Here is a 144,179-nt window from a genome sequence, read left to right as displayed (position 1 = left end):
GGGAATCTGCTGTGGACAGACAAAACAAAATTACAGCTTTTTGGTAAAGCCCATCATTCTACTGTTTTCAGAAAAAGAAATGAGGCCTTTAAAGAAAATAATACAATCCATACAGTCAAACATGGCGGAGGTTCACTGATATTTTGGGATTGCTTTGCTGCTTCAGGCACTGGATGTCTTGACCGTGTGCATGGCATTATGAAATCTGAAGACTATCAAAGAATTCTGGGATGCAATGTAGGGCCCAGTATCAGAAAGTTGGGTCTCCGTCAGAGGTCATGGGTCTATGTGGGACAATGACCCAAAGCACACGTCAAAAAGCCCCTAAAAATGGTTTCAGACTGTTGGATTTTTAGACACATATAATACTTCTTCTAGTGTCTTGAGGCGATTATGAATGAAAGAGCCATTGAAATAAAAAATGAAGTGTGATTTTATTCTATCACACAATGGTGTCAAATAACAATGTAAAGCGTATTATGAACAGTTCCATGTAGATAAAACTACTGTAAAAATGACAAGCAAACGTTTAAAGAAAGAGTCACCATTATCTGACATGGCTGTTCTGTCCTTCATGTCCTTGTCCTAAATGCTGTCCTTCTAGACTTTGTAACGAAGCCGGAAGTAGATGGAAATGATGATCTAGCAGCTGTTGCAGCTTCTCAAACGTGTGTATGCAAGAGTCATGTAGCGTGTAAGTGTGTGTGTGAGAGAGAGTCTCCTTGTCCGTTATCTGATGGTCTTTTATGAGGCAAAAGGACGTCATAGTTAGTGATCTTAATACCTTCTATGGAAATTATTACTGCTTAGCAAAGCCATTTCATAAAAGGGAGGGGATACTATACATATGATGTTTGATGGACAGGAACATATGTATGCTGATGAACCCTCAGCTATATTTAAAGAATAGTATATCTTAAGAACATATCAATGTATAATCACTAAACTATATATGTATCAATGTTAGAGACGTATACTAAATACACACAGATACTATTAAAATACATAATGTAATAGTAAGTCACTTCTAATAACCTTGACATAACTAACAGATACTCCTATGCCTAAATATAGTATACTCAACTTTCAACTGGTTAGCTGTCTCAGCTAACTTATTCATATCTTTTTCAGTCTCAGTTTAATTGAAGAATAGTAATACTGCCATTTGTCAAAAGACCTTTCACACATATTAATATTAATTATGACTAATCATAAAAACCAAATATTTTGCAAGCTTGCCATCAATATAAGTGCCGAATCATAATTTAGATTTAACACAGACAAAGCGCCGGAGAGTACAGAACTAGCCAGCAATGAGTACAGATTTCAATCTCATAGAGCACCTGTGGAGAGATCATAAAACAGCAGTTGGGTAAAGGAACCCTTCCAATCTGAGAGAACTGGAGCAGTTGGCGAAAGAAGAGTGATCCAAAATTCCAGTGGAGAGGTAGAAGAAACTCATCGATGGTTAGTGAAAGGGATTGATTTCAGTTATTTTTTTCCAAGGGGTGTGCAACGTGTGCCACTAATTTTGTACAGTCCATTTTTGGGGGTTTTGCATGGAATGTGTAAAATTTGGCTTTTTCTCCACTTTTTTGTGTCATACCAATACAAACAAAAAAATAAACATGAGAATGCCTAAACATTTGTAATTGCAACAATTTACTTTCTGAAGTGGTGCATTATCTGACAGAAATGCAGGGGTGCCAATATTTTTGGCCATGATTGTGTGTATGTCAGATTATGTTACTGGTCAATTGAGAGAATGTGTGGTTTGAGATCTAAAAATATTAACCCTTGAAGTTTCAGTGATGGAGAAAGAGAGCACTGATTGCAGTGATAATTAGAGATGTAATCCACATGGGGTGAGGTGTGTTATTAGCAGCCCTCTTACTAAAGCCGAGTGGTGGTAGGGAAATTTTTATTTAGTCTCTATTGCATTATCACAATTGCAAATCACACAACTGAAACATATAATATGCTTTCAGAGTACCTAAATGTACCACAGACCTGGGCAATCAGGGGCAAAACTAAGAGTCATGGGTCCCCATAGCAAACTATTGAGGGGGCCTCTGTCCTCTGTTGTAAATGCTTCTTACTGCACAAAGAGGTCTCGTTGTGTATTAGTACCCCTTTTAGAGAGACCCCCTCTCCTGGGTGTAGTTGTGGGTAGAGTCTTTGCCCCTTTATAATTTTGTGTGGATGCAGTCCTGGGCAGAAGGAGTATGGGAACAGATTATCCCATTTTAGGCTATCGTAGGTTTGTAGGCCTAAACCCAGAGAGAAATTCTAGATGAGGACCCACTGTAAAAGGACTCATGATGAAGAATACGGGAAGACAGCTGGAATTTCTGAGTTCACATTCTGCATCATTAATATATTTTGTGCTAGTAAAGAGGGATATGAAAATGAAAATGCTTTTGGGTCAAGTTTGTGGCATGTTGGTTCTCAGTAAAATTGTTAAAGAGCTACTTGTGTGGACATTCCTTTATAGAGAAGGTGGGCTTTGGGCAAATAAACGGTGGGTACACCATAGTGGATTTTCTCCCTTACTTGGTGTGTGTGCACCCTATCTGAAGAAGAGGAGAGGTGCCCTTGGCAAGCATGGCAGGAGCTGCTGGCGAATTGGGGCTGCCAACAGGTGACTAACCACTTCAGCCCTTCTACACTGGAAACTTCACAGCCTCCTTAATGGGATCCCCTCTCTACCCAAGCCCCCTAGCAGCTGTGTTGGCTGCTAATGTTACACAACCATATGCAATAAATGAGTAGTGATCCCAGTAAAGGTGGTCCAAAGATAGCAGAACTACTGAAGTCAAAGACTCAATGTGTACCACAGAAATAGCCTGAAGAAGCGGCATACGACCAATTTAATTTTTTAGTATATTGTGACATGTCAGAAATGCATTCCTATAGTTAGTATGTTACTGAAAAGTTCACTTTATTTAAACTTTTTAGTATTTTAAATATTTGTTTTGACTGATTGAAGTGGTCACTGATATTGGTTTGAACCCTATAGATAGACTTCATTAGGCTATCTTTATGGCTTACACAGCAACATTTCTACTTTTTTCTTATTCTTTTGCCACACATTTTTCTTATCTTCATGTAATCCTTAAGCGGCTAAAGTTAGTATATGAAGGATCATATGAAGGATCAGGTCTGGCAGGGGTTAAGAGAACTCCCTACAACATAAAGTAGGAGGAGAAAGGCTGGTCTATATACAGTACTCTTCTATACACAGAAGCACTGTGGTGTCTGGTTCCATATTCAGCTATAGAATTATAATATCCATTACGTTCACACCAAGTCACCTTGTTACAGGTAAGATCTTCTCTTTTATAAATTCTCTTGGCATGGTCTTGGAAAAAGTAAGTCAAGTTGTGGACAAAGCTGATGCGTGATGCAAATAATTTTTTTTCACAGCTGGGCAATGTCCCAAAACATGCTGTGTTAATGATTGTATAGGTGAGTCACAGAGGTAGATATTAGCATGTATGGACAGAAAGAGCCTCGCTGTTGATACAGGTAGATAGAGGTATCAACAGCGAGGCTCTTTTTGTCCATACATCATACATCAGCATCAGAGGTTGGTCATCAGCTCTGAGGAAAGGGATTCGTCCCCGAAACGCGTCAGACATTTGACCGCACTGACAGTGAGAACACCTTGCCCGTCGTTGTAGCCATTGTAATTTTTCTATGCTTTTTAGATACATGCTTCGTCTGTGAATATGTTTTTATTATTTCATTCCTACAATAAACCTTGGATAATGCACAAGGATATGCACAGCCAAAAGGGAAGCCAAGGGTACCAGGACAGCGACAACCAAAGGAAATGCTTCAGGGGTGCAGCCCTCCTCAGACGGGAAAATCAGCCACTGGATAGAAAGAAATGTTATTCTTTTAGCACTGAACTTTAAAAAAAGAAATAAATGATAAGCAAACCTATAGATAGATTGATAATATTACATAAGACTGACTAATGTTCATAGTGACTGGCAATACTGACCAAGGAGCTATGTTAGCAGTTCTAGGTAATATACGTGAAAATTTATGATGAAGGGGAAATAGGATCTCACGACCTGTTCCTGGTCCATGGTTTAGGTAAACATTTGTCTCCGTTAAATTTTCTACAGCTAAAAGACAAGTATGGACCAGTCTACACTCTGTACCTGGGGCCTAAACCCGGAATTGTCGTATGTGGATACAATGCTGTTAAGGAGGCCTTGGTTGACCAATTTGAAGCATTTGGAGATAGAGGAGACCTTCCTGTGTTCTTGAACTTCATTGGTAAACATGGTGAGATAATGTTTCATTCTTTTGGATTGAATCAAATTGATTTCAGTGTGATCACTTTATTTGGGTCTGAAGGCAGCTATGAACAGAAATGTTTTAATAGCCACAATAGGGATGATTGGATTTTAGTCTACTGCATGGGTAGCCAAGCTTTGACCCTCCAGCTGTTGTGGAACTACAAGTCCAATGAGGCATTGCAAGACTGACAGCCACAAGCATGACTCCTAGAGGCAAAGGCATGATGGGAGTTCTGCAACAGCTGGAGGGCTGCAGTTTGCCTACCCATAGTCTGCTGGGTGGACTCCTCATGGAGTAGCATGCTTATCACTGCTAAATAAAGAACAAAAAATTTCACAAAAGGTTCTTTTACGTTAGCTTGTAGGCGGGGTCGACTTTCACTCTCTTTCTTTCTGTGTAATGGCACCTCCCAGTGCCATGATACATAAACCCGCTCATTATGCAATATTCTGAAGGAGACGCCACATTGCAGTGTCCTATTCCACCAGTCCAGCTAGAGTCCACCACCCATCTCCCAGTAACAGAGCAGGTCCCACCATATGGCTATGTCCCTAGGGTCTCCATCACACAGGTCCGGTCCTGGGTTCCGGGCCACTGACTGCTCAGGAGGAAGGCTATGAACTGATTCCCTCAATATACCAGAGACCAGTCACCCCTGTCGGTACTGCTCAGCTGCTGTCTGGCTGCCATATCATCCTCTTGTACATGTTGCCCCTAGCCATGGCTTGTCACTGCTTCATCCCTTGTGTGCATCGCAGCCCTGTTCTTTTTATATGCCATTACCACCATGCATCCATTTAGGTCACTTTAGACCAGGCATGACAATGTTTTAAACTATTTACTTGAATTATGTAGCATGATGAGAATCGGAATATAACAGTTCAACATAAAGTGCAGTTTTTTTCCTAATATCTATAGTGTCATTCCTTCCCATGCAGTAAGCTGTGTGTTGTGGGACCACAAGGCTCAGCAGCCCCAGGTATGTCGGCACGCTCCTCAGGCAATCTCCAGTGAGGACAGTCAGGGTGAGAAGGTAGATGGATGCAGAGGGGAACAGAGCCCTTGGGTGGTTGCTGGAGAACCAGGTTACATCCCAGCTGTCAACCTTCTCTCTTCCCATATGGCTAGAACTCATCTGGGCAGAGCTCCCTCCTGATTTTATATACATAGGCAGGGGGGCAGAGCCCAGCAATTGCCCTTTAAAAACAGAGACATGGGAAATAATTTAATTCTCCCACCCCCCTGCCAGGCAGTATCTAACTAGCACTTTCTGCATAAATACCAATCCAGTGCAGACAGGGCTGAAATGCTCACAGGCAGGGGTGTATATACCACAAGGCAAACAAGGCACTTGCCTAGGGTGGCATTTTTCAGGCAGGCAGCACCTCCCCCAGAAGAAGGGATGAAAGAAGGGACAAGCGTTCCATGGGAACTAGGTGGGATCCAACAGAGGCTGCGGGCTGCTTGATGGTGTATGTAGAGCCTGACTCTCATTCCCAGGATGTCTGGAGCTGTGAAGTTGAGTGTCTTTTTCTCTATCACCAGAGGGGTAGTGGAATGCTCTCCAAGGTGGAAGGCAGAGGTTTTGTTGGTCAATGTCAGGCTCTTTCCACAGGAGGGGAAAGGGGGGGGGGTGTTAGTCGGTGTCCATAGGGGCAGACAATTTATGTGTTGCCTAGGGCAGCACAAAAGCTAAATACACCACTGCTCACATATACCCTGTCAGCACCTCTAAACAAGCTGAATTGCTGATAACCCACTAGCTTCTCATATCTTTTGAGAATTACAGTCATAAGGTGTCCCCTTTAGAGATCCCAGATCTAACCTTCATCCATAGAGCAAGAAAAGTCTTAGTCCCGCTGCTACAGTCTCCATAATATAATATTAATAAAACTACTAGCAGAGTGAAACTTTCCATAACACACACCTTACTGGCAGATTCAAAACTGCTGTGGGATTTCCCCAATTGGCTTATATTTACGTAAATCCAAAATATCAGTTTTAATTGGACCAGACTTATTACATGGCACACTAGCCATGTGCCTACAAGAACACCAACGAATCCTCCTTCCCACAAGCAATGTATTGATTGCCATTTGAGCTCCAGATTTCAAGGGTATGGAGTAAGCAAGGTATAGAGCAGTGATGGCGAACCTTTTAGAGACCGAGTGCTCAAACTGAAACCAAAAACCCACTTATTTATTACTTTTATACTTTACTGTATTAATTGCAGTATGTTTTCATTCCATATGTAGTGCATTTTTTTATAATGAAAAATGTTAATGCAAAAAGAATCAGGTGATTATCTAAAAGTCAAAGACTACCGGGTCGCTCTCATCCAATTAAAAATGAAAGTATCCAAATCAATTCGGATCATTCGTTATGTCATTTCATTATGTTATTATGCTTCAAACATTAACAAAAGGCCCAAACTATTGCATCATGTCATCCGAATGAAATAAATGAACACAAATTAATTCTTTGTTTTCGTTAGAATTTATTTTGGATTCATTGAAATTCGTTACTATTGTCATTCGGAGATTCAGATGTATCACATATCCAATAAGGAAAGAAAATTCTGTCTGAGTTTTGATCCGCAATGTAACAAATCACACGTCTACTTCTCAAATTAATTTTAATGCCATAAAATACATTGTATGTAATGTAAAATTCACTGTCCATGGTGCTGAACCAGAAGAATCTATAACAGTATGTGTTTCCACCACAGTACTTTTTTAAGGGAATGGTTGGGGGTCAGCAAGTTTAGATTTTACAAATAAGTATTTAATACAGCGTGCGCACGTGACTCTGGTGTTGTGGGTTTTAAAAAAATGCAGAGCAGTAGTTGTTTGCTTTTCAGACTGTCTCCCTCTAAATGGAAGCCTGTACAGAACCATACAGAACAGGGACAGGGGAGAGCCATTGCTGTCACATTATTCAACTATCTTTATGAGATTACAGCTGGAGCTATCGAGCTCTGTAATCAGCAAGTCATTTTTCAGCAGAGCAATTAGGAATAGTTTGGTATGGATTATTTGCTCTTACTACTCAAAAGTGATGGGACCCCCCCATCCTTGTTTGGTTTGTGGTTGAACATTCGGACCTAACAAAAGTTTGACAGTGAACTTCAAACCAGGACAATTCACTAAGCGGTATCTTACCGCATCTGTAAGCAGTAAGATTTTTTTTCTTCTTTTTTTCCAAAAAAAAATTACTACAATACCGCATGAGTTATTTTATTAAGTCATGCAGTATTTTAGTATTAAAAACATGCTTTAATGTTTCAGCTGTCAGCAGGGTTCCCCACTGACAGTTGAATGTAAAAAGAATTGCCGGCAATTGAAAATTTTGCAAAAAAAAATGGCGTGGGGTCCCCCATACCAAGGTCTTTAGAGCTGGTATAGATTTTGAGGGGAACCCCCATGCCAAAATTTAAAAAAAATGGCGTGCTGTTTCCCCAAAATCCATAACAGACCCTTATCCGAGCATGCAGACCGTCAGGTCAGGAAAGGGGGGTGGGACAAGCTAGGCCACATGCCTTCAACATGGGGGGTGCTTGGGGGGACAAGGACCTCTTCCCCACAACCGTGGCCAGTGGTTGTGAGGGTCTGCGGGTGGGGGGCTTATCAGAATTTGGAATCCCCCTTTAACAAGGGGGCCCCCAGATTTCTGCCCCCCCCTCCCCATGTGAATGAGTATGGGGTACATGGTACCACTACTCATTCACAGAAAAAAAGTGTGATGTAAAAAATCAAAATCTGGAAGCCCCCTTTAGCAAAGGAGCCCCCAGATCTTGCCCTCCCCCCATGTGCATGAGTATGCGGTTCATGGTACTGCTACCCATTCACAAAAAAAGTGTAGTCTTTGACAAGTCCTTTATTAAAAATAAAAATAAAAAAATGTCCCCCGAAGTAGATCCAACATCAACACGATGCCCACCGCCACCGGCTCCGCTCTTGATGCTGGCCCCCAGCTGTCTGACAGCTGCATTGGCCTGACAGTTCTTAAATATCTAAGGGTCGTGGCAACCCGTGACTTCAACCTGGGACCCCATCCCCTTGTCACATCATCATGTGCTGTAATTGGCCAAAGCATTGCATCTGACCTGTGGTTAGCTGCATTACTTTGGCCAATCAGAGTGGGGCACAGCGGGCGAACAGCCTGTCGAACAACCTTATTGTTCATTTGTTCGCTGAACACACGAACGGCCGGTGTTCGAGTCAAACGTATGTTTGACTCAAACATCAAGCCCAACACTAATACTCACATATCAGTTGCATGTGGTGCAAAGCCTGGTACACTCATCCATGTACCCTGGTCATGTCCTTGTTTACAAAGGGAGGCCGTCTGTCATCAATATCTCTTCCTATTGACCCTTTATTATTTATCCTAGGTATTGTTGATAACATAGAGACAACCCACTGTAAACAGTTGTTTGCCTTTTACTCCACCTTCTAAGCCAGAAGGGACATTTTAGTGAAATGGAAGCTGCAGACCCCTCTGACCTTAGATGACTGGAAAGCACCCATTAACAGGAACCTTCCATTTCCATAAACGTACCCACCTTAGGGTCTCCCCCTATATCCTTGCCTGGTTTGATGTATGGTCTCCAATACCATTTTTTTTATTTTTGTTTTTATTATTATTATTATTATTATTATATCTTTTATTAGGTTTCTTTCTCTTTAAAATACAAAAAGATGCACACAAGTTGGGGAAAAAAAAACAGAAAAAAACCTATATATAATAACTAACTTCTCCCATTCCTCCCAAATAACTTATTTCATATTTACCCTATCCTGCCCTCCCACAAACCCTAAAGCTCTAAAACTGCACCACTTTCCTGGTTTCTAACCTTCATTGTTATCAGTCTAAATCTGTATTCCCTTCACCCTATCCCTCTTTTCTATGGGCTCTCCTACAAGCACCCTTCGATACTCATTTACTCAAATTCCAAGTAGATCCACATATCTTTTAGTTGTCTTAAAGGCCAGCCACTGACTCCATGTTTTTCTGAATTTTTCTGTTTTATCCCCTTCAATATGACATAACTCCTCCATTCTATAAATATTTTCCACTCTATTAACCCAATCCTTCATACTTGGAGGATCAGGGGCAAGCCAAAATTTAGAGATCAGGCCCTTAGCCACACTAACTAGATGGTAATGGAACCAATTCAAATTTATAAAATAAACAACTCCACGGATCCCTCTGTATAGTAGTCCCACATATCTCCTAAACATGTTGTAATATATCCTTCCAATATTCTTGTATTTATACCATTCTATATGTCTGACTTGTTTAGGTGTGATTGAGAGTTATACCTGGTTTATACCTGCTAGTAATATGTGACCCCGTTCCCTATTATCTCCACTCCCTATCCTCCCTCCCTTTTTATCACTTGACATATAGCCTTCCCCTGAGAAATTCTGTGTTACACACAGGGGCGGACTGACCATTCAGGCATTCAGGCATTGCCCAAGGGCCCGGGGTCAGTAGGGGGCCCATGAGAGGATCACTGTTCAGTGACAGTGTGGGGAGTGCAGGAGTAGGCAGTCTCAGATCCCGACCCAGAAGTAGCTCATCTGTCACTTCATGTGGGGGCAGAGTGAGTCGGGTGATGGGTCTGGACACTGTGCTGCTAATGGCGCCGGTGGGCAGTGGGAAAGTGAGAGTCATATCATCCATGGGTGCGGGGTGTTCACCGTACACACCCTGCACCCCCCTCCATGGATGATATGTATTGGGAACAAAGTCGGAGGTGATCGGTGCAGGGGAGGGACAGTGACAGCACCAATCTCCCTACATGGATTTCAATGAAGCAGCTGAAAAGTGGGAAAGAGATGCTTCCAGCTGCCTGGTTGAAATCCATGCAGAGAGATCGGTGCTGTCACTGTCCCTCCCCTGCACCGATCACCTCCGACTTTGTTCTTGATACATATCATCCATGGAGGGGGGTGCATCTCTGACTGTCTATCGGATTTCCCTCCTGCTCCCCCTTCTCCATCGCAGGTCTGATACCTCGTCTTCTCTGACAGTGTCCAGACCTTCCCCCCATCCTCCATGGCAGAGCAGAGGAGAGAGGATCTGCTCTGCCTCCCCTGTCCAGATCAGCTGGCAATTCTATGATGCTTCTGAATGTACCGGGTCAGCTCTTTCTCCCCCCTCTCTCTCTCTTTCCCTCCCCCTCTCTCTCCCCCCTCTTTCTCCCTCTCCCTTTCTCTCCCTCCCTCTCCCATCTCTCTATCTCACTCACTCACTCTCCTCTCTCTCTCTCTCCCCCCCTCCCCCCTCTCTCCCCCCTCTCTCTCTCTCCCTCCCCCTCTCTCTTTCTCCCCCCTTCCTTTCTTCCTTCATCCCTTCCTCCATCCATTCTTTTCTTCCTTCATTCTTTCCTCCCTCCCCTCCTTCATCCCTTCCTTCATTTCTTCCTTCCTCTTTCCCGTCCCCTCCTCCATCCATTCCCTCCTTCCCTTTTCTTCCTTCCTCCCTTTCTTTCCCTCCCCTTCCTTCTCCATCCATTTCCTTCCTTCCTCCATCCATTCCCTTCCTCCCTTTTCTTCCTTACTCCATCCCCTCCCTTCCTTCTTTCCTTCCTTCCCTCCCTCCCTCTCTCCCTCCCTTCCTTTTGCTCTCCCTCCCTCCCCTTCTTTCCTTCCTTCCTTCATCCATTTCATCCCTTCTTTTTATTCCTTCCTTACTCCCTCCCTCCCCTCCTTCCTTCCCTCCCCTTCCTTCATTCCTTCCTCCATCTATTGTCTTCCTTCCTTCCTTGCTTCCTCCATTCCCTCCCTCCCTTTTCTTCCATACCTTCATTCCTTCCTCCATCCCCTCCTTTCATTTTTTCCTCCCTCCTTCCTCATCCTTCAATCATTCCTTCCTTCTTTCCCCCATCCCCCCCCCCCTTCCTTCAGTCCTTCCTTCCTTTCTCCCTTCCTCCCTCCCCTCCTTTCATTTCCTTCCTTCCTTCCTCCCTCCCCTCCTTTTATTGTCTTCTTTGCTCCCTCCCCTCCTTCCTTCCCTCCCTTTCATTCATTCCTTCCTCCCTCCATTCCCTCCCTCCCTTTTCTTCCTTCCCTTCCCTTTCTTTCTTTCTCTATCCATTCCCTTTTCTTCCGTCCTTCCTCCCTCCCTCCCTCCCCTCCTTCCTTCCTTCTGTCCCTTCCTCCATCTATTCCTTCCTTCCTCCATCCATTCCCTCCCTTTTCTTCCTTCCTCCATCCCCTCCCTTCATTTTTTTCTTCCCTCCCTCCTTTCATTTTCTTCCCTCGTCCCTTCCTTCTTTCCTTCCTTCCCTTCCCTTCCTTTCTTCCTTCCTTCCTTCCTTCCTTCCTTCCTTCCCTCCCCTTCCTTCCCTCCCCTTCTTTCCCTCCCCTTCCTTCCCTCCCCTTCCTTCCCTCCCTCCGTCCCTCCCTCTCTCATTTCCTTCCTTTTTCTCTCCCTTCCTCCCCTCCCCTTCTTTCTTTCCTTCTTTTCTTCATCCATTTCCTCCCTCCTTTTTCTTCCTTCCTTCCTCCCTCCCTCCCCTCCTTCCTTCCCTCACCTTCCTTCATTCCTTCCTCCATCCATTTTCTTCCTTCCTTCCTCCATTCCCTCCTTCCCTTTTCTTCCTTGCCTTCATTCCTTCCTCTATCCCCTCCCTTCATTTTTTCCTTCCCCCCCTCCTCATCCTTCAATCATTCCTTCCTTCCCCCTCCCTCTCCTTCTTTCAATCCTTCCTTCCTTCCTTCCATCCTTCCTTCCTTCCTTCCTTCCTTCCTCCATCCCCTCCCTTCATTCTTTCCTCCCTCCCCTCCTTTCATTGCCTTCCTTCCTCCCTCCCCTCCTTTCATTTCCTTCCTTCCTCTCTCCCGTCCTTCCTTCCCTCCCTTTCCTTCATTTCTTCCTCCATCCATTTCCTTCCTTCCTCCATCCATCCCCCCTCCCCCCCTTTTCTTCCTTCCTCCACCCCCTCCCTTCATCCTTTCCTCCCTCCCCTCCTTTCATTTTCTTCCTTCCTTCCTTCCCTCCCCTCCCCTTCTTTCCTCTCTCTTTCCCTCCCCTTCCTTCCTCTCTCCCTTCCTACCATTCATTCCTCCCTCCATCTATTCCCTCCCTTTTCTTCCTTCTTTCCTTCCTTCCTTCCCTACCCTTCCTTCCTCTCTCCCTCCCTACCCTTCTTTCTTTCTTTCCTCCATCCATCTATTTTCTTCCTTCCTCCCTTCCTCCCTTCCTCCCTCCCTCCCTTCCTTCCTTCCTTCCCGTTCATTACTTCATCCTTTTTCTTTCCTTCCTTCATTCCTTCCTTCCTCCATCCATTCCCTCCCTCCCTTTCCTTCCTTCCCTTCCTTCCTCCATCCCCTCCCTTCATTCTTTCCTCCCAGCCCTCCTTCTTCCCTCCCTCCTTTTTCCTTCCTTTCTTCCTTCCTTCCTCCCTTTCCTCCCTCCCCTTTCTTCCTCCCTCCATCTATTCCCTCCCTTCCTTCCCTCCCCTTTCTTCCTCCCTCCATCTGTTCCCTCCCTCCCCTTTCTTCCTCCCTCCATCTATTACCTCCCTTCCTTCCCTCCCACCCCTTTCTTCCTCCCTCCATCTATTCCCTCCCGTCCTTCATTCCTTCCTTCATCCCTTCCTTTTCTTCATTAACTTCCTTCCTCCATCCCCTCCATTCATTATTTCCTCCCACCCCTCCATCCTTCCCTCCCCTTCCTTACTCCATCCATTCCCTCTCTCCCTTTTCTTTCTTCCTTTCTTCGTTCCATCCATTCCCTTCCTTCCAATATAAGGGGGTACAGGTTCTGTTTATTTATCCCAATATAATGACAGTTAACATATACTAGTGCTCCCTGTTCACTCCCTACTGACACTGTCCACTGCCCCCACAAAATCATTGTGAAAAGAATAATACAGAAATAAATTGTAAAAAATATTTAAAATATTAGATAATAAAAATAAAAAAATTCTGACACCCACACCATTGCTCTACTGACACCATCCACTGGCCACCCAAAAGCATTTTGAAAAGAAAATGATAAAAATAATAAAACATTAATTTGTAAAAAAAAATCATAAAATTGTAAAAAAAAAAATAATACTAATAAAAATTAAAAACTACTCACACCATCCTACACATACTACCCACTGTCATACACTCCACCCTGTACATTCCCTATTTATCATTACCTCATTCTGCACTATATAAGTCATCTCAGACACTATTTAACCATTCCCCTTTTAAGACATGCCCAATTTTTAGCGCAATTTAAAACACACCCCTCCTCTCTTATCCCTTCCTCTCTCACTCCTCCTTCTCTCTCTCTCTCTCTCTCTTTCTCTCTCTCTCGCCCCTCCTCTTTTTCACGCTCTCACTCCCCTCTCTCTTTCACTTCCCCCACATGGCAGCCATCTTTAAACCTGGAAGTGCCCAGTGGCTTCTACGGAAAGAAGCAGGGAACATTCATGCAGTCTTTGCTGCAGTAAATATTTAAATGCCCCTTCTATGCAGCTGAGCTGCAATATGTAGGTAGGGTGGTGTGTGTGTGTGTGTGTGTGTGTGTGGCTTGAGTGTAGGCGGGGGCACAGGGGTCCCCATTATCTCTTACTGCTCGGGGGCCCCATGAGTTGTCAGTCCACCCCTGGTTACACAATATTCTACTGCTATATCATGATAATTAGTTCCACTCTTGTCTGGATAATGTACTGCATGTACTTCTGACAGTGGCTAAGTGGTTAGCACTTCTGCTTGGCAGTACTAGGGTTGCTATTTCAAATCCCAACCATGGCACCACCTGCCTGGAGTTTGCATGTTCTCCATGTGACTGCATGGGTTTCCTTCGGGTACTCCAGTTTTCTCCCACACTCCAAAGACATGCTGGTAGGTTAATTGCCTCCTGTCTAAATTGGCCCTAGTATGTGTATGTATGAATGTGAGTTAGGGACCTTAGATTGTATGCCCCTTGAGGGTTAGGGACTGATGTGAATGTACAATATATATGTGTAAAGCACTGTGTAAATTGATGGCGTTATATAAGTACCTGAAATAAATAAATAAAATAATCATCTACACACACTTCTGGATTGTACCTAGTGTATATTTATGAGTATATATATATACATATATTTATGTTGGCCTATGTATCATATGCTTTCATACTTTACTATTTTGCTTTGTTTTATTGTATTTTATATGCTTATATAATGCAAACTCATCATAATAAACATTATGCGTTATAAAAAAGAATAGTCTGGTAAATACATAAAAAGCAAACTAGAGCCCCAGGTGTTGGCTGAATAGAATAGAAAAGAATAATGCAGTATGATATATTCATACAGTATGCAATATTTCTTATTTAGAAGATAAAAACATTTTTTTTGTCTTGACAATAATAATCAGAACAAGAAAAGATATACAAAAACATACATACCATTTACAGGTCAGTAATGTGGTGGTATGCCAGTTCTGGAATATGGTGATAAAGAAAAATAATATCCTTGAAATGTCTCTTTGTACAATGCAGCGAGACAGTCTCCATCTATTCTGTGACAAGGCATTTCAGAGTCAGGGTCATGGTCAAGTTGATAAGATATTGCAAAATAGCAGAAATCAATGTCTCTTGTGATCGTTTACTTTTTGTTTGTGAAAGTTTTTAATTTACATAGTTACATAGTTAGTCTGGCTGAAAAAAGACAAAAGTCCATCCAGTTCAAGAATTAAAAAAAAAAAAGTTATAATCCTACACCCACAGTTGATCCAGAGGAAGACAAAAAAACCAGCAAAGCATGATCCAATTTGATCCTGTAGGGAAAAAAATTCCTTCCTGATCCCTCGAGAGGCAATCGGATATTCACTGGATCAGCTTTACCTATAAATGTTAGTATCCAGTTATATTCTGTGTATCTAGGAAAGAATCCAGGACTTTTTTAAAGCAATCCACTGAGCTGGCCAGAACCAACTCTTGAGGGAGTCTATTCGACATTTCCACAGCTCTCACTGTGAAGAAACCTTTCCGTGTTTGGAGATTAAATCTCTTTTCCTCCAGACGTAAAGAGTGCCCCCTTGTCCTCTGTGATGACCTCAGGGTGAATAGCTCTACACCGAGTTCACTATATAAACCACTGATGTATTTATACATGTTGATCATATCCCCCCTTAATTTCCTCTTTTCAAGAGAAAATAAATTCAGTTCCTCTAATCTTTCCTCATAGTTGAGCTCCTCCATGCCTCATATCAGTTTGGTTGCCCTTCTCTGTACTTTCTCCAGTTCCCCAATTTTGTTTTGTGAATTGGTGCCCAAAACTGATCTGCATATTCCAGATGAGGTCTTACTAATGATTGAAAGTGAATGAGATAAATGAAAATAGTTTATACAGTATATGGGAGGCTCTCTATGACAACTATCCAGTACTGGAGCTTAAAGACTCATTCAAACTTTTCAGGAGGTGGTCAACCGGCACCTGCTTTAACCCTGGAAAGCCAGCACCATCATGTTGCAACCACATACATGATTCACATAGATCGCATTAAGTGTTGGTACTGCTGTCTGGCCACCATTTCAACTTGTGGCTCTCAGAAAGATTAGTAATTATAATCCTGCTTTTTTTACTCTAACAGACCTTTGCTTTCACAATGGGAAGAGATGGAAGTCACTTCGACGCTTTGCTCTGCTGACACTGAAGAACTTTGGAATGGGGAAAAGGAGTGTGGAGGAACGGATACAAGAGGAGGCTCAGTTCCTCATCAATGAGTTTAAAAATATAAAGGGTACAAATACATTTTTTTTTCCTTAAAGAGTTTTATTTAGGAAGAATGCAAAACCAATACATTGAAAAAAGGTAAGAAAAACAAGAATGGGTATATTAGCCAGCATATCCAGTAGAAATAACACTCTATGAGCACCTTAGGAACAATCGTCCAAGGCTGGCCTAGACCAGAGGCATAATAAAATGTTCCAAAATGAGCAGAGGCACAACTATGTCATAAAGTAGTCATAGGCAAATAGCACAAGCAGGGGTGGACTGACCATTTGAATACTCTGGCACTGCCCGAGGGCCCGGGGTCAGTAGGGGGCCCCATGAAATGCCCCTGGTACCTTTTATAGGCTTTTTTGGATGTGCTTTGAGTGTGGGCAAGGACACAGGGGCCCCATGATCCCCTATTGCCTGGGGGCCCCATGAGTTGTCAGTCCGCCCCTGAGCACAAGTCGTGTAGAGTCCCTAGGAGCCTCTGATGGGTGAGTTGCATTCTACAGGGGCACATTGGTGACATCTATTGGAAACTTGTCCAAATATAAATACGATGTAGGTAGTAGGAATAGAATAGAAAGGAAAGAATAGGGATAGAGAGAGAAGAGGAGAAATGAAGAAGAAAAAAAAGGAGGGGGGTGAAAAGGTTGGGGTGGGGTGGGGTGTTGAGAGAGGTGAACCAGTCAGTCAGCTAGTGGGAAAAAAAAAACGCCCGTTGGTTTGAGTCTTGCCCGTCTCATTGGTGTAGGTCAGTATATTTGGCAGTGGACCAAACATGAAGCCAGCAAGCACACGTTTTGTGAAATTGTGTGATTCTATCTTGTGAAATATGAATCAGTTCCTCCATATCCATGATGCGCAAGAACCATTCTGTAATGATTGGTATGTGTTTTGCATGCCAATGAATACGATCATACATTCTGGCTGTGTTGATCATATTATGTACACTTTTTACTTTGTAGTAAAACAGCCTTTCTCAACCAGAGTGCCCAGACACCCTGGGGTGCCTTTCCCAAAAGTTGTATACAAGCCAGTGGGTGGAACAAGCCTGCCTTTTAGTTACTTAAAGCCACAGATTTTCATTGTGCACCATTACGACCTTCTAGCCTCCGGCGTCCTGACAACCAATGACATCATCAGTTGATGAGGAGGATGTCAGCTGCCTACACAGAATCCTAGTTTGACCCTCCCCTGCCCCTGTCCATCAGTGCTGGGTCACATCAGCTTAGTTATGGAGAAAAACTGAGGGAGAAGAGAAACATTGGAATACTAGTCAGTACCAGTGTGCAAAACTGTATTTGCTTTGGAAGAAAAAATAATCTCTGATGTTGGGTGTCCTACATGTTTGGGTGTTGCTGTGTTATATAAAACTATTAGAATAGTTTTTCACATTTTAGAATGGGGTGCCATTTTAAAATTATGGACAGTCTAGAGGCACCCCATTTTAAAATGGGGTGCCTCAAGACTGTCCATAATTTTAAAGGGTGCCACGGGACTGTCCATAATTTTAAAGGGTGCCTTGACTGATAAAAGGTTAACAAACACTGGTATAAAATATGCTATAGAGAAGGATACAGAAAGAGGCTTAGCTTTTTAAATGAAGCTGTTGCTGTATTTTGAAGCTGTAGTAGTTATTTTTGCCCATCCCTATCTTTCAGCCTACTTCCTATGCTTTAAACACCACAGTTCTTGTGTATGCCTAAGCCTAAACATTAGCTGTGTGGGAACTGTGTTAAATAATTTTGCAAAATTAAATATATAATATCCACAGCCACTCCTCTGTTTAAGTTTTTGCTTACTCCCTTGTTAAAAGAAATCAGATTTGTTCGAGAACTTTGGCCTTTCATGAATCTATTGCATAATCTTTTATTAAACTCTACAGTATCTTCCCAACTATAGCAGTTAAACTAGCCAGCCTGTAGTTATTTGTTAAAGACTTTGACCCCTTTTTAAATAAAGGCACCACATTGGTCTTACAAAAATCCAGCGGTAATACACCAGTCATTAAAGAGCCTCTAAAAATTAGAAACAATGACTGTGAAAAAACAGAACTCAACTCTTTGAGAACATGTGGATGAAAGCCATTCGGTCCATGGTCTAAGTGCTTTATTCACCGTTATTTTGTGTAAATGTTTCTATGCCATATCAATTTTGAGCCATTGGGATTTTAATGTCAATTCTGTCTTCATTATGAACATAAGCTCTCCCATTTTCCTTTATATACAGAAAGCTGAACAAGGTATTTATTAAATCCTCCTTATTTTTCTCCCCAGTCACCAACTCTAAATTATTCTCAGACCTAACATATATATATATATATATATATATATATATATATATATATATATATATATATATATAGGAAGCTGGAGATGGATGATCTTCTGGCAGGTCTGTAGCTCACCTACCAGACTCTCCACACCGTCTGGACTGCTCGACCTGGTGAGGCCTCTTCTGAGTGGAACCTGTCCTGTTAAACCGCTGTATGGTCTTGGCCACCGTGCTGCAGCTCAGTTTCAGGGACTTGACAATCTTCTTATAGACTTGGCCATCTTTATGTAGAGCAACAATTCATTCTTTCATATCCCCAGAGAGTAATTTGCCATGAGGTGCCATGTTGAACTTCCAGTGACCAGTACGATAGAGTGAGAGTGATAACTAGAGATGAGCGAATCGAACATGACGAAGTGGAATTCGTTTCAAAGATTAGGAAATATTCGATTCGCGCCGAATCCGAAAATTAGCAAACTTCGAATGCACGAATCGAATTTTCCAAAAATGGCGGCGACATGTGTGGCGACGGAGCGGGGATCTCTGGGAAGGCGCGCAGACAAGGCGCGCTGACCCATAATGCATTCATTCATGACATGTGATCGCATTAGCCAATCAGCAGCCAGCCAGCCAGCACTGTGTAATGGTGGAGCTATAAATCGCGGCCATCTTAGAATTCTCCATTAGCCTCCGGTCATTCAAGAGAGACAGACCTCTGTGTATTAGGGACAGAGTTAGGGCCACAGAGACTTTAGGGCCACAGAATCGTTACTTAGGGACACAGAATCGTTACTTAGGGACACAGAATCGTTACTCAGGGACACAGAATTGTTACTCAGAGACACAGAATTGTTACTCAGGGACACAGAATCGTTACTCAGGGACAGACACAGAATTGTTACTCAGGGACACAGAATTGTTACTGAGGAACACAGAATCGTTACTCAGGGACACAGAATTGTTACTCAGGGACACAGAATCGTTACTCTGGGACACAGAATTGTTACTCAGGGACACAGAATTTTTACTCAGGGACACAGAATTGTTACTCAGGGACAGACACAGAAATGTTACTCAGGGACACAGAATTGTTACTCAGGGACACAGAATTGTTACTGAGGGACACAGAATCGTTACTCAGGGACACAGAATTGTTACTCAGGGACAGACACAGAATTGTTACTCAGGGACACAGAATTGTTACTCAGGGACACAGAATTGTTACTGAGGGACACAGAATCGTTACTCAGGGACACAGAATTGTTACTGAGGGACACAGAATCGTTACTCAGGGACACAGAATTGTTACTGAGGGACACAGAATCGTTACTCAGGGACACAGAATCGTTACTCAGGGACACAGAATTGTTACTCAGGGACACAGAATTTTTACTGAGGGACACAGAATAGTTACTCAGGGACACAGAATAGTTACTCAGGGACACAGAATCGTTACTCAGGGACACAGAATTGTTACTCAGGGACAGACACAGAATTGTTACTCAGGGACACAGAATTGTTACTCAGGGACACGGAATTGTTACTGGGGGACAAAGAATCGTTACTGAGGGACACAGAATTGTTACTCAGGGACACAGAATTGTTACTCAGGGACACAGAATTGTTACTCAGGGACAGACACAGAATTGTTACTCAGGGACACAGAATTGTTACTCAGGGACACAGAATTGTTACTGAGGGACACAGAATCGTTACTCAGGGACAGACACAGAATTGTTACTCAGGGACACAGAATTGTTACTCAGGGACAGACACAGAATTGTTACTCAGGGACACAGAATTGTTACTCAGGGACACAGAATTGTTACTCAGGGACACAGAATCGTTACTGAGGGACACAGAATCGTTACTGAGGGACACAGAATTGTTACTCAGGGACACAGAATTGTTACTCAGGGACACAGAATCGTTACTGAGGGACACAGAATTGTTACTGAGGGACACAGAATCGTTACTCAGGGACACAGAATTATTACTCAGGGACACAGAATTGTTACTCAGGGACACAGAATTGTTACTCAGGGACAGACACAGAATTGTTACTCAGGGACACAGAATTGTTACTCAGGGACACAGAATCGTTACTGAGGGACACAGAATCGTTACTGAGGGACACAGAATTGTTACTCAGGGACACAGAATTGTTACTCAGGGACACAGAATTGTTACTCAGGGACACAGAATCGTTACTGAGGGACACAGAATCGTTACTGAGGGACACAGAATTGTTACTCAGGGACACAGAATTGTTACTCAGGGACAGACACAGAATTGTTACTCAGGGACACAGAATCGTTACTGAGGGACACAGAATCGTTACTCAGGGACACAGAATTGTTACTCAGGGACACAGAATTGTTACTCAGGGACACAGAATCATTACTGAGGGACACAGAATCGTTACTCAGGGACACAGAATTGTTACTGAGGGACACAGAATTGTTACTCAGGGACACAGAATTGTTACTCAGGGACACAGAATCGTTACTGAGGGACACAGAATCGTTACTGAGGGACACAGAATTGTTACTTAGGGACACAGAATCGTTACTCAGGGACACAGAATCGTTACTCAGGGACACAGAATCGTTAATGAGGGACACAGAATCGTTACTCAGGGACACAGAATCGTTAATCAGGGACACAGAATCGTTACTGAGGGACACAGAATCGTTACTGAGGGACACAGAATCGTTACTCAGGGACACAGAATTGTTACTCAGGGACACAGAATTGTTACTCAGGGACACAGAATCGTTACTCAGGGACACAGAATCGTTACTCAGGGACACAGAATCGTTTAATTAAAGAGTATGTCAGACAACACGCAGAGGAGTGGCAGAGGAGGCAGTGTTTCAGGAGCGAGCAGACGTGGCAGCAGAGGAAGGGGTCGAGGCAGCACTAGTCGCAGCCAGAGGCCAGTGCTCCCGGTGTCATCCAGCGTCGTGTCTCCACCGACAACCCTGCCGTCATCGATTGGTTGGCTCGGTCGTCTTCCTCTTCCCAGGTCACCTCTGACACCTACAGCCAACGGTCGGTGGGTACGTCAGACACAACCGTTAGTTGGCATGGCCTGGGAGCAAGCCCACTGAAATCACGTGTCCTCTACCTGCCCCTGTCCTTTGGTGTTCCCTCACCAAGCGAAGTATCGCATGCTGTGGGCTCAGCCCCACTGTACAGTGAGGAAGAGCTAACAGAGGGCGGTCAGGAACGGGGGGAGACATCCACCTCTTCAGCAGCCAGGCGAAGAAGTACTGGCGAGGAGAGTGGCTCGGTAGCCGGTCTAGAGACAGGTCTGTCTCCTGACCCACACGCAGCCGAGGGGGCTAGTAGTGAGGCGGAGACCCTAATTGATGATGATGAGGCTGATCGCACTTGGCAGCCTCGTCGTCATCAGGCTATTGCTTCCGCATCATTAGGAGAAGAGGGTGCCAGCTTGCCAGCGAGCAAAACAGTCGGTGGGTTGCCCAGGAGGCAGCAGGGTCGCAGCAGTGTCCGTGGAGGCAAACGGCCACGGAGTAGAGCACCAGCTCCACTGCAGCCTACTACCACGGCCAGTAGTGGTGCCGGTGTGCACGGAGGAAGTAGCAGTCAGCCAGTGAGGAGTAGCGGGGGCAAAGTTTCCTACTCGGCGGTGTGGCAATTTTTCGTCAAGCCGCCCGAGGAAGTAAACGTAGCCGTATGTCGACTATGTGGCCAGAAAGTCAAGCGTGGCCAGGGGGCCCATGTTGGGACTACAGCATTGCGTCAGCATATGCAGCGTCGCCATTCGGTGGCCTGGGAAAACCGTGATAAAGATACGGCGGTTCTGCCTGCCCCAGCCCCCGCTCCATCACCCGCTCCGTTACTTGCTCCGTCACCCGACGTCAATCGCCCTCTATCAGCCAGTCAAGGCTCCAACACCTCTGCTGAGGGGAGTTGTCGCTCCTTGGCATCTTCCGCTCATTCAGATGCTCCTTCTCCTGCTACTCCTCTTCACGGATTCCGTCAGCAGTCTTTCTTGGAATCCGTTTCCAAGAGACAACAGTTTGCGAGCACGCACCCGGCGGTGCAGAAGCTGAACGTCCTCCTGTCCAAGTTGCTGGTGCTGCAGTCCCTCCCTTTCCAAGTGGTGGACTCAGCACCTTTCCGAGAAATGATGGCTTGTGCCGAGCCGTGGTGGAGAGTGCCAAGCCGGCATTTCTTCGCCAAAAAGGCAGTGCCAGCCCTGCATTCACATGTAGAAGAGATGGTGGGCCAGTCTTTGAGCATGTCGGTCTCTGCCAAAGTGCACGGCAGCGCCGACGCGTGGAGCTGTAACTACGGTCAGGGACAGCACATGTCATTTACGGCCCACTGGGTGAACGTGGTGCTGGCACAGCCGCACCAGCAACTTGGACAGGTCACGCCGCTTTTGCCTCCACGTTTGCACGTCCTTGGTCCAGCAAAGATGTCCGCCTCTACCACCTCTTCTTCCGCCGTGTCCTCAGCCGCCACCCCCGTGCCAAGTCCCATTACCCGACCGGCATATCACATGTGCAGGGCGCAACGGTGTCACGCTGTGCTGCACCTGGTATGCCTTGGCGAACGTAGTCACACAGTGGAGGAACTTCTGAGTGTAATGAACAGAGAAATCGACAGATGGCTGTCTCCGCGCAAACTGAAAATCGGAACCATGTTGACCGACAACGGAAAGAACATGGTGTCTGCTCTGCGTCAAGGAAGGTTGTGCCATGCGCCATGCATGGCTCACGTGTTCAATCTGGTTGTCAAGCGGTTCCTAAAATCCACCATCCCACTGCAAGACATCCTTAAAATGTCACGTAAACTTTGCATGCATTTCAGCCATTCCTACACCGCAAAGCACACCCTCCTTGAGCTGCAGCGGCAGAACGGAATTCCACAGCATCGCCTGATCTGCGACGTTGCAACAAGGTGGAATTCAACCCTACATATGTTAGACCGCCTATACGAACAGCGAAAGTCCATCACCGATTTCCTGATGTTAAAAGCGGATAAAGGTACTCCCCTGTGTAACTTAGATGTCAGCCATTGGCAGCTCATGCGTGACACCTGCCGCTTGCTCAGGCCCTTTGAGGAGGCCACGCTATTCGTGAGTCGGCAGGACTATGGGATGAACGACGTCATTCCTCTGTTGCACGTCCTGGAACAAATGCTGTTAACAATGGCTGGTCAGGGTGCGGTAGACGTGGCGCACAGATCTCAACGCCACATGACCCCTGTGGGGGCAGGACAGGAAGAAGAGGAGGAGGTAGAGGAGGACATTGGTGCTCAGGAATTATTGAGTGAAATGGGTGGTTTTTCCACTCAGCGGACAGGAGTGGAGGAGCAGGAGCATCTGGTAGAGGAGGAGGAGGAGACAGAGGACCCAGACGCACCGTGGCAGTATGCTGTGGAGATGGAGGCAGGGAGTCCCTCGTATTCCTTGGCACCTATGTAGTCAGTTGGTCTCTGCCTTTCTGCGCCAACGTCCATCCTCAGACACTGTGGGCCCTGTGCGCTCGCGTTCCGCTGCCATGGCAGCAGGGGAGGGGTGGGGTGGTAGGAGCAGTGGCAGCTCCACCAGCAGCGGCTGCCTCAGTCTGCAGTCGATGATGAGTAGCTTTCTTCACCAGCGCAGTGAGGAAACTACTAACCAGCCGCAGCAGCAGCAGCATCAGGTGGACCTGGAGCAGGACCTCAAACAACAGGCTTGGGCCTACTTGGACAGCACCCTGCCAACCGAGGTAGACAATCCCCTTGACTACTGGGCAACGAAACTTGACCTTTGGCCCCAACTAGCTGAATTTGCCCTTGAAAGGCTGTCATGCCCGGCCAGTAGCGTGGCATCGGAGCGCGTGTTTAGTGCGGCAGGAGGTATTGTAACTCCGCGGAGGACACGACTGTCCACCCAAAGTGTGGAGAGACTCACGTTTGTGAAAATGAATCAGGCGTGGATTAGTCTGGATTTCAAACCACCAGTTCCTGACACAACTGACTAAATCCGCCATGAATCATGCCCCAAACATGTTATTATTTTTAACATAGGCCTCTGTATGGCCTTCAATTTAAGCTGCTTACGCTTCGCCACTCTGCCATGGGCCCCTGTACCGCCTCCTCTTGCTGCTGCCAGGTCCAGAGTGTGTCATGGGTCCCTGTACGGCCTCCCATTGCTGCTGTCTCCATCGCCACACTCTGCCATGTGCCACTTTCAGGTCTCCTCACACTGCTGGTGGGTTCCATTTTGTCATAGGGTGCTGGCAGATTACGGGCCTCCCATTGCTGCTACCAGGCCCGTAATCTGCCATGGGCCCCCGTACCGACTCCTCATGCTGCTGCCAGGCCCGTAATCTGTCATGGGCCCCTGTACCGCATCCTCATGCTGCTGCCAGGTCCAGAGTGTGTCATGGGTCCCTGTACGGCCTCCCATTGCTGCTGCCAGGCCCGTAATCTGCCATGGGCCCCCGTACCGACTCCTCATGCTGCTGCCAGGCCCGTAATCTGTCATGGGCCCCTGTACCGCCTCCTCATGCTGCTGCCAGGTCCAGAGTGTGTCATGGGTCCCTGTACGGCCTCCCATTGCTGCTGTCTCCATCGCCACACTCTGCCATGTGCCACTTTCAGGTCTCCTCACACTGCTGGTGGGTTCCATTTTGTCATAGGGTGCTGTATGGCCTCCCATTGCTGCTGCCTCCACCGCCACACTGTGGCTCCACACTCTGGTTTTGGCCCCGTGACTGCCCAAATGAGTGAAGTGTGCGGTGATTCTAAGATCGACGGCACTCATCTGCATGTCATACTGACTGACAGTATTATTTCTCTTCCCCAGCAGACTCCAAGGGCATTTAAATTAAAGGTACAGTGTTCTGCACTAATATAAAGGCTCTCTGAAGCCTAGAAACACCCTTTTTATAAGTTAAATTCGCAGCGAATATATTCGACTCGAATTGAATTTATTCCGCGAATTCGCCGAATCAGCCGAATCAAATTTTTGAATAATTCGCTCATCTCTAGTGATAACACCAAATTTAACACACCTGCTCCCCATTCACACAGAGACCCTGTAACACTAACGATTCACATGACACCAGGGAGGGAAAATGACTAATTGAACCCAATTTGGACATTTTCACTTAGGGGTGGACTCACTTTTGTTGCCAGTGATTTAGACATTAATGGCTGTGTGTTGAGTTATTTTGAGGGGACAGCAAATTTACACTGTTATACAAGCTGTACACTCACTACATCACATTGTAGCAAAGTATCATTTCTTCAGTGTTGTCACATGAAAAGATGTAATAAAATATTTACAAAAATGTGAGGGGTGTACTCCTGAGACTACGGGCTGAAGCTGCAAGCAGGGACCTGGCTGCTGTGGAGGATTAAGTAGGCCGAGCGGTCCAGACGGTGTGGAGAGTCTTTGGTAGGTGAGCTACAGACCTGCCAGCAGATTATCCATCCCCAGCTTCCTGTTGACAGAAGTAACAGATCCAAGAAGTGAGCATTGTTACCACCACAGTTACAGCGGAATCCCAGTGTCACAAGGCACTAGGCTGAGCGCCGCACTCTAGTTGCAGATTCTGTGGGAGCTTTTCAGGACATCCCAGATCTCTTGAGCCATGGTATCATCAGGATTGGTGAGTGGGCAGACGCCCACACTGCGTACACTGCATGCAGACACCTTTTATACACCTTCTTACATGTTTGTGATCTTTAACTGAAATCATCTACCTAACATATCTATTATTGCTGGTCCCCATTGCACAGCAATATTTTCGGGCCCTTATTGAGCTAGCTGAAGACTCAGGACATTCTTTCCAGCAAGACTCTCTTTGACACTCCTCAAGCCCAGGACTCGGTGCTTATTCCTGTGCACATGTTTAAGGGGGACTCTGTTTAGAAATGTTCATAGCATAGCTCATAAATTTAGCTTTTACAGGGTGTGCTGTTGTTTCTGGACCTGTGGCATCAGGATTTTAGGGTTCACACCGCGAAGACTTTAATTTCCCTGAGGTCAAAGGCAGCTTCAATCACCTCAAGAGAAGCACCAGTATTGGCTTACACAGACCCAGCCAAGCCATATGAGCTTCATGTGGATGCTGAGAGGGGCTGAGAAGATTCCTATAACAGGAGCAGGATGGTGCCCTTCACACCACAGCCTATGTGAGCAGGAGCTTGACTTTTTCCGAGACGAATTACCCAGAGCACAAGCTGGCGTTTCTGGCCCCAAAGTAGGCAGTAGTAGACAAATTGAAAGACTGTTTTGCATGGGGCTCCTTTCGTAGTGAAGACCGACAATAATCCTTTGAGATACCTACTATCCTCAGCCAAACTGGATGCTACAGGCCATCGATGGCTGGCCGCCTTGTTCAGATTCCAGTTCAGCTTGAAATATTGACCTGGAGCACGGAATATAGACCTAGATGCGTTATCTCGAAGGCCTCACGGATCAGCTGGGGGGCCAGACTACTGGACCCATGTGAAAACCGAAGGAGTGCAAGGTCTGTGTCAGGGCATTGTCCAGAGACTCAAAGGGGCTATCAGAGCTGAGTGCATTGTGGATGAACCTTCCGGAGTGCTGGAATGTTATTGTGACCTGATTCAAGTGAGGAACGAGACATTGCCTAAGTTGTCCAAGGTAGATCAGGAGGAAGATTCAGTATTCCATTTAACTGTGGAGGCGAAGACTAAACAGGACCCTAGCCTACTGCTGAAGAGCTCTATCCCAGATTCCAAAATAATGCCTCAAGAATGGAACCAACTACAAATATAGGAGGAGCTCTTATACAGGAGGGGTCCTTCAGAGGACTCCAAAGATATGTGGCAGCTATTCCTCCCAGAGAAACACCAAAAAACTGTATTGACAGCCCTCCATGATGAGCATGGACATTTAGGCCCAAATAGGACCTTTAGGTTAGTTCGAGGCAGGTTCTATTTGCCCAATCTGAGAACTGAAGCAGAGAACTGCTGCCACTCTTGCTTGCCATGCATTCAAAGAAAGACTTTACCAATCAAAGCTGCATCCATTGGGCATTTACAGAGTAAATGGCCTATGAAGTTGGTTTGCTTTGACTTCCTGTGCCTGGAACCTGATGCAGGTGGGAGAAGTAATGTTCTGATGGCAACCGATCATTTCACCCAAAATGCTCAAGCCTATCCCACCAAGGATCAGCAAGCTAGCATGGTAGCAAAAGTTCTAGTAGAAAAGTTCTTCATGTATTATGGCCTACTTACCCGAATACATCTGGATTAAGGTAGAGACTTCAAGAAAAAGAAACAGAATGCCATCCAAATTGATACGGTAAACGTATCTTAACTATATCTCCGACTCACTTAAATAAAAGCGTGCATTGTAAACCTTAAATACTGGAACACAGAAAAAATGGCAGTTGACTAGTGCATTACCGCCTAAAAAGTGGTTAATTAAATCCCAAGCGGAGTAATATTCACTACAAAAATTCAATGCAATGTTGTATTTATTAGATCGCATGGATCATAGAAAGGTTGACATTAACATGGTGAACATGTTGCAATCATAGTAAAATCAAAGAATTAAAATGAAAGAACCGTTCGGCGTCTTCAAAAACGGTTGTGTGGGCAAGAATTGGTCCATATGAGGCATTGGAGTTTCCTTTCTGTATTCATCAGCAATAAAGTTCCATATAGTGCATCCTAGTGAAGAAATTTCTTCTTTGACTGTTCCTTCATAAACCACACAATGAAACTGGATGAACTCCTAGGAATTAAATTATGGAAAATGATGAATGCAGAAGAAACAGGGGATAGTCACTTTTCATTCACCTAAAAGGATGCACATACTCAAATAGCCATGTATAGCTCTCCTTTACCTTCTTATTGGTTGCGCCATCATGAATATGTAATAGATGTGAAACCTTCCTGGATAACCAACCCAGCTGGAAATGAATCCACAATAGCAAATGATTCTAAAAGTGAATAAATGTATATAGTGAAAATAGGGTATCAGTGATACTAGAATAAATATAATGAAATAAAGTAATGTGAATTACCATAAACAGAATCAGAAAAAATTCATTCTCACTGAAAATGTGACAAAAAATCCCTATATTGTGAATAGGGAGATGAAAATCCAGGATAGTCTATGTGGGTGGTCCAAAAAGTCATGCAGGCATCAGTATACCCGAATGTAAATACCCATCTAGGGTTTCCAAAAATTGCTGTTATTAGAGAATTAATGCGGTTCCTATAGGTGAGTATGAGACTGAAGTCCCGTATCACTGACCGTTTAAAACATAGTATATATTACCATATTTTTCGCTCCATAAGACCCAGCTGACCATAAGACGCACCTAGGTTTTAGAGGAGAAAAACAAGAAAAAAAATATTCTGAACCAATGGACTGCAGACATAGTACAGGAGATGACCAGAGGCTGCGGACACAGTACAAGAGATGACCAGAGACTGCGGACACAGTACAGGAGATGACTAAAGACTGCGGACACAGTTCAGGAGATGACTAGAGACTGCGGACACGGTACAGAAGATGACCAGAGACTGCGGACACAGTACTGGAGATGGCCAGAGACTGCGGACACAGTACAGGAGATGACTAGAGACTGCGGACACAGTACAGAAGATGGCCAGAGACTGCGGACACAGTACTGGAGATGGCCAGAGACTGCGGACACAGTACAGGAGATGACTAGAGACTGCGGACACAGTACAGAAGATGGCCAGAGACTGCGGACACAGTACAGGGGATGATCAGAGACTGCGGACACAGTACAGGAGATGACCAGAGACTGCGGACATAGTACAGGAGATGGCCAGAGACTGCGGACATAGTACAGGAGATGGCCAGAGACTGCGGACACAGTACAGGGGATGACCAGAGACTGCGGACACAGTACAGGAGATGACCAGAGACTGCGGACACAGTACAGGAGATGACAAGAGACTGCAGACATAGTACATGAGATGACAAGAGACTGCATACACAGTACAGGAGATGACCAGAGACTGCAGACACAGTACAGGAGATGACAAGAGACTGCAGACATAGTACAGGAGATGACAAGAGACTGCGGACACAGTACAGGAGATGACCAGAGACTGCAGACACATTACAGGAGATGACCAGAGACTGCGGACATAGTACAGGCGATGACCAGAGACTGCAGACAGTACAGGAGATGACCAGAGACTGCGGACATAGTACAGGAGATGACCAGAGACTGCGGACACAGTACAGGAAATGACCAGAGACATCAGACAGTACAGGAGATGACCAGAGACTGCGGACACAGTACAGGGGATGACCAGAGACTGCCAACAGTACAGGGGATGACCAGAGACTGGGGACATAGTACAGGAGATGACCAGAGACTGCGGACATAGTACAGGAGATGACCAAAGACTGCAGACAGTACAGGAGATGACCAGAGACTGCGGACATAGTACAGGAGATGACCAGAGACTGCGGACACAGTACAGGGGATGACCAGAGACTACCAACAGTACAGGGGATGACCAGAGACTGGGGACATAGTACAGGAGATGACCAGAGACTGCGGACATAGTACAGGAGATGACCAAAGACTGCAGACAGTACAGGAGATGACCAGAGACTGCAGACAGTACAAGGGATGACAAAGAGACTGTGGACCTTTGGGGAGGTACCCGCTCCCACTTCCGTGGAGGTGTCCTCCCTTCAGTGCAGGACACATGACAGGTCCCAGAAAATGCCGGGCCATTCACAAAGCGCAGCGCTTCTCGTACATGCGCAGTGAGCACAGCCGGGTTCCCACATTAAAGATGCCGGCGCGGGAAGAATAAGGTAAGGTCCTGCTGCAGGGAAGGGCTGAGCAGCCGACCCGGTATTCTGACACGGTGTGGGCGGGGGAAATACCGGACCGGCCGCTCTACATGTGCTCCATAAGACGCACTGACATTCTCCCCCCTTTTTTGGGGGGAAAAAAGTGTGTCGTATGGAGCGACAAAATACGGTATATACCAACTAGAGTCCAAAAATTTCCCTCAGACTAGGGCATAGGCAAACCAACCAACGTCCGGGATATAATTCCCGTTAAAAAAATTGCGGTCTAAAGTAACAAACTGTTACTTGCCACCTGTGGAAGTGAGCTGTGTCTCTTAAATCACCAAAAAGACTCCTTAGAATGGTTCGAGAGACTTCGAGAGCAGACTAGTATACAAAATATGCCAGCTGCTAGGCATAAAACAATCCAGAACTTCCCCTTACCACCCACAAGAAAACCCTCAGCCCAAGAGATTCAACCACACCTTATTGAATATATTAGGAACTCTGCCCTCTGAAAAGAAGCAGCACTGGGGCAACCACATTGCCGCCATTGTCCACACATATAATAGCACAATGAATGATGCCACCAGGTACTCTCCCTATAGGCTAATGTTTGGAAGGGGGCTCGACTTCCAGTTGACCTGGTGTTTGACACCTCCTCAGATCACACATCTTTGACTTCCTATAAAGGATATGTTGACCCGGTTGCAACAACAAGGCCAGAGCAACCAATCTATAGAAATGGAAGATGACAGCGATAAAGAGATGGTGCCTTCCTGACTTTTGTCAGACACTCAAAATATTGTAACCAATACCCAGTGGGGGTAGAAATTCTACACCACACCCACAGATGTGGATTCGGAAGAAGGGGTGGGATCTTTTAAGGGTGGAGCCCATGCAAACCATGCTCTGAAGAATAATGAACTTTCTCCTGCTGAGCTAAATCTAGCCCAGCCGTCCTTGGAGTCTTATTGTCTCATCGATGCTAGAAATCCAGAAGTAGACTCTACACCAGTGCTAGAAGACCCTTCACCCATCCAACTGAGGCAAAACATAATCCACCCAAAAGACTAACCTATGATGTATTAGGAGAGAACTCAAAAGAAATAATACCTAACATCAGATGGAAAAACCCTGTACCAGACCCCTCTACCCATCTTAGGATAGGAGGTGACCTTGACTCATCCTCTGACACTACTGGGTAGGCCACTGCCATAGCCATGACCTGTTAATAGCTTGACTGAGAATCAATGCGAAGTATAGGCAAATAGCTCCAGCAAAATCCTGATGTATGCCAACTGTTTTTGAATTTAAGTTATGGTTGATGTTATAATTTGTGTGTGTCGCCTAACTATTTATCGTTTAACTGGTAACATTTCTTTGGGGACCAAAGTTTTCAAGCAGAGGGAGGATGTAGCCCGATGCTGGTCAACCTACTTGTGCCATCGCAAGACATTTATAATAAGAACTATGTTGATCTAATGCTCCGTCTAGTGTTTAGTTGTAATAGTGACATTGTGTTCAGTGGCACTGAAAAGGAGAGGAGGATCCAACAAAGAGTTGGGGATTGTGGGACATGTAGTCCAAAAGGCTGAGATTTGCAAGGAGCTGATGCTGTTGTGAACTACAAGTTCCAGCCAGCTGGAGGCGGAGAAGTGAATGCTGGGAAAGGATATACATATAGGACTGCTCTTCCTCTTGGGACTACGGGCTGAAGCTGCAAGCAGGGACCCAGCTGCTGTGGAGAATTAAGCAGGCCGTGCGGTCCAGCAGATCATCCGTCCTCATCTTCCTGTTGGCAAAAGGGACTGATCCGAGAGGCGAGCAACGTCACCGCCACAGTTACAGTGGAATCCCAGTGGAAGGCGCTAGGCCAAGCGTTCCACGCTGGTTGCAGATTCTGTGAGAGGTCATCCTGGATCTCTTGAGCCGTGGTATTGTCAGAATTGGTAAGCAGGCAGAAGCCCACACTGTACACTGCATGCAGACACCTTTTATACCTTCTTACAAGTTTGTAATCTTTATCTGGCATCATCTATCTAAAATACCTATTATTGTTGGTCACCATTGCACAGCAATCTTTTTGGGCCCTTATGGAGCTAGCTGAAGACCCAGGACATTTTTTCCACCAAGACTTTCTTTGACACTCCTCAAGCCCAGGACTCTGTGGTTATCCCTGTGCACATGTTCAAGGGGGACTCGAAATGTTCATAGCATAGCTCATACGTTTAGCTTTTACAGAGCGAGTTATTTCTGGACCTGTGGCCTCAGGATTTTAAGGGAGCAGGTTCACACCAAGAAGTCTTTCTTTTTCCTTTTATACCCGAGGTCAAAGACTCCATAATGAGCATAAAATCGTTTTCAGTGTCTGATGACGAATTTCCCCACGAATCATTATCACTCAATTCTGCAAGTGGTTCTGATTTACTATCGCTGTTCTCTAGCCGGTCTAAAACCGATTTTGACCTAAAAGGACGCTTTTTGTACGCCATGGACGTTTCTCAGTTTCCAGGCAGAAAGAACAGTGAAAATGCAGGCAGGGCACAGGACAAAGCACTCGGGACAAAATGTATGTGAAATGGTTTGATACAGTAATGTTTTACTATGTGATTTTAGTGAATTTAGTGAATGTCACTTTTTGTCACTTTCAAATTTCCGGTCGTTCCGTCCCCCGTATGTCCCGACGCTCGCAGGGAACGGAACCCAGAAGACAGATGCCGGCATCCGCCGGAGGACATTGCCGGGGACACTGCAGGAGGGACATCGCAGGAGCGCAAGACAAGGTAAGAGAAGAACAGATCCCGGAGCAACGCTGCAGGGTATTCCCGAGTGTAGCTCGGGGTTACCGCTTGTGGTGCTGAAACTTTACCCCGAGCTACACTCGGGAATACCGCCAGGGAGGTTAAACGTCAGCGCTTTTATTTTATTTTTTTTCAGGTGGAACTCCGCTTTAAGCCGGCCATAGACAATTTGAATCTCCTCCTGTTCAGCAGGGACTGGCCAAGATTCGAACCATGTATGGGCAGGCTGAATGCATCCAAGTTGATTGATCAATCAACTTGGGTACAACCAGCCTGTGATATATTACATGCGATTATTATAGCTGCTAGCTGTAATCACTGTGTTTTCCCGGCAGGAACCGTTCCCCCTGCTGCCCACCCACTGGGAGAACGCAATGGTTCCACGGGAGGGGAATCAAGCACTTTTTGCTCCATCTATGGCCAGCTTTAGATTATCTATGTGATTTTTTTGACTATGTTAGTTCATTCAATTGTATACTCCTCAGAAACAGGGACTGGTGCTGTAGCATATTTATTACAGTAGATCACGTGCACCAGAACCCTCCATATTCAGAAGCCTATCCATCCTTCCTAACCAAAATTTGCCATGCCGCATTTACAAGGCCCCCTATCAAGCCAATCTGGATAGAAGTTGGGATGTACCACCTGGAGCTGTGTCAACTTATGATTAGAAAAAAAGAGCTACTCATATTTACATGTTTAATAAGCATATGCTATGATTTGGATTTTGAACTGAAGGAATTGAGGTTGAATTAGGTTAAAGTGTATGTAAACACTAACATTGAACTTACTTGCTCCCTTCTGGATTGCCAACCATAAGAGAGTTTAGAGGAAAATTGTCTGAAACAGTGAGAGAGGGAGCACAGGCAATGATAAAATGAATGGGAGTTATAGCGGATGAGGACACGAACATGGCGTCTTTCCCGCGCATGCGCGGTGATTATAAAAGACGGATGGCGATGGCGGCAGGCTACCCTTTGACAACGTGCCATAGCACGAAACGCGTCAGGGTATCAGCCTGCCACACTGACGTCACCCTATGCTACCACAGCCAATTATACTGGACTGGCAGCCATCTTTGAAATTTTGGAAATTCTATTGAGATCATCAAAACATGCATGTATGCCTGCTATTATTATTACTGCTACTGAGGCTAGGATCATTGGACTTTAATACTTTCATCCACTTTAATGTTGATCCTTTTTGAGATACATATGCCTTTAAAGGAATATATTTATCTAATTTACTACACTATATGATCCTTTTTTGTTCTGGTGGCTTTGTTTGAGCCTTACAAGGTGGATTTCATTTGGATGCTGTACTTACCTGATGCTGAGTGTTAGCTTCACCTGTGAGCGGTTCCTATTAACTAAGAGGGTCCAATAAAAGGTCTGGAGAGTATCCCTGGATGTTTTGAGTGTCGTTTGAATACCACATCTCTACCAGAAGGCCACCAGCACCCTTATACTAAATGCGCATTTATGATTTACGTCTGGTGAGTGTAAGCACACCCTATATTGCTTTTCATGGAAGTCACGAGCACCCGATTATGTGATGGAAGTTGAATAGGATTGATTGATATCTTCCTATCTCAATCACTGACGCACTTGCAATCTATTAAATGGACTCATGTCATTTGCATTTATGTGATATATTGTGCTTAATACTGTCACATCAATATATAATTGGATGAGGGCACAGTCAGTTAGGGATGAATAGAGCCCATGTATTGTTTGCACTTTGAGCATCTTGGTTTACCAATGGACTGATGTGGATGGTGAACACATTCTCTGTAGGAACTAATCATTGTGTCCGTACTGTAAAAACACTGAAAGTAAATAATACTGATGTATATAACTTTATTTTAGGGGCTCCAGTGAATCCCACCAAATACTTTGCTCGAACAGTCTCCAATGTGATCTGCTCTATTGTATTTGGCAGCCGATTTGATTATGAAGACAAAAGACTATTGGCCATAATTGAGAGTATTAACAGTAACTTCCTTATCATGAGCAGCACCTGGGGGGCGGTGAGTATGAAGGGGAAGCGATACTGAAGTACAGTTGTGTTCAAAATAATAGCAATCAGACATCACTAACCTGATCAATCACTGTTTTTGGTAGAAATGATATTTCTACATGGCAAATAATTTACTAGCAGGTGTAGTAGAGTAATAGAAATCCAACAGACCCAACAGTCATGACATGCATGCTGCTGATTCTGTGTAATTGAATCACTCATTGAAAGGGGCATGTTCAAAATAATAGCAGTTTGGAGTTCTATTAGTGAGGTCATTCATTCTTTGAAAAACAGGTGGCAATTATTGCCCTTATTTAAGGAAGGAAGGCAGCAAATGTTGTACATGCTGGTTACAGTGCATTTCTCTCTGAAATTCTGAGGAAAATGGGTCGTTCCAGACATTGTTCAGAAGAACAGCGTACCTTGATTAAAAAGTTGATCGGAGAGGGGAAAACATATAAAGAAGTGCAGAAAATGATAGGCTGCTGAGCTAAAATGATTGCAAATGCTTTAAAATGGCAACCAAAACCTGAAAAACGTGGAAGAAAGCAAAAAACTACCATTCAAATGGATAGAAGAATAGCCAAAATGGCGCGGACTCAGCCAACAATCAGCTCCAGGAAGTTCAAAGAAGATGTAAAGTTCCCTGTGAGTACTGTTACAATTAGAAGACGCCTATGTGAAGCCAAGCTATCTGCAAGAAGCCCCCGCAAAGTCCCACTGTTGGAAAAAAGACGTGCTGAAGAGGTTACAATTTGCCAAAGAGCACATTGACTGGCCTAAAGAGAAATGGTGCAACATTTTGTGGGCTGATGAAAGTAAGATTGTTCTTTTTGGGTCTAGTGGCCGGAGACATTTTGTCAGACGACCCCCAAACACTGAATTCAAGCTGCAGTACACTGTGAAGACAGTGAACCATGGTGGTGCAAGCATCATGATATGGGGATGTTTCTCATACTACGGTGTTGGGCCTATTTATCGCATACCAGGGATCATGGATCAGTTTGAATACATCAGAATACTTGAAGAGGTCATGCTGCCTTATGCTGAAGAGGAAATGCCCTTGAAATGGGTGTTCCAACAAGACAACGACCCCAAACACACCAGTAAACGTGCAACATCTTGGTTCCAGACCAACAAGATTGACGTTATGGAGTGGCCAGCCCAATCCCCGGATCTTAATCCAATAGAAAACTTGTGGGGTGACATCAAAAATGCAGTTTCTGAGGGAAAACCAAGAAATAGAGAAGAACTGTGGAATGTAGTCCTATCATCCTGGGCTGGAATACCTGATCACAGGGGCCAGAAGTTGGGTGACTCCATGCAACACAGATGTACAGCAGTTCTCAGAAACAGTGCGACTACAACCAAATATTCATTAAGTGATTCAACGGAAAGCAAAATCTTCAAACATTTTTCAGTTTATACAGTGAATGTTTGAGTTTGTAAAGAAGAATACAAACACTGCTATTTTTTTTAACAGTTTAATATTCAAATTTTTTTAGAGGAACAACACAAATTTGATATATTTTTCTTCATGTTTTGATTTGGAATAGAATGTGTCGTGTTCCCAATGCATTTGTGTGTATGGAAATAAAAGCTATTAGAAGGATTTTGAGCTTTTTTCAACACACTGCTATTATTTTGAACACAACTGTATGAGTTCTCAATCAGATGGGAAAAAATGGTTTTCTCTGATTATTATTTAATATCTAATTTATAATCTGGTTAATTTTTATGTTTTAACAATACAGCTATACAACATGTATCCAGACCTCATGGAATATGTGCCAGGTCCACACAGGAAAATGGAAAAGTATTTTAATATGATCTATGACATTTTACCTGAGATGATTGAATACCATAAAGAGACTCTGGATCCTGATAATCCTCGTGACTACATTGACTGCTTCCTCATGAAGATCAAAGAGGTAATCATAACCTGAATTTACATTCAGCTAGAATCTATACACAGGAGATCTCTGGACAAAGGATGAAGACATCATATCTGTTTGTCACTCCTGTGTGCAATAACCACATTAAAGGGTTAGTTCACATTTTGCATAAAACAGTCTGTGCAGTCAGGGAACCCAGTAGACATTGCCTAATTTATGCCGGCCATATACGGTGCGATTTTCTTGGTTGCAGAAAAGAAAATCACTTGATTCCCCCCTTAACACCTCCCACTTAGCTATTGTGTTCTCCCACCGGGTGAGTGGGGAGAACCATCCCGGCCTGGAGAACACACAGTGATTACTGCTAGCAACTATGGCCACTGGCAATTATCGCATGAAAAATCCGACATGCTGGTTGTACCCAAGTTAATCGAGAACCGAGCTTTGAAGCGCTTATGGCCGGCTTTAAGTTACATACCTGTAGACCAGTGATTCCCTACCACTTCAATGCACCACACTCCTAGAAAATGTTTTTGTAATGTAGGCACCCTCTATAAAAGTAATAGCACATTTCAAGCTGAAGAGGTCCAATGTCTAATTTTTAAACCACATACAAGATTGCTGGAGAGCAAATTGGATTGGCAAATTAAGCTTAAAGATTAATTTCAGGTATCAATATTTATACATGGTTATATTGGTTCAGCTCGGACCGGTATAATTATGTATATATGATACTTGGCTGATGCCCCCCAAAGCTGGAAATCACTGAAGTAGCTACCAAGTGATCTACACTTGCTTCTGGGTCCCGTGCCAAACAGCTGCCCTACTACATACTGAACACAGGAAGTTGGCCACTTGGCACAGGAACCATTCAGAGAATGCTTTGCATTTCCTGAATGAATGTAAAGTGTTTCCTGATTGAATGAGGTGGAGAGTGTGATGCCTTACCTCTTCACCTTGCGACAGAGCAGCCACTAGGTACAGGAGCCGAAAACAAGTAGAGATCACTGGAGTAGTGGTGCCTACTTCAGTGATTTCCAGCTTCCAGAGACATCAACCAGGCATAGTATATGCATAGTCAGTATGCTAGTCTGAATGGTGCTCCATTTCAGGCTCCACTCCTCTATGTGATCTCCCAACAGCTGGAGCAGGCTTTGCACAGTGGTGAACCCCTGAAGATGTAACACCTCTGGAGCGCTCTGCCCAGACTGAGCGCTGCAGAAGAGACTGGAGAACCATTGGGGGGCCTCCATCTGCAGAGTGTGAGAGACCGCCAGATCCTGAGTGATGCCTTGGGTGAGAGAGCCACATACACCAGCCAAACAAGCGAACACTGATATTCCCTTCACATCTACCAATTTTCCTGCACACAGTTGCGGACATACACTGCTCAAAAAAATTAAAGGAACACTTTTTAATCAGAGTATAGCATCAAGTCAATTAAACTCCTGGGATATTGATCTGGTCCGTTAACCTCCTTGGCAGAGGTTAACTGACCATTTTTTTGCATGGAAATATGTAGTTTTTTATTATAGGCTGTAATTTTTAGGAATAACTCACTGAAATCTGTCCGAACAAGAGTCTATTAAACATTCCGGATATGATAAAATTTGAAACACAAAATCATAAATTATAATTTAATAAATAATCATAAAAAATAATAATATAATAATAATAAATTTAATTCAATAATATAATCAAATCAAAAACACTGAAATTTGAAATACAGAGGCAAATTCGCACATCGCTGAGCAAAGTCGCAAAATTGTTTTCAGTGTCTGATGACGAATTTCCCCACCGATCATTATCACTCAATTCTGCAAGTGGTTCTAATTTACTATCGCTGTTCTAAAACCGCTTTTGACGTAAAGGGACGCTTTTTGGACGCCATGGACTTTTCTAAGTTTCCAGGCAGAAAGAACAGTCAAAATGCAGGCAGGGCACAGGACAAAGCAGTAGGGACAAAATATACGTGAAATGCATTGAAATAGCAATGACAGCAAAAATGACATTTTTTAAAAAATTCAAATTTCCCGCCGGTTCCGGCGCCCGTACGTCCCGACGTCACAGGGACCAGAACACAGAAGCCGGATGCTGGCATCGGCCGGAGGAGATGGTCGGGGACGCTGGAGGGGACAGATCGCGGGAGCGAAGGACAAGGTAAGTGCTGCAGGGACCCCAGAGAACACCGCATGGTCAGCCCGAGTGTAGCTCGGGGTTACCGCTTTTGGTAATGAAATTTTACCCCGAGCTGCACTCGGGAACACCGCTAAGGAGGTTAAGTAGCAGAGGGGGTTGTTAATCAGTTTCAGCTGCTTTGGTGTTAATGAAATAACAACAGATGCACTACATGGCCAACAAGGGGTGACCCCAAAAACAGGAATGGTTTTACAGGTGGAGGCCACTGCCATTTTTTACCCTACTCATCTTTTCTGACTGTTTTTTTCACTAGTTTTGCATTTGGCTAGGGTCAATGTCATTACTGATAGCATGAGGCCATACCTGGACCCTACAGAGTCCTCTGTAGGTTAATAATTTTCATTTCCATCAAACGATGGGGCATCCTTACATTCCTAATACATTACCCAGTCCATATCAGTATAGATGTACAGCATGATATTTTTCCCCATTGAGATCTGATGTATTTTCAAAGTGTTCCTTTAATTTTTTTCAACAGTGTAGTTGACATGTCTTTCAGCCTAGTTCCCCGGCCTATCACTGAACACATTTTCAGCATAATTCAAACATCAGAGCTGGCTGCAGTGCACACCCTCTCCAGGTCAAACCACATCATTATTCCTTTAGCCATCAGCCTACTATTTTAAAGGAACCATTACCATTGACTACTGCATTCCAGAGACGAGTTGCCCCTTGTCAGCAAGTGCTCCTATTAACCTCTGATACCTTTTTACCTGAAATTTGCATCCCGCTTAGTACATTTAAGGGACACCATCCTAGTCAAGTGCCTCTTAAAAGAGTAATACTGGAATCTTTCTTGTAGTAATCTGTTGAGGAACTGTCACCCTTCTTCAAATTAGGAGGTCTGAATCTCTGTGGTGCAACAACTGGGCCCCAACAAGCACACAGAAGATTATTCACTGCATTTGAGGGACGTTGACTACCGTATTTAACAAGCTCTTTTTTTTATCTCAGATTTAAACCTTGCCATCAGATGATCCTGAGGGCCCAAAGTGACCTAGTTTTACCTATTGATAGTTTCCCTTGCTCAATGCAAACTAAAAACTCCTCATGCTTGAGGCTCTGGATTAACTTTTGAATAGCAGGCCTGCCAGCACTGATTGAGATTTTGCTGTATATGTTCTTTTCCTTGCTTAGAGCAGCTAAGAATGATAATTGCCATTACATACACACATATTGCTTTATGCTGTTTTACCGTGCTCACAGCCAAGTTTAATATAAACAAAATATTAGTTCACTCTAATCTGTGTGTGAGTCTATTTTCTGGTGATAATTTATTCTGGTCAGAAGAGTACTGTGGTATCAGCAGGGGTTTGACTTTCAGAGGGGGTCCAGAGTGACAGGGAGCCTGAAAATAACTCAGCAACTCCTATGGGGGTAGTACCACACTTGTATAATCCAGAAGAAGGAAAGGGGGGCCACTCACCATAATAGCCAACCAGGGGCGGACTGACCATTTGGAAACTCAGGCACTGCCCGAGGGCCCGGGGTCAGTAGGGGGCCCCATGAGTTGCCCCTGGTACCTTTTTCATAGGCTTTTTTGAGTTTGGGCAAGGACACAGGGGCCCCATGATCCCCCATTGCCCAGGGGCCCCATGAGTTGTCAGTCCGCCCCTGTAGCCAACTTAGGTTCATCAAAACAAAGACAAAGACTTCCTTTCTCCAATAAACCAAAGTTGGCTTTTGCATATGCATAGTTACACTGGTTAAAGCAGGACCAATATAACTATGTATAAATATTCATAAATGGACTTTTTCTTTAAAAAAAAATAAATTAACTAAATAAAGAATCATAAAGTGAGAAATTAGATTCTAATGTATTCAGGATCAATATAAATGGTAAAATAAATGAGAGAGTTTCCTTGGTGCGTCCAGTAGCAATCACCCCAAGTGTGAACAGCCGCAAATAACTGCAACTACAGGCAACTTACACCTAATCGCTCACAGTCGGAGCAGAAATCAGGATACTGGCAGGGACTGGAGGGTACTGTAGACACTGTTTGAGGTTGGGGAAACTATGGGTGTCTGGAGGCTCTGTGGAAAGCTAGGGGGCACTAAAGGGGGCTGAAGGGCACTGTAAGAGACTAGGTGGTACTGTAGGGGGTTGGGGGGGCACTATGGGGGGCTAAGGGTTCTTAAGGGGACCGCAAGCCATGTGGGAGATTGAGGGGAACTGTGAGTCACTATAAGAGAGTGGAGTCACTATGGGAGATAGGAGGCACTGTGAGACGTTAGGGGATTTGCAATTGACTTGAGGCCAAGAAGAGGAAGTCCTTTGGTTGAGAACCACTGCTATAGACCTTGATTGTATTCTAAAGGCATGCCCTCCAAACCCCTAATCCCCCGCCTTCTTTAAATACATTTGAAATTGTGAGATATTCAGGGGATGCACAATGTCACAAGGAATATATAGTTAGCTTTTATTCATTCCATATTGTTTCCTTGTGCAGAGAAAGTGCAAGAGGAGATTGACCGTGTTGTTGAAAGAGACCGATTCCCATCCATTGCTGATCGAAGCAAAATGCCATATACAGAGGCCACTATCCATGAACTTATTAGGTTTTGTGATGTGCTGCCAGTCAGTCTTCCTCGATGTACATCCAGAGATACAGTTTTCAGAGGATACTTCATTCCGAAGGTAAGAAAACACCAGTTAAACAAGACAAAGAGTTAATTTGCATTAGGCTGTGTGACTGCTCTAAAAAAACAGTAGAAAGATGAGTGGATAAGTTGCATTGATTGCAATTATAGACACTTTTAGGTTCCAGAAAACCTGGAAATCACTTGTTTTGTCCCCGCCAAGCTTCAAAACAGAGGGTCAGCTTCTTATATGTAGAGCTAAAGTATCTAGAGAAGCTCAACCAGTGTTCTATGGAGTCCTTGGGTTCCCCTAGAGCAGCTATTCTCAAGCAGGGTTTCTCCAGAGGTTGCTAGAGGTTCCTTGAGCTATAGCTGATTAATCTTATACTTTATGGTGCTTGCATAGTTCCCAGGCAATCACCACTTGAAAAAGTCAGTAACATAACATCAGTGACCTTTTTAGTTATCTGTGAGGGTGGCATTCTGACCACCACTGTAATGGTTACATTCTTCTTCTATCTATCCATTCAGTTGTATCCAGGGGCAGACTGACCATTTGGAAACTTGGGCACCGCCCAAGGGCCCAGGGTCAGTAGGGGGCCCCATGAGATGCCCCTGGTACCATTTTCATAGGCTTTTTTGAGTTTGGGCAAGGATACAGGGGCCCCATAATCCCCTATTGCCCAGGGGTCCCATGAGTTGTCAGTCCACCCATGGTCATATCCAACCTTTGGCAATTGCATGGACTGTCACTCATAAGCAACATGTTTTCCATGAATTCTCTTAGCAATTAGAGAACATGCAAACTCCATGCAGGAGGCACCATGGTCAGGAATTGAACCCATGATCCATTTACTGCAAGGCAGACGTACTAACCACTAAGCCACTGTGCCGCCTACATTCTTCTTACTGAGCACCAATGTGTAGGGACATTTTCCTCAATGATCCCTAATTAATTGGTTTTAGTAAGACTTCCCTGAGAGTTGAAAATTATTTTATGGGTTCCTCTGGGGTAAAGATTGAGAAAAGCTGCTCTAGAGGTTGCCAAGGGTTCCTTAAGATGGAACTACACTCAAATCCAATCCAGTGATTCAGTGTCCATGAGCACCCTCACTGGCCACTGATATTTTTGGCTGGTCTTCCTATGGGTTCTGATCTTGGGCCATTTTGTTCGGCCAGGTCAGGATAACATCACTCCCACAAATGTGCAGGAGTTCATTCATCTTGTCAGATGCAGAAATTGTACAATGAGCTGCACGTCATAGTGTATAGTGCAAACAGACAGAAAAGAATACTTTAATGCAGGAGAAACATAGTATGTCTCTTCTGCAATAAAAACTCTGCCCATTTACAAATATTTAAACAAAGTTCCTTTTTAAGTAACAAGCATGGAAACTCAACTGCCTCTCAGATGAGTAACCAGTCCACTAACGTAATTGATCATTTTAGCTATCTATAAGGGGGAGATAGATATTCCACCCACTGTCCACAAATATAAGGAACATTCTTCCCATTGACCATCACACTAATCCACCATGAGTTGGAGATTTTGTAATTATTAGCAGGGGTTTCCTGAGACCAGAAAGTTATTTCAAGGTTCCTCCATGTTAAAAAGGTTGAGAAGATTCTTTTGGCTCTGCAAGTTCACAAGGGCTGATCAACAGTTAACCTGCATCGCCATCTGCTGGACAAATTTGGTAATGCACAGAGACCATAAATATTTCCAACAATTAACACAGAGCATGCTGTTTGTATATAGTAAATATAGAACAGTGCGAGAAACTGCAGGCCCTGTTCTATATTTACTATATACCCTGACGGGCCCTCTAAAATGGGTGGAAATAGATACATTTGTCACAACATTGATTGTGATAGCATGGGCTACGATAGGTCCTTTTAATCTATAACACCCCAGATCTCTTCTGAAAAACGTCTTATAAAACCGAGATCGGTTGGATCAGGTGCTTCCATGTTTACATTAGACCAAAACCAGAAGTGACAAAATCCTTCCAGTTTACATAGTTAGTCTGGCTGAAAAAAGACAAAAGTCTATCCAGTTCAACCATTAAAAAAAAAAGTTATAATCTTTTACCCACAGTTGATCCAGAGGAAGGCAAAAAAACTCAGCAAAGCATGATCCAATTTGCTCCTGCAGGGGAAAAATTCCTTCCTGATCCCCCGAGAGGCAATCAGATATTCCCTGGACCAACTTTACCTATAAATGTTATATCCAGTTACATTCTGTGTATCTAAGAAAGAATCCAGGACTTTTTTGAAGCAATCCACTGAGCTGGCCAGAACCAACTCTTGAAGAAGTCTATTCCACATTTTCACAGCTTTCACTGTGAAGAAACCTTTCCGAGTTTGGAGATTACATTTCTTTTCCTCCAGGAGTAAAGAGTGCCCCCTTGTCCTCTGTGATGACCTCAGGGTGAATAGCTCTACACTGAGTTCACTATATGAACCACTGATGTATTTATACATGGAGATCATATCCCCCCTTGTATATTATACATGGTGATCATATCCCCCCTTATGTATTATACATGGAGATCATATCCCCCTTATGTATTATACATGGAGATCATATCCCCCCTTATGTATTATACATGGAGATCATATCCTTCCTTATGTATTATACATGGAGATCATATCCCCCCTTATGTATTATACATGGAGATCATATCCCCCCTTATGTATTATACATGGAGATCATATCCCCCCTTATGTATTATACATGGAGATCATATCCCCCCTTATGTATTATACATGGAGATCATATCCCCCCTTATGTATTATACATGGAGATCATATCCCCCCTTATGTATTATACATGGTGATCATATCCCCCCTTATGTATTATACATGGAGATCATATCCCCCCTTATGTATTATACATGGAGATCATATCCCCCCCTTATGTATTATACATGGAGATCATATCCCCCCTTATGTATTATACGTGGAGATCATATCCCCCCTTATGTATTATACATGGAGATCATAACCCCCTTATGTATTATACATGGTGATCATATCCCCCTTATGTATTATACATGGAGATCATATCCCCCTTATGTATTATACATGGTGATCATATCCCCCCTTATCTATTTATACATGGAGATCATATCCCCCTTATGTATTTATACATGGAGATCATATCCCCCCTTATGTATTATACATGGAGATCATATTCCCCCTTACGTATTATACATGGTGATCATATCCCCCCTTATCTATTTATACATGGAGATCATATCCCCCCTTATGTATTATACATGGAGATCATATCCCCCCTTATGTATTATACATGGAGATCATATCCCCCTTATGTATTATACATGGTGATCATATCCCCCCTTATCTATTTATACATGGAGATCATATCCCCCTTATGTATTTATACATGGAGATCATATCCCCCCTTATGTATTATACATGGAGATCATATTCCCCCTTATGTATTATACATGGAGATCATATCCCCCTTATGTATTATACATGGTGATCATATCCCCCCTTATCTATTTATACATGGAGATCATATCCCCCCTTATGTATTATACATGGAGATCATATCCCCCTTATGTATTATACATGGAGATCATATCCCCCCTTATGTATTATACATGGAGATCATATCCCCCCTTATGTATTATACATGGAGATCATATCCCTCCTTATGTATTATACATGGAGATCATATCCCCCTTATGTATTATACATGGAGATCATATCCCCCCTTATGTATTATACATGGTGATCATATCCCCCTTATGTATTATACATGGTGATCATATCCCCCTTATGTATTATACATGGAGATCATATCCCCCCTTATGTATTATACATGGAAATCATATCCCCCCTTATGTATTATACATGGTGATCATATCCCCCCTTATGTATTATACATGGAGATCATATCCCCCCTTATATATTATACATGGAGATCATATCCCCCCTGATGTATTATACATGGAGATCGTATCCCCCCTTATATATTATACATGGAGATCATATCCCCCCTTATGTATTATACATGGTGATCATATCCCCCTCTTATGTATTATACATGGTGATCATATCCCCTCTTATGTATTATACATGGTGATCATATCCCCCCTTAATCTCCTCTTCTCAGTAGAGAATAAATTCAGTTCCTCTAATCTTTCCTCATAGCTGATCTCCTCCATGCCTCTTATCAGTTTGGTTGCCCTTCTCTGTACTTTCTCCAGTTCCCCAATGTTCTCTTTGTGAATTGGTGCCCAAAACTGAACTGCATGTACTGCGTAACTGATGTCACACTATGTCCCAGGAAGTTGATGCCACCAGTTGCATCCTTACCAGGCTCCCCTATCGGACAGGAGAGCTGGTAAAGGTGGCAGCGGTGGCAGGACAGAGGGACCCCTTTCTTCCACCCCCTGTAAAAGTGATCCACAGGCTCTATAGATGCTTGGATCACTTTTACATTGTAGAGAATCACCAGCTGAAAACAAATCGTTACTGGGAATATGGTTGTAGCAGCGTATAATATTGGACTTTATCACACTGCTTTTAGTTTCTTTGCACAGTCTATATTTGAGGTTGGATTGGTCAGAATCCAACCGCTGGTGTTAATCATTAAGGACTTTTAGATATATCATATGTTTGTTCTTTATGTGAACATCTGTATGTACACTTTATTGATATGTCACAGATCTACGAGTAATTGAACAGTGAGTTGTTTGGTTGCACTATTTTATTTTATTTGTGGGATTTAAGTAGCAGTTCAGTTTTTTCTTTTATCTGTTTATTTGACATATAAGATTTAAACACATTTTCCTATTTTTTATCATAGAGATCGAATATAAAAATAGAATCCTTAAAGTGGTTGTAAACCCATACATATACCAGTGAAGTGACTGGCCTCAGGTGATATACAGAAATGAAACAAATTCTCCTACATAAGTTGTACCTGTTTATCTGTCGCCTTCTCTACACCCATTCGAAGTGCAGAATTTATACAGCGTCTCTGAGCTTCCAAGAGCAGGGGGCGGAGAGATGAAGTTACGCTCTACAGAACTCAGTGAGAGCTGATTGGATGGAAGGGACACCCCCCCCCCCCCCCTCCTTCACACAGCACACAAGAAGAGAGCTGAGGCTGCTCTGGATTGAGACAAGTACACACTATAGAGAAATATGTTTTGTTCATATTTCATTTCTGAGGTTTGCAACCACTTTAACAGTACTCTTGTCTACAAGGCGTAGACTGGAAAATCCAGCCAAAAGGACTGTTGCTGGTGAGTCTGAGAATGTTTGCAGGCTACTGTGAGCTTCTGTAAACTCCGCACCATTAATATATTTTTTGTAACTAAAGCCACATGGTGTCCCTACTCCTCATCATTTAGTTCTGTGTTTTTATCACAGCAGCCATAAGAAGCAATAGCCCTTTGATACAATAGAACGTGAGAAGAGCTTGCCTCTTGCTGACATCAAGTGATACTGTAAATATGAAATAATCTTACACAAATGTATTTATTTATTTTACTTTATTGTTGGTATTGATTTTAAAAGTATATATATATTTAAATTATAATTTTATATTTTATTTTGTGTTTAGGGAACATACATTACTCCACTCCTGGCTTCTGTCCATAGTGATCCAAGTTATTACAAAGAACCTCACAAATTTAACCCCAACAATTTTTTGAATGACAAAGGTGCTTTTAAGAAGAATGATGCCCACATGCCTTTTGGTGCTGGTAATTATTATTATTTTAATTTCTAATGTGATTTTATGTTTGAAATTTGAATGTATTTATAATGCCGGTATATCAAAATCTTGCAATATGCTATATAGCAAAACTGGGACTTTGAGAGGAAGGCTCAGGGCAGTACTAGGAGCCAATCAGGAGCGTTGAATGAAAATGGCAAATGTGCAGATAAGGAACATGCTAATAGGAGAGAGTAGAGTGTGCAGAAGGATGAGTTTACCAGTGTGCTGCTGCCCCTTTACTGTCCAGTGAGTAGACAAGGGGTGGAGAGAGGACACCATTGTAACCCTTCTGGAGTCCATGACTGTAAAAGACAAAGTGGGCTATTCACATGGCTGTGCTCTGAAAACTTCATGATGGAAATAGAAATACTTTGCAAGGTGAAACAGTTGCATAAATGTACTTCATCTGTGTATTTAGCTGTTTGCCTGAAGTTCAGCTTTAAAACCCAATACCACTATTATGCAAGAACCAGCACACTTTGCTATGCCCAATAAATCTGGCCTACAAGGCTGCGTGCGGGGTAGTAGTAGGTAGTTGGTATATCCTCCATGTTCCTCTCCTCATTGGGCACCAAGTGTGGGTAACATAAGAGGCCTACCCCAAGGTGGGTTCTTCTGGGCTGCGCTAGGCACCTAAGACAGATCACTTGCTTGGGGTACGTTTACTTGTACCATGCTCATCAATGTCTCGGGACAAGGCAGGGGGTCATTTTTAGGGATAACTCAACCTTAAAACAGATCCCCAACAGAGAAAGCCGTATTCTGTCTACACTTGGATAGATGCTCTCTCAAGCCCTTAATCAATGTACACTATTACTGACACTTGTTGCACTTAGGAGGGCCATGCTGAGCTGATGTCCACTCCACCTGTCCGGCGTATCCCCATTACCTTACTACTAGTAGCGGCATGGAGTCCTGCCATGCACCTTGTGCTGACTCCATGTGTGCACACACTTATCTCTTCCTCTTCCACACCTGTGCTTAGGCCGGGGACCTCTGCACACTGATCTGCTCCCGTAACTATGGGAGAAAAACCACCAGGAGAGATAATGCCGACACAACTCCCTCACTTCAAGAGAATAACCCACCTACCACAGGTACACGCTTCTCAGCAGGCTGCTTGCTAGACCTCCATTACTCTAGGTAACCACTTGCTTGCAGACTGGAAACCACATGTTACTTGCATACACCCTTTTCGAAAAACTTCAGACTAGGCATAAGCAAAGTTTCAAAAGCTTTACTGAAGATTTTCAGCATAACAGTTCCAAAAACGTGCAACATTCTCTTCCCTATCTACCCTGATCCCTAACTCAGGCTTTTGGCTGTCCCCAGAATATCTGCACAGGTGGAGTCCATGACAAGGAAAGTCCATAATGGAAGATCTCCAGAAATGGTGTCTTCAGGGTGAACTGCAAGTCCCAGCAGTTCCCCTACATGTGGAAGTCTTCAAGATGTAGGTCTCCCGTAGACAGGAAGAGACCAAAACAGTAACAGGCAGCAGGAACTCCAGTTCTATACAACACGCTCTGACCCGGACCCCTGTCCTTTTTTATAACAACACAAGACCAGTGGGTAGGGCCCAGAAAGCCCACAAAGACATCTCTGGAAGCGGTGGCAGAAGGCATTACTCTCTCCCTCCTGGTTGGGGCAGCAACTCACGAACTACCAGTAGGCAACCTGCCTACATGACATGGGAGGTACTTACTGTGACCTACCAGCATGTTTTCTGTACAGTTCGAAAATCTGCAACACATTTAGGAAAACCCAGAAAACACAAGGTTGAGATACAAACTTGATGCAGACAGGGTCTCTTTAATGTCCATTCATCTGAGCTCTTCCTCCAAATTCAGAAATTCCAAAACACGAATTAAGCTTCATGTACACGAGCCTACTCTGGTTGCCAGCTGTTGGGAAACGCAAAATCGCTGCAAAAAGCGTCATCGAGGTTGCCGCGTTTTGCATTTTCCTATGGTCGGCGGTCAAATAATTCCTATCCTGAATGAGATTCTTTCACATTCAGGAGAGGGAGGTTTAACCTCACCTAAATGTGGCAGCTCTTAAACTCTGTTAAAAGACTATGTGTACATAGACACATAGGCGTTTATGGAATTGAGTTTAGGAGTTTTGGCAAAAAAAATGCCAAAAACTCTTAAAATCGGGGTTTCGCAGCTGCTCATGTATGAAGACTTAAGGGAAACAAAGTAAAAAGGGTCAACTAAAGGACTTATGAAAATGACAAATTTTAATATGCTACATAGTTCAATCTTATAGCCTGTCTTCTTTTTCAGCTGCCTTGTCAATTAAATAATGAATCCAACATTCATGAATTATCTAATGACTTCCAATTGCTAGTAAAACTTTATTTTTTTTCTTGGTTAGGAAAAAGGGTATGCATTGGAGAAAGCTTGGGTCGAATGGAACTTTTCCTCTATTTCACATCTTTGCTTCAAAATTTCAGCTTCAAACCAGTCATTCCAAAAGAAGAGATAAACCTTGCACCTACAGGAAGCGGACTTGGCAATGTGCCACCAAACTACGAGTGCTGTATCATACCTCGCTAAATATCTGATCTTTAAAGAGGACCTATGCTTAAAATCTAAAGTTTAGTTGTCTAACAGGGACTCATCATGGTAGCCATATTATTGCACTTGAAACAATACAGTTGAGTACTGTCCTTGACCCTTTTCTTATTTGCATAAACAGTTCAATTTTCAGGACAAACTTTCAGAGTTCTACCCCCTTCTTCTTGGTCAAGAGCTACTGATACACAAAGGTTTAGTAAAATGTTAAGAAAAAATCTACAAATCCAACACACAAAAAGGGTAATAAACTTGAGAACATTATGCCAGACATGCTTGTATAGATTTATTTCATACAGCCCATGTGTAGCAAAGGATTAACCAAGTCCCTTTTATTCTGGACTTCTCCTTATCCCTCTCAGGAAGCACTTTATATCTCTGCCAGCTTTGGCAAATTTCCCTATATTGGGTGGAGCTTAAGAGTTTGCTTAGTTGGAGCTGCAAATAGAATTAAGCTGGCCATAAATGGATAGAATTTTGAATGAAAATTCTTAGGAAAAGTTCTTAGAACAATTGTTTGTCTTTCAAAAGATTTTGTTTGCTTTTAACTTTTGATTTTGGAAGAATGGACTTTACCAAACTAAAACCACATACACAGAAAATAATAATATAAAAAAAAATTTCCATCCTGCTCCTATGAATTTTCTTGTCACTGATATCAAAAATGAACCCACTGATGATTAGAAAAATTAACAAACTTTATTAGAACCTTCTTTTCCCAGGAACTTACCTTTCAAATTCTACCCATCTATGACCATCTTAAGGAGCATGGAGTGCTGAGCTAGAGGATCCCTTTCCTTGGTTACCTTCATGGGCTTCCCTTTTAAGGGCTTCCCTGTACCTGAGGCTCACCTTGGAACGGGAGCAGTTATACTGCATTATGCCAAGGAATATGGGTTTCTGAAGTTAAGGACCACAAGTGCTGCAATGTGCATTACTTTTTGCCATGATTTGGAAGTGTACCATTTATTATATAGTATAGAGGAAGAATGTGGCTCTGGCTGGAAGTCTGGTTATTCAATGATAAAGTCTGTGTATCTTGATGACAGCATGTAAAGTGAGTCTGTGCAGTCAGGCTGCAGGCTAATGGAGAGTAGCTGAAATTTAATATGCTACATTGGTGTGGGTAAATAACTTTACAGGTGTAAACCTTATTGGGTTGGGAATTGGTGTCAGTTAAGAGAAGAGGTTGCCCTCCTGGAGATAAAGAGAGAATCCCTCAATTGAACACATCGGGAGACCTGAGGCTTCATGTCTCATGGGCTTTAGTTGCATGGTTGGACTTTCGGAACCTTAAAAAAAATTCCAGGCTAGGTATATTTTTGCATAGTTACACTGATCCAGTTTGGACCAATGTATGTAACTATATACAGCCATGGCCAAAAGTTTTGAGAATTACACAAATATTAAATTTCACAAAGCCTGCTGCCTCAGTTTTTATGATGGCAATTTGCATATACTCCAGAATGTTATGAAGAGTGATCAGATGAATTTCAAATTAATTGCAAAGTCCTTCTTTGCCCTTAAAATCCAAGGCTGGAGATCACTCTGTCATGCTGCCTGAGATACAATAACAGTCTGGAAGCTTTAAAAGGAGGGTGGTGCTTGAAATCATTCTTCTTCCTCTGTTAACCATGGTTACCTGCAAGGAAGCATGTGCAGTCATCATTGCTTTGCACAAAAAGGTATTCACAGGGAAGGATATTGCTGCTACTAAGATTGCATCTAAATCAACCATTTATCAGATCATCAAGAGGTTCAATTGTTGTGAAGAAGGCATCAGGGTGCCCACGAAAGTCCAACAAGTGCCAGGACCGTCTCATAAAGTTGATTCAGCTGTGTGATCGGGGCACCACCAGTACAGTGCTTGCCCGTACATATACACACTGAAGTGACTGGCCTCAGGTGATACACAGAGATTAAATAAATCCTCCTACATACGTTGTATCTGTTTATATGAAGACCTCTCTCCTCTACAGCCTTCTAAAACACACAGATCAAAGTCTTTTTTTCAGCTCCAGAAGATAGGGGGCCTAATGTCACACACTGCACAGAATAGAGAGGAGAGCTTGGTGTAATTTGAAACCTAAGTAATGGGAATAGACACGCCCCCCTTAGCACACTCCTATAGGGAAACAAACAGCTGGGGCTGTAAATCGCCTGCTGTGTGCTGGTGGGGGGGAGAGGGGCCTTCTCCCTAGATCTCTGGTGTTGACATAACCTATTAGAAGTGAGTCGTGCAGATAGCAGAGAGAAATGACACTTAGGGGGAAATGTACTAAAAGTGGAGCAAAATCTGGTGCAGCTCATCGTAGAAACCAATCAACTTCCAGGTTTTATTGTCAAAGCCTAAATGAACAAGCTGAAGTTAGAAGCTGATTGGCTACCATGCACAGCTGCACCAGATTCTGAGTGCACCAGTGTTAGTAAATCAACCCCTTAGTGCTTAGGATTGAGACAATTACACACAATAGAAGGATATACTTTGTTAATTTTTCATTTCAGAGGTTTGCAAAGTTGGATAACTTTTTATTTTTTCAATGTGACAAGGCAAATTCATAAAAACAATGTATTTATTCACAAATAGAAACAGCAAAGCACTTCCTGTCATGTGACTGTGCCTAGGCACAATCTGTTCTTCTAGTCGCACATGAGCTTTACATTATCAGAGATATACCCCATCCTCTTCTAATTACTAAATTACATTAATGATGTCATGAGGGGGGCATGGTCTAGGAAGAGTGGTTATAACTTGCACCTTCATTAATATGGTGGCTGCCAGAAAAGCACAACAGAACAAATTAAAAAAGGTAACCATAAGCTAAAGCGCAGAATCTCTACTGTTAGCATCACTGGCCAATGACTCGTCTCCCTGTGGCTGAATGGGAAGATTTCTTGAGTCTAGGTTCGCTCTAAAGCCTACGTATGATCATTTATAACCATTTAATCTGCTTTTTTGTTAGCTGTGCAATGGTTGAAACTAAGACATCGAAAAATGCCTTTGTTTATTACCTGTACACAGTACATATGGGGTTTCTTTTTTTTCCCCAAATACTAATAAAACACCAATTTCAAGTAACAAGTAAAATCATTTAGTGGACTGACCAAGGAAACACTGCCACTGTAATATAGTTATAACCTACAAACAAATCTACAATAAATCTGAGCTTTATATAATTTTCACATTGTCCTTTGTCTTCATTTTCAGGGGCCATCATTGTGTGCTGTGGGTGCTTTTCCGTGGAACTTTACACGATATTACCAAAAGAATTGGGACGCCTTTACACGCACATGAGCTTTAATGGCATCCCAGTCTTAGTCCGTAGGGTTCAATATTGAGTTGGCCCCGCCCTTTGCAGCTATAACAGCTTCAGCTCTTCTGGGAAGGCCGTCCACAAGGTTTAGGAGGGTGTCTATGGGAATGTCTGACCATTCTTCCAGAAGCACATTTGTGAGGTCAGGCACTGATATCGGTCGAGAAGGCCTGGCTTGCAATCTCCACTCTAATTCATCCCAAAGGTGTTCTATCGGGTTGAGGTCAGGACTCTGTGCAGGCCAGTCAAGTTCCTCCACCCCAAACTCGCTCATCCATCCATGTCTTTATGGACCTTGCTTTGTGCACTGGTGTGCAGTCATGTTGGAACGGGAAGGGGCCATCCCCAAACTGTGCCCACAAAGTTGGGAGCATGAAATTGTCCAAAATGTCTTGGTATGCTGATGCCTTAAGAATTCCCTTCACTGGAACTAAGGGGCCAAGCGCAACCCCTGAAAAACAAAACCTCACCATAATTCCCCCTCCACCAAACTTTACACTTGGCACAATGCAGTCAGGCAAGTACGGTTCTCCTGTCAACTACCAAACCCAGATACATCCATTGGATTGCTAGACAGAGAAGAGTGATTTATCACTCCAGAGAACACGTCTCCACTGCTCTAGAGTCCAGTGGCAGCGTGCTTTACACCACTGCATCCGAAGCTTTGTATTGCACTTGGTGATGTAAGGCTTGGATGCAGTTGCTCAGCCATGGAAACCCATTCCATGAAGCTCTCTACACACTGTTGTTGTGCTAATCTGAAGGCCACGTGAAGTTTGGAGTCTTTAGCTATTGACTCTGCAGATAGTTGGATACTTCTGCGCACTGTGCACTTCAGCATGCACTGACCCCGCTCTGTCATTTTACGTGGCCTACCACTTGGTGGCTGAGTTGCTGTTGTTCCCAGTTGCTTCCACTTTGTTATAATACCACTAAGCTGACCGTGAAATATTTAGTAGCCAGGAAATGTCACGGATGGACTTATTGCACAGGTGACAACCTATCACGGTACCACGCTTGGGGTCACTGAGCTCCTGAGAGCGACCCATTGTTTCACAAATGTTTGTAGAAGCAGTCTGCATGCCTAGGTGATGATTTTATACACCTGTGGCCATGGAGGGAATTGGAACACCTGAATCCAATGATTTGGTGGGCTGGCCCAATACTTTTGGCAGTATAGTGTATCTCTTTACAAACAATGCTACCTATAGACTGCATGAGAAGTGAACTAAGGGCTCATTTACATGAGTGGCCAGAGGGTGGTAAAATCAGGAGATTGCGCTGAGATTATACTGCCCACCTGAACAAAGACATGCAGCTGGTCAGGGCTGTACACATTCAGCAGCAAAAATTAAATGGTATATCATGTTCTGCCGATGGTACCACCTGTTAGCATGACCCATTCAAGGTCCACACCGCAGCCACCATGCAACTGCAAGCAATGCAGTGTTGTGGCATTTTGAAGGATAAAACCTTTCAATTGCCCTCTGATCCTAGGTTCACCCTTTGCGGATTTCAGTGCGGTTTCCAGTTTGCAGAAAGAAACTACAGTCCATTTTACAAAGTTTACGTCTGTGCATTTTGAGACGGTGCGTTTTTGGAAAGGGTCAGGGACTGGGAAACATGGACATGGTAAGTCAGTCCTGAGGGGAAGATCAGCTGCAGAGGTCATGGTGGTCATGGTAGTTCTTTTGCCCTTTCCTTGCTTTTTGGGACCAGATTTCACAGTACAGCTTATCTTTAAAGCCCTCATGCACAACAGCTGAAGAGCAAGCAAGGTTTAACCAGAAATGACAGCACCCGTTAGGAATCTTGTCTGTGCTGGAGACCGCACTGGGCTGGCTGGATCAGTCATTGGTCGTGGGTGAGTGGTTGTGTGGGCAAGGACAGATGGAGTTTCTCCTCTCGGTTATGCCCAGTTTTGAGTGATAGTAATGAGACCTCTTGGAGTTTGGGCTGCTGTCTTTTTTGGTATGGCCTTAAGGTTGTTTCCTCATGTAAACGTGGAGAGGTAGGAAAGAAAGTAGCACCCGGTGTGAAAAAGAATGCGCATTTGAAAGTAGGTTAAAGGGTATGTATTTATATTATCGACAATAATATAATGCACTTGTCAATAAGATGAATAAATACCTTTTAACCCTTTGAGGACCGTAAGATTACGGAACGCCAAAAGAATCAATTTTTTGTTTTTAAAGTTCGTACACTTCAGTTTCTGTAACTAAGCCATTTCATGAAATAATTGGCAAAAAGCTAGATCCATTTGTTGATAAGAACTAATATTTTGACTCAAACCAAAAAAAAAAAGTATTATAAGTTCTTAATCAGATGATGCAGGCAATTAAAAACATGGGACAAATACGTCCCTTGGTCCTCAAAGGGTTAACCTACTTTCAATTTCTTTTCTTTTTGACACCAGGCGCTACTTTCTTTCCTACCACTCCAAGCACCCATTAGGAGGGACAGAATGCTGCCTGGCCATCTCATGCCCAACCGAGAAGTCCAGAGTAGCTGAAAATCCTACGCTTTCCCTCTTCATTTATAACCTTTTCCTGCCGCTAGTACTGTCCCTGACAGATGGGGTACCAGTCCCTACACTACCCACACACAATTGTGTGTCAAACCCTGGGGGAGAAGGGAGTTATAAATACTCTGCTGACCCAAGATGGCTAGCAAAGGTCACCTAGATCCAGTGCAGCCAACTAGAATGCTGTCTCCAGGAACCAGAAAATCACAGAGAAACTAAGGTTACTTTGACTTCCTCTCCAAGCTGTGATGCCTCTCCAGTCAGGTGCCACCTACAGTGGAGGAGCAGACTGCACCGGCCTACATCCATGGAGTGTCAGTTTATCTCCAGAACCCCAAGACTTGAGGAACCATTTTGAAGTAGACCAAAATTATGTGTAGGCAATTGGAGGTACCCACTGTAAAGTCTGGGGAGCAGTTTAGCATCATAGTGTACATGTCACAAAAGGTTGTATATTTGACTTTTCTTGATATCAGCCTCCTGTAAAACTTCTGCATAGCAGCATCAAGACTGGGAAAGGGAAGACCAACACTAGAAGCCAGTCAGACTGCAGCATGCAGAGGTTTGTCCTTGGTTTTACAAGAGTACAGTTGCAAGAAAAAGTATGTGAACCCCTTGGAATTATGTGGAGTTTTGCATGAATTGGGCATAAAATGTGCTCTGAACGTCATCTAAATCACAACAATAGAAGAACACAGTCTGCTGAACATAATACTACACAAAGATTAGATGTTGCCATGGTTTAATTGCACATAACATGTAAACATTCACAGTGCAGGGAGGAAAAAGTATGTGAACCTTTGGACTTAATAACTGGTTGACCCTCCTTTGGCAGCAATAACCTCAACCAAATGTTTCCTGTAGTTGCAGATCAGACCTGCACAACAATCTGGAGTAATTTTGGACCACTCCTCTTCACAAAACTGTTTCAGTGTAGCAATATTCTTGGGATGTCTGGTGTGAATCGCTCTCTTAAGGTCATGCCACAGCATTTCAATCGGGTTGAGGTCAGGACTCTGACTAGGCCACTCCAGAAGGCGTATTCTGTGCTGTTGCAGCCATTGTTTTGTTGAATTACTTGTATGCTTTGGGTCATTGTCCTGTTGCATCACCCATCCTCTGCGGAGCTTCAGTTGGTGGACAGATGGTCGTACGTTTTCCTGCAAAATGTCTTGATAAACTCTGAAATTCATTTTCCCATCAATGACAACAATCCGTCCAGGCCCTGAGGCAGCAAAGCAGCCCCAAACCATGATGCTCCCTCTGCCATGTTTTACAATGGGGATGAGGTTTTGATGTTGGTGTGCTGTGCCTTTTTTTCTCCACACATAGTGTTGTGTGTTCTTCTCAAACAACTCAATCTTGGTTTCATCTGTCCACAGTATATTTTGCCAGTAGTGCTGTGGAACATCCAGGTGCTCTTTTGCAAACTTCAAACGTGCTGCAATATTCTTTTTGGACAGCAATGGCTTCCTCCGTGGTGTCCTCCCATGTACTCCATTCTTGTTTAATGTTTTCCTTATTGTAGATGTGTCAACAAAAATGTTAGCATGTGCCAGAGATTTCTGTGGGTCTTTAGCTGACACTCTGGGATTCTTCTTTACCTCATGCAGCATTCTGTGCTCTTGCAGTCATTTTTACAGGACGACCACGCCTAGGGAGAGTAACAACAGTGCTAAACTTTCTCCATTTGTAGACAGTCTGTCTTACCGTGGACACATGAACATCAAGGCTTTTGGAGATACTTTTGTAACCCTTTCCAGCTTCATGCAAGACAACAATTCTTGATCGTAGGTCTTCTGAGAGCTCTTTTCTGCGAGGCATGGTTCACATCAGACAATGCTTCTGGAAACCAGTAAACCCAAAACAGGTGTGTGTTTTTTAAGGGCAGGACAGCTGTCAGCAACACATCCAATATCATCACACTGATTGGAGTCAAGGTTGGCTCACTCCTGGCTCCAATTAGCTCTGGGAGAAGTCATTAAGCTAGGGCCTCACATACTTTTTCCTCCCTGCACTGTAAATGTTTACATGTTATGTGCAATTAAACCATGGCAACATCTAATGTTTGTGTAGTATTATGTTCAGCAGACTGTGTTCTTCTATTGTTGTGACTTAGATGACGTTCAGAGCACATTTTATGCCCAATTCATGCAAAACTCCACGTAATCCCAAGGGGTTCACATACTTTTTCTTGCAACTGTATGTAGATCACAAGTGACTTAACCCCTTCACACCTAAGGGTAAAACAAATCTAAACGCCTAAGCACAATTTTGCAATGTTGAGATGTGTTAGTAAAACTGTACATATCATCACAACTACTTTGCACATCCAGGTGAATTATACCTTGTTTTTTTCAGGACAAATTTGGCTTACCTTTGGTGGTAAATGGTAATGGATATCTCCTGATTTTTTTTATTATCAAAGGAAAACTGGCCCAAAATAAAAAAAAATATATATTTTTTTTATTTAGCTGTGTGTTTCTTGTTACTACCATAACCTACCACCAAAAAAACAACCCAAAATAAATTCTCCAGCCCTTGACGATTGCAGCGATACCATATATGTGTGCATTTTCTGGGTTTTTTTACCTAAAACACACTGACACAGACACCAATTTTATTTTTAAATCCTGCCCTTTGACCCTGACCTTTTGGCCTTGACCTTTGACCCTGACCTTGATCCAAACACTTACCCTGGCACTTAACTAGATCAAACCTTGATCTAGGTATTTTTCTTTATTTTTTTATATTTATTTATCTTTTTTTTCACAAGCATTTTTTGCCCTCTATGCCAGGAGTTAGAGTGTATACAGTGTATCTATCTCCTCCATTTATAAAGAGAAAAAAAAAAGGGGGCCGGGCTGTACAGTGATCGATCACTGTGATAGCCAATCAGAGGCTATCACAGCGATCATGTGACCCAAAATTAGGAGTTCCGGGTCCTGGTCGTTAGAACGGGACCTGGTGCTCTCAGTGATACCGCGTTTTTTGTGCTGGGGGCGCGCTCCCAGCACAAAGACAGGTACGCAAATATGCGGCCCCACGGAAAAAAGCCCAGTTCTGTGAGGCCGCATATTTGTGTTACATCGGCATCAAGGGATTAATGGTTAGCACTTCTGCTTGGCAGTACTAGGGTCGCTGGTTTGAATCCCAACCACACTACTACCTGCCTGGAGTTTGCATGTTCTCCCTGTGCCTGTGTGGGTTTCCTCCCACACTCCAAAGACATACTTTCTAAATTGTCCCTAGTATGTGTATGTATGAATGTGAGTTAGGGACCTTAGATTGTACACCCCTTGAGGGTTAGGGACTGATGTGAATGTACAATATATATGTAAAGCGCTGCATAAATTGATGGCGCTATATAAGTACCTGAAATAAATAAATCACAAAACACTCGTAGGTAATACCCCTCTCTGCCAATCCCTCCACTGGCTTCCCATTGCCCAACGGATACAATTCAAAATATTAACAATAACATATAAAGCCATTTATAACTCTGCCCCAAATTACATCACCAATCTTGTCTCCAAATATCACCCAAACCGTCCTCTCCGCTCCTCGCACGACCCCCTGCTCTCTAGCTCCCTTGTCTCCTCCTCCCATGCCATCTCCAGGACTTCTCCAGAGCTTCCCCCATCCTCTGGAACTCTCTACCCCAATTTATCAGACTATCGTCTACTCTGCTCACTTTTAGGCGATCTCTGAAAACCTCTCTCTTCAGGGAAGCCTATCCTGCCGTCAACTAATAATGGAATCTTCTATTCCTCCTACTAGTCCATCCCCCACAGTTACTACCTTTTGTACTACCAGCCCCTCCCTCCTAGATTGTAAGCTCCAAGGAGCAGGGCCCTCAAATCCCTCTTGTATTGAACTGTATTGTTGCTGTATTGTCTCCCGTTATATTGTAAAGTGCTGAGCAAACTGTTGGTGCAATATAAATCCTGTATAATAATAATAATAATAATAATAGGTAATAGTTTATCTTCAAGTACCCACAACTCCAAAGGGCTGCCATAAGGTATGGTGCATTGTGGCAATTACTTCTGCATGAGAATGGCTGCCTTGTAAGTGAATGATGTTTCCAAGAAGAAGAATATCAGTAGAGGTATTAAAGCATACCTGTCATATGCACATAAAATCAAATGACAGCCCCAGGCACCCTTTGGTGAAGCACACGTGTCCAACTCAGACTTCTATTGATCTCCATCAGTTGTGCCAAGCTGGAGAGGAAAAACAAAGGTTATGGCTCTGAATAATTGCATGCTGTGGCACACCCTCGGAATCATCGATCTAGAAGCGCAGCAATATTTAGGTTTTATAACACGGCTGTTTCATAATGCTGACTGTAAGGATTTCCTGTGTTCTCTTTCACCGATCTTGTCTTGTGTTAAGTAAGGGTGTAGAAAATAAAACTGTCCCCGGGCCAAAGAAGTCAATCAGCAAAACATCTGCTCTCCTTGATTTTACATCCATTTTCTATTATGTTATAAACTATATTTTATGCTTCGAGAAGACTGCCATGTCTAAGGTTGTTAGATGCGATATTAACCAATTCAATACCGGGCACTTTCCACCTTCCTGCCCAGGCCAGTTTTCAAGTTTCAGCGCTCTCGCACTTTGAATGACAATTGCGCGGTCATACAACATTGTACCCAAACTAAAATTTTATCATTTTCTTCACGCAAGTAGAGCTTTCTTTTGGTGGTATTTAATCACCGCTGGGGTTTTTATTTTTTGCTAAATTAACAAAAGACCAAAAATTTTGAAAAAAAAAAAAGTTTTCTTTGTTTCTGTTATAAAAGCTTGCAAATAAATAATTGTTCTTCATAAATTTAGGCCGAGATATATTCTACTACGTCTTTGGTGAAAATAACCCAAATTAGGATTTTTAGTTTGTAGGAAAGTTATAGAGTTCACAAACTATGGTATAGATCTGAATATTGATCAATCCTGAAGTACTGACGGCAATCTAATTTCTTGAGGTCCAAGAATGTCAGAACAGTACAGATATCCCCCAAATGACCCTTTTTTGCAGAGCAGACAGTCTGACGTACTTCATAAGAGGCATGGCGAGTTTTTTGAAGTTGTATTTTTTTTTGTCCAAATTTTTCAGAAAATTAAAAAATTTAAAAAATTAGTTTCACTATTTTTCTTTTACATACTGTCACCAGTGCAGTACAGCGTCATCATATAACTGGCATGGCGGTGATCAGGGACACTGACTGGCGACAGTATGAAAAAAAAAATTATATATATTTTTTTTTTTTTAAAAATTTTTATTAAATTTTTTTTCTTTTTTTTAAGATTTTCTTTTTCATATTTCACTATGACCAAAGTAGTACAATGTTACCATAGTAACATTGTACTGCTTTGGGGAAGTGATCAGTATTTTTTTTTCTTTTCTTACACAATTTGCTTATAGCAAAGAATTACTTTGCTATAAGCAAGCATTTACCTGAATGACATCGATTCATTCAGGGTTTTTTTTCTTTTTTTGTGCTTAGCTGTGATTTGGCCACAGCTAATCACATGACATGTGCATGTGATTAGCTGTGACCATTCATAGCTAGGCAGTAGTATATAATGGATGGCATGAATGAAGCCATCCATTGTATACAACTGTCATGTGACCTGCTGTGATTGGTCACAGCAAGTCACATGGTACCGGCAACGGGGCCAATACTCAGATCTGTCATTGGCCGTGTCCGAGGTACACGGCCGGTGACAGATCGTGCCGCTGCGCCGCTCTGCAGGAGCGCAATCTGCGCGTGTGCGGGAGGATGCCATATGGCGTCCACCCGGAACACTGATGACATTTGCCGCCCGCCATTCGGCCATGGGGCGGGCGGCAAATGGCTAAAGCAGTATTAAACCCAAAAGCACAATTAGATAGCAGCTTACCAATTCTTAGATCTGGTGGCTGCATTCATTTTTTTTTTATAGGCTTTCGTTCGTTCTATTTTCATCTGGTGATCCAGCCAGCAAGTCTGTTGTGTTTCAAAAGCACAATGTATCAGAGACAAATCTTTTAACACTAGCATGGGTGCTTACAATGATCAGCTTTTATTTATTCATGGAAAACCTTTATCCAAAAAAGAAAATAAAACTGTTTGCTGTAACTGATCATAAAGTTTGAGCTGGAATTTGTCTTCAATTTGTTAGTGTATTTAAATCTACTAATGCATACACTACCCTCCGCTGACCAACAAAGCTGCTGTCTGCCGTACCTCCTGTGCTCATTTCTCCAGAGCGATGTCTCACTAATGCCGGAGGTGTGTTACTGGCCAGACCACCAGGTATAAAGAGAGGAGAAAAAAGCCAAAGAAAAAAAAAGGAATGCAGCCACCACATCTAATGATTTGTAAGCTGCAATATAAAGCAATTTGGATTTGGGTTTAGTCCAATTTGAACTGTTAACATAAACCAGTCTTTAGACTTTAGGCTCTCATATGTGAGGTTGGGCTGTATTGTAACTATACTGTCTTCCTTCATTTTATTTTTGTACAAATTGTTGGTGCTATACACAGTTAGGTCCATATATATGGATGTTGTGAATGGGTTTTCCTTTATCATAGAGAGGATCCTGCGATCATCCACCACTGTTGTCTTCCATGGAGGTCCATGCCTTTTTATGTTGCTGAGCTCACCAGTGTGTTCTTCTTTCCTCAGAATGTACCAAACTGTTGACTTGGCCACTCCTAATGTTGCTGCTATTTATTGGATTTGTTTTGTTTTTGAATCCTTACAATGGCTTGTTTCACTTGCATGGACAACTCCTTTGAACACATGATGTAGGTTCACAGCAGTACATTCCAAATGCAAATACCACACTTAGAATCAACTCCAGACCTTTTACCTGCTTAATTGATGAAGAAATAATGAAGAAGTAGCCCACACCTGGCCAGGAAACAGCATTTGATTCAATTGTCCAATTACTTTTGGTCCCTTGAAAAAGGCGGGATGGCTACTCTTAAGAGCTGTAATTCCTAAACCCTTCCTCCAATTTGGATGTACATACCCTCAAATGAAACCTGAGAGTGTGCACTTTCAGCCCATATCCATTATATAACTACAGCTTGAATATGTTTTGGTAAATACCTGAAAAAAAAAACTAAAATTGTGCCTGTGTCCAAATATATATGGACCTAACTGTAAATCCTTTGTAATAATAATAATAACCATTGTCTTTAGATTGCAAACTCTTACGGACACGGCCTTGTCAACCCTTCTGTATTGTTTCATAACTGTACTGTTTTCCATATTTTTGTAAAGCGCTGCAGAAATTTTTGGCATTATATACAGTAAATCCTGTATATTAATATATAGTTGCAAGAAAAAGTATGTGAACCCCTTGGGATTACGTGGAGTTTTGCATGAATTGGGCATAAAATGTGCTCTGAACGTCATCTAAGTCACAACAATAGAAGAACACAGTCTGCTGAACATAATACTACACAAACATTAGATGTTGCCATGGTTTAATTGCACATAACATGTAAACATTCACAGTGAAGGGAGGAAAAAGTATGTGAACCTTTGGACTTAATAACTGGTTGACTCTCCTTTGGCAGCAATAACCTCAACCAAACGTTTCCTGTAGTTGCAGATCAGACCTGCACAATGATCTGGAGTCATTTTGGACCACTCCTCTTCACAAAACGGTTTCAGTGTAGCAATATTCTTGGGATGTCTGGTGTGAATCGCTCTCTTAAGGTCATGCCACAGCATTTCAATGGGGTTGAGGTCAGGACTCTGACTGGGCCACTCCAGAAGCGTATTCTGTGCTGTTGCAGCCATTGTTTTGTTGAATTACTTGTATGCTTTGGGTCATTGTCCTGTTGCATCACCCATCCTCTGCGGAGCTTCAGTTGGCGGACAGATGGTCGTACGTTTTCCTGCAAAATGTCTTGATAAACTCTGGAATTCATTTTCCCATCAATGACAACAATCCGTCCAGGCCCTGAGGCAGCAAAGCAGCCCCAAACCATGATTCTCCCACCGCCATGTTTTACAGTGGGGATGAGGTTTTGATGTTGGTGTGCTGTGCCTTTTTTTCTCCACACATAGTGTTGTGTTTTCTTCCCAAACAACTCCATCTTGGTTTCATCTGTCCACAGTATATTTTGCCAGTAGTGCTGTGGAACATCCAGGTGCTCTTTTGCAAACTTCAAACGTGCTGCAATATTCTTTTTGGACAGCAATGGCTTCCTCCGTGGTGTCCTCCCATGTACTCCATTCTTGTTTAATGTTTTCCTTATTGTAGATGTGTCAACAAAAATGTTAGCATGTGCCAGAGATTTCTGTAGGTCTTTAGCTGACACTCTGGGATTCTTCTTTACCTCATGCAGCATTCTGCACTGTGCTCTTGCAGTCGTTTTTACAGGACGACCACGCCTAGGGAGAGTAGCAACAGTGCTAAACTTTCTCCATTTGTAGACAGTCTGTCTTACCGTGGACACATGAACATCAAGGCTTTTGGAGATACTTTTGTAACCCTTTCCAGCTTCATGCAAGTCAACAATTCTTGATCGTAGGTCTTCTGAGAGCTCTTGTCCGCGAGACATGGTTCACATCAGACAGTGCTTCTTGAAAACAGTAAACCCAAAACAGGTGTGTGTTTTTTAAGGGCAGGACAGCTGTCAGCAACACATCCAATTTCATCACACTGATTGGAGTCAAGGTTGGCTCACTCCTGGCTCCAATTAGCTCTGGGAGAAGTCATTAAGCTAGGGCCTAACATACTTTTTCCTCCCTGCACTGTGAATGTTTACATGTTATGTGCAATTAAACCATGGCAACATCTAATCTTTGTGTAGTATTATGTTCAGCAGACTGTGTTCTTCTATTGTTGTGACTTAGATGACGTTCAGAGCACATTTTATGCCCAATTCATGCAAAACTCCACATAATCCCAAGGGGTTCACATACTTTTTCTTGCAACTGTAATTTAAAATACAATAAATAAAAAAAATGCAAAAATGTCTGAACATACCATAAAAATGACACCGATTATTGCAGCTATGTAATCAGTAAAGCTAAACTTTGAGAAACTTGAAGATTCTCCCTTGTTATGGACCCTGCATTGGTCTCGATGACTTTAGGATCTTAGACCTCCAGAGCATATGGGAGAAGAAGCTAGGGGGAACAGTCTTGCAGAGAAGCCTGCAGGAGCAGAGGATCAGGTAAGTAAATCTACTTTTCATTGGTCCTAGACCTAAAAGGGCAGTTAACTCTTGCAGTGCTGGATCTGTCTCCATTTTGTTTCTAAGACTGGGAACAGAGCGATCAGAGATCGTTGATTGCTCAGATGACTTGCTCAATAACTTTAGAATCTTAGACCTCCAGAGTATATGGTAGAAGAAGCTAGGGGGAACAGTCTTGCAGAGGATCCTGCAGGAGCAGAGGATCAGATAAGTAAATCTACTTTTCCATGCCCCCTAGACCTAAAAGAGCACTTAACTCTTTCAGTGGTGGATCTGTCCCCTGTCGCTTTCTAAGACTGGGAATGGAGCCATCAGAGATCGTTGATTGCTCAGTTCTTAGTCTTCAGCCTGCAGAGAGGTGACTGTCACTCCAGCATTCACTGGAGCGCTGGGCTGTCGAGGGTGTGGGAGTGGCTAGCTCAGGCTCTCAATGGCTCGCTGCTGGTCCAGGCATCTGGGTGGATCCTGACCATAGGGACTGGGTTTGTGAGGCTCATTGGTTGGTATGACCAGTTTCAGGTCACAAAATATTTACTTTACCAATTCAAGTCAATGTCTGCCCCGATTCCTGACCTCAGGCCACAAGGAAGATGGCCCAACAATTTGAGGGAAGTCCAAAAAAGTCCAAAAACGCCAGTTTGCTGCGATTTACTGTGTTTTTCAGCTAAAAAACTCCTCTAGAAACCCACTAGTCCTGGGTTTTTTTTCCATCCAAAAACGTTGATTCCAGTCTATGTGTGCATGGACACATAGGATAACATGCTGGAGGGTTTACTGGCTGTACAAAAAAAATGTCAAAAGCCAAAAACAGCCTCTGTAAAAATGTCCAGTGTGCATGAGGACTATACAGGTGTACCTCGGTTTACGAATTTAATGCGTTCTGCGGGACATTTCGTATTGTGAAAAATTTGTAAACCGAAATGCGGTTTCCCATAGAAATGCACTGAAAACCAATTAATCCATTCCGGAGGTCAGAAAAAAAGTTTACAAAAAAAGTCTTTTATCTGTTCAAAACTCTTCTTAAAGTGCATTTTAAAGGCATAAATACTGTACAGGGACATGATTAAAAAAAATTGTAAATGCATTGAAAATCAATTAATCCATTCCGGGGGTCAGAAAAAAGTGAAAAAAGTCTTATCTGTTCAAAACTCTTAATAAAGTGCACTTTAACCCCCCTGGAGGTATTCCTGAGTGTAGCTCAGCGTAAACTTTCAGTACCAACAGCGGTAACCACTAGCTATACTCAGGAATACACTGCAGGGTTGCTCAGGGATTCCCTCGATCACTTACCTTGTCCTGCGCTCCCGCAGTGTTCCTCCTGCAGCGTCCCCGGCCATCTCCTCCAGTTGATGCCGGCTTCCAGGTTCCAGTCCCTGCGAGCGTCAGGACATACGGGGGACAGAACCGGCAGGAAATTCAAACATTTTAAAAATAACATTCACTCAATACACTAAAATCACATTGTATAACATTCCTGTATCAAACCATTTCACATACATTTTGTCCCGAGTGCTTTGTCCTGCGCCCTGCCTGCATTTTTACTGTTCTTTCTGCCTGGAAACTTAGAAACGTCCATGGCGTCCAAAAAGCGTCCCTTTAGGTCAAAAGCGGTTTTAGACCAGCTAGAGAACAGCGATAGTAAATCAGAACCACTTGCAGAATTGAGTGATAATGATTCGTGGGGGAAATTCATCATCAGACACTGAAAACGATTCTGCGAATGAGCTCAGTGATGTGCGAACTTGGCGCTCTATTTCACATTTCAGTGTTTTTGGTTTGATTATATTATTGAATGACATTTATTATTTTTTATGATTATTTATTATATTATAATTTATGATTTCGTGTTTCAAATTTTATCACACCCAGGATGTTTACTAGACTCTTGTTCGGACAGATTTCAGTGAGTTATTCCTAAAAATTACAGGCCTACAATAAAAAAACGACATATTTCCATGCAAAAAAATGTACCACTTTGAGCACAGAAATATTGACATAATCAGACCGCTAGAGAGGTTAAAGGCATAACTATTGTACAGGGACAGGAATAAAATTCATAAATGCAGTGAAAACCAATTAATCCATTCCGGAGGTCAGAAAAAAGTGAAAAAAAAGTCTTATCTGTTCAAAACTCTTTATAAAGTGAACTTTAAAGGCACGGGGCTGGCGCTATAAACAATTTGTATTGAGAAAAAAAATTGGAAACCGAGGCATTATTTTCAATGGATTTTCATTTGTAAACCAAAAATTACGTTAACCGAGGTGTTCGTAAACCGAGGTAAGCCTGTAGCTCCAAAAAGCTCAAACTTACAAAAAATCAATTGTTCTCTGTGGTGCTTGTTTGTGTGATCAGGTGTGAACAGGCACCATAGAGAACAATTGATTTTTTAAGTTTGAGCTTTTTTGGAGCTACAAGTGTGAATGCAGCCTAAATGGTTGGTCTAGGTCAGCCTTGCTCAACCAGGGTTCCTTCAGAGGTTGTTGGGGCGTCCTTGAACAATGAGCAATTTCTGCCTGATAGTTAAATAAAAAAGGACACTGATTTTTTCAGCTACCTGTAAGGGGGGGGGGGGGATTCTTTCCAATGACCATCCTGCTAATGTACTATGAAGCTGTAGCTATACTAATTAGCAGGGGACCTGAAAGTTATTTTAAGTGTTCCTTGGTGTTAAAAAGGTTGAGAAGGACTGGTATAGGTAGTCCTTTGCACTAGATAGTTGTTAAAAAAATAAAATCTAATGCTGGCCATACATGCATTGATTATCCATCAATTGACCAATAAATTCAACAATTATAATCAATTACAGGTCTGAAACAATTGTCCGATGTAATGCAAATGGCGGCTTCACCAGGATTCATCTGACTATTCAAAGTTTATAGTGAAAAGTATACCTTATGGCGCCACTCCAAGCTATGGATGGAAGGAAAAGGATCACCCCACCGGCAAATGAGAAGAGGGGAGCAGGAGTCCGAGTGATTCCAGTGTCAGTCAATACAAGTGACGGGATGGACGCTGCTCAATCGACCCCAGGAGTCCAATGTTAAGGAATGGCCTGAGCCGCCATACTGGACACGCCCTCCGAGGGCATAGGCAGTACGATGGCTGAGGTCATTCCTTAACATTGGACTGCTGGGGTCGGTTGGGCAGCGTGCATCCCGTCACTTGTATTCAAAGTTTGAAGTTTAATGGAAAAGATAATTTCAGAATAATTTGATTGCCCATTATTCCACATGATAGGCTTGGAAATGTGAAAATCTTCAACAAATTCCATTGTTAAAAGTGTACCACTGGACAATTTCATTTTATTCGGATAGTACGAGGAAGGATTAGAGCACCAGTCAGGTATCAGTGCCGAATCACACTGATATGGCGCAGAATTCGCACCATTTTCTGAGCGATTCCCACACCGCATCAAAATCGCTCCCCGTACATGCAAACCGCTGCAAGTGTGTATGTTAACGACAACCCAAAATCGGTCCGCAAAACGTGGTGCGATGTGCAAAATTGGATTGCATGGGTGTTCACACCCATGTGATCCGATTCTGGTACGGAAAAAAAAAAGGGTGCTGCACGATTCGTGTATGGCTCAAATTGCACTGCACAGAAATCACATGATTTGCACAGGAATGCGGTGCGATTCCTGTACAAATTAACATGCGATGCTCAGTGTGAACCGGCACTTACTGTTGTACAGATTGGGGGAGATTTACTAAAACTGGAGCACTCAGAATCTGGTGCAGCTGTGCATGGGAGCCAATCAGCTTCTAACTTCAGCTTCTTCAATTAAGCTTTCAAAATAAAAGTTAGAAGCTGATTGGTTGCTATGCAGAGGTGCACTGGTTTTTCCATGCTTTAGTTTCAGGGAAAAAAAAAGTGGTTGATGCATGTTTTTACTACCCCCCCACCTACAAGTGGACATGCCTTTTGAGCAGGGGCGGACTGACCATTTGGAAACTCGGGCACTGCCCGAGGGCCCGGGGTCAGTAGGGGGCCCCATGAGATGCCCCTGGTACCTTTTTCATAGGCTTTTTTGAGTCTGGGCAAGGACACAGGGGTCCAATGATCCTCTATTGCCCGGGGGCCCCATGAGTTGTCAGTCCGCCCCTTCTTTTGAGTACACATTGCCGCGGTCATTCTTTGCAGCATGGTGTGGCAATTGTTTGGCAGTTTGACAAATTCTCCTATGTAAGTGAATGGAGCCATGCTGCAACTGCGAGTCAAACGCTTGGCTCGCAGATGCGGCATGGCTTGGCAATGCAAAATCGTTGTTCAGCAATTTAAAAAAAGACATCATGAGGTGTCAGCATCGGCTCCTGAAGGTTACCTCTCAAAACCAATCTACCACTCGCTTTTCAGGGGAGTGGTAAGCACTGCCGCTAGTGCCATTGACTCCAGCCTGCAGGTTGATTGAATCCCCATGAACACCCAGCCGTATACCGGCCATCCATAAGGCTGGGTTCACACCTATGCAGCTTGCCTTTGAGCCATTTCTGCATTGCGTTTTTGCCACGTTTTTGATGCGTTTTGCATTTTTTTTAAAAAATTCTCTTGCTGCTAGGCATTTAAAACGCATCAAAAACGCACTACATGCTTTTCTGAAGTGTTTTCAATGAAGTCTAAAGAACCAAAAACTCAACTTTTTGCGTTCAAAAGTCCCTGGCCCTTTCCAAAAAATGCACCGGTGAAAACGCACAGATGCGAACGTGCCCCATAGGAAATCATGTTAAATGGACTTGCAGAAAACGCTTAGGTGTGAACCTAGGGTAAGGAATTTCCCTGTTTTATGTTCACATCAGGTGAACTGTATTCATACCCGTGCCAACCAAATCGCAGAGTCCCCCCCAGATCTATAAATATTCCTGCGCACACTTCTATACCCACCGCCACCAAAGGACCACGCCGACTCAGCGCTATGTAATGAGGTAATTTTTATTGCAGCTGTTACAATATAAATCAGTATTTCTTCCTCAGACATCCGATCTCCACCCCGGCTTGTTGTGGGCAGACGGGCGATAAAAAGTTTAGAAAAAAAAAAAAAACCCACACGTGAATTCCACACGCACACACTCACATTAACCCTTTCACTGCCAGAGCCCGGGCCCTGCATCAAGCAGATGGAGGAAAACGCATCAAGGCTGGACAGCGGGTCGCCCTGGCAAAACGTTTCTGGATTCTCACTTTAGAGATGGTTTCCCTGGATTCCATTTCCCCTCCATCATCCTTTTTTACGCGGATGTTAATTACGGGAAATAAAAGAGCTTTTTAGTAACATTTGCAGATGTAGAAATATCCGGAGTTATCAGCATAGATCATCTATGAATGCAGAGCAGGATTGGGAGGATACAGCAATGGCTGCCATCCCATTAAATAATTCCGATAGAATTTAGTAGGAACATTTGCGTTTTTGCGATTTTTCGAATCATGAGTGGGATCAAATCGACGTTCGTTTTTGACCGCAACAATGAGGAAATTCAAAGGATGGAGAATTTTTGCTCAAAACGAAAACACATTTCTCTGGTCTCATGCACACGGGACGTTTAAACGCTGATTTTACACGGATCTGTTTTTCTTACGTTAAAGAAGCAGAAGAAAAACGTGTGACCATGTAATCCTATGGAACGCTTCACACTGATCCATTGTGGGTCTGGTGCGGTTTTTTTTTGTTTTTTTTAATTCTGCTTGATGCATTTTTGGTGCATTAAAAAAAAAAAAAGAAAAAAAGTAGAAAAATAAACTCACCTCCCCATTGAAATTAATCAAAACTGCAGCAAACACACATCAAAAATGCACCGACTTCGTGTTTTTGGTGCAGTTTTGGAGTCACGTGTCTTGTAAAAAAAAAAAAAAGCACCGCAATCGCGGTAAGAACAGATTTTTGCTGCGTTTTTGCTACTAATCAGTGTGAAAGTAGCCTTTGAAGGCAGAAAAAAAAGCAAGATGCTTCTAATGCCCCTTTTGCGTTAAAAAAGCAGAAGAAAACGTGTGACCATGTAATCCTATGGAACGATCCACACTGATCCATTGTGGGTTTGGTGCGTTTTTTGTTTTTTTTTTAATTCTGCTTCATGCATTTTTGGTGCATTAAAAAAAAAAAACAAGCAGAAAAAAAACTTACCTCCCCATTGAAATTAATCAAAACTGCAGCAAAAACACATCAAAAATGCACCGACTTTGTGTTTTTGGTGCAGTTTTGGAGTCACGTGTCTTGTAAAAAAAAAAAAAAGCACCGCAATCGCGGTAAGAACGGATTTTTGCTGCGTTTTTGCTACTAATCAGTGTGAAAGTAGCCTTTGAAGGCAGAAAAAAAAGCAAGATGCTTCTAATGCCCCTTTTGCGTTAAAAAAAAGCAGAAGAAAACGTGTGACCATGTAATCCTATGGAACGATCCACACTGATCCATTGTGGGTCTGGTGCGGTTTTTATTTTTTTTAATTCTGCTTGCTGCATTTTAAGTGCAGGTTTGGTGCATTAAAAAAAAAAAAAAGAAAAAGAAAACACTCACCTCCCCATTGAAATTAATCTAAACTGTGGCAAAAACACATCAAAAATGCACCTGCTCTGTGCTTTTGGCGCAGTTTTGAAGTCACATGTCCTGTAAAAAAAAATGCACCGAAATCGTGCTGAGAATGGATTTTTGCTGCGTTTTGGCTACTAATCAGTGTGAAATTAGCTGTAGAGGCGTCTTGCTTTTTTTTCTGCCTTCAATCGCCCCTTTTGTATAAAAAAAGCAGAAGAAAACATGTGACCATGTAATCCTATGGAACGCTTCATACTGATCCATTGTGGGTCTGGTGCGTTTTTGTTCTGTTTTTTTTTATTCTGTTTGCTGCATTTTTGCTGCAGGTTTAGTGCATTAAAAAAAAAAAGAAAAAAAAAAAAAACCTCACCTCCCCATTGAAGTTAATCAAAACTGCGGCAAAAACGCATCAAAAATGCACCTGTTTTGTGTTTTTGGTGGCAGTTTTGGAGTCACATGTCCTGTAAAAAAAATGCACCGCAATCGCGGTAAGAACAGATTTTTGTTGCAATTTTGCTACTAATCAGTGTGAAAGTAGCCTTACATGCATCTTGCTTTTTCTTCTGCCCAACTGCCCCTTTTGCGTTAAAAAACAGAAGAAAACATGTGACCATGTAATCCTATGGAACGCTTCATACTGATCCTTTGTGGGTTTGGTGCGTTTTTTTTTTTTTTTATTCTGTTTGCTGCATTTTTGGTGCAGGTTTAGTGCATTAAAAAAAAAAAAGAAAAAAAAAAAAAAAAAAAACCTCACCTCCCCATTGACATTAGTCAAAAATGCATCAAGAATGCACCTGGTTTGTTTTTGGTGCAGTTTTGGAGTCACATGTCCTGTAAAAAAAAATGCACCGCAATGGCAGTAAAAACAGATTTTTGCTACTAATCAGTGTGAAAGTAACCTTAGAGGCATCTTGCTTTTTTTTTTCTGCCTTCAAACGCCCCTCAATGTCACCCTACGTGTCCCAGCTCACATAGGCATTTAGAGGCAGAAAAAAAAAAAAAAAACACTGCCAGTGCATTCAGGAGCAACAGCACTTTGGCAGGGAAAAAAAAAATGTCCGATGCGCCTAAAAGAGATTGAGTGTTCATTCGCCTCAATTCCCAGAAAAGGTTAACATTCCGGCCAATGAAACGAATAAATTCCCAAGCGTTTGACGTTGCGGCTTTTCTTCTGGCATTCAGAAAAGCTGAGCAAACGCTGAGTGTGCATGGGGCCCAACAGTGCATGTGGCTTTCGTTCAGCAAAGTCCATTCAATTCAAATTCAATCGTTAAAAGCAAAAATGTGTTGTTTTGTATGACTGTTTATATAAATGATTGTTGGAAACGGTACTAGTGTAATTAGAATTGAGCATGGTCTGTCCTAATAAAAGGTTACAAAGTGTAGAGGCTGGGCTTCTTACATTGCATCTTGTTAATGAGGACAGACCTGGGCCAGGCTCACTTAGGACAGACCTGGGCCAGGCTCACTCCAACATTGTTCAAAAATACCTTGCAGTTAGCCGTGACATCTCCTCCTGAGAAAAATCTAAAAAGGTAAGAAAGCTTTTTAAAACAAATTGCCTTAGCGTACCTTTTTTTACATGCTCTATTGTGGACCCTCCAGCAAAAAAAAAATAAAAAATCCTAGGTAGTTTACTTTGTTTATGAGGGGGCTGGGCAGTCAGCCATGACATCTCCTCCTTGGAAACATTTAGAAAGCTAAGATAGCTTTTTTTAACCACTTGAGCTCCGGAAAGGTTTTACCTCCTTCGTGATCAGGTCATTTTTTTTGCGCTACTTTAACTGGTGATTACGTGGTCATGCAACTCTGTACCCAAATTAAATTTATATCATCAGTTTTTTCACCAAAATAGAGCTTTCTTTTGGTGGTATTTGATCACCATGGGTTTTTTTTATTGTATTATTATATAAACGAAACCGAAAATTTTGAAAAAAAATATTTTTTACTTTCTGCTATAAAACATATTCAGTAAAAAAATAAAATTACTTCATAAATTTCAGGTACAAAAAAAAATCAGAATAAGTGTATATAGATTGTGTGAAAGTTATAGCATAAACCATGGTATATATACTGGATTTTTTTTTTTTTCCTCGTAATGGCGGTGATCAGGGAATTATAGTGGGACCGTGATAGTGCGGCAGGCAATCTGGCACTAACTGACACTGGAAGGGAACTGACACTGACATCAGTAACACTAATAGATTGATTAGTTATACTATACACAGTCACTATACTAATTACACTGGCTGGGAAGGGGTTAACATCTCCGGGTAGTCAAGGGGTTAAGCGAATGCCTAAGTGTTAATGTGTGGATTATGTGCTGCTTTTTACTAAAAAATCTATTTGTTCCTTCTCCCTGCTGTGCAGAATGTGGATGCAGGGAGCGATGTACAGATACGACACTGTGCCTGTAGGAGCCACCCGTCCTCAGTACAATGCGGGTGGGCGGTCCTAAAGTGGTTAACAAAATTACATTAGCTCACCTTTTTTTTTACAAGCTCTATTCTGGACCCTCCAGCAAGAAAAAAAGTAGTTCGCTTTTGTTTGCCATACTTAACCCTGCCTATACTGTGCAGGCCAGCTCTTCATCATCAATTGTAATTAGACTTGAACCCTGTCTGTCCTAGCAAAAGGTCAAAAGTGTAGAGGCTGGGCTTTCTTGCATGTAGGTTGTTAATGAGGACAGACTTGGGTCAGGCTCACTCAACGTCACTTTCAAAAAACCTTGCAGTCAGCCGTGACACTACCTCCTGAGAAACATCTAAAAAAAGATAAGAAATCTTTACAAAAAAATTTTTTTTTAAATAGGCATGCTGTGTGAATGGGAACACAAACATATCAAGGGATTTTCTCAAATGTGACTGTATTGTGGAAATATGCTGTAAATACATCTGTTATATCTCTGCTCGGCATGGGCACTTGATATTGTCTTTATTCTAAAATGGCCGCATTCATATGCACTGCCATTCATTTTGACGTACAGATTTAATTCCATAGACATGAATGAGTCAACGAAGGGCAATGTAGCAAAAATGTGCAAATTTTGTTTTTTATCCAGGATCAGCAATCTGCTTGGTGTGAACATCCCATTTAATTTACACTCCTGCAAATGTTACCAGTAGCTCTTTTCCATATTTAACATGTTTTCTTTGTATTTTATTCTTGTCCTCTATACTGTCATACAGTATGTTTTATATTCATTCACATTTGTTAGCATCTCTCCCGTGGTAGGTCTTCGATATCTTCTGTATCCCTCTTTTAGAATACCCCACATCGGATTCTGACTTCTCTTCCGCCACCTAGAACAGATCATGGACAAACACATAAAAATTCAGGAGAGACCCCCGATGCCTTCCTCCCGGCCCCAGCTCCTTGTGCAACGTTTTCATGAACATTCAATAATTCTGAACCAGTCTGCAGATACCAGGTGCCACCCCTGTGCAATGCTCTGCAGAATGCAACCCCATCTGCATGTCCTATATTCACATTTCAAAAAAATCCTTATAGGCCAAACGGGCAAATCTAATAGACGGCAGCGAGATCTCCACAGCCGCAGGTAGGCTCTTCCGCTGTGCCCGACAACCGACGCTCAGCCCTTGGCAGGGTGATAGCAGCTTTCGATTCCACAGAGGCCCCCGCAGAAAGACCGCTTGGAGATTTGCTGGCCCTCCCATCACACGGTGCCGCCATGAGAGACGGGAACCTGAATTCCTTTCTGGCCACTGGCTGGAAGAGGAGACGGAAAAAAAGAAAAGGTTACACCATGAAAACTCTCACGATTTTCAGGAATGGCTAATTGCTTACAACGTACACTATATTGCCAAAAGTATTGGCCCCGCCCTCCATATTATTGAATTCAGGTGTTCCAATCACCTCCATGGACACAGGTGTATAAAATCATCACTTAGGCATACAGACTGCTTCTACAAACATCTGTGAAAGAATGGGTCGCTCTCAGGAGCTCAGTGACTCCAAGCGTGGTACCGTGATAGGTTGCCACCTGTGCAATAAGTCCGTCCGTGACATTTCCTGGCTACTAAATATTCTACGCTCAACTGTTAGTGGGATTATAACAAAGTGGAAGCAACTGGGAACAACAGCAACTCAGCCATCAAGTGGTAGGCCTCGTAAAGTGACAGAGTGGGGTCAGCGCATGCTGAAGCGCACAGTGCGCAGAAGTCGCCAACTGTCTATAGAGCCAACAGCTAAAGACCTCCAAACTTCCAGATTAGCACAACAGTGTGTAGAGAGCTTCATGGAATGGGTTTCCATGGCCGAGCAACTGCATCCAAGCCTTACATCACCAAGTGCAATGCAAAGCGGCGAATGCAGTGGTGTAAAGCATGCCGCCACTGGACTCTAGAGCAGTGGAGAAGTGTTCTCTGGAGTGACCAATCACGCTTCTCTGTCTTGCAATTCGATGGGCGTGTCTGGGTTTGGAAGTTGCCAGGAGAACAGTACTTGCCTGACTGCATTGTGCAAAGTGCAAAGTTTGGTGGAGGGGGGATTATGGTGTGGGGTTGTTTTTCAGGGGTTGGGCTTGGCCCCCTTGTTCCAGTGAAGGGAACTCTTAAGATGTCAGCATACCAAGACATTTTGGACAATTTCATGCTCCCAACTTTGTGAGAAGAGTTTGGGGATGGCCCCTTCCTGTTCCAACATGACTGCACACCAGTGCACAAAGCAAGGTCCATAAAGACACGGAGGAGTGAGTTTGGGGTGGAGGAACTTGACTGGCCTGCACAGAGTCCTGACCTCAACCCCATAGAACACCTTTGGGATGAATTAGAGTGGAGACTCTGAGCCAGGCCTCCTCCCCCGACATCAGTGCCTGACCTCACAGATGTGCTTCTGGAAGAATGGTCAAACCTTCCCATAGACACCCTCCTAAACCTTGTAGACGGCCTTCCCTGAAGAGTTGAAGCTGTTATAGCTGCAAAGGGCGGGGCCAACTCAATATTGAACCCTACAGACTGAGACTGGAGGCCATTAAAGTTCATGTGTGTGTAAAGGCCGGCCGAACAATACTCTTGGCAATATAGTTATCTATCACCTCTATAGAAGGAAGGAAGATATTTGGGTCATATATTTTGGTCTGAAATAACTGCCTACAGCTTGTTACCTTAACCCCTTACCGTGGGCTATTGGCAGGTGGACCTCAATGCCGAGAGGCTGCATATATTATGTGTACCAAAATGTAAAGAATGATGTGCTGATAGTGTGCTCCCTGCATGCTCCCGGCAGTTACCATGGGTAACAGAAAGCTCCCAATCTTTATTTGCGATCAGGAGCTTTCCGATCATGTGACAGCCAATCGCGGCGGTCACATGACCGAAATGCCTGCCTCCTCCTTCCGGCATCTGAATCCTCCTAAAGGGCCAGGAAGTGTAGGCGGGAAGGGGTTAAAGAAGGATACCAGGTATGGACATTTTATGCATAGTTACATTATTCCAGCTTGGACCAACTGTGTACAGTATATGCAATCCCTGACCCATGTCCCTGGACACGCGAAATCACTGACACCACTACTCCAGTGATCGCCACTTGCTTCCGGCTCCCGTGCTGAACGGCCGCCCTGCTGTATTCTGAACACAGGAGGTCGACTGCTCAGCACGGTCACCATTCAGAGAATGCTTTGCAATTTCTGAATGAATGCAAAGTGTTCTCTGACTGGACAAGCTGGAGAGGCAGGTCAGTGAGGTCATGCTCTCCACCTCATCCAATCAGAGAAAGCTTTGCATTCATTCAGAAATTGCAAAGCATTCTCTTCGTGCCAAGCGGCTAACCTCCTGTGTTAGTAATGCAGCAGGGCAGCCACTCGTCAGCGGACATGGAAGCTAGTGGAGATCACTGGAGTAGCAGTGTTTACTTCAGTGTTTTCCAGCTTTGAGCCGCATCGGCCAGGTATACTGTATGCATAATTACATTGGTCCAAGCTAGATCAGTATCCATACCTGTAATTATTCTTCAAGCATTTATTGTAAGATTCTGGTTTGGTGAAACCATTGTCACCAGGACAGAAGGTGTGAGAAGTTCTTGGAGCACTGGATAACAGTAAAAATCTGACAGGGGTTCTTATCCTTCCTCACTCTATATATCACTTTCACAAAAAAAAAAAGTTTTAACCTAACATACACTTTAAGAGAAAATAAGTGTAACTGCCCTGAGCTGCTGACAACTCCCTCTAGTGGAGATTTCTCTATATTTACTGTAATAAACAACAACAGTGAGCAGCAATTATATAAAAGTGTTCATCATATTAAATAAACAAGATCACTGTTGTCACCAAAGGAACTGGAGAAAGTGTCCACCAAGCACTGCTCTCACCATGGCTCCAAGGCCTTGTCTGGTCAACACGAGGCCAACGAACAAAGCAGATCCACAGAATCAAGTGCAAAGTTTGTGAACAAATCTGAAGGTTGTCACTGCTCTCCAAGCTGCAAACTTTGGTACCCACTGATGTGAAAACCTCCAACTTAATTAAAGTGGTTCTAAAGGTTCAAGGTTTTTTTAAAAAACCTTCTGTGTGTAGCAGTGCCCCCCCCCCCCCCCCAACACTTACCTGAGCCCCATCCCGATCCAGCAATGTCCATGACATACGCAGTTCTCCAGGGACTTACACTCCTGATTAGCTGAGGCTGAGTCAATCACAGCCAGTAAGCCAATCAGGAGAGGGAGGGGGGCAAGGCCGAGCAGTGCCTCTGTATGTGAATGGACATGGCTCAGGAGTGTGCTTGCTCGGGTGCCCCATAGCAAGCTGCTTGCTAATTGGCTGAGGCTGAGTCAATCACAGCCAGTAAGCCAATCTGGAGAGGGAGGGGGCAAGGCCGAGCAGAGCCTCTGTGTGTGAATGGACACGCCTCAGGAGTGTGGATGCACGGTTCCCCCCATAGCAAGCTGCTTGCTGATTGGCTGAGGCTGAGTCAATCACAGCCAGTAAGCCAATCTGGAGAGGGAGGGGGCAAGGTCGAGCAGAGCCTCTGTGTGTGAATGAACACGGCTCAGGAGTGTGGATGCTCGGGTGCCCCCATAGCAAGCTGCTTGCTGCTTGGCTGAGGCTGAGTTAATCACAGCCAGTAAGCCAATCAAGAGAGGGAGGGGGCAAGGCCGAGCAGAGCCTCTGTGTGTGAATGGACACGGATTAGGAGTGTGCCTGCTTGAGTGCCCCCATAGCAAGCTGCTTGCTGATTGGCTGAGGCTGAATCAATCACAGGCAGTAAGCCAATCAGGAGAGGGAGGGGGCAAGGCTGAGCAGAGCCTCTGTGTGTGAATGGACACAAATCAGGAGTGTGCCTGCTCGAGTGCCCCCATAGCAAGCTGCTTGCTGATTGGCTGAGGCTGAATCAATCACAGGCAGTAAGCCAATCAGGAGAGGGAGGGGGCAAGGCCAAGCAGCGCCTCTGTGTGTGAATGGACACGGTTCAGGAGCATGCCTGCTCAGGTGTCCCCATAGCAAGCTGCTTGCTATGGGGGCACACGACAGGAGGGAGAGACCAGGATCGCCAGTGGGTACCCGAGAAGAGGAGGATCCAGGCTGCTCTGTGCAAAACCACTGCACAGAGCAGGCAAGTATAGACTTTTGTTTTTTTATTAACAAACAAGGCTTTAGTATCACTTTAAAGCGGAGCTCCACCCAAAAGGGGAAGTTCCGCTTTAAGGACTGGTCCCCCGCTCCCCATTAAGGATTGGCACCTTTGGGGAGTGGGTACCTGAAATTGACAAGTACCCGCTCCCACTTTCCGCTGAGATCGCATAGGTGATCAGAAGCAGAAGTTGTCCTCCCCCCTCCTTCCCCGTAGTCTTCTGGGACACATGACAGGTCCCAGAAGACTACGGGGCCCATTCACAAAGCACAGCGCTTCTCGCGCATGCGCAGTGGGCACCCGGCTGTGAAGCCGCAAGCTATCACAGCCAGGTGCCCACACTGAACATGCCGGCGCTAGGAACACATCACTGCGAGGGGGGGGGGGGATACCACGGGATCGAGGATCAGGTAAGTGTCCATTTTTTAAAAGTCAGCAGCTAAGTTTTTGAAGCTGCTGACATTTATTTGTTTTTTATTTTCACTGGAACTCCGCTTTAGTAAATCTCTCAATTCTGTGTCCTTCCCATTCTGCAGGACTGTCCTACGTTCCTGTGCAGCTGTCAGTTAGAAGCCAACATTTATTTCTAACCTATGATTTTACAAGGCAACCGATAGTCTCTCCTCTTACCTAATCTGTATTTATCTTTGGCCTCTGATCGTTCTTTTGCATCAAAATACCAGACAGTAATTGCATACCTGTGAATGGAGAAGAAAAACAGAGGAGTGTCACTATACACTATGCCAGAATAAAGTCATAACCTAAACCCTCAAATTCATCTTAAACTTTATATAAATGCCAAAACAAAAAAAACTGAATTTAGTCTACAAATGGTGGCTGCAAAAGTTTCAATTTTCTGGCTTTTTTCCTGCATTTTCTCCTGGTGATCCTACCAGTAACACACTTCCTGTCCAAGGGTGACAACACTCACTGTACTTTAAGTATTGAGGATGGGCGTTGTCACTGTAAACTGCTCCCCTGATCTGGATGGATGCCATACGTCTTCTGTGTTTCTCATTGCAATAACATGGATTTGGGAAGGGGGGGGGGGGTGAAGATACAGTGCACAGACTGTAGCAGGGTTTTGCCCCTTTCTTACTCTATCCAAAACAAAAAAAAAAAAGCGAAAAAACAAAGAAAGTTTTGACTATTCATATAGTTTATAGCAAGGTATAGCTCTGTGAATGCATGACTACAGACACGTTTTATAGGTACTCAAAAGGGGGAGCTTTATTAAAACTGGAGCACACAGAGACTGGTGCAGTTGTGCATAGAAACCAATCAGCTTTTAACGCCAGCTTGTTCAATTAAGCTTTGACAATAAAACCTAGAAGCTGATTGGTTGCTATGCAGAGCTGCACCAGCTTCAGAAAAAAAAAAAAGTGGTTTATGCATGTTTTTACCACCCCCCACCTACAACTGGACATGCCTTTTGAGTACACATTGCCGCGGTCACGATGCTTTGCAGCATGGTGTGGCAATTGTTTGGCAGTTTGACAAACTCTCCTATGTAAGTGAATGGAGCCATGCTGCAACTGCGAGCGAAACGCTTGGCTTGAAGTTGCGGCATGGTTTGGCAATGCAAAATTGTCGTTCAGCAATTTAAAAAAAAAAAGGCATCATGAGGTGTCAGCATCGGCTCCGTTCACACTTGTGTGACTTGTCGTGTAACTTTGGACACATAGCCACATGACAAGTCCATTGTTTTCAATAGCACACATTTGGATCTCTGCGACTCAAAAGTCGCAATGACTTTGCAAAAGGTTCCTGCACTACTTTGATGCAAACACAGCAAACTCTGTACTCCTGCGCTGGAGATGGAGTCAGCAGAGGCTATGGTAACAATTCAGATGTCCTGGAATATGCACTCCTTGCTGCCCTCAATGGACCAGGGTAGTCCAAAGTCAGTGGATACAAAGAAAACAAAAAGAGGGCGCACTGGCCTAGTGCATTATCGTAAAAAATATTTATTAAAAAAGGATAAAAAGCAAGTATCATACTCACAATGGACACACAGGAAATACAAGGCACATCACAGTAAACCACTAAACAGTGGTGTCCAATACACACTGCATAGAAGTCCAAAATATGGAACCCTGGACTTCCAACTGGCTAACACGTTTCGAGGACTCAGCCTCTTCCTCAGAGCCCTGAAACACGTTAGCACGTTGAACCCTGGACTTCCAACTGGTTAATTTCTAACGCGTTTTGAGGACTCAGCCTCTTCCTCAGAGCCCTGAAACGCGTTAGCACGTTGAACCCTGGACTTCCAACTGGCTAACACGTTTCAAGGACTCAGCCTCTTTCTCAGAGCCCTGAAACGCATTAGCACGTTGAACCCTGAACCAACTGGTTAATTTCTATCGCATTTCGAGGACTCAGCCTCTTCCTCGGAGCCCTGAGGAAGAGGCTGAGTCCTCGAAACGCGTTAGAGGGTTGAACCCTGTACTTCCAACTGGCTAACACGTTTCAAGGACTCAGCCTCTTAATCAGAGCCCTGAGGAAGAGGCTGAGTCCTCGAAACGCGTTAGGGGTTGAACCCTGTACTTCCAACAGGTTCATTTACTAACGCATTTTGAGGACTTATGCAGGCCATAGACGGGTCGAAAATCGGCCAATTTTCGCACCGTTAATGGGTTAATTTTTTCAGGGTTTTGGCACTTTTTTTTATCGGTGAAGTTGGAAAAAAAATCGGCCGATTTTCCCAGCAAATGATGGGTAAATCAGCCGATCTTTTTACCGTTAAAAAAATCTGGGGGGAGGAGGAGGAAGAGAAGGAGGAGGAAGAGGAGGAGGAGAATTCCAGTCCGCTATTATATTTGACATGAAAAAGTATTGCGGTTGCAACAATGTATCTATTTGTATTCGAATAAAACCATCTGTATCCGAAATGGATACAAATAGATACATTGTTGCAACCGCAATACTTTTTCATATCAAATATAATAGCGGAGCTCTCTGCAGGGACAGAAGTAATTAAATGCCGGCCGTAGATGGGACAAAAATCCGCCGATTTTTTTTTTACTGTTGTTGGTAACGTCGGCCTATTGAACGACCGATTTTTCTTTTTTATTATAAAAAAAAACAGCCGGTTTTGGACCCGTCTATGGCCTGCATTAGTCCTCAAAACGCGTTAGCCTGTTGGAAGTCCATGTTTCCATTTGTTGGACTTCTGTGCAGTGTGGATTGGACACCGCTGTTTAGTGCGATGTGCCTTTGTCCTGTATGTCCATTGTGAGTATGATACTTACTTTTTATCCTTTTAATAATTACTTTGATGCAACTTGAGTTGCCAGAGAGTATAAGGTGGCATCAAAGTCATATTAAAAGTCGCACTGGAAACAGCGTGACATTGGAGTTGCACAAGTGGGAACGCAGCCTAAGGCAGCTGATTGGTTACTATGTACAGCTGCATCAGATTCTGTGTGCGCCAGTTTTAGTAAATCTCCCCCAATATGTATCTGGACAGAGATACTCACCGCATGGCATAGGCTGGTTTTACTTCATGAGGATTTCGCCGATCAGACCAGAATATCAACAGACGGTCAAACACTGGCTCAATATTGGCTACAACTGATCGGCCTTCTGGGAAGATTTGTAGGAGCCCCCCATGGACCTAAAGAGTGAGAGAGGAAAATATGACTTTTTACTAGTAATCAATGTTTAGAATAAATGCTGGTGAGTGGACACCTTACTCTGCATCAGGATATACTTGCTGGGGTCATTTAAAGCGGAGGGCCTGTCAGAATTTAAAAAAATAAAAGTCAACAACTACAAAAACTGTACCTGCTGACTTTTAACCATGTGCCCTCCAGAGGATTTCCCCCCCTTCCTGACCAGGCCATTTTTTGTGATACGGCGCTGCATTAATTTAACTGACAATTGCGCGGTCATGCAACACTGCACCCAAATTAAATTTACGTCCTTTTTTCCCACAAGTAGAGCTTTCTTTTGGTGGGATTTGATGACCTCTGCATTTTTAATTTTTTGCGCTATAAACAACAAAAGACCGACAATTTTGAAAAAAAAAAACAAACAAACAATATTTGTGACCTTTTGCTATAAAACATGCAGTGAAAAAAAAAATAAAAAAAAATAAAAATTTCTTCATAAATTTAGGCTAAAATGCATTCTGCGATATGTCTTTGCTAAGAAAAAATCCCAATACATGTAAATTAATTGGTTTATGTGAAAGTTATAGCGTCAAATGGCGGTATAGATACTTGAAGTTTTATTTTTACTTTTTTTATACTAGTAATGGCGCCAATCGTTGACTTATAGCGGGACTGTGGTGGGCATTCTGACACTTGCGGGAAACTGACATCCTCACTGACACCAATACAGTGATCAGTGCTAATAAAAAGCACTGACACTATACTAATGGCACTGGGCAGGAAGGGGTTAACATCTGGGGCGATCAAAGGGGTAACTGTATGCTGTTTTACATAATGTGCTGTGTGTGTTTTATTATGTAGACAAGCTGCTTTGTATTGCTCTGCACAGCGGAGCAATACAAAGCAGCCTGTTCGTGCTGGCAGGTGAGAGATCTGTGTTGTTTACCTCTTACCTCTCCCCTGTAAGGTCCTCCGGCGATCACCGGGTCCCAGCCAAACTGATGGCTAGGACCCGGTGATTGACATGCAGAAGAGCCAATAGCGGGGCAGGTAGGGAGCGCGCACTCCCTACCCGGAAATACAAAAGCGAGAAGCGCTGAGCTTTGCAAACAGTCCCATAGTCTTCTGGGACCTGTCATGGGTCTCAGTAGATTACGGGGAGGGGGGAAGAAAACTTTCACTTCTGATCGCCTAGCGATCGCATCCAAAGTGGGAGCAGGTACCTGTCAAAATAGGGCACCCCCTCTTTCCCCCACTCCCCAAAAGTGCCAATCCTTAATGGGGAGTGGGGGACAAAGCCTTAAAGTGGAACTTCCCCTTTTGGGTGGAGCTCCACTTTAAACTCATTCCAGCATGGCAGCAGCAAGAGTGTAGTGTGTGCTCTCTGTCTTCCTGTAGCAGCAGCGGCTGAGCTCAGCACTAGGATAGAGGAAAAGACAGCGCACTGCGCAGACGCAGCTTTTGAATTGGCAAGAGCGTTGGCTCCTGCAATGCTGCCCGATGTCTGTCATGTCCCAGATGTAAGCCAAGGAGTAGGAATGTAAACATTGGGTGTATTTGGGCCAGGCTCCATGGGTGAGAGAAAAGGCCTGCAGGTACTCCATCTGATATTTTTACAAATGGTGCTAAACTACTGTGTCCCCGTCTGCAGTTTATGAAAAGAGCCTTTAGAGCAGTGGTGGTTAACTGGAGAATTCTAGAGGGCCTCAAGGGTGGCTCCCGTCACTTCCACTAGGTAGCACAATAGAAGCGCACAAGGGCGGACTGACAACTCATGGGGCCCCCGGGCAATAGGGGATCATGGGGCCCCTGTGTCTCTGCCCAAACTCAAAAAAGCCTATGAAAAAGGTACCAGGGACATCTCATGGGGCCCCCTACTGACCCCGGGCCCTTGGGCAGGGCCAGAGTTTCCAAATGGTCAGTCCGCCCCTGGAAGCGCATTTTTGCACCTCGACGCCCAAGAATTTCTGCCCTGTTGCATTTATTGCAGTGTATCGCAATGCACACTGAAGAAGTTGAAATACAATACCCCCGGCATCGGTGTCAGTGGCTGCAAAAATAACCCCCAGCACTGGTGTCAGTACTAATATTAAGGCCCGGTGTACACTAGTGTCATTTCATATGTGACTTAAGTCACACAAAACTGCATGACGAGGGAAATCTCATTATTTTCAATGACGCCTGATCACATCAATTGGACTCCACGCATTGCAATTTTAGAAAAGATTCCTGTGCTACTTGGTGCGATTTACAGTGCAATTTGGTCCCAAAGAATATTCAAACAACATCCAAAATTAATTAAAAGTCACATCAAAGTCGCACTACATAATCGCATTGAATCGCAATTCTGCATTGTGAATCTAGCCTATCATATACCAATAGTCAATGGCAGTGAAAGTTAACCCTCCCAAACCGGTGATCATGGCAGTGAAAGTTAACCCTCCCAAACTGTTGATCATGGCAGTGAAAGTTAACCCCTCCCAAACTGTTGATCATGGCAGTGAAAGTTAACCCCTCCCAAACTGGTGATCATGGCAGTGAAAGTTAACCCATCCCAAACCGGTGATCATGGCAGTGAAAGTTAACCCCTCCCAAACTGGTGATCATGGCAGTGAAAGTTAACCCATCCCAAACCGGTGATCATGGCAGTGAAAGTTAACCCCTCCCAAACTGTTGATCATGGCAGTGAAAGTTAACCCATCCCAAACCGGTGATCATGGCAGTGAAAGTTAACCCTCCCAAACTGATGATCATGGCAGTGAAAGTTAACCCCTCCCAAACTGTTGATCATGGCAATGAAAGTTAACCCTCCCAAACTGTTGATCATGGCAGTGAAAGTTAACCCCTCCCAAACTGGTGATCATGGCAGTGAAAGTTAACCCCTCCCAAACTGATGATCATGGCAGTGAAAGTTAACCCCTCCCAAACTGGTGATCATGGCAGTGAAAGTTAACCCCTCCCAAACTGGTGGTCATGGCAGTGAAAGTTGACCCCTCCCAAACTGATGATCATGGCAGTGAAAGTTAACCCATCCCAAACTGTTGATCATGGCAGTGAAAGTTAACCCCTCCCAAACTGATGATCATGGCAGTGAAAGTTAACCCCTCCCAAACTGGTGGTCATGGCAGTGAAAGTTAACCCCTCCCAAACTGGTGATCATGGCAGTGAAAGTTAACCCCTCCCAAACTGGTGGTCATGGCAGTGAAAGTTAACCCCTCCCAAACTGGTGGTCATGGCAGTGAAAGTTAACCCCTCCCAAACTGGTGGTCATGGCAGTGAAAGTTAACCCCTCCCTAACCGGTGGTCATGACAGTAAACGTTAACCCCTCCCAAACTGGTGATAATGGCAGTGAAAGTTAACCCCTCCCAAACCGGTGATCATGGCAGTGAAAGTTAACCCCTCCCAAACTGGTGGTCATAGCAGTGAAAGTTAACTTCTGCCAGTATTGGGGGTCGTAGCAAGTTAATCATCCAATCCCCCTGTATTGGTGGTCATGGCAGAAAATTTAATTTTAATTTAAATTTTAATCTCCTCCCCTTCTGCATTGATGATCATGGCAGTGATAGTTCTCCCCCCCCCCTCCATATTGGTGGTCATGGTAGTGAAAGCATTTTAAACACCAAACACCCATCCCCCTTCTATATTCATGGTTATGTCAGTGAAAGTGTTAACTGTCCCCCCCCCACCCCATGGCAGTGTAAAAGTTAAACCCCCTCCCGTCCCCCTCCTGCATTGACGGTCATGGTAGTAACAGTGTTAGCCCCCACCCCATTGGCAGTCTGCATGGTGGACACCATGGCTTTAGAGCCAGACTCCACCCTAACTTTCACTTTAGTTTGTTTGTTGTGGCCATTGTCAGCGCTTTATAAACTGTATATAGCATAGAGTATACAGTGCTGTGTTCCGGGGACTTCCCGTCCACTGCTGGAACAAAATGAAGATGGGCTGAGCACCGCTCAGCCATTCACAGAAAGCCTTGTATTTGTATCAATGAATACAAGGCTTCCTCTGATTGGCTGAAGTGAAGATTGTAACTTCATCTGCCCGCCTCACCACCTCAGCCAACCAGAGGAAGTCTTGCTTCATTGATAAAAATGCAAGGCTTCCTGTGAATGGCTGAACAACACTCAGCCAGACTCTCAATTTGTTCCAGGAATGGGACGGGAAATCCCTGGGGGAAAAAAGAAAAAAAAAAAAAAGCTTTAGGGCTCGTCCACACTTGACTAACTCTTGCCAAACGCCCCTAGAGTGTTAGACAGATGTTTGGTAAGCGTTTTTAACACTCCCCAAACACCCTACGTGCGTTTTTGAGGCATTTGTGTTAAAGCCTACACAGGTGTACCTCGATTTACGAACGCCTCGGTTAATTTTTGGTTTAGGAATGAAAATCCATTGAAAATAATGCCTCGGTTTACTGATTTTTTACGAATATTTTTCGCAATACAAGGTATATGTCAGTGCCGGTTTTTAAATGCAATTGTCGGCTTTTTTTTTTTCTTTACTATAGCTCACAGAATTAGCTGACACTTTCCCTGGAGCTAAAGGAAACATTGTTTATTTAAACTGAGGGAAATAAACTAAAAGGAAATGTTGTTTCTTTTAGCTGGGGGGAAAGTGACAGCTGATTCTCTGAGCTATAGTGAAGAAAAAAAAGAGCGGTAATTAAATTTAAAAACCGGCACTGACCTATAGTGACAGTGACTTTTTTTTTTACTTTTTTCTGACCTCCGGAACAGGTTCATTGGTTTTCAATGCAACCGCGTTATGACAATATGAAACGTCCTGGAGAACGTATTAAATTTGGAAACCGAGGTACACCTGTAATGAAGTTTAATGGTATTAACGCTCCACAAATGCCTCGCAAACGCCCCATAAATGCCTCATCATCATAGACTTGAATGGGAGGCTTCAACTCCTGACTCGACATGGAGGCAATTTTGCTGCAACACTAATGCTTCAGTGTGAACAGCACTGTGTGCTGCCATGTGTAGATTTTTCATAGGCGCTTGAGGAGTGTTAAAAAATGCTTCCCAAAAGCCTGTCTAACACCTGCTAACAAAGCTAGTGTGAACGTAGCCTTAACCTCCCTAGCGGACTGATTATGTCCATATTTCTGTGCTCAAAGCGGTACATTTTTTTGCATGGCAATATGTATTTTTTTATTGTAGGCCTGTCATTTTTAGGAATAACTCACTGAAATCTGTCCGAACAAAAGTCTAGTAAACATCCCGGGTATGATAAAACTTGAAACACGAAATCATAAATTATAATTTAATAATCATAAAAATAATAATATAATAATAATAAATTTAATTCAATAATATAATCAAACCAAAAACACTGAAATTTGAAATATAGCACCAAGTTCGCACATCGCTGAGCAAAGTCACAGAATCGTTTTCAGCGTCTGATGACAAATTTCCCCACGAATCATTATCACTCAATTCTGCAAGTGGTTCTGATTTACTATCGCTGTTCTCTAGCCGGTCTAAAACCACTTTTGACCTAAAGGGACACTTTTTGGACGCCATGGACGTTTCTCAGTTTCCAGGCAGAAAGAACAGTAAAAATGCAGGCAGGGCACAGGACAAAGCACTCGGGACAAAATGTATGTGAAATGGTTTGATACAGTAATGTTTTACTATGTGATTTTAGTGTATTGAGTGAATGTCATTTTTAAAATTTTTGAATTTCCTGCTGGTTCCGGCCCCGTACGTCCCGACGCTCGCAGGGACTGGAACCCGGAAGCCGGCATCGGCTGGAGGAGATGGCCGGGGACACTGCAGGGGGGACATCGCCGGAGCGCAGGACAAGGTAAGTGCTGCAAGGATCCCTGAGCAACCCTGCAGTGTATTCCTGAGTGTAGCTAGTGGTTACCGCTGTTGGTACTGAAAGTTTACCCCGAACTACACTCAGGAATACCTCCAGGGGGGTTAAAGTGAACTTTATAAAGAGTTTTGAACAGATAAGACTTTTTTCTGACCCCGGAACGGATTAATTGATTTTCAATGCATTTACAATTTTTTTTTAATCACGTCCCTGTACAGTATTTATGCCTTTAAAGTGCACTTTATGAAGAGTTTTAAACAGATAAAAGACTTTTTTTAAACTTTTTTCTGACCGGAATGGATTAATTGGTTTTCAGTGCATTTCTATGGGAAACTGCATTTCGGTTTACACATTTTTGACAATACGAAATGTCCCGCAGAACGCATTAAATTCGTAAACCGAGGTACGCCTGAATAGTCCTCATGCACACGGGACGTTTTTACAGCGGCTGTTTTTGGCTTTTGACATTTTTTTTCTACAGCCAGTAAACCCCCCAGCATGTTATCCTAGGTGTTCATGCACACATAGACTGGAATCAACGTTTTTGGATGGAAAAAAAACCCAGGACTAGTGGGTTTCTAGAGGAGTTTTTTAGCTGAAAAACACAGTAAACTGCAGCAAACCGGTGTTTTTGGAGGTTTTTTTTGGTAAAAAAAATGCTAAAAACACACAAATGTGAAAAATACGAAAAAACAAGGCAAAACGCTACTAAACACTAATTAAAAAATGCTGAAAAACTCACGTTTTTAACGTGCCTTTACACAGCTAACATTACCAGCGTTATTAAAATGCCCCGTGTGCATGGAGCCTCAAGCTTCAACTTCAAGCTACAAAACGCTCAAGTGTGAATGCGCCTTATCTACTACCTACAAACCGCCTTCTACAGGACAAAGCACTCGGAACAAAATGTATGTGAAATGGTTTGATACAGTAATCTTTTACTATGTGATTTTAGTGATTTTAGTGAATGTCACTTTTTGTCATTTTCAAATTTCCCGCCGTTCCGTCCCCCGTACGTCCCGACGTCGCAGGGAACGGAACCCGGAAGACAGATGCCTGCATCGGCTGCAGGACATTACAGGGGACACTGCAGGAGGGACATCGCGGGACAGCAGGACAAGGTAAGAGAAGAACAGATCCCGGAGCAGCTCCGCATGGTAAGCCCGAGTGTAGCTCGGGGTTACCGCTTTTGGTACTGAAACTTTACCCCGAGCTACACTCGGGAATACCGCCAGGGGGGTTAAAGTGAAAAAAAATGACTTTATTTTTGTGTTCACACAAACTTTAATGCCTACATTCTGCCTTTCTTTCAGTTCCACAACGTCACAATTGCTGCTCTGCTTTTCCAGTAAACATCTGAACTTCTTCTGAGGTCATAGAACTTTTGCTCTAAATTTCATTAATGTATCATCCATGTTAATACTTAGCAAGGGACTGACCCTTTTGGCAGCTATACGCTAGTTCCGCGGATTCCTACTTGCATTGCCAGCTGAGCTCCCTTCCCAAAACAACAACTGGATCTGTGCAAATGTGCAACACGGGGCAGCTAAAGTGCAGCCTTACTGAGACTTTGATATTGATCTGACTTACTGAGACTAATGCCGGCCATAAACAGTTTGAAAATTGGCCTTTTTTCAGCCAAAAAAAAAAAATCGGCTGATTTTCATACTGTTAGTGGGTTAATTGGTGGGCCGTTTTTCGGGTTTTTTCACATTTTTTTTTTCGGTCACATTGGAAAATTCGTGGCCGATTTTCCCGGCAATGATGGGCAAATCAACCGATCATTTTCCAATAAAAAATCTGCGTATGAGCTGTGGCCTGCAAGGGACAGAAGTTATGGGGTGAACTCTATGATTTTGTCGGCCGATTTTTGTTACCGTTGGTGGTAATGTCGACCGAACGACCGATTTTTCAGGGTTTTTTTTTTTTCCCGAAAAATCAGCCGATGTTCGACTCGTCTATGGCCTGCCTTACTAAAACTGGAGCACTCAGAATCTGGTGCAGCCGTGCATAGTAGCCAATCAGCTTCTAACTTCAGCTTGTTCAGTTAAGCTTTAACAATAAAACCTGGAAGCTGATTGGTTTCTATGCAGAAATGCACCAGATTTTGCACTTTGCAGTTTTAGTAAATCTCCCCTATTGTCTAATGCTAAGTAAAGCAGGCCGTACATGGGTCGAATTCTGAATGATTTTTCGATGGAAAATCGAAAACATCGTTCGTTCTGTAATTTGATGGTGCCACCAATGATTTCGAAAATCAGTCATTTTTCACGAATTTTCCAGCATGCCCGATAAACGAAATGTGGAAGAACCACGAAAATCGGCCACAGCCATTTCCCCACTAACAGAGCGCAAATCGGCCGATTATTCTTAGTTCCGATTTTCTAGCGAAAAATCGTTCAAAAATCGACCCATGTATGGCTGGCCTAAGTCTAGGTTCCCACCTTTGTGTTTTCCGTTGCATTTTGCAGAAACGCACAGCAGTCCATTTAACATAATTTCCTATGGGACAGGTTCACATCTCCGCATTTTCACCCGATGCGTTTTTTTGGAAAGGGTCAGGGACTTTTTTTTAAAAACCGCAAAACATTGCTTTTTTGGTTCTATAGACTTCAATGGAGACGCTGCAGCAAAGTGTGTAGTGCATTTTTGATGTGTTTTGCATTTTAATCTGCTCAGCAACAAGTTGGGAAAAAAAGCGCATCAAAAAGGCGTCAAAAAGGCATATGTAAAAAACGTGCCACAAAAAGCACTGCAGAAACTGATCAAGCGCAAACTGCCTAGGTGTGAACTTTGACTTAGTGGCAGGATGAGCGAGGCAGTTCAGGGGGGTTTGGATACTTTCACTGTGTGTTTTATGAAGGAACAGTCCAAGAAGAATATTTCTTCACTAGGATGTACTACAGTGGGGATCGAAGGTTTGGGCACCCCAGCTAAAAATTTGTATTAATGTGCATAAAGAAGCCAAGGAAAGATGGAAAAATCTCCAAAAGGCATCAAATTACAGATTAGACATTCTTATAATATGACAACAAAAGTTAGATTTTATTTCCATCATTTACACTTTCAAAATAACAAAAAACAAAAAAATGGCGTCTGCAAAAGTTTGGGCACCCTGCAGAATTTATAGCATGCACTGCCCCCTCTGCCAAGCTGAGACCTGCCAGTGTCATGGATTGTTCTCAATCATCGTCTGGGAAGACCAGATGATGTCAATCTCAAAGGTTTTAAATGCCCAGACTCATCTGACCTTGCCCCAACAATCAGCACCATGGGTTCTTCTAAGCAGTTGTCTAGAAAACTGAAACTGAAAATAGTTGACGCTCACAACGCTGGAGAAGGCTATAAGAAGATAGCAAAGCATTTTCAGATGTCAATATCCTCTGTTCGGAATGTAATTAAGAAATGGCAGTCATCAGGAACAGTGGAAGTTAAAGCAAGATCTGGAAGACCAAGAAAAATATCAGACAGAACAGCTCGCAGGATTGTGAGAAAAACAATTCAAGACCCACGTTTGACTGCACGATCCCTCCAGAAAGATCTGGCAGACACTGGAGTTGTGGTATACTATTCCACTATAAAGAGATACTTGTACAAATATGGTCTTCATGGAAAAGTCATCAGAAGAAAACCGCTTCTACATCCTCACCACAAAAATCATTGTTTGAACTTTGCAAATGAACATATGGACAAGCCTGATGCATTTTGGAAACAAGTTCTGTGGACCGATGAGGTTAAAATTGAACTTTTTGGCCGGAATGAGCAAAGGTACGTTTGGAGAAGAAGGGGCACATAATTTAATGAAAAGAACCTCTGTCCAACTGTTAAGCATGGGGTTGGATCAATCATGCTTTGGGGTTGTGTTGCAGCCAGTGGCACAGGGAACATCTCACGAGTAGAAGGAAAAATGGATTCAATAAAATTTCAGCAAATTTTGGATGGTAACTTGATGCCATCTGTGAAAAAGCTGAAGTTAAAGAGAGGATGGCTTCTACAAATGGATAATGATCCTAAACACACCTCGAAATCCACGGGGGATTACATCAAGAGGCGTAAACTGAAGGTTTTGCCATGGCCTTCACAATCTCCTGACCTCAACATAATTGAAAATCTATGGATAGACCTTAAAAGAGCAGTGCGTGACAGACAGCCCAGAGATCTCAAAGAACTGGAAGACTTTTGTAAGGAAGAATGGGCAAAGATACCTCAAACAAGAATTGAAAGACTCTTGGCTGGCTACAAAAAGCGTTTACAAGCTGTGATACTTGCCAAAGGGGGCAGTACAAGATATTAACTCTGCAGGGTGCCCAAACTTTTGCAGACGCCATTTTTTTGTTTTCTGTTATTTTGAAAGTGTAAATGATGGAAATAAAATCTAACTTTTGTTGACATATTATAAGAATGTCTAATCTGTAATTTGATGCCTTTTGGAGATTTTTCCATCTTTCCTTGGCTTCTTTATGCACATTAATACAAATTTTTAGCTGGGGTGCCCAAACGTTCGATCCCCACTTTATATGGAAGTTTATTGTTGATGAATACAGAAAGGAAACTCCATTGCCTCATATGGACCCATTCTGCCCATACAGCCGTATTTGAAGACGCTGAACAGTTCTTTCATTTTAATTTTTTGATTTTACTATGATTGCAACATGTTCACAATGTCAATCTTTCTATGTGATGTAATAAATACAACATTGCATTGAATTTTTTGTAGTGAATAATACTCCGCATGGGACTTAATTAACCACTTTGTAGGTGGTAATGCACTAGCCAACTGCCGTTTTTTTCTGTGTTTGGATACTTTCACTGTGTGTTTTATGAAGGAACAGTCCAAGAAGAATTTTTCTTCAATAGGATGCACTACATGGAACTTTATTGTTGATGAATACAGAAAGGAAACTCCATTGCCTCATATGGACCCATTATTCCCACACAGCCGTATTTGAAGACGCCGAACAGTTCTTTCATTTTAATTTTTTGATTTTACTATGATTGCAACATGTTCACAATGTCAACCTTTCTATGTGATGTAATAAATACAACATTGCATTCAATTTTTTATAGTGAATATTACTCCGTATGGGACTTAATTAACCACTTTTTAGGCAGTAATGCTCTAGCCAACTGCCATTTTTTTCTGTGTTTGGATACTAGTCCGAGCCTGCCTGAGCTATCCCGGCAGGAAGGTGTCACTGCAAACCCCCAATCATAAGTGGCCAAGGTATTCCTCGCTCCGCAGTCACACGCGTACAAGGGGCATGTATATGCGCGGCTGTCGGGAGGGCTGCTTATGACTGCCAGTTTTCAAGAGCTTTCAGGTGGGATAGCTCAGGTGGGGTGGGACTAGAATCCCAACATGGCTGAGCATATCCCTGATAACACGGTGTAATCGTTATTAGTATACATGATTTATTAGGTGGTTGTAAACACAATTTTTTACCTTGTACCTACAAGTGAGCTTACCATCAGGCTTACCTGTAGGTACAATAAATGTCTCCTATGTGTATACCGTTTAGGAGATATTCACATGGGCAATAGCTGATGGTGTCACCCACGCATGCGCAGTGACGCTCTGAATTCAGGACATACAGTGTGTCGGGAAATGCAGAGCGCTGTGCTGGTGACGTCATCGCGTCCCTGACCATTCATACAGCTGGAGCCCACGTATCCAGAAGGAATACCGAATGGAAATAGAAGCGTAAGGGAGCCGGGACAGTGCTGCACTGGAGGGTTCCATGTGCATGTAAGTCTGTCATATGGTGTATACTATTACATTATGATTTAGCCTGCAGGGAGCCCGATTTTTCTTTTATTTTTGTGCCAGTTTACTACGGCTTTAAGCCTTACCTTTGTGTCCCAGTTTTGATTTAGGTAGTATATGCAAGTTAAGCAGCGTCCATCTCTGTTTGGGTTGTCCACGTGCCGTACGTATCCCATCCCATTGCCTGGGTAACAAGCCACCATTGCCTAGAAGACAAAACAAACACCATTGACTGTAGAGAGTTATCCTACGGTGGGGTTACTTACTGTGCTGAAGAAATGTTATGACATGATATCGCGATTGCTGAAGCGGAGCTCCACCCAAAAGGGGAAGTTCCACATTAAAGACTGCTCCCCCCACACCCCATTAAGGATTGGCAGCTTTGGAGAGCGGGCACCCAAAATTGGCAGGTACCTGTACCCACTTCCACTGGGATTGCTAGGCCAGTGGTCTCCAAACTGTGGCCCGAAGGGTCAGATGCGGCTCTTTCCTAGCGTTTGTCTGGCCCTTGGGGCACTAGTTCTCCCACTGACACCAGCAGTATGGCAGAATTCCTGCCAGTGACACTAATGATGGAGCACTATTCTTCTAAGTAGTATCAATGCTGGGGCACCATTCCTCCCACTGACACCAACAATGGGGCGCCATTCCTCCCACTGATACCAACAATGGGGCGCTATTCCTCCCACTGACACCAACAATGGGGCGCCATTCCTCCCAATGACACCAACAATGGGGCGCCATTCCTCCCACTGACACCAACAATGGGGCGCCATTCCTCCCACTGACACCAACAATAGGGCACTATTCCTGATCACATGACCCTAAAACCGCGCTCCGCCTCCCGGCATCTGAAACCTCTTAAAGGGCCGGGAGGCGCCGGTGCGAAGAGGTTAATATAAACTTGTTACCCATGCATGGGCAATACACAAGTACATTTTCAGGATTGGGGGTGAATCTATGTACTGGGCCAAAGGTTACCGCAGGATTTGTTTTTAGATGCAAATAACTATGTCATGAACATAAAAAAAACAATGGGGTTGATTTACTAAACCTGGAGCGTGCAAAATCTGGTGCAGTTCTGCATGGTAGCCAATCAGCGGCCAGGTTTTATTGTCAACGCTTAACTGAAGAAGCCGACGATAGAAGCTGTTTGGCTGCCATGCACAGCTGCACCAGATATTGCACTCTGCAGGTTTAGTAAATCAACCCCAATATAGACAGCACAGCTATGATGAGTTCAAAGACCAGTATGGATGTACCACAAGGTCCAGCAAACATGGCCGACAGCAATGCTGTAATTGTAGGCGGATAGGGGAACCCAGAAATCATAAAAATATTGAGGTTAAACTTTGGAACCTAAGAAGTTAATCCTCTGCATTGTGTAAAATCGTGGTTTGATCGTATCTTCTACGATCCTCCCCTTATTCCAGTGTCCTCCTCCTATCTCCTGATAAGACATTTCGTGTGGAGACACTGCACATGCTCAGTTTGGTGTGCATTGCTAGAGGTTTTTTTTTTTTCTTGGGAGAGTGCATGTGATCAGCACAGGGCCAATCAGTGCTGTCCAGACAGAAGTCAGGGGTCCTGCATCTTCCTAGAGTAGAAAGAAAATTCCTCCTACAAGCTTTAACATGTGCTCTACTGGACACTGATAGAAGTCACAAGACTGCTCCAACTGCTAATGAGAAAAGGTATTTAGCAGTTTATATTTACTAAAATAATTGCATTTCCATGTTCTGTGTACTGTGGGAGACCAGATATAGTGAATGCAGGGTCCAGGGAGACCAGATATAGTGAATGCAGGGTCCAGGGAGACCAGATATAGTGAATGCAGGGTCCTGGGAGACCAGATATAGTGAATGCGGGGTCCTGGGAGACCAGATATAGGGAATGCAGGGTCCTGGGAGAGCGGATATAGTGAATGCAGGGTCCTGGGAGAGCAGATATAGTGAATGCAGGGTCCTGGGAGAGCGGATATAGTGAATGCAGGGTCCTGGGAGACCAGATATAGTGAATGTAGGGTCCTGGGAGAGCGGATATAGTGAATGTAGGGTCCTGGGAGAGCGGATATAGTGAATGTAGGGTCCTGGGAGAGCGGATATAGTGAATGCAGGGTCCTGGGAGAGCGGATATAGTGAATGCAGGGTCCTGGGAGAGCGGATATAGTGCATGCAGGGTCCTGGGAGAGCGGATATAGTGAATGCAGGGTCCTGGGAGAGCGGATATAGTGCATGCAGGGTCCTGGGAGAGCGGATATAGTGCATGCAGGGTCCTGGGAGAGCGGATATAGTGAATGCAGGGTCCTGGGTTTAGTAACAGGAAGTTTTAAAGCAGAACTTCACTTCACTACGTTTAATCCTTATGCTGCTAACATTAGTAAATAAACAGGAAAGTATATCATATTTACTTGTTTTAATTTCTGTATACGTTTCTTCAGTTACTTCCTGGTTTCTGGACTAGGCAAATTATATCATACATCTCAGGAGTCTTCAGGGGGTTTTCTCAGCTAAGCACACCATCCTGCCTGCATGCCTGAGGTAAGGACAGAAGGATTCCAGGAAGTAAATGCTACATGAATTATTTGCCCCTACTCAGGATAGCTATGACCAGAAATGCTAGGGGGTGTTTTTCAATGTAATTTCTCAGCAAAATAAAGCAGACATACGGATGGATACATGGGTGAGCTTGCTTTGAATATTAACCTCCCTAGCGGTCTGATTATGTCCATATTTTTGTGCTCAAAGCGGTACATTTTTTTGAATAGAAATATGTTTTTTATTTATTGTAGACCTGTAATTTTTAGGAATAACTCACTGAAATCTGTCCGAACAAGAGTCTAGTAAACATCCCGGGTAGGATAAAACATGAAACACGAAATCATAAATTATAATTTAATAAATAATCATAAAAAATAATAATATAATAATAATAAATTTAATTCAATAATATAATCAAACCAAAAACACTGAAATGTGAAATATAGCGCCAAGTTCGCACATCGCTGAGCGATGCATGAAGGTAAAAAACCTTGATCCTTTAGAACCACTTTAAGGTAAAAATATGGAATTTTTAACGTAACGCAAAGGCCTGTTTTCTTACCGTGGCCTGCTTGAATGAGGCCTAGGTAGAACTGCAGAAAAATCCTATAAATGCATTCATACATACATACATGCAATTAAATACAACCAAAGAAAGGAAGAGAACATCCTGTGACGGTTGGAATATTTTCTATTTTATCCAATCAAATTGTGTGCTGGAACCTTTTGACTCTATAAAATGGTCAATGGACTCGGATGATCAAGAACCTTGTGTCTCTAACGTAATCCTTCCATTTATTAGTTCAAGTGCTGGGTGTGGGTACGCCGTATGGAATACTGGACAACCAAACCAAAGAAAAGTCAAGCTGCAAAGAAACGCGTATGGCTGGAACGAACATACATGGTGGAGGAATGAACCATACATGGTGGAGGGATGAACCATACATGGTGGAGGGATGAACCATACATGGTGGAGGGATGAACCATACATGGTGGAGGGATGAACCATACATGGTGGAGGGATGAACCATACATGGTGGAAGAATGAACCATACATGGTGGAGGAATGAACATACATGGTGGAGGGATGAACCATACATGGTGGAGGGATGAACCATACATGGTGGAGGGATGAACCATACATGGTGGAAGGATGAACCATACATGGTGGAGGGATGAACCATACATGGTGGAGGGATGAACCATACATGGTGGAGGGATGAACCATACATGGTGGAGGAATGAACATACATGGTGGAGGGATGAACCATACATGGTTGAGGGATGAACCATACATGGTGGAGGCATGAACCATACATGGTGGAGGCATGAACCATACAAGGTGGAGGGATGAACCATACATGGTGGAGGGATGAACCATACATGGTGGAGGGATGAACCATACATGGTGGAGGGATGAACCATACATGGTGGAGGGATGAACCATACATGGTGGAAGAATGAACCATACATGGTGGAGGAATGAACATACATGGTGGAGGGATGAACCATACATGGTGGAAGAATGAACCATACATGGTGGAGGCATGAACCATACAAGGTGGAGGGATGAACCATACATGGTGGAGGGATGAACCATACATGGTGGAGGGATGAACCATACATGGTGGAGGGATGAACCATACATGGTGGAAGAATGAACCATACATGGTGGAGGAATGAACATACATGGTGGAGGGATGAACCATACATGGTGGAAGAATGAACCATACATGGTGGAGGGATGAACCATACATGGTTGAGGGATGAACCATACATGGTTGAGGGATGAACCATACATGGTTGAGGGATGAACCATACATGGTGGAGGCATGAACCATACATGGTGGAGGCATGAACCATACAAGGTGGAAGGATGAACCATACATGGTGGAGGGATGAACCATACATGGTTGAGGGATGAACCATACATGGTTGAGGGATGAACCATACATGGTGGAGGGATGAACCATACATGGTGGAGGGATGAACCATACATGGAGGAAGAATGAACCATACATGGTGGAGGGATGAACCATACATGGTGGAGAGATGAACCATACATGGTGGAGGGATGAACCATACATGGTGGAAGAATGAACCATACATGGTGGAGGGATGAACATACATGGTGGAGGGATGAACCATACATGGTGGAAGAATGAACCATACATGGTGGAAGAATGAACCGTACATGGTGGAGGGATGAACCATACATGGTGGAGGCATGAACCATACATGGTGGAGGCATGAACCATACATGGTGGAGGCATGAAAAATACATGGTGGAGGGATGAACCATACATGGTGGAGGGATGAACCATACATGGTGGAAGAATGAACCATACATGGTGGAGGGATGAACCATACATGGTGGAGGAATGACTTTGTAGAGGATTTTTCTTTTCTATTTTGGACACTCTCACAGCCTGCACGCCCCTCTTCCCAGCCTCGTGTGTTCGTGCCGCCTATGCGATGAAATTGTCCTAATCTCTCCGAACTCTGCCTCCACCTGCGTCACTGCTTTAGGAGCCCTCACCATATCCTGTAGATAAATCACCCCACGTCAGGGCCACTGCATTCCTGAAGGCCATTCTTAAAGAGGCAATGCCCGTGTGCAAAACAGGAGAGCGTGACTGATTATTTTATCTCACGATACATTGTACGTATTTTAAAAGAGGAAGAAAAAAAAAAAGGTTTCTGCAGCTTTTACAGAACATATACATTTACGTCATCCTTACCAAAGTCACAGAGAATCTAGGGCTGGTGTTGTCCAAAGAGAAGGTTTCTGTATGGTTTAGGATTGTAATGGAGGAGATTGTAGCCGTATTAGCGCACCTGCAACAGAAGCAATTTTGTACTGTCCGTGATCATTATTTGTTCTAACATCCACATTTTCAGGACAAGTTTTTGGGGTGTACCCCCTTCTTCAAGGTCCAAGCAAAAACAGCAATGGTAATTACACTTGGATCAAATTTAATTATTCTTGCGGTTACTGGTTGGACCTTGAAGAAGGGGGTACACCCCAAAAACTTGTCCGGAAAATTTGGACATTAGTGCAAAAAAAAAAAAAGAGAAGGATCATAGACAGTACTCAACTGGATTGTGAACAGTAACTGCGGCACCCAGAGTAAAGTCCCTTTCACACAGCTGGACACCACCAAGTGGATCCTCTTGCTGAGCAGGCAATGTATCCACTAATCCCCGCTGACCATGTTCTCTATGGGGTGGTCAGATAAAAACAGACCACCTGTCCAATTACATCCAACAGTCATCCAATCCGCTAGCCAGATGGGGAACATATCTTCCACCCATCTATTTTTTAGCAGATCGGATCAGATGCAGGTGGGTGTAAATGGACACATGTCCCCATAGAGAAAAATGGTTGGTCCTGGAAAACAGAGAGGTGGACCCAATCAGTCCATCAGTATGAAAGGGGCCTTGAAGGATGTTAACCCTCACAGTGTAAAACAACCCATTCAGCTTAAAATAGAAATGAAAAGTAAAATATTTGTGTATAGACAATAAAAAAACCCATTAGAAATACCCTTTTTCCCCCCTTTGATCACACACACTCTGTATACAGCTGCATAAGGGGCTCAGATTGCTGGGAAGGGCGAAATAGCAGTACACTGGTCTTCCCAGTGAATAGCTGTGCAACATGGGGGGGGGGAATGTCTCAGGACAAGTCTGATCATTGGAAGACAGCAGGCTGAGTTCTCAGCACAGACAGAAAATTGACCACACTGTACTCTCATGCCTAGTATAGTCAGCTTTTGATAAGAAAAGCAGAATGACTGGCAGGAACACCAGGGATTTCACACAAAGGAAGCAATACAAAGAAAACAGGAGACTTTTTTATACAGGTACATGGTATGGTGGGCACATATCAGGAACATAAAATGTAGGGTTTACATATTTTTTTAACACGAACACACACACACGTGAAGAACATATAGTAAAAATAGGGTTTTGAAGGTGAACTTAAGCCAACTCAACACTGCAAGGTAAGCATGCTAACATAGTCATCTTGCTGTATTAAAAAGTCTTAATAGTATTTTTTTTTGTTTTTGTTAATAAAATAAAAAGTACAAATGTATGGAGTCTATTGAAATTGTAAAAAGCAAAGCAAAAAAAAAAAAAAAAACACATAAAATGTGTACATTCTATAGAACTTCCAGAACAAGTCTGAATGTGTCTACACATACGCTATAAGCACACATGGGTAGCCTGCTGATAACCTCATCCTATATACGACCACCAAGTCCTGCCCAATATCATTTTAGTTGCTGAACAAGAGAGGAAAGGTAAACAGCCAATACAGTGCCAATAATAATGATTTTGGGAGCCTGAAACATGTCCGGCTTTTCGGAGATGGATGTAAGCTTTTTGTTTTTTATACACATGGTCCAATTGGCCATACAGATGTAGATGTTGATTATTTTGTCTATTTTTTTTTCTTACCTAGGAGGTATTTTGTTCATTTATTAACCTCTTTTATGATCACACTAAAGATGCTTCAATTGTATGCCACTTACCTACGTACATTTGCCAGATTTTACATATCTGGCAAAAGGGATTAAAAGATCCCGACACACAAGTCACGCTCGGTAATATTGTATGAAAACCTTATTGATGGGTGTGCTGAGCCTCATTGAACTCTCCATGATTACCAGCGCAGATAGACACAATGAACACGGCCACTGCTCATAGTCATGGCTGGCCAAGTCAACGTAACATCTTTGACATTTGGCCATTTACTATTATTATTATTATTATACAGGATTTATATAGACTCCACCTCCGCAATATCCCCAAAATCTGCACGTTCCTAACCCCCAGAAACCACTAAACAGCTTATCCACTCCCTCATCATATCACGACTCGACTACTGCAACTCCCTCCTCACTGGCCTGCCTCGCCGCTGGCTATCCCCGCTTCAGTCGATCCTGAATACAGCAGCCAGACTCATTCACCTTTCCAACCGCTCCATCTCCGCCACCCCCCTCTGCCAATCCCTCCACTGGCTTCCGATTGCGCAACGGATCAAATTCAAAATCCTAACACTGACGTACAAAGCTGTCCACCATACTGCCCCAAATTACATCACTGACCTAATATCCAAGTACCACCCAACACGCACTCTCCGCTCCTCACAAGACCTCCTTCTCTCTAGTTCCCTGGTCTCCTCCTCCCATGCACGCCTCCAGGATTTCTCCAGGGTGTCACCCATCCTCTGGAACTCCCTGCCCCAACCCATCAGATTATCACCTACTCTCCTCTCCTTTAGGCGCACCCTGAAAACCCACCTCTTCAGGGAAGCCTACCCCACCCCCTGCTAATTGCTGACCTCCTCCACTCTTCCTACCACTCCATCCCCCACAGCTATCTCCTCCTGTACCACTATCCCCTCCCTCCTAGATTGTAAGCTTCAAGGAACAGGGCCCTTGAACCCCTCGTGTATCACATTGTATTGTTACTGTACTGTCGTATGTTCTGTCTCCCTTTGTAATGTACAGCGCTGAGCAAACTGTTGGCGTTTTATAAATACTGTATAATAATAATAATAATATAGCGCCAACGGTTTGCTCAGCGCTTTACATTATAGTGGGAGATAATACAGTAACAATACAGTTCAATACAAGAGGGATTTGAGGGCCTGATCCTTGGAGCTTACAATCTAGGAGGGAGGGGCTAGTGGTACAATAGGTAATAACTGTGGGGGATGAAGTGGTTGGAAGAGGAGGATTCCAGTATTAGCAGAGGGCGGGATAGGCTTTCCTGAAGAGATAGGTTTTCAGCGATCGCCTAAAAGTAAGTAGAGTAGGCGATAGCCTGATAGATTGGGGTAGGGAGTTCCAGAGGATGGGTGACGCCCTGGAGAAGTCTTGGAGACGAGCATGGGAGGAGGAGACAAGGGAGCTAGAGAGTAGGAGGTTGTGCAAGGAGTGGACAGTACGGTTTGGGTGATATTTAGAGACAAGATCGGTTATGTAAGTTGGGGCAGTGTTTTGGACGGCTTTATATGTCATTGTTAGTGTTTTGAATTTTATCCGTTGGACAACTGGGAGCCAGTGGAGGGATTGGCAGAGAGGGATGGCAGATACAGAATGGTTAGTAAGGTGGATGAGTCTGGCAGCAGCATTCATGATAGACTGGAGAGGGGATAGCCTGCGAAGAGGTAGGCCAATGAGGAGGGAGTTACAATAGTCGAGGCGTGATATGATTTACTAAATTTCCACCACAAAATAAAGCAGTACTAGATTTCCATATGCTGGAACATATTTCCAACCATTTAATATCTCAACATTCCCAACTGGACAGTGACCATCAACAGGAGTTGGTATAACTTCCAAGGAACATAAAAATATGGAATTCAGTCTATCTATAGTTGAAGTTGCTATATATCACGTAGGAGTGCAGTGGCAGAGGAAGCAGAGGTACCAGGGGTTAACAGTGAACTGTACAGCCCACACACATTATGTATTGCCTCTATATACAGTTTCCTGTAACTGCAGGATCTACGCAGCTAAAGATAACGCCTACGTCAGAGGCCAGGATTTGAACCGTGACCTGGTGACTCACGAGTATCTGCCTGCTGAGGCCTTTATCCAAACATGGAGAGACAGAAACTACATGGACACGTATAGGAGGGGGCATTGTATAAAATCCCGTTCTCACGCAATCATTGTTCCGCACACCAAGTCTACGTATCCTGCATTCTATACATTACCAAGTCTACGTATCCTGCCTTCTATACATTACCAAGTCTACGTATCCTGCCTTCTATACATTACCAAGTCTACGTATCCTGCCTTCTATACATTACCAAGTCTACGTATCCTGCCTTCTATACATTACCAAGTCTACGTATCCTGCCTTCTATACATTACCAAGTCTACGTATCCTGCATTCTATACATTACCAAGTCTACGTATCCTGCCTTCTATACATTACCAAGTCTACGTATCCTGCCTTCTATACATTACCAAGTCTACGTATCCTGCCTTCTATACATTACCAAGTCTACGTATCCTGCCTTCTATACATTACCAAGTCTACGTATCCTGCCTTCTATACATTACCAAGTCTACGTATCCTGCCTTCTATACATTACCAAGTCTACGTATCCTGCATTCTATACATTACCAAGTCTACGTATCCTGCCTTCTATACATTACCAAGTCTACGTATCCTGCCTTCTATACATTACCAAGTCTACGTATCCTGCCTTCTATACATTACCAAGTCTACGTATCCTGCCTTCTATACATTACCAAGTCTACGTATCCTGCCTTCTATACATTACCAAGTCTACGTATCCTGCCTTCTATACATTACCAAGTCTACGTATCCTGCATTCTATAAATTACCAAGTCTACGTATCCTGCATTCTATACATTAACAAGGCCCTCTTACTGTACACATTATTGAGGGGTGCCATTTAACATGCACCACAGAAATGGGAGTTCTTCAAAAAGACTGTATGTGAACACACTGCAAAATATATTCCCATGGGCAACAAGTTTAAAAATCAAACCTATGTGGCTTACGGCCAAAGTTAAAAAAGCTATAAATAATAAAATAGCTTTTATTAAATATAAAAATGAAGGAACGCGATCATCGTTTAAACATTACAAAGAATGTAACAGAATATGTAAAAAAAAAATCAAAGCTGCAAAACTTGAAAAAGAACAAAAGATTGCAAAAGATAGCAGGACAAACCCCCCAAAAATTCTTCAAATATATGAAGTGTAAAAAGATCCGGTTCGAGCATGTAGGCCCTTTACAAAATAATTTAGAGTGGGTGACAAAGCGAAGGCAAATTTATTAAATACCTTCTTCAGCTCTGTGTATACAAAGGAGCATGGGGGAGCTCTTGTCCATAATGGGCACGGTATTGACACAGCTCCAGATGATCCACATTGGCTCACAACTGATATGGCCTGGAAACATTTAAATAGAATAAAAAGGTGAATAAAGCACCTGGACTGGATGGCATACACCCACAGGTCCTTAAAGAATTGAGCTCTGTCATTTCAAAGCCATTGTTTCTCATTTTTAGGGACTTTTTAAATGACTGGCATAGTACCACTGGATTGGCATAAGGGCAATGTGGTGCCAATATTTAAAAAGGGGTCAAAATCTTTACCAAGTAATTATAAACTTGTTAGTTTAACTTCTATAGTTGGGAAGATACTGGAGAGTTTAATAAAAGACCCCATAGATGAGTTCTTGCTGGAAAACAAAATATTTTAAGCAACAGACAGCATGGATTCATGAAAGACAGAAGTTGTCAAACAAATCCGATTTCTTTTTAAGAGGAGGTTAGCAAAACCTTGGACAGAGGAGTGGCAGTGGATGTGGTATACTTGGACAGAGGGGTGGCGGTGGACGTGGTATACTTGGACAGAGGGGTGGCGGTGGACGTAGTATACTTGGACAGAAGGGTGGCGGTGGACCTGGTATACTTGGACAGAGGGGTGGCATTGGACGTGGTATACTTGGACAGAGGGGTGGTGGCAGACATGGTATACTGGGACAGAGGGGTGGCGGTGGATGTGGTATACTTGGACAGAGGGGTGGCGGTGGATGTGGTATACTTGGACAGAGGGGTGGTGGTGGACGTGGTACACTTGGACAGAGGGGTGGCGGTGGACGTGATATACTTGGACAGAGGTGTGGCGGTATACGTGGTATACTTGGAAAGAGGGGTGGCATTGGACGTGGTATACTTGGACAGAGGGGTGGCAGTAAACGTGGTATACTTGGACAGAGGGGTGGCATTGGACGTGGTATACTTGGACAGAGGGGTGGCGGTGGATGTGGTATACTTGGACAGAGGGGTGGCGGTGGACGCGGTATACTTGGACAGAGGGGTGGCGGTGGACGTGGTATACTTGGACAGAGGGGTGGCGGTGGATGTGGTATACTTGGACAGAGGGGTGGCGGTGGACGTGGTATACTTGGACAGAGGGGTGGCGGTGGACGTGGTATACTTGGACAGAGGGGTGGCAGTGGACGTGGTATACTTGGATTTTGCAAAAGCGTTTGACACAGTTCCCCACACACGGCTAATGTGTAAGGTAAAGTCTACAGGCTTGGAAAAATTGGTATGTAAAAATGGATAGAAAACTGGCTAAAAGATCGTATTCAGAGAGTAGTGGTTAATGATTCATACTCTGAATGGTCTAGGGTCATCAGTGGTGTACCCCAAGGTTCAGTATTGGGACCCTTACTTTGTAATACATTTATAAACGATATAGGGTCTGGGATTAAATATCCCATTTCAGTCTTTGCAGATGACACCAAGCTGTGCCGTGGAATAACGTCCTTACAGGATGTCTCCAACTTACAGACAGAATGGGGAGACAGAGGACAGCAGGATCAACCAGGTTTTTTGTAGACTACATAAATGAATCCCATAGTGACTGAGTGAGTATGAACCGCATGTAATACAGCATTTGATAGATTTTAATGAAGAGGATTTAGTGACACTTTATGTTTGGGTCTACTTTATTCTAAGTTTACCAAAGTGGGCTGTCTTCTAACTTTGTAAGCGAAGAGGAAATTAATTCATGCTTTTTTGCTGATACTGGAAGATATCTGCCGCTCATAGAATACTCAAGCGAGAACTCCATATAATGAAGCAAATGTCGCTAGTCATCCTCAGAGGCGCTGTTAGGGGATAGGAGGTAGTGTACTGCCAACCTTGCCAGCAGGCGTCTGCTGTGTCCTCCAACTGGGTCAGGATGTTCTCTGTGCTTTCCATAAAGTGCCTGATCTCAACGATCATCAACTTTCTGAAATCTTTACTACACCTAAAATGTGGTTGACTGATGTCCCATAAAACACTACTAAAATGACATTTCTCTTAAACTTGAGGTTTTCTGCTACTTGGAAACACTGTAGTTGAAATCACTGACTCTGGAAGTGGAAGGGTTAGTAGGAACCATACTGTTGTGACGAGAGGCAGGCAGAGAGCAGAACTGCATTTTAGGCATTTTTGGAATTGTTTTCTGGCCGTTCTGCGTGTGTTTGGGATTCCATAGCTAAATTGTTCATACACATAGGGGAGTCGGAAACTGCCAATGAAGGACAGGGCCCCAGCTGCAACCAGTCCAAAGAATTTCTGCTGGGAGGGATGGTCACTGGGATGGCACCTTGTATGTAGAAGACAGCGAGAGTTCCTGAGAGCCTCATCCTTGATTTGGTCTATGAGGAATTTCTAGGATTTTAGCCCCCATTCACATTGGAGAAATTCGAAGTGCATTCCCAAAAGCATCTCAATGCACGACACTTAGATTTTCAGGTTTTTCTATTGTGCCTAATCACATTCTGAGCACTTTGCTGTTAACCAACGTTCCAAAAAAATGTACAGGAGCTTCGTCGAGGCTTGATGGTGTGCTTTTGGCCCCTGATAGATGGGTGTGCCTTAAAACTCTTGCAATATAGGAATTTTCAGCAAAATTTCATGTAACTGGCTTTCTATTGGCTAAAAAAAAAAAAAAACACTCAAGCCTGAAAACAGTGGCTAAATGGTTAGCACTTCTGCCTGGCAGTACTAGGGTCACTGGTTCGTATCCCAGCCACAGCACCACCTACCTGCCTGGAGTTTGCATGTTCTCCCTGTGCCTGCATGGTTTTCCTCTGGGTACTCCAGTTTCCTCCCACACTCCAAAGACATGCTGGTAGGTTCATTGGATCCTGTCTAAATTGGCCCTAGTATGTGTATGTATGAATGTAAGTTAGGGACCTTAGATTGTATGCCCCTTGAGGGTTAGGGACTGATGTGAATGTACAATATATATGTAAAGCACTGCATAAATTGATGGTGCTATATAAGTACTTGAAATAAATAAATAAAACACATTAAAGCTCCATAAACACAGGCTTAAAAAAACGCAAAAAAAAAAAGCAAATATTGAGCATTTTTGTACTAGTGTTTAGCATTTTTTTCTGCTAGAAATGTGCTCTCAAAACCTCAAAAGAGAAGGGTTTTCTAAACACGGAGTCTAAAATATGCCTCCAAACATCCTAATGTGCATAGACATATAGGATAACATTGAGCTGCTTCTACGGGCAAATGCTAAACTCCTCTAGAAGTTGCATTTTTTTTTTAACCAGTGTGCATGGACCCGAAAAACAACCAAAGACATTACTGTTCAAGTGTGAAGGTAGTCTTAGGTTTTTTTCCACCTACCTATTTGGCCATCAATGGCTGATCAGTCCTAAAATGTCTCTTTGCAAAGACTGTTACATGAGGAATGACACCCGTTTCCACCCAACACGTATGCATCTGGGATTACACACTTTTCATATTGTTTGATTGTGGTGATTTGATTATATACTTTTCTTTTTGAAGTTTAGCTCTGTATGCTGGCACTTTTCCCAGTACATTAGGGAAGACGGGAAGACACGAGTCTCTAAACCTGAAGGAGCATACAGTCTAAATTTTCCCGCAAAGTAATACAGACATCCATTGTAGTGCTGAAAGACTGTAAAACCTACTACACACTATGAGAAAATCAGAACGATCGTCCGATTTTCCCACGAAGGTGCATATGATAATGTAACCTACAATAGTATTAACTTGTATGAAAATTCTTGACCAACAAAGGCGAACATAGCTACGTACCAGCGTAGTAGAAGAGGAAGTGTAGGGTCGTTCTTTGCTTCTGATCATGCACATTTGTTTTCTATTCGATTATTGAACTTGTCAGATCTGCTGAGTTGGCAAGTTGAATCAAAAGATCTAAAATGGGATTTGTGAAAGAGAGCAGTGTGGAGGCTGCAGACATTGGCTTGCACAACTGCAATTCAAGGTGGGTTTTCTAACCTGGTAATCATGTATTCCTCCTGAACATCTCATGTCTATGGGTTTCTTAACCTCCCTGGCGGTATGATTATTTCAGATTTTTGGCACTGAAAGCGGTACATTATTTTGCATGGAAATATGTTGTTTTTTTATTGTAGACCTGTCATTTTTAGGAATAACTCACTGAAATCTGTCCGAACAAGAGTCTAGTAAACATCCCGGGTATGATAAAACTTGAAACACGAAATCATAAATTATAATTTAATAATCATAAAAACTAATAATATAATAATAATAAATGTAATTCAATAATATAATCAAACCAAAAACACTGAGATTTGAAATATAGCGCCAAGTTCGCACATCACTGAGCAAAGTTGCAAAATCGTTTTCAGTGTCTGATGACGAATTTCCCCACGAATCATTATCACTCAATTCTGCAAGTGGTTCTGATTTACTATCGCTGTTCTCTAGCCGGTCTAAAACCGCTTTTGACCTAAAGGGACGCTTTTTGGATGCCATGGACTTTTCCCAGTTTCCAGGCAGAAAGAACAGTCAAAATGCAGGCAGGGCGCCGGACACAGCACTCGGGACAAAATGTATGTGAAATACTTTGAAACAGCAATGTTTTACTATGTAATAATCGTTTTTAAAAAAATGACATTTTTAAAAAATTTCAAATTTGCCGCTGGTTCCGGCGCTTGTACGTCCCGATGTCACAGGGACAGGAACACGGAAGCCAGATGCCGGCATCGGCCGGAGGAGATGGCCGGGGACGCTGCAGGGGACACATCGCGGGAGCGAAGGACAAGGTAAGTGCTGGAGGGACTCCCTGAGCAACGCCGCATGGTAAGCCCGAGTGTAGCTCGGGGATACCGCATTTGGTACTGAAATTTTACCCCGAGCTACACTCGGGAATACCGCTAAGGAGGTTAAAGGATAAGTTCACCTTTTGACCAAATAAAAAAATGCACATTTTTTGCAAGTAAAAAATATGTGCATTTACTGTATTATTTTTGGTTGCAGGAGCCTATAAAGCCATCAGCAGATCGCTGGTGCCATGCAGATCTCCTGCAGACCTGTCAGTATATCTGCTTGCCAGTACAGGATGTACAGGTATGCAGATATACTGACAGGAAGAGTGTGGTGGTAGTTCATTGAGAACTACAAGTCGACAGCTGCTAAGGCTGTTGGGATTTGTAGTTCAATCATTCACAGAACACTGAATAAATGACGCGTGCATCCGCGCTGGTTTTAAAAAGTGACAGCTAGTATGGGGAACTTCTCCCCGTACTTCTGTCCCAGGGAGGGTGACAGCGGCTGCAGCATTGGGAAGGTGTTATATGTTCCACCGTAAAAACGCAATGCAACTGTTTAATTGGGCAACTGAGTGGAAAATGAGGTTTAATGTTGATAAATGTAAGGTTCTGCACTTGGGGGCTAAGAATATGCATGCATCATACATACTGGGGGGGTACAACTGGGGGAATCAATGGTGGAGAAGGATCTGGGGGTTCTGGTAGATCACAAGCTTAATAATGGCATGCAATGCCAAGCTGCGGGTTCTAAAGCCAGCAAAATCCTCTCTTGTATTAAAAGAGGTATAGACTCCAGAGAGAGAGATATCATTTCCCCCGGTACAAATCATTAGTAAGACCTCATCTGGAATATGCAGCTCAGTTTTGGGCACCAATTCACAAAAAGAATATTGGGGAACTGGAGAAAGTACAGAGAAGGGCAACCAAACTGATAAGAGGCATGGAGGAGCTCAGCTATGAGGAAAGATTAGAGGAACTGAATGTATTCTCTCTTGAGAAGAGGAGATTAAGGGGGGATATGATCACCATGTATAATACATAAGGGGGGATATGATCTCCATGTATAATACATAAGGGGGGATATGATCTCCATGTATAATACATAAGGGGGGATATGATCACCATGTAGAATACATAAGGGGGGATATGATCACCATGTATACTACATAAGGGGGATATGATCTCCATGTATAATATATAAGGGGGGGGTATGATCTCCATGTATAATACATAAGGGGGGATATGATCTCCATGTATAATACATAAGGGGGGATATGATCTCCATGTATAATACATAAGGGGGATATGATCTCCATGTATACTACATAAGGGGGATATGATCTCCATGTATAATATATAAGGGGGGGGGTATGATCTCCATGTATAATACATAAGGGGGGATATGATCTCCATGTATAATACATAAGGGGGGATATGATCAACATGTATAATACATAAGGGGGGATATGATTTCCATGTATAATACATAAGGGGGGATATGATCTCCATGTATAATACATAAGGGGGGATATGATCTCCATGTATGATACATAAGGGGGATATGATCTCCATGTATAATACATAAGGGGGGATATGATCTCCATGTATAATACATAAGGGGGATATGATCTCCATGTATAATACATAAGGGGGGATATGATCTCTATGTATAATACATAAGGGGGGATATGATCTTCATGTATAATACATAAGGGGGATATGATCACCATGTATAATACATAAGGGGGATATGATCACCATGTATAATACATGAGGGGGGATATGATCTCTATGTATAATACATAAGGGGGGATATGATCTCCATGTATAATACATAAGGGGGGATATGATCACCATGCATAATACATAAGGGGGGATATGATCTCCATGCATAATACATAAGGGGGGATATGATCACCATGTATAATACATAAGGGGGGGTATGATCTCCATGCATAATACATAAGGGGGGATATGATCACCATGCATAATACATAAGGGGGGATATGATCTCCATGCATAATACATAAGGGGGGATATGATCACCATGTATAATACATAAGGGGGGATATGATCACCATGTATAATACATAAGGGGGATATGATCACCATGTATAATACATAAGGGGGATATGATCTCCATGTATAATACATAAGGGGGGATATGATCACCATGTATAATACATAAGGGGGGATATGATCTCCATGTATAATACATAAGGGGGGATATGATCACCATGTATAATACATAAGGGGGATATGATCTCCATGTATAATACATAAGGGGGGATATGATCTCCATGCATAATACATAAGGGGGAATATGATCACCATGTATAATACATAAGGGGGGTATGATCACCATGCATAATACATAAGGGGGGATATGATCACCATGTATAATACATAAGGGGGGATATGACCACCATGTATAATACATAAGGGGGATATGATCACCATGTATAATACATAAGGGGGGATATGATCTCCATGTATAATACATAAGGGGGGATATGATCTCCATGTATAATACATAAGGGGGGATATGATCACCATGCATAATACATAAGGGGGATATGATCACCATGTATAATACATAAGGGGGGATATGATCACCATGTATAATACATAAGGGGGGATATGATCACCATGTATAATACATAAGGGGGGTATGATCACCATGTATAATACATAAGGGGGGATATGATCACCATGTATAATACATAAGGGGGGATATGATCTCCATGTATAATACATAAGGGGGGATATGATCACCATGTATAATACATAAGGGGGGGTATGATCACCATGTATAATACATAAGAGGGGGTATGATCTCCATGTATAATACATAAGGGGGGGGATATGATCACCATGTATAATACATAAGGGGGGATATGATCTCCATGTATAATACATAAGGGGGGATATGATCTCCATGTATAATACATAAGGGGGATATGATCTCCATGTATAATACATAAGGGGGGTATGATCACCATGTATAATACATAAGGGGGGATATGATCTCCATGTATAATACATAAGGGGGATATGATCTCCATGTATAATACATAAGGGGGGATATGATCTCCATGTATAATACATAAGGGGGGATATGATCTCCATGTATAATACATAAGGGGGGATATGATCTCCATGTATAATACATAAAGGGGGATATGATCTCCATGTATAAATACATCAGTGGTTCATATAGTGAATTTGTTGAGTTATTCACCCTGAGCTCATCACAGAGGACAAGGAGGCACTCTTTACATCTGGAGGAAAAGAAATGTAATCTCCAAACACGGAAAGGTTTCTTCACAGTGAGAGCTGTGAAAATGTGGAATAGACTCCCTCAAGAGTTGGTTCTGGCCAGCTCAGTGGATTGCTTCAAAAACGTCCTGAATTCTTTCTTGGATACACAGAATATAACTGGATACTAATATTTATAGGTAAAGTTGATCCAGGGAATATCCGATTGCCTCTCGGGGATCAGGAAGGAATTTTTTTCCCAGCAGGAGCAAATTGGATAATGCTTTGCTGTTTTGTTTTTTTTTGCCTTCCTCTGGATCATCTGTGGGTATAGGATTATAACTTTTTTTTTAATGGTTGAACTGGATGGCCTTTTGTCTTTTTTCAGCCAGACTAACTATGTAACATGTTCCCAAGGGTGAACTTATCCTTTAAAGTGAATCTGTGATGAAAATGCTGGACCTGCCATTTACAGATCTGACTTCACTAACCAGCGACTCACTAAGCTGGAACAAGAATTCTGACTTTTCAAAATTTCCTGGCAGCATGCCTTTGTCAGGTCAATGATGACAACCCCCAGAGCCCGCATCTTCATCAACCTGTCAGCAATGGCAACTTCTATTTTTCTCTCCTAACAGGTTCTGTTGAAGGGCTCATCACTGTACTGAGTGTACTTTACAACCAATGTACTAACTGTTTAGAGCCAATACAATCACTACTGTACATACAGAGCCGAGGTCCAGTGTCTACTGCACCATGACCTACATGTATATTAGGCATACTACGCAATCTCTGCTACACCAATATATGTACCTGCACAGTTCAAGCCCACCATACAAATTCTATTCCACCATGACCTACCTGTATATACATATGCCAGGTCAGGTACACCTATTACTACATTGTGACCTGTCTATACACAGCTCTGGTCTATTACACAATAATCTGCTATACCATGACCTGTACACATATACAACCCAGGTCTGGTGCACCAAACTATGACCATGTTGTGTACAGTACAGGTCTGGTACCCATTCTTTAGTACACTGCGATACATACATACCCTAGGTCTGGTACATATTATTGTAGCCCAGGTGTGGTACACTCTCTAGTACACTAAACCAGCGTTTCTCAACTAGGGTGCCATTTGGATTCTCCTGGGGTGCCACTAGCATGGGACCAAATGTGCCCTGATCAGAGATGGAAGGAGCGGACTCTGAGATCCTGGGAGGGGACTCTAGTGATGGGGGAATCTGGTGCTTTAGGGAGACTCTGATGTCATGGGTGTACTCTGATGTGATGTTGGGCTCTCATGTATTGGGGGGGGTTGTGGATCTAATGTGACGGTGGAAGCTCGGACATTATGGGGGGGGGGGATTTTAATGTGAAGTTAATTCCTCAAGGTGGTTATGTACATTGTCCCAGACTCCGGTTTCCTATTGATAGGTAACATTTAGCCTAGGTTCACACTTATGTAGTGCAGGAAACGCCGCGTTCCCTGCGCATTTCCCGCACCCCATTGGAATTGTACCGCCCTTGCGATCTGCTGCGGGTGTCAATACTAAGTCAACAACACCCCAAATGCAGGCCGTAAACACAATGCCGTAGCCTGCACCAGTTAACATGGTACAAAACGATCATGCGGTCCAGTTTCAGTGCGGCTTCAAAAAAAGGTGCATGCGCACCTTTGGGGTTATGTAGTGCGATTTGAGTGCATTCAAAATGAAGGAGTTTAAATCGCACTGCACCAGGGTGGATAAAAATCAATGATTTTTTTTAAAAAATCAGATTTTTTTAAATTTAAATCTGATTTTTTTTATTTAAATCGGATTTTTTAAAATAAAATGCTTTTTGAGGAAAATAATATTACCATCCAAAGGTTATTCCATCATGAAATAAAGATTAGTTTTGTAATTATGTAGAATAAGGCTGTATATGTTTAATTTTTTTGGTAAATAAATTCCATGAATCCATTCACAATGTCATGCTCTTCCAGAGGTTTTTGTAAGATTATTGGGCAGTTTCTCTGCCTACAAGATATTATCACAGATGTTTGGTTTACTTTTGCAGTTTTCAAAACTGAATTTGACTCAGCGGAGATCACATGCCTCTTCTTCACAGCAAAAATGTTATAAAATGAGCAGAGTTAAGAAAAAGACCTTCATCCTAACTTCTACAAACCTATGAATACAGAATCAACCCCTTCAGTGCTAAGTTTCAAGAAGTTCAGTGAATAGAATAGAAACAATATTTTTCTGATTGTTTGGAGTGAAATAGATCTGCACAAGAAGAAAGTGAAACTAAGTGTGAGGAGGAAGGGGCTGACAGTCTAAGTTTCTTAAAATATATATATTTTGTTTAGCCAAATTAGTTAACAAACATGGATGTTTAAGCAAATCACATATGCTGGAATGTTATTGTTTCAGTTGAATAAATCTACCGTATTTGCCGGCGTATAAGACGACTGGGCGTATAAGACGACCCCCCTACTTTTCCTGCTAAAATGTAGTGTTTGGGCTATACTCGCCGTATAAGACTACCCCTCTTCCAATGCACACCAGTGGGAGGAATAGTGCCCCATCATTGATGTCAGTGGGAGGAATAGTGCCCCATCATTGGTGTCAGTGGGAGGAATAGTGCCCCATCATTGGTATTAGTGGCAGGAATAGTGCCCTATCATTAGTATCAGTGGAGGAATAGTGCCCCATCATTGGTGTCAGTGGGAGGAATAGTGCCTCATCATTGGTGTCAGTGGGAGGAATAGTGCCCCATCATTGGTATCAGTGGGAGGAATAGTGCCCCATCATTGGTGTCAGTGGGAGGAATAGTGCCCCATCATTGGTGTCAGTGGCAGGAATAGTGCCCCATCATTGGTATCAGTGGCAGGAATAGTGCCCCATCATTGGTATCAGTGGGGGGAATAGTGCCCCATCATTGGTATCAGTGGGGGGAATAGGTGCCCCATCATTGGTATCAGTGGCAGGAATGGTGCCCCATCATTGGTATCAGTGGCAGGAATAGTGCCCCATCATTGATGTCAGTGGGAGGAATGGTGTCCCATCATTGGTGTCAGTGGGGGGTGGAATAGTGCCCCATCGTTGGTGTCAGTGGGGGGGGGAATAGTGCCCCATCATTGGTGTCAGTGGGGGGTGGAATAGTGCCCCATCGTTGGTGTCAGTGGGGGGGGGGAATAGTGCCCCATCATTGGTGTCAGTGGGGGGGAGGAATAGTGCCCCTTCGTTGGTGTCAGTGGGAGGAATAGTGCCCCATCATTGGTATCAGTGACACCAATGATGGGGCACTATTCCTCCCACTGAGACTTGCTGACCCTGTTCTCGTATGGTGCTGCTGCAGCCAGCATATGTGGTTGCAGCAGCACCTCTACACAGAGCACTTACCTGCTGCTCCGGCACTCAACTTTCGCGGGGCCGCTCGGCTCCGCCCCCTCGCCGGTGATTGGCCGCCTGTGTGCCTTTCCTGAGCTACAGTTCTGGCGGCCAATCACCGGTGAGGAGGCGGAGCCGAGCAGCCGCACGAACATCCAGTGGCCGAACTGAAGGAGACGCCGCGCTTCCTGGACCGGATCGTCGTGGGACTGGATCCAGGTAAGAGACATCAGCCCCTGCAAACCCCTGTACTTAATGCCGCAGCCCCCCTAAACATGTGTACCGGCGTATAAGACGACCCCCGACTTTTGAGAAGATTTTCAAGGGTCAAAAAGTCGTCTTATACGCCGGCAAATACGGTATTTAAATTGGTATTATTAAGGTAATGATTATTTTTCTCCTTCCTAAGTACAACAGAAAAGTTGTCCAAATATGAATGATTAACCTATTAAACTGGGGATAAAAAAACGAATATGAAAAGTTGTTATTCTAAAAATCTTCATCTACTTGCATATTAAAGTTATACCAGCAAGAATTAGTCTTTATGTAGAAAACTAGGATTTAAATCAAGCCTTACTGACTAGTGATTTAAATCAAATCCACCCTGCACTGCACTGAATCACATGTGAATTGCAGAGGGATGCAGTGTGGTTCCCTTGCGATTCACATGTGGTTCATAGTGTGAAATGCTTTTCACAACTTGGATTGGGGTTCCTAAAGATTTTGCACACTTTTAAAGGATGCTGTAACTGAAAAAAAAAATACTGCACTAAACTATAAGCTGTACATACACAGTATAGGTCTGGTACCCAATCTCCAGTACACCGCGACCTCTATACATATAGCCCGGGTCCACCACTATACTATGCCCTGTACATACACCCACGGCTCAGATCAAGATCAAAGGCTTCTAGCAGTAACCCATATGTAAAAACAAGGTCAAGTCCATGAAGTGGTTTACTGTGGGTTAATGCTGGGTGGGTGGATTGTCACTGTGACTCAGTATCTGCCACTGACTAGTAATCATTAACCAACCCAGAGCTTATCTGGGGCTTCAAGCTGGCCAGGACAGGCTGACAACACATTTGTTTTGCACAAAAATCATGCATATTATAAAACAGAACAATATCCTGCAACATTACCAATGGACGTTTTTAACTTTTCACATTCAAAGTTTTCCACCAATTTCAGATCCACTGACCCACACAAACACAAACTACTGGCCATTGCCATTTAACATTAACATGTACTATTTAGTGTAATCATTTGCCAATTTCTCTTGATTTTTTCAAAAAAGAACCCATATTTTAGTTATTGCTATTAACATCTAAGAAAACACACAGTGTTTCCGTCTGCAAGTAAAAAACTGGAGATCCCCTTCATCTGGTAGGCAATGCTCAGCAGTGGTGCTCACTCAACACACAATGGAGCCAAAGATGAACAAAACAGAACCAGCGCTCAAATCTCCATGCAAACCAAGGACATGTCAAAATGCCAACCGAAGAGGTGCTGCCCTTCTGAGATCGGGTAATCTGGCCACTAGTGGAAAAAAAACAAACAAGGGCGCGCTCTCATCGTGCATTACCGTGGTAGTCCACGTATTTATTAATAAAAAAGGATTATATACTCACAAACCAACGTGATAAAAAGCAGTAAGGTGGTCCACAAAAACAGTCACAATATGGCTGTGTCTAATGATGCGGATAAGCTAACGCATTTCGGGAGCTGTACCCCCTTCCTCAGAGCTAGGACACACAATGGAGCCAACCAGATTCTGGCAAGGAGTTCTGGGGTCACCAGAATGCTCATAATTACTTGTTTTTCTTGGTGTTTGATGCATATAATCCTATTTTATTATATTTTCAGAGCCCACAGGAGGGCAACTGCATATGCACATATAATACATCATGTAAAACTGTATGAAGAATGCCACTGTTGACCTCTCCTTTTGAAAATACTCATTCCCTAGCTATCATAGTGATCCAATGGCTTCAGTAATTTCTAGGCTACTGATGCAGATAAGGTATTCCCACTTCCTTTAACTCCATGTCCATTTCTTGGTTTTCTGGTTAAAGCCTCAAAGCATTAAAGCTAGAAATAGCTAACCAACTAGCATTTTCAGCCTCTGCATTGCTCTCACCATTGGTTTCCTTTAAGATCACTCTGTCAACATGTAAGCTTGGAATGGCCAAGCGCCACTCCAAGGATTTATATAACACAATGGTAAAGCGCTGAGCAAACGGTTGGCGCTATATAAATCCTGCATAATAATAATAATGCCTGTATGTCTAGTGGAATGGTGAGTGGCGTGCACCTGGTTTACCTACGGAGATAAAATAGCCATTAAACAAGGTTCTCAATCTTGTCCAAATTGTAACCCCCTTGGAATGGTCAACTGGAGCTTTCTGATGATACCATAAATGAACTAGCCGTATCAGAATATATAATGTTACTCCTAAGCAGGGGCGGACTGACAACTCATGGGGCCCCTGGGCAATAGGGGATCATGGGGCCCCTGTGTCCTTGCCCACACTCAAAAAAGCCTATGAAAAAGGTACCAGGGACATCTCATGGGGCTCCCTACTGACCACGGGCCCTCGGGCAGTGCCCGAGTTTCCAAATGGTCAGTCCGCCCCTGCTCCTAAGGTCCGTTTGATCTAAACAGAGGAGGCCTACGAGTGATGAGATCAAGATTACATCTATCAGACGTATTTACAGGTGATCCAAATCCTTTTGAACCTTTTTTCGCTGCTAGAGTCCTCTTGGTTTTATATCTTTCATCTGTGACAGCCTTGTTACATGAAGCTATGCGACAGCTCACACTTAGAAATACAGTAGGTCATGCCCAGCAAATGGGATCCCCGACCTCGAATTCAGGGCTCCTTACGTAAAAGGGCTCAGTCACATTACTATGGGCTGTTAAGCGCACATTATATTTCTCGTTACCATGCCCTGCATTAGGGAAGTGCATTTGTCATGAAAGGGCTTCCAGCACGTCAGTGGCCTGAAAAATCGAACTGTACCCTGTATAATTCAGCACACCACTGAAAATTACTGGCACCCCAACACACAATATTGCTTGTTACTGCAACACAACAGTGTGAAGAACACCTAAAGGTTTTAAAGCCCTCCAAATATGGTCCAGATTATGTGACAACCTCAGTTCTATGAGCAGACACGGAAACCAGCCAGGAGCTATCAGAGAAAACAAGAATTCTTGTTAGAAAACGCATATGGATTCCCACTGTTTCAATAACTCGGGAATGGCATTGTTGTTCCCCCCTTCTCCATACACCGAACAAATGTTTCTTGGCTGAAGGTGGACACATTATGCCTGCATACCAACCACCCTCCAAAGTCTATTATAGCCAAGTTTAGACAGTGGAGTTGCCAGATGCACAACATGCTAGCATAAAAACTAGCCAAGAGTCAGGAAATCTGAATCTTCTTTAAAAGGAACCTTGTCCCAAAAGAAATACGAACATTGGTATTGTTGATCTCCTGCAAATGCTAGTGGTTTGGCAGTCATGCTGCTCACCTGACTACTAGTATGGAACATGTCCTAGTCAGGAAGGTCTTAAACCCTTCTTTAACATTTAAGAGGCTCACAAGACCTGAAACCATTGGATTAAAGGCCAGCAATGGTGGATGCCAAGTATCTCTTAATTCTTGTTTGACTGGGCTTTAGAGTCTACACTCACCGGCCACTTTATTAGGTACACTTTGCTAGTACCTGGTCGGACCTCTTTTTGTCTTCAGAACTGCCTTAATTCTTTGTGGCATAGATTCAACAAGGTGTTGGAAACATTCCTCAGAGATTTTGGTCCATATTGACATGATGGAATCACGCAGTTGAGGAAAGATTTGTCAGCTGCACATCCATGAACTGTTGATACAAGGTAGGATGGATCCATGTTTTCATGTCGTTTACTCCAGATTCTGAACCTACCATCTGAATGTCGCAGCTAAAAAATCGAGACTCATCAGACCATGCAAACTTTTTCCAATCTTCCATTGTCCAATTGTGGTGAATCTGTGCAAATTGTAGCCTTCTTTCCCTGTTCTTAGCTACAGGAGTGGCACGCGGAGTGGTCTTCTGCTGCTATAGTCCATCTGCTTCAAGGTTTGACATGTTGTGCGTTCAGAGATGGTATTCTGCATATCTTGGTTGTAACAGAGTGGTTATTTGAATTACTGTTGCCTTTCTATCATCTCAAACCGGTCTGCCCATTCTCCTCTGACCTCTGACATCAACAAGGCATTTTCTTCCACTCAACTGTTGCTCACTGAATATTTTCTCTTTTTTGGACTATATTCTCTAAACCCTAGAGATGGCTCTGTATGAAAATCCCAGCAGATCAGCAGTTTTAAAAAACTCAGACCAGCCCGTCTGGCACCAACGTTCAAAGTCACTTAAATCCTCTTTCCTCCCAATCTGATGCTCGGTTTTAACTATAGCAAGTTGTCTTCACAAAGTCTAGATGCCTAAATGCATTGATTTGCTGCCATGTGATTGGCTGATTAGCAATTTGTGTTACCAAGCAATTGAACAGGTGTACTGAATAAAGTGGGTGAGTGTATATTAAACAGATATTTTAGTTCTGATTATATGCTAGCTAGACAGAGGTCACCTCCATCAATATCCAGCTATACCTAAAATATCAGTTGAGATTAAATTATAGCTTGAGGGCCCACTGACACCTAGGTGTGTGGTAATGCATACACTTTCCCTGCGTTGAGGTGCACTGCAGCAAACATTTAGTTTTCATGGGCTCTCAACCCAAGATGATTATTCACATTTGCGCACTGCGATACAATGCAATACATGTGCAATTCAGAACAGCTCTTTGTTACAGTTCGCAGAGGTGTGAATACAACGTAAATGATCTTTCTTGCTTACAGATTCAACAGACTAATTTCTATATTACCACCTTATAGCATCCCACCTTATAAAACCCACAATGGACATTTTTACCAATCATTACCGATTACAGAAAGCTTTGCCTGTCAGGTTTCCACCACATATCTTCTGTTGACCGACGTCACACTAGGAAAACTTTAGCATGTGACACAGATAGTAAAAGTCTGTGTGCACCTTCCAAATCAAATTAGATGGCTCTCACAAGCGGCTATTTAGCATTTGCATTGAGTAAATTAATTCCATCCGTGCGACTGTTGTCGTGTGCTTAGCATCAGGGGTCATCACTGTCACGTAGAATCCTGAAAATCCAGTTTTACAAGATGGATGATACGCAAGTCCTTAAAAATATTTTGGATGTGTAAACCTTGAGGGTTAGATAACCTCTTCTAGAAAACTTCAGCAACACTTGACTGTAAACAGTATATAAAACCGGTAGCCGTTCAAGGAATCCTGACCGCAGACCACTAGATCTTAGGATGACCACAAAGAGTCCAATATAAAAGGAAAACAAGTCATGGGTTTAAAATCATATGTTAATTGTGCATTGAAAAACCTAAAAGGACCACAAAAAAAAAAAGGATGTGCTAAGATTATCAGTATATCCAATGACTTGAATGTCATTCTAAAACAGAGGTCTCCAAACTTTTTAAACAAAGGGCCAGGCATTCTGGTTTTTTTATCAGTTCAGTCACGTTTCTTACAAGAAAAGAAGGATCAGTTCAGATCCGTTTTTCATCAGTTTACATCCATTTTTTTTACATCCTTTACCAATACAAAAACAGACCGTGTGATCATTTACGTCCGTTTTTCTTCCGTTCCCTTCTTCTTTTTTTTGCGGAAGAAAAATAGGGTTTTCTTCTGTTTCAAAAAAAGTATGTTAACGGATTCGGACATTAAAGGATGATCATCTGTTTGCATTCGCTAGTCCATAGAAACACATAGGTGTCTGTTTTTCATCCGTAAATGGACAGATGAAAAATGGACATTACAGAACACCCATGTGAAAGAGCCCTTAGATTTTAGAGGGGCCAGACTGTGACAAGTAGGAGAAGAAAATGTCCTGGCATCGGTAACTATGCCACATCATTGGTGTCAGTGGGAAGAATAGTCCGCCGTACCAATGCCACATCATTGGTGTCAGTGGGAAGAATAGTCCGCCATCATTGGTGTCAGTGGGAAGAATAGTCCGCCATCATTGGTGTCAGTGGGAAGAATAGTGCCCCATCATTGGTGTCAGTGGGAGGAATAGTGCCCCATCATTGGTATCTGTGGGAGGAATAGTGCCACATCATTGGTGTCAGTGGGAAGAATAGTGCCCCATCATTGGTGTCAGTGGGAGGAATAGTGCCCCATCATTGGTGTCAGTAGGAGGAATAGTGCCCCATCATTGGTGTCAGTGGGAGGAATAGTACCTCACTGTTGATGTCATTGGCAGGAATTATGCCCCATTGTTAAATGTCAGTGGGCGGAATAGTGCTCCAAGGGCCGGATAAAGGCAAGCAAAGCCTGTATTCGGCCCCCGGGCCCCAGTTTGGAGACCACTGTACAAAAAAAAAAAACTACATTTCTTTTAACTTTTTTTTTAACTGTTTTTTAAATTAATGTACTTTCTTGAACCAAAACCACATTCACTGTTAGAAATTTGTTCAAAAAAACAAACATTTTCCATCCTGCTACTTCAAAATGTCTTGTCCCCGCGGGTGAAAATTAAGGTCATTTTGAACTCATTAAAGATTAGAAAATTAAAAAAAAAAAAGGAAATAAATTCTATTAGTCAGTGTATGGCCAGCTTAAGTCCAGCTAAAACATATGCTGGAGATGTAACAAGTACCATGTACCAAGTTCTAAGTATCTCTTGTTGTCTATTGGTGGGATCTCTGTTCTCAAGTCCCTGAACCTTCACACTTGCTGTGACCATTTTAAGGGGTTCCCCCACTCTTCTTGAGTTTGAAATTGACTTAATTTTATGGAGAATGGATAGGGAACAAGCAAAGATAGGCAAGAACTCCAAAAAGAGTCAGGAATTACATCAGGAAGATCACACTGTAGTAGTATCCAACACCAAAAAAAAAAAAAGAAGAAGAAGCCGTGGCTGACTCAGCCTACCAGCCTCAAGCTATACTATATATATATCATGAAGTCTCATCAGGAATCTCACATGTATGAGAAAAGAGATAAAGGAACAGCCAAGCACTTCTGATGTGTAACCTAATTTATATTTAAAAATCTGTTAAAAAAACACTCATATGGATCAAAGAAATAGTGCTATACATCCACAGTAACTTGGGACCCAATAAGTACACATGTGTGATGATGCACAACATCCAGATCCTACCTACGCGTTTCATCACAATTGAGCCCCTGATGATGTCCAGGCCTCAATTACATCATTTGTGGTGAAACGTGTAGGGCAGTGCCAGACATAGTGACATCATCACTCAGATTCATCATTTATGTGTTGAAATATTTATGTTTGTGTTTAATTAGCGCTACACTTGTTTTATGAGTCCTTACTTAACCGCTTGCAGACCAGCTATGTACTCGTACGTCACTGGACTTCAAGCAGTTATACCGGCATGAGGTCTGCAGTTTCAGGCATTATCCCGGCACCGTTTTTTGTTTTTTTTTTTGTTTTAGAGCAGGGGGGGTCGACTCTCTTGTAAAATCAGTTAGTTAGCCACTCAATTGCTTTTACAAGCAATGGGAAGGGACGTCCCCTCCTGCTGCTCTCTCAGGCTCTCCTGTCCCACCACGTTTGCCGGCTGGTATCAGCTGTATCAGTTTTCATAGCCTATCCACTATAGAAACCAGGAAGCGATGACCTGAGATCACTTCCGGTTTACTCAGAACTAAAGACGGCACCATTTTTAAAAAATTTAAAGCATTCAAACACCGATCTTGGTGTTTTGAATGCTTTCAAGTGCTGAGGAGGGATTTTGGATCTAATTGACCTCAGATCCCTCCATAAAGAGTATCTGTCATGTGCCTATTGTTGTTACAAGGATGTTTACATTTGTTGTTACCGCAATAAAAGGGATAAAAAAATAATAAAGCAACAGTGTAAAAATAAAAATTAAATAATTAAAAGTGTCCCCCGTTCCGTCGTGCGCATAGGCGAAAAACACGTCTGTCCCGCATGCGCAAACAACAATCACCCCACAATGTGAAGTATCATCACAAACGTCAGATCATGGGCAGTAATTCTAGCACTGGACCTCCTCTGTAAATCTAAAGTGGTAACCTGCAAAGGCTTTTTTAACCTCCCTAACGGTATTCCCGAGTGTAGCTCGGGGTAAAATGTCTATACCAAAAGCGGTAACCCCGAGCTACACTTGGGCTTACCATGCGGCGCTGCTCAGGGGGTCCCTGCAGCACTTACCTTGTCCTGCGGTCCCGCGAAGTGTCCCCTACAGCGTCCCCGGCCATCTCCTCCGGCGGATGACGGTATCCGCCTCCTGTGTTCCGGTCCCTGTGACGCCGGGACGTACGGGCGCCGCCGCCGCTGCCGCCGGCGGGAAATTTGAAAATTTAAAAAAAATGTAATTTTTTTCAAAACGATTTTACATAGTAAAACATTGCTGTTTCAACCCATTTCACGTACATATTGTCCCTAGTGCTCTGTCCTGTCCCGTCTGCATTTTGATTGTTCTTTCTGCCTGGAAACGTAGAAAAGTCCATGGCGTCCAAAAAGTGTCCCTTTAGGTCAAAAGCGGTTTTAGACCGGCTAGAGAACAGCGATAGTAAATCAGAACCACTTGCAGAATTGAGTGATAATGATTCGTGGGGGAAATTCGTCATCAGACACTGAAAACAATTTTGTGACTTTGCTCAACGATGTGCGAACTTGGCGCTCTATTTCAAATTTCAGTGTTTTTGGTTTGATTATATTATTGAATTAAATGTATGATTTAGAATCTTGTTCAGACAGATTTCAGTGAGTTATTCCTAAAAATTACAGCCTACAATAAAAAAACTACATATTTCCATGCAAAATAATGTACCGCTTTCAGCACCAAAAATATGAAATAATCATACCGCCAGGGAGGTTAAGCATCACTTATGAATAGTAAAATTTATATCGTTTGTCGCCATTGCATAGGCGCACACAATTTTAAACCATGACATGTTTGGTATCTATTTACTCGCTGTAACATTATCTTTTTTTTAGATTTTACAAAAAATTGGGTTATGTATTTTTTTTTTGTTGCATTAAAATCCCAAAAAATTGCGTTTGAAAAACTGCTGTGCAAATACTGTGCAAATTACAAAATTGCAATACAAAATTGCAGAGCCTGCTAATTTATTCTCTAGGGCCTCTGCTTTAATAAACAAAAAATTATATATATATATATATATATATATATATATATATATATATATAATTATTATTATTTATTTTTTTTTTAGCATCAACATTTTACACATTGTACATTCACATCAGTTCCTGCCATCAAGGAGCTTACAATCTAAGGTACCTATCTCACATGCATGTATACACAAACTAGGGCAGTTTAAACCCGATTTCAATTAATCTACCAGCATGCCTCTAGTGTATAGGGGACAACCAGAGTACCCGGGGGAAACACACGCAAGCACAGGGAGAACATACAAACTCCAGCAGGTAGCTGGTGTCCTGGTTGGGATTAAAACCAGGGTCACCAATGCAGCAAAGCAGAAATGCAAGCTGCTAGACCACTGTGCTGCCCAAAATGAAGAAAAAAAAAAAAAAGGTTATATATACTTTATTTTAACTAATGATAACTAATGATAGACATTATAAAAGTGATTTGACACATTTGTACTGTGAAAATTTTTTTTAAAAAACCCCAAACACTCAGCATAAGCTATAATTCCTTTTTAAGAAATTGCACGCAGAAAAGCGCTACGACACCTCCAGTACAACAGGACGTTTCTCCGCTTTGGCATACTTGGTCTTGTATAAACAGGGACACAGATAGTATCACTTACAAGGGTTGTACGGTAGTAACTGTTTCAATGGATGAGCTGAATTAAAGAATGTCTTATCACGCCATATCTAGAGAGATCCTTAGGCCTCTGAACAAGTACAAACGTTTTGGAAAAAGCCAACAATTAAAATAGGTTGCTAATGCCAAATGCACTATACGGTGCCATGGACAAACCCAGAATGTATCTAAACGTAGATATGAAAAACTATACTATATATATCCTACCTTCTATGTAGTGCTGTTCTTTTATATATTGTATCTAATGCATTCTTTTTCTTCTGCAGGCTTCTGTTCCAACAGTAAGATCTGTTTTTTAAAAACAAGCTGTGAAAGATTTACGGATGTCATCAAGACCAATACAGGGTCCACAGCATCGGGCAGCGTTGTCACCCTCTTACAGGAAGTGACTGGGGCTGACTTTTAACCTCCTCAGCGGTCTGATTATTTCCGATTTTTTGTGCTGAAAGCGGTACCATTTTTTTGCATGGAAATATGTATTATTATTATTATTATTACATCGAGTTTATATAGCGCCAAAGGGTTTGCTCAGCGCTGTACAATAGGGGGGACAATACATGGCACAGTACAACAAAAACAGACAACGTACGAGGGGTAAGAGGGCCCTAATCTTTCAAGCTTACAATCTAGGAGGGAGGGGGTAGTGGAACAATAGGAAGTGGCTGAGGGGAATGAAGTGGTGGGAGGAATGAGGGAGAATGGCCGCTAGGTGAGGGTGGGGTAGGCTACAAATATGTAGTTTTTTATTGTAGGCTGTAATTTTTAGGAATAACTCACTGAAATCTGTCCAAACAAGAGTCTAGTAAACATCCCGGGTATGATAAAATTTGAAACACGAAATCATAAATTATAATTTAATAAATAATCATAAAAAATAATAATATAATAATAATAAATTTAATTCAATAATATAATCAAACCAAAAACACTGAAATTTGAAATACAGAGGCAAATTCGCACATCGCTGAGCAAAGTCGCAAAATCGTTTTCAGTGTCTGATGACGAATTTCCCCACGAATCATTATCACTCAATTCTGCAAGTGGTTCTGATTTACTATCGCTGTTCTCTAGCTGATCTAAAACCGCTTTTGACCTAAAGGGACGCTTTTTGGACGCCATGGACTTTTCTAAGTTTCAGGCAGAAAGAACAGTAAAAATGCAGGCAGGGCACAGGACAAAGCACTCGGGACAAAATGTATGTGAAATGGGTTGAAACAGCAATGTTTTACTATGTAATAGTCATTTTAAAAAAAATTACATTTTTTAAAAATTTCAAATTTGCCGCCGGTTCCGGCACCCGTACGTCCCGACGTCACAGGGACTGGAACACGGAAGCCAGATGCTGGCATCGGCCGGAGGAGATGGCCGGGGACGCTGCAGGGGACACATCGTGGGAGCGAAGGACAAGGTAAGCGCTGCAGGGAATCCCAGAGCAACGCCGCATGGTAAGCCCGGGGTTACCGCTTTTGGTACTGACATTTTACGCCGAGCTACACTCGGGAATACCGCTAGGGAGGTTAAGTTCACCTTTACCAAAAAAATAGCCTAATACACAAGGGGGGATATGATCTCCATGTATAATACATAAGGGGGGATATGATCTCCATGTATAATACATAAGGGGGGATATGATCTCCATGTATAATACATAAGGGGGATATGATCTCCATGTATAATACATAAGGGAGGGCTATGATCTCCATGTATAATACATAAGGGGGATATGATCTCCATGTATAATACATAAGGGGGGATATGATCTCCATGTATAATACATAAGGGGGGATATGATCTCCATGTATAATACATAAGGGGGGATATGATCACCATGTATAATACATAAGGGGGGTATGATCTCCATGTATAATACATAAGGGGGGGATATGATCACCATGTATAATACATAAGGGGGGGATATGATCTCCATGTATAAATACATCAGTGGTTCATATAGTGAACTTGGTGTAGAGTTATTCCCCCTGAGGTCATCACAGAGGACAAGGGGGCACGCTTTACATCTGGAGGAAAAGAAATATAATCTCCAAACACAGAAAGGTTTCTTCACAGTAAGAGCTGTGAAAATGTGGAATAGACTCCCTCAAGAGTTGGTTCTGGCCAGCTCAGTGGATTGCTTTAAAAAAAGTCCTGGATTCGTTCTTAGATACACAGAATATAACTGGATACTAACATTTATAGGGAAAGCTGATCCAGGGAATATCTGATCGCCTCTCGGGGGATCAGGAAGGAATTTTTTTTCCCAAATCTGATCAAATTGGATCGTGCTTTTGCTGGTTTTTTTTGCCTTCCTCTGGATTAACTGTGGGTATAGGATTATAACTTCTTTTTTTTTTTTTTTTAATGGTTGAACTGGATGGACTTTTGTCTTTTTTCAGCCAGACTATGTAACGGCAAGGCTATGTGTGGGTCCATTTATTGTTTAAAGATGGAATATGCCTTTAAAGATACCATATAGTATAGATGACCTATAGTAGACCTCGACAGCCTGATCTTGGTGGTATCAGAATGATGGATTATGTTGTTGCAACCATTAATGCTCCATTCACACTTGTGCGACTTGTCATGCGCCTTTGGACATCAAAGCCGCTTGATAAGTCGCAGCCTATTATTTTCAATGGCACCCATTCAAATTGGTGCGAGCAGGTACCTGCACTACTTTGGTGCGACTTTGGTCCAGAGAATGTAAAGTCGGATCAAGAGAGCGGGGCTAGTCTCGGCACCTGTATTGGTACATATTTTCATATCAGCCGGTATTTTTGGCCGAACTTTCGGTGCATCCCTACTGCCTACCATAGCTAATAAACAATCACCTGGATTGACTGAAAATGACCATCAGCAACTCGTTTCTAAAATGCTGGAAAATAACAGCTTTATCTATGGCATGTGATATCATAGTGCAGTGACTTTACACGTCTGCATGAATTAATTCTAGCTGTACAAATGAAAAATTCTACATATCTATCTCACCTACAGCAGCGGTACACAAAATTATCATCATGACCAGGACTGTCGAAAGTGATGGGAAATTCAACATTCACTTGTCACCACTCCAGCAATAAAAGGGAAATCTTCCAATGGGGACACTTGTTTTGGTAACATACACTTGGAGGAAAATTTCCCTAAAGTAACACAGACAGCCAAAAAAAAAACAAAAAAAAAAAAAACACACGACAAAGCATTTAACTCCTCCTTAAACCTGGTACACACAGGAAGTTTTTATTTTTCGTTCAACTCCTAGATTGTAAGCTCCCAGGATCAGGGCCCTTCTATCCCTCTTGTATTGAACTGTATTGTTGCTGTATTGTCTCCCATTATATTGTAAAGCGCTGAGCAAACTGTTGGTGCTATATAAATCCTGTTTAATAGTAATAATAATATAAATAGTAAAAAAAAAAAATTTTAAATTTAGCTGCGAGTTTCTTGTTACTACCATAACCTACCACCAAAGAACAACCCAAAATAAATGTTCCAGCTCTTGACGATCACAGCGATACCATATATGTGGATATTGGGCAGCACAGTGGATAAATGGTTAGCACTTCCACCTGGCAGTACTGGGGTCGTTGGTTTGAATCCCATCCATGGCACCACCTGCCTGGAGTTTGCATGTTCTCCCTGTGCCTGTGTGGGTTTCCTCTGGGTACTCCAGTTTCCTCCCACACTCCAAAGACATGCTGGTAGGTTCATTGGATCCTGTCTGAATTGGCCCTAGTATGTGTATGTATGAATGAATGTAAGTTAGGGACCTTAGATTGTACGCCCCTTGAGGGTTAGGGACTGATGTGAATGTACAATATATATGTAAAGTGCTGCGTAAATTGACAGCATTATATAAGTACCTATAATAAATAAATAAATGTAGTGTTGTGGATGACTTTACCGATTTGGTATTTTCAATACTGGACTTGATTGGTCTGATGAAAAAGACATTTTTGATGTTATGATAGCCTTAATGTAGCAATTTGCGTTCAACCTAGGCACGAGCGATTGCATGCAAGCAACGAACGTCAAGAACAATGTAAAGTGCTGTGTAAATTGACGGCGCTATATAAGTACCTGAAATAAATAAATGTTGTTATTTGTTGTTTGTACCCCAAATACAGCCCAGAAACAATATGTTTTATTATTACCTATGTCCCCATCAGGGAGATTTCCCACCACTTTTTTCATCTGAGACAACATGAAATCTTCCAAAAATAAAAGTGAAAACCCACCTTTGACATCTGTCAAATAGGAATTCCCATTTGGAGACATCCCCTTTACTCTTGCTCTGCTGACGAATGTAAACTTTTTTCATTTCCCCTCATGATGTGTCCTGGTGTCCATTTGGGCAGAAGTTAGAGTTGACTATGCCCATTTTGGATAAATACGGCAATGAAGAACCTGAGAGAGGTTCAAACCCATTTTCACTCCACCCAAAGTAAATTGAGCTTCACTACAAGAACTTAAAAGTCTAGTGGGGTCATGATCCCAATAAAAAGGTCCCTCAGAGGAAATCTGAAACCCTCCCATAGTGAGCAGTAGGGAGAATAGATGGGGTGTAGACAGCCTGCAGCTGTCAGTGTATACAGCCAATACAGTCATCATACAAGCATTTCTATTGCTGTGTGTGAAACCAGAATGTTTGGTTCTCTCCTTTTGACCAGTTCAGACAAAGATCTGACAGATATGTCATTGGCTTTGCTATAGGAAAACAACTGACAGATGTTACTAAATTATCTGACACTTCCTACAGTTCCAACTTCTTCTCCCCACTGCTGAAGGAATCATACAGAGATTTCCAAGCTGGTCAGAAAATGCCTACAACCAATGACTTTGGGGAATTTATTACCATAGTATGTTCATTTATGCAGTTAGTGCCAGGATATCCTGGACTGCTAGCCAACAGAAAACGCAACTGGCCGGATCACGATGCCAATACTGGGCAGGCTACGTTTTCATGGTTTTCGGCATCACATACAACGATCAGGCTGTACTTAGACCCCCAGTGAAGGATAACTTCTGTTTTTCCCTTGAAGAGGTCTTCCAATATGTCGGAGGTACTCTCCAATTAACTAGGTAATTATCCCATTTGCATGGGACAGATCGCCAGTTACGGGAGACAAGACAGAGAGAGACCGCCGTAGCGACAGAGGATGTTCAAATCCCTCATCACCCCAGGCAGACTCTGAAGGTGACTGTGTGCAGCCTAAAAAAAAAAAAAAAAGGCAAGTGATGCAAAAGAGTCAAACATCACTTAGGCCACATGGGGTTAACATCATAACTGTAACAATTTCTTCCAAGCAAAGGAAATGTTCATTATCACCGGAGAAGATGTTCGGGCATGCTGGAAATTTTGTTTAAAAAACAAAACCGATAGAACATTTGCAGTCTAATTTCCACTCAAGAGGCTGAGAAGGTTAAAAAAAACAAAAACAAACACAAAAAAAAACACATACATCAGAGACATGAGATCTAAAAGATGAAGATATCTGAAGAATAGATCATATACTAATCTAATCAAATTTTATTTCAATCAAAGTTCTGATGTTAGGAGCAGCACATAATCCTTATGTTGTCAGCTGTAGTAAATAGATAGGAAGGTATATTATATATATTCATTTTAAACTATTTTTTTTTACATTTCTTCAGTTGCTTCCTGGTTTCTGGTGTAGGCTAAAATGATGTTGTACAGGCAGCACAGTGGCTAAATGGTTAGCACTTCCGCCTGGCAGTACTAGGGTTGTTGGTTCAAATCCCAACCACAGCACCACCTGCCTGGAGTTTGCATGTTCTCCCTGTGCCTGTGTGGGTTTCCTCTGGGTACTCCAGATTCCTCCCACACTCCAAAGACATGCTGGTAGGTTAATTGGATCCTGTCTAAACTGGCCCTAGTATGTGTATGTATGAATGTAAGTTAGGGACCTTAGATTGTACCCCCCTTGAGGGTTAGGGACTGATGTGAATGTACAATATATATGTAAAGTGCTGCGTAAATTGACAGCATTATATAAGTACCTATAATAAATAAATAAATGTAGTGTTGTGGATGACTTTACCGATTTGGTATTTTCAATACTGGACTTGATTGATCTGATGAAAAAGACATTTTTGAGGTTACGATAGCCTTAATGTAGCGATTTGCGTTCAACCTAGGCACGAGCGATTGCATGCAAGCAACGAACGTCAAGAACAATGCAACACACACATTATTCTCTACTTTTGATGATCTGAAAATGACCATTAACAATATCAAAACCTGTAAATCTCTGATATACCCTATTAGCGAGGCCTCCAAAGCTGTTTGTTCTTTTTCTTGTTATTGTAAATTCAAAAAAAGTCTCAAAAAAAAAAAAAAAGGTATAAACATCCATCAAAAAAAGGTGAAGGTATATGAATAAGAAGAAGGCCTCCAAGATTCCCATTCACACCCAAGCAATTTGAAGCGCTTTAACGCTCATCAACATTCCTATTATATTCAATGGTACGTGTGTCACGTCCCTTGATGTTTGTTGATAAAAACTCGAAAAAGCTTCTTTAGGGCGCTTTTTGGCCTTTATAGACTTCAATGTGAGCACCTAAAAAAAGATACTGCAATGGATAAGTTCACCTTTTAGTAAAGAAAAACAAAAACTGTGTAACAAACATTAGGAAGACGCTCCACGATCACCTGAAAACTCCCATGCTCAAGTGTGAATGGTGGGTAAAGAATCAAATCATATACAGTATTAATCTAATCAAATTTTATACTGTAGTAGGAATTGAATCTCCATCTCATAAAGCAATGGAGTAACGAAGACCCAGAGTATTGACGTAAATAATTCAGAGCTGCCACAATGTATTACGCTTTCTTGAAGGTATCGATCATTTCTCATAGTAATATTAGATCTCATCTCAAAGTATAGTGCTCACTTTAAAGCCTTGCTAAAACGAAGACGATGGATGAAGACCAGGCACCTCTACCATGTTTTGAAGTATACAAGTATAATCAAAGCCCAAGCTTTCTTTTTTTTTTCAGCCCATTTTGTATAGAGTAGGGGGAAGGTTTTTTTGCCATCTGTGTCCCATTGGGAAACATTTTCTTCACTTTCTGTCCTATGGAAAACTGGACGCTACCTTTACTAAAATGTCCTACAACAGTACAACTATCTAAGCCAGTGTTACTCAACCAGGGTTCTGTGGAGCTCTAGGGCTCTGTGGAGCTCTAGGGTTCTGTGGAATCTAGGGTTCTGTGGAGCTCTAGGGTTCTGTGGAGCTCTAGGGTTCTGTGGAGCTCTTGGGTTCTGTGAAGCTCTAGGGTTCTGTGGAATCTAGGGTTCTGTGGAGCTCTAGGGTTCTGTGGAATCTAGGGTTCTCTGGAGTTCTAGGGTTCTGTGGAATCTAGGGTTCTGTGGAGCTCTAGGGTTCTGTGGAATCTAGGGTTCTGTGGAGCTCTAGGGTTCTGTGGAATCTAGGGTTCTCTGGAGCTCTAGGGTTCTGTGGAATCTAGGGTTCTGTGGAGCTCTAGGGTTCTGTGGAATCTAGGGTTCTCTGGAGCTCTAGGGTTCTGTGGAGCTCTAGGGTTCTGTGGAGCTCTAGTGTTCCTCTGAGCAATAAGCAATTCCTGAATCTCAGATAAGTAACCACTGACACCAACGATCTTTTTTGGCTATTTGTACAGGGGGCATTCTTCCCAATAACTACAAAAGGTGAGGAGCATTTTTCGCTCGATCAATCAGCAACAATTGACAAAATTTTGCCATAGAGGTAGAGTTGAAATCAATAGCTTGTCCAATGATCTATGAAGGGTCTTCTGTTTGGGATTTTTATTCAATTCAACCACAGTACCACCTAAGTGACTTATGTCTTGACCATGGAGTTGGGTCTTGTTAACACTTCGTTCTTGGTGACATCTGCCCATCTATGGTTTTCCTTAACCTTTCTTGCTGTTACAGTCACTTAGGTTGTCATCATGATGTTACTGAAGAGCCAAATATGACAAATACTTGACAACACAATTGCCATATGTATCAATTGTGAATGGAATGTGTGTTTGTGGCACAGAAAGCAAAGACTCCAGTATGTTGTGTCCTACAAATTCCTGTCTACTGGACTCCTGCAACAATCATAAATCTGCCAGGACAACTAAGCCACTCTTACAGAAATACGTGACATTTAAGCTCAGTAAGCTTTGCTCTACTTATTAAACATGATCACGTTGACCAAACAACCCTATGGCCCAGTGGACACAAGGCGAACAAATATCACCTGGGCCCATCTCCTGCCCACATGACGCAGCCGAGGCCTACAGGACACAGAGACCTTCCTTCTAATGAAAGATTGCGTGCTCTGAAGACAAGAAAATGACTGAGCACAGAGCAATCAACAAGTGCAAAAATAAAGCAAACCAAAAATCTAACAATAAAAAAAATAAACAAACATAAAAACAACATATTTTTATGGAAATAACTAAAGTATAAAATAACCAAAATTCATTATTGTTCATATTCCATTTTGAAAAAGGTTTATAAAAAGTGTTTGTCACCAAATTTTGAAATTTAAGGTCCCAATACACACTGCTTTTCTCATCAGCAGAATGTAAAAGAAAGCATTGATTGTTTGATTGTGATAACCAAGTAACATTTGGTTAAGAAAGCCATACTGGGAAGTTACTAAAATCTTTTTACAACTATCAATTAAAAGTAAAAAAAAAAACAAAGATGATTCAAGAAAACAGAACGTGTCATAGTGCCTTCTGATTCAGCAAACACACTAAACATTGTTCAAGGCATGCTAAAATGGTCTCTTAATTATACTGTATGTCACTAAAGCATGCCCCAAGCCCTATTTATCGATTTCTAAGGTGGCTCAATCATGCGAAAAGTATAGAGGCTGTCATTGCTGCCCTTTCCTTTGACAATGCTAATGCTCTGGCTGTCATGCTGATGTTTTGGCTCCAATAGCAGAAGGTCTGTGGCTCAAAGGTATTGAAGCTAGCCAGGCAACTAGTATTTTCCAGAGAAGGCCAACAACGGCAGCAAACAATCTTTTCTGATGGCAGAGCCACTTTAAGTGATAAAACAGCTTCATAATTGCATGATAATAAAAAAAATTTAAAAAAATCAAAAACTTTAGGTGGCATAGAAATAATTTTTTTAGTTTTTTACTGACGAAAGATCTGCATGTCTGTGGCCATACAAATTAACCTACAGCAGTGTAAGTGCCTGAAATGAAAACACATGCTTAGGACGAACATTACGGGGCGGTGGTAATTTGCTCACCTTGGTTCGGCCATTAATAATGTAGCTGCCCAGCTTTCCATTACAGTGCATGATAACCTGGTCTATCCTGGACATGAGCATCCCGATGTTCTCACACCCAGGTTCCTTCCCTTCCACCCAGGCAATCTGGTCACCACGAATGTTTTTAGATGGTATGGTCCTCTGACTGACCAGCTGTCCGTCCCGAAACTTCCCACTGCGGTTAAGTAATTCCACCTCGTCGAGGACCCCTGAGCCCAAAGCTTCCCCTAAAAAGTGGTCCTTGACACAAATGCCGTAGTAAGTCATACATGGAACTATATAATCTAAGGCCATTTTTTGGGGAGTGACCAATGAATTATTGTTCGTAGATGGTTTGGCATTATTGGGCCCCTCTCGCCTGCAGGTAAGGTCTTGAGGGGTCTGAGTATCAGTGTGTACCTCGTTTTTCCACCTCTTGCCCTCCATGGGAGGGAATACAGAAGGTCCGCTCTCCGGTGCCATCACCATAACTGTATTCTCTGCTAACCCACTGCCAATCCATTTTCTTTTAACGGACACAGCATCCCTTCGCCCGTTCACCACGACATCTTGGCAACTGCTGGAACCTTCCAAATCCCTTGAATAAGACCCTGCTACGTCTCTATTGACTACGGTGGCTGGCCTGGCCATTCGCATTTCCCCGTTGGGTGCCACCCGAGCCCGCACTGGGGCCACAGTGCATGATGCCAACAGTGCCTCTTCCTCAGCTTCGGCAGACAGGTCCTCAGCAGCAGTTTTCGCCGGGATGGTTAAGGGGCGCAGGTGGCATCGATTGCCCCCATTCAACACGTTGATAGCAGAGTGAACATCTGGAAGCGGGTGAGATGCTTTCACGGTGACTTGTGGGTATCTGTCTACCCCCATCCTGACACACGGCAGAGTGGACGCCGCTCTGGAGTTCCCCTGGTCTTGGCTAGATGGCTTCACTTCACTCTTTACAGGCTGCCCCTGCTGATGCACTCTATCCATGTCAGTGTCAGCATGTCCCCTGCACGTAGCACACGTCCTAGCCCCATCATTCAGAGGGTAGTGCAGGTCACAGCACCAGCCAGCGGGGGTAGGGCACTCATTCTAGTCTTCAGCTGACAAGCAGCACTCGTCTCTGCACTCCTCTCCTCCGCAGTGACAGGCAATTAAGTCAAAGCACAACTTTCTCCTAGAGAAGACAAGCAGAGTGGTGTGGTTAGCACTCCTCCAGCCCCAGATAACACGCCCTGCCTGCTATCTCTGGCTGATACAGCATCTATACACTGTGCACCCTCCCCAATCCTCTGCAATATGCCAGGGATGCTTCCGCAGGACTCTGGGTATCAGGGACATCTGGCAGTGCCAGGCAGATGCAGAGCCTCCTGTCTACCCTGGAGAGAATAAGCCATCGGCATGAGGCTCTGCGCCACAGCCAATCCAGAGAGTCCCTGCCATGGTCAGCTTAGGTGACTTACCGAGACAGCAGAGCGACGTCCTCAGTGTGCCCAGACACTGACACCCAGGGCTGTCTGCAGGCTGTCTGGAGCCCCCACCCTGCTCCTAAATGTATAGAACGCCCAGGAGAGGGCAGAGCAATGATGTACAGAGCTGACGGTGCACGACTGTGTGCTATATGGGGGGGGGCACTCAGTGTAGGAGAGGGCAGAGATCAGGCATTACCTGTGCCCTCTACACCCTGCCCTGTGACCACCTGTGCTTTCCCTAAGCCCATCCTTCACCCTCATGTGCTCTCTGTACCTTACCCTGTGCCCACCTTATCTTGTGCCCACCCCACCCGTGACCTCCTGTGCTCTCTGTACCTTACCCTGTGCCCACCTTATCTTGTGCCCACCCCACCCGTGACCTCCTGTGCTCTATGCACCTTACCTTGTGACCACCTGTGTTCTCTACACCTTATCCGGTACCAACCCTATGCCTGTGCCCACCTGTGCTCTCAGCACTCTATCCTGTGCCCACCTGTGCTCTCAGCACTCTATCCTGTGCCCACCTGTGCTCTCTCCTTACACTGTGCCCACCTGTGCTCTCAGCACTTTATCCTGTGCCCACCTGTGCTCTCCCTCCCTCGGCACATGGCTCACCCTACCCCCTGTGCTCTCTCCACCTTACACTGTGCCTACCCTGCCCCTGTGGTCTTCTGAGCTCCCTCCACCCTGACTGTGTGCCCTCTCCACCTTGCCCACCTGTGTTCTCTGCACCTTATCCTGTGCCTACCAGTGCTCTCTCCCCCTGCACATGGGCCACCCTACCCCTGTACCCACCTGTGCTCTCTCCTTATCCTGTGCCCACCCTTCCCCTGTACCCACCTGTGCTCTCTCCTTACAATGTGCCCACCCTGCCCCTGTACCCACCTGTGCTCTCTCCTTATCCTGTGCCCACCCTGCCCCTGTACCCACCTGTGCTCTCTCCTTATCCTGTGCCCACCTTGCCCCTGTACCCACCTGTGCTCAATCCTCACCTTGCCCCTGTACCCACCTGTGCTCTCTCCTTACACTGTGCCCACCCTGCCCCTGTACCCACCTGTGCTCTCTCCTTACACTGTGCCCACCCTGCCCCTGTACCCACCTGTGCTCTCTCCTTATCCTGTGCCCACCTTGCCCCTGTACCCACCTGTGCTCAATCCTCACCCTGCCCCTGTACCCACCTGTGCTCTCTCCTTACACTGTGCCCACCCTGCCCCTGTACCCACCTGTTCTCTCTCCTCACCCTGCCCCTGTACACACCTGTGCTCTCTCCTCACCCTGCCCCTGTACCCACCTGTTCTCTCTCCTGCCCCTGTACCCACCTGTGCTCTCTCCTCACCCTGCCCCTGTACACACCTGTGCTCTCTCCTCACCCTGCCCCTGTACCCACCTGTTCTCTCTCCTTACCCTGTACCCACCTGTGCTCTCTCCTCTCCCTGCCCCTGTACCCACCTGTGCTCTCTCCTCACCCTGTGCCCTCTTTTCATTCCCCTGTGCCCACACTGCCCTGTGCCCACCCAGCCCCTGTCTCCTCCCCACCTTACCCTGTGCCCACTCCTGTCCCTGGTGCTGTCAGGGCTGGATGTGAGTGTAAGCTCCTGTGCCCAGGCTCTATAGGGCTCCCAGTGATCGCCCCGTGCTCCAGCTGGACATGTTGAGCTCAGGCATCCCCCTCCCGGCACGGAGCTGGCTGCTTGTGTAATAGTAGTGATCTCCCCCTCCTCCTGGACCAAGTCTCCCCCTCCATAAGGCTTTGTGTCATATACACGTGCACCATGATCATGTGACAGGGGACAAGCCGCGCTGACGCATCGTGGCCGCTAGAGGGCGGCGGGCAGGAGCCGATCCCAGCGAGTGACAGCGCTGATTGCAGACGGTGGTAGACACCGGGTGTCCCCCGGGGGGCGATAGAGGCCGGGTGTCCCCTGGAGGTCAGCTCATCCTCCCCTCTGATCTATCCATCAGACAGGAGACCAGGGCCAGCCTGCTCCTATTAGATATACATTGGGATGGGGGTACAGCCTGGGACACTCTGGTATAAAGCATCATTTTTATTTTTTCTCCAAACCATCCAGATTGGACATCCCAGTATGCAGTTGTCCATACACAGGCAGATTTCTGAGTGACAAGGGCAGGCAGCAGGAGATCGGTTTGGCGGTGGTGGCGGATGCAGCACAAGCTTTGCTCCGTTTGTTTTCGATGTTGCATAAAATTTCACGTTAATGTATTCGTCTCTCACACACGCTCCTTATTGCTCTCTTGTTAACCCCTACTCAACCAGAGATGCAGATCGCGGTCAGGACTGCTATTAACGTGCATTTTTTGTGGTTGTTTTCCCACACATTTACTAAAACATCCATGAATCAATTCCAGATCCATCACAATATACAACTAGTATCATTTACTTGTATCATTTAAAAGTCTTGATAAGTGGCTTTACCTAGGATTAGATCCGAAACTGGTAGAGGTGGCTCTGCCTAGACTGAGATCTGAGGTCAGAAGAGGTGGCTTCCTAGGTACCTTGGTTAGGATCTGAGACCAATAGATGGGACTTTGCCTAGGTTAGGATCTGAGACCAATAGATGGGACTTTGCCTAGGTTAGGATCTGAGACCAATAGATGGGACTTTGCCTAGGTTAGGATCAGAGACTGGTAGATGGGACTTTGCCTAGGTTAGGATCAGAGACTGGTAGATGGAACTTTGCCTAGGTTAGGATTTGAGACCAATAGATGGGACTTTGCCTAGGTTAGGATCAGAGACTGGTAGATGGGACTTTGCCTAGGTTAGGATCTGACACCAATAGATGGGACTTTGCCAAGGTTGAGATCTGAGACCAATAGATGGGACTTTGCCTAGGTTAGGATCAGAGACTGGTAGATGGGACTTTGCCTAGGTTAGGATTTGAGACCAATAGATGGGACTTTGCCTAGGTTAGGATCTGAGACCAATAGATGGGACTTTGCCTAGGTTAGGATATGAGACCAATAGATGGGACTTTGCCCAGGTTAGGATATGAGACCAATAGATGGGACTTTGCCTAGGTTAGGATCAGAGACTGGTAGATGGGACTTTGCCTAGGTTAGGATCTGAGACCAATAGATGGGACTTTGCCTAGTTTAGTTTCAGAGACTGGTAGATGGGACTTTGCCTAGGTTAGGATCTGAGACCAATAGATGGGACTTTGCCTAGGTTAGGATCAGAGACTGGTAGATGGAACTTTGCCTATGTTAGGATTTGAGACCAATAGATGGGATTTTGCCTAGGTTAGGATCAGAGACTGGTAGATGGGACTTTGCCTAAGTTAGGATCTGACACCAATAGATGGGACTTTGCCTAGGTTAGGATCTGAGACCAATAGATGGGACTTTGCCTAGGTTAGGATCAGAGACTGGTAGATGGAACTTTGCCTAGGTTAGGATTTGAGACCAATAGATGGGACTTTGCCTAGGTTAGGATCAGAGACTGGTAGATGGGACTTTGCCTAGGTTAGGATCTGACACCAATAGATGGGACTTTGCCTAGGTTGAGATCTGAGACCAATAGATGGGACTTTGCCTAGGTTAGGATCAGAGACTGGTAGATGGGACTTTGCCTAGGTTAGGATTTGAGACCAATAGATGGGACTTTGCCTAGGTTAGGATCTGAGACCAATAGATGGGACTTTGCCTAGGTTAGGATATGAGACCAATAGATGGGACTTTGCCCAGGTTAGGATATGAGACCAATAGATGGGACTTTGCCTAGGTTAGGATCAGAGACTGGTAGATGGGACTTTGCCTAGGTTAGGATCTGAGACCAATAGATGGGACTTTGCCTAGTTTAGGATCAGAGACTGGTAGATGGAACTTTGCCTATGTTAGGATTTGAGACCAATAGATGGGATTTTGCCTAGGTTAGGATCAGAGACTGGTAGATGGGACTTTGCCTAGGTTAGGATCTGACACCAATAGATGGGACTTTGCCTAGGTTAGGATCTGAGACCAATAGATGGGACTTTGCCTAGGTTAGGATCTGAGACCAATAGATGGGACTTTGCCTAGGTTAGGATCAGAGACTGGTAGATGGGACTTTGCCTAGGTTAGGATCTGAGACCAATAGATGGGACTTTGCCTAGGTTAGGATCAGAGACTGGTAGATGGGACTTTGCCTAGGTTAGGATTTGAGACCAATAGATGGGACTTTAAAAATCAAAAAATGTGGCGCTACTCATAAAACTTAAAAAATACTAATCAAAAAATTATTTTAAAATATATATAACAAATACAATACACCTCGTGAAATAAATATATATATAATAATAATCAAGTGGTCATAGTGATCAGAAAATATATATTAAACTAATATCATAAAAAACATAGTGTATAAATACTGTGTAGTAACAATCTTTGTGACAATTTCTAGCACATGAAAGCAATAAACAATTATAATAATTAAACTGTGATCAATCATGCAAATAAAGTGCAAAAAAAATGTCACACTAAAAACACAAACAAAAAATAAAAAATGTGTAGACAAATGTCCAATGGGTGGGTGACACCACTACTGCAATTGCAAGCACACGTGATCATAAAGTGACTCCAGGTGCAGAAACTCCAACACACGGCTAGATTAGCCTCTCACCTCCAGGCTTCGACCCGTGAAGGTCAAAGCGTATAGTGGGATCAAACCCTCAAATCCTCTCAGCATCTACTGATCTGGAATAAAGACAGGAAGTTCCATGTGGTATGAAGCAGAGAGGAGACATTGTTGGAAGTGGCAGCAGAGGAGAGGAGCCACTGCTTGATTATCGACCCCTAGAGAAGGATATCTATGGATGGGGAAAGTGGATCAGTGGATATCAGTAGATGGTGAGAGGATTTGAGGGTTTGATCCCACTATACACTTTGACCTTCACAGGTCGAAGCCTGGAGGTGAGAGGCTAATCTAGCCGTGTGTTGGAGTTTCTGCACCTGGAGTCACTTTATGATCACATGTGCTTGCAATTGCAGTAGTGGTGTCACCCACCCATTGGACATTTGTCTACACATTTTTTATTTTTTGTTTGTGTTTTTAGTGTGACATTTTTTTTGCACTTTATTTGCATGATTGATCACAGTTTAATTATTATAATTGTTTATTGCTTTCATGTGCTAGAAATTGTCACAAAGATTGTTACTACACAGTATTTATACACTATGTTTTTTATGATATTAGTTTAATACATATTTTCTGATCACTATGACCACTTGATTATTATATATATATTTATTTCACGAGGTGTATTGTATTTGTTATATATATTTTAAAATAATTTTTTGATTAGTATTTTTTAAGTTTTATGAGTAGCGCCACATTTTTTGATTTTTATCTCTGTTGATCATGGGTATTTGATGTAGTGTTGGCGGCTTCTCTCTTAAGTTGATTGAATATAATTTTTTGGGGGGTTTAGCAGTGTGGGAGGTTCACACCATCCCTGTTAGTTCATATTATTTTTTCTGTAGCGCAGGAGGTTCACACCATTCTTAATAGATGGGACTTTGCCTAGGTTAGGATCAGAGACTGGTAGATGGCACTTTGCCTAGGTTAGGATTTGAGACCAATAGATGGGACTTTGCCTAGGTTAGGATCAGAGAATGGTAAATGGGACTTTGCCTAGGTTAGGATCTGAGACTGGTAGTTGGGACTTTGCCCAGGTTAAGATCTGAGACTGGCTGATGGAACTTTGCCTTGGCTGGGATCTGAGACTGGTAGATGGGACTTTGCCTAGGTTAGGATTTGAGACCAATAGATGGGACTTTGCCTAGGTTAGGATCAGAGAATGGTAGATGGGATTTTGCCTAGGTTAGGATCTGAGACTGGTAGATGGGACTTTGCCCAGGTTATGATCCGAGACCGGCTGATGGAACTTTGCCTAGATTGGGATTTGAGACTGGTAGATGGGACTTTGCCTAGGCTGGGATCTGAGACCAGTAGATGGCACTTTGCCTAGGTTAGGATCTGAGATTGATAGATGGGACTTTGCCCAGGTTAGGATCTGAGACTGGTTGATGGAACTTTGCCTAGGTTGGGATCTGAGACTGGTAAATGGGACTTTGCCTAGGCTGGGATCTGAGACCAGTAGATGGCACTTTGCCTAGGTTAGGAACTGAGACTGGTAGATGGGACTTTGCCCAGGTTGGGATGAGACCAGCTGATGGAACTTTGCCTAGGTTGGTATCTGAGACTGGTAGATGGGACTTTGCCTAGGCTGGGATCTGAGACCAGTGGATGGGACTTTGCATAGGTTGGGATCCAAGGCTGGTAGATGGGACTTTGCCTAGCTTGTCATCTGAGACTGGCAGAGGTGAATGGGATTTGAGAGTAGAGGTTGATTTATCTAGGTTGGGATCTGAGATGGTAGTTGGGACTTTGCCTCGGTTAGGATCTGAGACTGGTAGATGGGAAATTGCCTAGGTTGGGATCTGAGACCAGTAGAGGTGACTTTGCCTAGGTTGGGATCTGAGACCAGTAGAGGTAACTTTGCCTAGGTTGGAATCTAAGGCTGGCAGATGGGACTTTGCCTAGGTTGTGACTGAGACTAGTAGAGGTGATTTTGCCAAGGCTTGGATCTGAGACCAGAACCTGTGACTTTGCCTAGGTTGGGATCCGAGGATTTGAGACCAGCAGAGGTGACTTTGCCTAGGTTAGGATCCAAGGCTGGTAGATGGGACTTTGCCTAGGTTATGATCTGAGACCTGTAGAGGTGATTTTGCATAGGCTGGGATCTGCGACCAGAAAAGGTGACTTTGCCTAGTTTGAAATCTGAGACCAGTACATGGAACTTTGCCTAGGTTGGGATCTGAAACTGGTAGAGATGACTTTGCCAAGGCTGGGATCTTGAGCAGTAAAGGTTACTTTGCCTAGTTTGGGATCTGAGAATGGTAGATGGGACTTTTAACTACAAAAGCACATTAATAAATTCCAGATATGTTTCAATATACAACTGTAGTACAATTTACCTTTTATCATTAAAAGCTTTGGCAAGTGGCTTTGCCTAGGTTGAGATCTGAGACCGGCAGATGGACTTTGCCAGGTTGGGATTTGAAACTGGTAGTGGTGACTGGGATCTGAGACTAGTAGAGGTTGCTTTACCTAGGTTGGGATATGAGACCAGTAGATGGGACTTTGCCTAGGTTATGATCTGAGACTGGTAGAGGTGAATTTGCCTAGTCTGGGATGTGAGACCAGTAGAGGCTGCTTTGCCAACGTAGGGATCTGAGACCAGTAGATGAGACTTTTGACTACAAGGCCACATTAATAAATTCCATATACTGTATGTCACAATATACAACTGTAGTATAACTTACCTTTTATCATTAAAAAGCTTTGACAAGTGGCTTTGACTAGGTTGGGATCTGAGACCGGTAGATGGGACTTGGCCTAAGTTCTGATCTAAAACTGGTAGAGACGACTC

The 144,179-nt window shown here is 43.3% G+C and overlaps 1 protein-coding gene, 1 long non-coding RNA gene and 1 pseudogene across 3 annotated transcripts in view; 2 read left to right on the top strand and 1 right to left on the bottom strand.

Moving 5' to 3' along the window:
- The window catches only part of LOC149445140 (uncharacterized), a 1,586-nt gene extending 1,031 nt beyond the window's left edge, over window positions 1-555 (top strand). The window contains exon 2 of the long non-coding RNA XR_016306467.1: window positions 1-555. This exon is cut by the window's left edge and continues 274 nt beyond it. This is a non-coding gene — a long non-coding RNA (uncharacterized LOC149445140).
- A 1,738-nt stretch (window positions 556-2,293) lies between these two features.
- Window positions 2,294-50,241, top strand: LOC149445139 (cytochrome P450 2F3-like; annotated as a pseudogene).
- Window positions 50,242-69,894: 19,653 nt separating this feature from the next.
- Window positions 69,895-138,467, bottom strand: EGLN2 (egl-9 family hypoxia inducible factor 2). 2 transcript variants are annotated; one of them, XM_089654195.1, is made up of 6 exons: window positions 138,291-138,467; window positions 135,278-136,454; window positions 94,381-94,500; window positions 82,566-82,702; window positions 79,717-79,784; window positions 69,895-75,229 (listed from the first exon to the last, which is right to left on the bottom strand). In XM_089654195.1, exons 2-6 carry the CDS (start codon window positions 136,265-136,267, stop codon window positions 75,177-75,179), a joined length of 1,368 nt encoding a protein of 455 aa, XP_089510321.1. In that variant the 5' UTR covers window positions 136,268-136,454; window positions 138,291-138,467; the 3' UTR covers window positions 69,895-75,176. The 2 variants fall into 2 exon arrangements, with proteins under 2 accessions (XP_089510321.1, XP_089510322.1); XM_089654196.1 differs by lacking the exon at window positions 138,291-138,467 and adding an exon at window positions 136,741-137,573.
- Between the last annotated feature and the right edge of the window lie 5,712 nt (window positions 138,468-144,179).

This window comes from Staurois parvus, unplaced genomic scaffold (assembly GCF_062004578.1).
Source record: "Staurois parvus isolate SC_StPar_1 unplaced genomic scaffold, SC_StPar_1.0 ptg000746l, whole genome shotgun sequence".
NCBI classification, from domain to species: Eukaryota; Metazoa; Chordata; class Amphibia; order Anura; family Ranidae; genus Staurois; species Staurois parvus.
This window is presented reverse-complemented; position numbering and strand designations above follow the sequence as displayed.

Bases quoted from the DNA above. Each gene is read 5' to 3' on its own strand.
- EGLN2 (XM_089654195.1), bottom strand. From the start codon at position 136,267: ATGGATAGAGTGCATCAGCAGGGGCAGCCTGTAAAGAGTGAAGTGAAG. The intron at 94,501-135,277 runs GTGAGCAAATTA...TTTGTCTTCTAG, and splicing joins TTATTAATGGCCGAACCAAG to GCAATGGTGGCTTGTTACCC. The intron at 75,230-79,716 runs GTAAGAGGAGAG...CTCCTCTTCCAG, and splicing joins CAAAGATAAATACAGATTAG to CCAGTGGCCAGAAAGGAATT.